This window comes from Vombatus ursinus, unplaced genomic scaffold (assembly GCF_900497805.2).
Source record: "Vombatus ursinus unplaced genomic scaffold, bare-nosed wombat genome assembly UNPS02014778.1, whole genome shotgun sequence".
Classification (NCBI taxonomy): domain Eukaryota; kingdom Metazoa; phylum Chordata; class Mammalia; order Diprotodontia; family Vombatidae; genus Vombatus; species Vombatus ursinus.
The window spans coordinates 29,223,769-29,367,947 of record NW_020954556.1 but is presented as its reverse complement, the minus strand read 5'-3'; the positions used below and the strand labels follow the sequence as shown (position 1 = coordinate 29,367,947).

General features: G+C 36.8%; 2 protein-coding genes across 4 annotated transcripts in view; both read right to left on the bottom strand.

Annotated features, from left to right (window-relative positions):
- USP34 (ubiquitin specific peptidase 34) overlaps window positions 1-14,908 on the bottom strand; it is a 317,492-nt gene extending 302,584 nt beyond the window's left edge. For 2 of the 3 annotated variants that reach the window (XM_027865140.1, XM_027865142.1), the window contains exons 1-2: window positions 14,771-14,791; window positions 8,311-8,362 (exon numbers count right to left, since the gene is read on the bottom strand). In XM_027865140.1, the coding sequence (XP_027720941.1) occupies window positions 8,311-8,362; window positions 14,771-14,776 (58 nt within the window). In that variant the 5' untranslated portion in view covers window positions 14,777-14,791. Of the gene's footprint in view, window positions 1-8,310; window positions 8,363-14,770 lie in introns of all 3 variants that reach the window. The other variant, XM_027865141.1, reaches the window with a different exon arrangement.
- A 49,840-nt stretch (window positions 14,909-64,748) lies between these two features.
- On the bottom strand, window positions 64,749-126,038 carry XPO1 (exportin 1). The gene is made up of 25 exons (XM_027865151.1): window positions 125,722-126,038; window positions 121,841-121,972; window positions 115,134-115,235; window positions 111,416-111,488; window positions 90,783-90,844; window positions 90,334-90,378; window positions 89,532-89,713; window positions 88,422-88,470; window positions 88,224-88,343; window positions 87,430-87,558; window positions 86,398-86,556; window positions 85,920-86,117; window positions 84,767-84,905; window positions 83,974-84,155; window positions 82,826-82,982; window positions 82,580-82,743; window positions 81,966-82,100; window positions 79,803-79,986; window positions 76,748-76,854; window positions 74,384-74,578; window positions 72,100-72,268; window positions 71,057-71,191; window positions 70,803-70,962; window positions 70,626-70,722; window positions 64,749-68,250 (listed from the first exon to the last, which is right to left on the bottom strand). Exons 2-25 carry the CDS (start codon window positions 121,964-121,966, stop codon window positions 68,104-68,106), a joined length of 3,216 nt encoding a protein of 1,071 aa, XP_027720952.1. The 5' UTR covers window positions 121,967-121,972; window positions 125,722-126,038; the 3' UTR covers window positions 64,749-68,103.
- Between the last annotated feature and the right edge of the window lie 18,141 nt (window positions 126,039-144,179).

Genomic DNA, 144,179 nt, shown 5'->3' with positions numbered 1-144,179 from the left:
GGGGGGGCAGCTAGGTGGCGCAGTGGATAGAGAGTCGACCCTGAAGTCAGGAGTACCTGAGTTCAAATCCAGCCTCAGACCAAACACTTGACATTTACTAGCTGTGTGACCCTGGGCAAGTCACTTAACCCCAATTGCCTAAAAAAAAAACAAAAAAAACCAAACAACATAGTTCAGGGAGGATGGGGCTAGTAATTAGAGGAAAACCAGGAAATGTTTCATGAAGAAAATGGCACTTGAGCTGTATCTTAAAGGAAGAGAGAAATTCTATGAGGCAGAGGTAAGGAGGAAGTACATTCCTGCCACATGAGACAACAAGCACAAAAAAAAAAAAATACAGGGAAAGGAGATCGAGTATAACGTGTGAGGAACAGAAAAGATCAGTCTGGATTGATCTCTGAGTGTGTGAGGAGCAGTACCGTCCACTGAAGCTGGAAAGATTAAGTTGAGGCCAGCTTTAGAAGCTAACAGAAGCATTTACATTTCTTTCTGGAAGCAATAGGAAGCCACTGGAGCTAGATGAGTAGGAGTCATATGGTCAAATTTGTACTTGAAAATCACTTTGTCTCAGACTTGACACTTACTAGCTGTGTGACCCTGGGCAAGTCACTTAACCTCAATTGCCTTGCCCAAAAAAAAAAAAAGAAAGAAAGAAAGAAAAAATCACTTTGGCAGCAGTGTAGAGGTGGAACTTTAGGGGTAAGAGACTTGAAGCAGGAAGACTAATTAAGAAACTAGTTCAATTACCTAGGAAGGTGATAAGGGTCTGAAATATAGCTTCCAAATCAAAGAAAAAGTACTTAGGTGGTGGCTGTGTAAGTTGAGAGGAGTTAGAAACTGGAAAGGTTATCAAGGTGGAAACAGCAAGATTTGGCAACTTAATGGATACATGGGGTTGAGGTAGGAAAATGCTGGGGTTACAAACCTGGGAGACTGGAAGGACAGTGGTGATTTCAATAGAAAAAGCAAAGTTTGGAAGAGGGAAGGATTTGAGGGGAAAGATAGTAGGTTTAAATTTTGGACATGTTGAGTTTAAGATGCCTCCAGGACATTCATTTTGAAGAATACAATAGGCAACTGATGATGCAGGACTGAAACTCAGGAGGGAGAATGGGGCTGGATATTTATATACCTATAGGTACAGATATCTAATGGTCATCTGCGAAGAGAGGACTTTCAAAAATTTCTGATGAAAAGATCAAAGCCATGTAGAAACTCTGAAAAGTAAATGCATAAGCAAGACCCTAAGACCTGACCATCCCCTCAAGCTATCTCTCTTCCCTTTCACTGCCAAATTGCTAGGAAAAAACTGTCTATACTTCCAGAAAAAAAATCTGTCAATGCTCATTTCTTCCACTAACTTCCCAACCTCTTGGAAATTCAATTGATTGAAACCAAGATGGAATAACAGAAAGAAGTCCAACAAGTATCTCCCCACAAAACTCCTTCAAAGAGATCTAGAGCCCACACCAGACTGAATCCTGATAAGGAAATTCAAGAAAAAGCCACAGGTCCTGGTCAGCAAAGGGAAAAAGATAGAGGTCTGTGGGCATTGTATACAGAGTCTAGCCGTGAACATCTCACCAGAACAGGGAGAATCAAGGTAAAAGGAGGCGCCAGACTTCCCACAGGATGTGAAAATAGGTACCCAACTGGAAGCTCTGACACCCACTACATAGTTTTGAGTCACAGATACAGGGCAAACTGAGTCTGAGGGGATGCCCATCAATTCAGGAATGGCTAAAGTAACTGTTGCATATGGATGGGATGGAAGTACTTTAAGAAATGACAGAAGAGAGAGTTTCAGAGAAGACTGAAGAACCTTGTATCAACTGTTGCAGAGAGATGCAGAACAATTTGTATAGTGATAACAACATTGTAGAGACAAAAAGCTTTCAAAGACTTTAGAATTCTAATCAGCATGATGACCAATCACAATTCCAGAGGACTAAAGATAAAATATGCTTTATATATTTCCTAATAGAGAGGTGTGAAGCTCAGAATACAGAATTATTATTATGATGATAGATAATGCATGGATATATGTTCCCTATATATTTTTTCTTTGAGACATGGTCAATGCTCATATTTGTTTTTGATTATACATGTTTGTGTAGTCAAACAGGGGTTTTGTTTTTCTTTCTTTATTAAGTGGGGGAAAGGAGAGAAATGAGAGGAAGACAGGACTGATTTTTGCTGATAGAAAAAAATAAAATTTAATTTATGAAAAGAAAATGCTATTTCTGACTTCTAGGTCACTTGAGCAATAAGAAAGAAGACTGGAATTTTCTACAGTCCCTAACTCTCTCTCTCAAAATTTTTTAAGAGGAATTATGTACTAGAAGTAGAGAAATTACAACTGCCCCCATAGGAGAAGAAACCAAGATCAACAAAGTAACAACCTTATGAATTAACAGAGGAAAATGATAATCCCTAATGCTGGGGTAGGGAACCTGTTGCCTCGAGGTGGTAGCCTTCTAGGTCCTCTGGAGCAATCCTTTGACTGAGTCCAAGTTTGACAGAACAAATCTTTTTATTGGAGGCATTTGTTCTGGGCAGTTTGGATTCAGTCAAAGGAATACTTGAGAACCTAGAGGGCTACATGTGGCTGCAAGGCCGCAGGTCCCCCACCCCTGCCCTAATGCATTCACTTACCACGCATACTTCTCCAGCATCCACACTCCAGCAGGCCATACAAACCAACCCACAGGTGTATGCTCTGGGACCTATTCTGGAATTTTTCTGCTGCTGCAGTCTCAGCCAGCACACACTACCCCTGCCCTTACCCTGGAACTCTACTGCAACAAGCCTCAGACCTCAACTCTGCCCAGATATGTGGAGAGGAGGAGAAGGTACAGGAGAATAGGACTGTGCCCCAGATGGGCCCTAGATTAGGGGACCCCAAAGTAATAGAAACTCTGCCCAGAAGACCCATTTTATCCTCAATCAAGACTACAAAAAGTGGCAGACACAGAGTCAACCTGACTAGACAACTAAAGAATAGAAGGAACTGAAGAAGGGGGACAGCATACAGGGCTAGAACAAGCCTGAAGAAAAGAAAGACTAGCATCCAGCTAGGGCCAATTTTGTCCCCTCAGATGTTAGTTGCACAAGGACCAAGGTCAATAAAAAGACAATTCCCCAATGTGGGAAGATGCTGAGACAGCTTTTGAATTCCCTCCCCAGGGGGGAGACCCACCACCAAAAGGGAAGGAGCTAGAAAATGAACAGGAAAATATAAAGAAAAAAGACTAAAATCACCAAAGATCTCAAAAGGAAGAAAAACTCAGTTACAAACTTATAGTATAAACCGAAAATCAACAAGGAAGATTGAAAATTAACAAGACATCTAAAATTATAAATGTCTCTAAATACTCTAAGACAAAGGAAATGGAAGCAACACCTGATGAAAAAATAGAACCTGTGAATTCATTCCCAAGACAGCACAGAACTGTAGCATGATGTTCCAGAATGGTTCAAGAGACAAAACCTCAAGAATTTAGACAAGAACAAATGAGAGAATTTATAATCCACGCAGCAGAGATAACCAGTAAACTCGAAAAACTTGAATCCATGGTGACAAGTCTCTCCAAAGAAGTGAAAGAGAGCATTACTGGAGACATAAATATAACTGAGATAAAGAACAATCTAGAAGAAAAGAAGCAAAAAGCAGTAATGTTAAAAGAATGCAAGCAAAATGTCCTGATGTTAGAGACAGCATTATAGACGCAATTTAAGGATTATAGGTCTTCCAAAAAAAACTGACAAGGTTAATAAAAAAAAATCTGAAAGCCATAAAGTAAGAAATACTACAAGAAAAATGCCCAGAGAATTGCTGAGTACAGAAAACAAAGCACCAATTGACATAATCTGTAAACTGGCTCCAGCGGAAAAAAAATAAGAAGTATCAAACTCCAAAATACATACATAAATGGTTAAATTTCACAATTCCAGTAACAAGAAATTTTGCAAAAGCCTAGGATAAAAACCTTCAAATATTATCAAAAGAAGGAAATAAAACTACTGTTTCCGAAGTTACCAAGAATTTCCTAACTACCAAAACCAATGACCTTTTCTCAATCCTCATCTTTCTTGATCTTTCTGCAGCATTTGACATTGTTGACCATTCTCTCTTCCTGGATACTGGCTCCTCTCTGGATACTCATGGGTATTCATGTTCTCCTGGTTCTCTTCCTATCGAAGAGCTCTTTCTCTGTCTCCTTTACTAGATCATCATCTACCCCCAAAGTGTAGACACTTCAAGGCACTATGCTAGGGTCCTCTTCTTTCTTCCCTCTACACTCTGCACTGGTGCCTTCATTTCTCATGTTCTCAATTATTGTCTCCATGCAGATGATTTACCAGATCTACATCCAGCTCTAGTCTCTCACTTGAACTACAATACTATATCACCAACTGCCTATTGGATGTTTCTCACTGGATATGCCATTAGAATTGCAAACTCAGGGCAGCTAGGTGGCACAGTAGATAGAGCTCTGGCCTTGGAGTCAGGAGGACCTGAGTTCAAATCTGGCCTCAGATACATGACACTTACTAGCTGTGTGACCCTGGGCAAGTCACTTAACCTCGACTGCCTCACCAAAAAAAAAAAAAAAAAAAAAGAATTGCAAACTCCACATATGTCCATGTAAGTAAGAACTCATTATCCTCCCCTGCCATTCCTCCTCAATAAATAAATAAATAACAGATCCTCTCTTCCTTTCTTCAGTCAGGGGCACATCCTACTAATCAACTGTTTTCAAAACTGGAGAATAATCCTTTCAATTCCTTACTCTCCTTCACTGTATATACCTGAAACAGCAAGACACTTTGAGGAAGAAACATGAAGTGTCATATGCCTAGCAAATCAAACCACTGCCACCACCTAGGCTGCTTCTGCCCCTTACACATGGATGCAAATATTCCAGGACCCTGAACACAAGAACCTTGGGAAGAACAGGGCTTTCCAGATCAGCCTCTGCAGAGCCATTATTGAGGAGAGGTAGGACTATGGAAATGGAGCAACTGTTGACAAACTGCTGGTTCCCTTATTACCATATCCTTCAAACCAACCCCTCTCCAAATCCAACTCTAAAGTTACCCACTCCTCCTATTATACTCTCTGGAATGTCTGCACCATCGATAAAAGACTTCCTTTTACCTTAAACCTTTTTCTTTCCCACTCTTGCCATCTTCCTGCACTCATTGAGACGTGAGTCCCTCCTCATGACATGGTATCTTTGGGCACACTCTGCAACACTGGTTGCATTTTCACTCCATACCCCTGACTCACACAACACCCTTAGCTGTGGTAAAGAAGTCAGAACATTCCTTGCTCCCTCTGGCCACTAGTATCTACTGACCTCCAGTATACTTGCCTTTCTTCAAAGAGTTCAGTGTTTGGCCTACTGTTTTTCTCTCCTCCCCAGCTCCTACCCTCATACTAGGGGACTTCCAATACATACATACTGAGGTACCCTCAACTGCCTAACTTCCCAGTTCTTCAATTTATATATTTCCCCACAACCTATTCCTTGCAACACACCAGCTACACACAGATGATCATGCCTTTGATACTGTCACCACAAGTGTTCTTCCATGTTCAAGATTTCTGAAATTCCTTTATCTGATCATAACTTATTATTCCATCTTTTTCCCCCTCTTACAACCCCTAACCCCGTTTTTCATTCTCCTTGTGACCTCTAGTCCCACTATCCCTCTGTTCTTTCCCAGACCATCACCCTGAACTACGTTGTCCTCTCTTCCCCATCTTGACTCCTTGGTAAGTCAACTCAACTCTATACTGTGCGCTTCTTTGGAGTCTCTTGTCCCCTTAACTATAACTGATCTTACCATGCCAAGCCTTAGTTTTCCTCGGATTGCTCATCATTCACCTTTTTTCATACTCATCTGCTGCTGAACCAAGCTGGAGAAATCACAGAACTATGCTGACTGGGTCCACTACAAATTCATGTTACATAATCTCAAGTGGGCCCTTACTTTAATGCAACACTTTTACACTTCCTAATTGATTCACTATCCCACTCACCACAGCTACTTTTCCAAGTGTTTTCATTCCTCCTCAAACTTTCCAGGGCTCCCTATCCACCCACCCTTTCTGTTGAAAAAACTATGGCCATTTCTCCAATATCTCCTTTTTCCCTTCCTCCTCATTTCATATCACTGAGATGCCCTCCCCCAGTTTCTCCTCCTCCTTCACTCATTTCACAAGATGTGTTCTTTCTCTTTGCCAAGGTAAAGTCCTTTAAATTACACGTTATCCTATTCTATCCTCCCTACCACTAATTTTCAATCTCCCCATATCTACTTGACTGCTTCTCTATTGCCTATGAACAGGCCCATATCTCCTCTGTCCAAAAACCAAAATAAAACTAAAAAACCCAAAAAACATCTTGATTGATGCATCCATCCAAATAGCTACCATCTTTTCCTCTCTCCTTCCTTTCATGAAGGAAACTGAACTCTCCAGACCAACGATCTCTTAACTGCCAAATTTAATGGCTTCTTCTCAATAGTCATCCTTCTTGACTTCTCTGCAGCCTCTGACAGTGTTGATCACTCTCTTCCTTTTATGATCACTCTCTTCAACTAGAATACAAGCTCCTTGAGAGCAGGGACAATTTTTCTTTTTGTTTGTATGTACATTCCAGGGCTAAGCATAGTATTTGGCACACTGTTTTATAAATGCTTGTTGATTGACTTGAAATCCCTGGCTTTTAATAAATGCTCACTGACTGCTACAAATAGGAAAACCAAGAGCCCTGAAGTGTCACCATACCTCAGACCACAGATATTCTACCAAGGGTGGGGAACCTGAGGCCTCGAAACCACATGTGACCCTCTAAGTTCTCAAGGGAGGCCCTCTGACCGAATCCAAACTTCACAGAACAAATCCCCTTAATAAAAGGATTTTGTTCTGTCAAAATTGGACTCAGTCAAAAGGTTGCACCTGAGGACCTAGAAGGCCACATGTGGCCTCGAAGGTTCCCCACCCCTGTTCTAGACCAACCCTTGCAGCTATCATCCTGGGAATCAACCTCCCCCCCCCCCCCCCCCCCCCGCCACCATGGAGATGTAGTCTCCATAGAGTAGTAAATGTCTCTCTGGTTCTGCAGCTGTTGCCTTCTTAGCCGCTACAGGTACTAAAACTCAGAAAACAAAGTTCCTGACACCAAAACTCTTTGCACTATGAAATGGTTCAACATCATAAACTGATATGATTTTAAGTGGAAATGACACTAAAGATAATGCATTACCATCTGCTTTACTGCTGTATTTTAAGGCCTATGAGACTTTTCCATCTGACATGCAGGTGAAACCTTCTATATGTTACATTTCCCATAAGTATGTGATCTCCTTGAAACCAGGAGCTGTCTTACTTTTTATTGATATGCCCAGCACTTAACAGATGCTTTTTCATTCATTCAATTCCACTTCTACCACATATCTTCCATTTGTCACCTTTTCTCCACTCACATGGGTCATCACCATAGTTCAGGTACCTTCATCTCTCAATACTACTTCAATAACTTAATTGGTTTCCCTGCCTCAAATCTTTCTGCTCACCAATCCATCCTATACACAGATACCAAATTGATATTCCTAAAGCACATATCTCACAATAACATTCCCCAGCTCAATGGACTCTAGTGGTTTCCTACTGCCTCTAGAATAAAGTACAAACTCCACTTTTCAGCATTTAAATTCCTTCAGTCTTTCCAGGCTTATTATTTATTATTCCCTTTTACACATTCTACAACTCAAGTAAACTGTCCTTCTTGCTGTTTCTCACACACATTCCATCCCCCATCTCTGTATCTTTCCATAGGCTAACTCCCATGGATGGAGTATGTTCCCTTCTAACCACGACCTTAGAATCCATAGCTTTCTTCAAAAATCAGTTCAAGTTCCTTTGCCAGGGGTGGGGAATCTGCTGTCTTGAGGCCACATGTGGCCTTCTGGGTTCTTGGGTGCAGCCTTTTGACTGAGTCCACAGAACAAATCCCTGGGATTCTGTAAAGTTGGGATTCCGTCAAAGGGCCATAGGTTCCCCACTTCTGTCCTATACCTCCTCTAACAAGGCCCTTCCTTCCCATCCAGAACAAATTACCTTGTGTTTACTTTCTATATACTTTCTATATATTTATATGTGTACATCTTGTTTCTCATGTTAGGATGTAAGCTTCTCAAGAGCAGAAATTATTTTATTTTTTGTCTCTGTAGCCCCAACACGTAGCACAGTACTTAGATGCTTCAAAAATGCCTGCTGATTGATTAATCACAACTCACCGTTATATGGCACTTGGTAAAACTTGAAGGACTTTCTCCAACCATGTAGTACCTACATCAAAGATTAAGTATTATTATTTCTATTTTACTTAGGAAGAAACAAACTCAGAGAAGTGAAGTGGCATGCCCCTGGTCACACAGATAAGAACCAGGAGTAGGACCCAGATCTTCTAACACCAAATTCAATGTTCTTTCCACTATATACCATAATGTCTCATACCACCTCCTAAAGTCTGGCAGAGTGCTCTGTATATATGTCCTCAATGTTTGCACAAGTAAAATGTACACAAAGACTAGTTTTTAAAAATTCTATTGTTAATCCTGAAAAACAATATTTTCACACAAATAGCAATTTAAGTGAGTGTCTCTATAGTAAAGTTGGAATCTGTTCAATTTCAAGGTTCACTGCAGCCAGGTGGCACAGTGGATAGAAGGCTCAACCTGGAATCAAGGCATGTGTTCACATCTAACCTCAGACAGGCTGTGTGACCCTGAATCATTTAACCTCTGTCTCAGTTTTCTTGACTGAAAAATGGAGATCATAACATTGCCTACCTGCCAGTGTTGTTCTGAGAAATAAGAAAATAATTATAAAGCGCTTAGACCGTATCTGACACATATCAGGCACTTTAAAATGTTTATCCCATCTTTAATCAATTAAAAACTTATCATATCTATAAGGAAGCTTATGGTACTAATGGTAGTATTATAATAGATGAAAACAAACTGTATGCCCAGTAAATAGAAAATAGATGAACATACTGTGGTATGTAAATTTGATGGAATATTATTGTGCCATAAAGTACTAAATATCCAGAAAGACATAGAAAGACTTGCATCTAGTGATGAAGGATAATAGAAAAAGAACCAAAAGAACAAAGTCTATTCAATAACTACAACAACATAACCAGCAACACTAAACGGCAAGGTAAAAACAATGGACAACGGGAGTTTCAAAAATAAATGTTATAACACATACACACCCCTTCCTTTGTATTAATAAACAGTAAACTACAAAAACAGGTGACAAATACTCGAGTTAAAATCACTCCATTAGGCAATTTTACTTTTACCACTTAAAAAAAATGACAAGGTAACCGAGGAGGTCTGTACAAATAAAATTAATAAGATAATTTTTTTTAAAAAAGAAATGAGCCATGATAAGATCTTCATCAGCAACTACTTATCACATATGTATCATAAGAAAGTTAGCTACTATATGATTTTTTTTTAATAAGTCATACAGCAGCTCATGAAAAGCTACCAAGTTGTCCACGGCTACCATATCTGTTGCTGGAAAAGTATCCATGATGTCACTGGCCCTCTTTGAAAACAAAGGCCAAACAAAAACACCCTACCAATGGAATCCCAGATCCTTCAAAGCATAAAACTATTCAGATAACCTACTTGGGATCATAAATCTACAACTGGAAGGAATTCAGAGGGCCACCTCATCCAATCCCCTCATTTTACAGATGAAGAATCTTAGGTCAGGAGACTGAGCTGCCAAAGATCATACAGGTAGCAAATACCATATCAAAGACAGGCTCATAGAAGCCACTACTGGAGTCACCAAACGGTTCTATCAGAAAAACTCTTATGAATTTTCATAGTAGTTTAGTGAGTATCCTACCTTTTCCATAGCTCAGAGTAAGGTATTTATTATGTAAATATTAATAATTTAATTTACGAAATTAATTTAATTTCAGGAGATCAAAGTTATCAAAATATAACTATCAATAATAACTGGCATTTACCTATCTTTTTACAGTTTCCAAAACATTTTGCACCATCATTTACATACATTTCCTACTTTCATGCCTAGAACTCAATTCCATGTGTTTGAATCCCTATATTCCTTTAAGGCTCACTCAGTTCTAGTGCCAAACTTGAACATCAGCTCTTTCCTGATCCTCCTGGTTGTTAGTGCACCCCCAAATCATTTGTACTTACTTTGTATATGTTTTATAACGTCCTCTCTATGTACATATTATTTTTGCAAATAAAATATAAGTTCCTTAAAATCATAGACTTTCATTATTGTCTTTGTATCCCCCAAAGCCTTACAGTGTCTTGTACATAATCAACACCCTCACAAGATCCCTGTGAAGCAGGTACTCCAAGTTTTTAAACAATACTTGGTTAACCAATACAAATGAGAAAACTGAAATTCAGAGAAGTGAAAATCTTTCTCAAAGTCACACAGTCACACAAACAAGACCAGAACTAGAATCCAGGCCTTCTATTTCCAGGTTTTTATGCTGCATCAAGCTAGGTCCCTGAAGATAATCCAAATTACAAAAATAACCATCACTAGTAATACCAGGGCAGCTAGGTGGCTTGGTGGAGAGAGTGCTAGGCCTAGATTCAGGACAACTCATCTTCCTGAGTTCAAATCTGGCCTCAGATACTACCTCTGTAACCCTGGGCAAGTCACTTCACCCTATTTGCCTCACTGTCCTCCTCTTTGCCAAGAAAACCCCAAAAGGGGTCACAAAGAGTTGGACACAACTGAAACAATGGAACGGTATCCTATCTGGATAGGGTGGGACCCTAAACTTATGATTTCATTAGTATAGAGAACTCCCAGGTAAGGGAGATGGAGAAACTTCTCTGAAACTTAGAGTTTGAGTTACCCAGAGCACACTTTCCTGTTAAGTGGCATGCCCAAGTCACATAGCTACTATGTTAATTGAGGCCACACTCGAACCCAGGGCTTTCTGACTCCTAGGGTGACCCCCTCTTCATCTTCATCTCTTTATATAAATTTGCTTCACCATTATAACAGCTCAAAGCACTTCAAATCTTCAAATCTCCAGCATTAAGCCAGCAACTCCTAACTAAAAGCCAGGAATGTTTTGTGAATTAGGTGATATTTGTTTTACAAAATAACTATAAAAGAAACATATTTAATTCCCAAAAGTGATTAAGACTCTCCTAAAACAAAAGCAAAATCTATTCAATACATCTTTGTTTACATTTCTTCCCTTCCTTAAAAACCTGAAAAATTACGTAAAACTGAAAAGCGATTGTTTTTGTTTAATTCCTAAATTCCTAAGCCAACATTTTACAATTCTAACATTAAGATTAAATGCTATTGTAAAAACTGACATCTGGATCCTTTTATTCTTATTTTCCTATTCCCCAAAGGCACCATCAGCCTTTCAGTTAACTAGCTCTGCAACCTGAGTCATCTAGACTCTTCACTCATAACACATATCCAAATCCAAACAGTTGCCAAACCACGTCAATTTTACTTCTATAATCTCTCATATGTCCCCTTCTATCCATTCAAATGGCCGCCACTCTAATTCAAGCCATCACTCTCCACTGACCTATTGCAATAGTCTCTCTTCCTCAAATCTCTACCCACTCCAATCCTGCTGCAAATGGGAATTTCCTAAAGTACAGGTCTAAACTAACCCAGCTACTCACTCGATAAACTCCAGTGGCTCCCTATTATCTCTTGTGTCAAATGTAAACTTTACAATTTGGTATTTAATGTCCTTCACGACTTGGCCAAATCTATTTTTCCAGTCTTTAACATTATTCCTTACTCCCTTCCACATACTCTACAGTTCAGCCTTACTGGCCTACTTGTGGTTCTTCACACAAGGCCAGATAGCTCTGTGCTTTGCAATGGATTGTCTTATCCCCTATGCTTGGAGTGTTCTCTCTCCAACTAAGACATAGAAACCTCTCAGATTCCTTGACTTTGTTCAAAACTGAGCTCAGGTGCCTTCACCTGCAAGAGGCCTTTCCTAGTCCCCTTAGCTGTTAGTGCCTCTCTCTTAAGGTTACCTGTTATCAACTTTATCAACTTGTACGTATATAACCTAAGAACCTGCATGCTCTCTTCCCTCTCTCTCCTTACAACTTAAGCTCCATAAGGGAAGGAACTGTTTTCAATTTTGTCTTTGTTTCCCTAGAAATTAGCACACTGCCCAGCCTACACTAAACATTTAATAAAAGCTTGTTGACTGACTACAATCAGTAATAAAAATAGTAAGTCACTTCAAATCTGTTTCTGATGTTTACTACCTGTGTGACCTCAGGTATGTCAAACTCTCTGGGCCTCAATTTCTTCATCTAATGAGATAATATATGTAAAGCACCTCACAAACTTTAAATCAATAAATAAATGCTATTATCATTATTCATCTGTAAAATGGAGAGATAGGATAAGAACTTGCCTAAAGTCACTGCAGCTTTACATCTATGATCCTAACTAAATAGGGAGAAGACTCACCCCCAAAATAATCAGTGGCTAGAAGAGAACTGACTCACAAACTTTTGTTCATTTATTTTTGGCCAAATATTTCAACTTTTACAATCTACCAGTTTCTTTAAAAACAAATTTTTATAAACCATTCTACAATACTGACACTTCAAGAATCTGTGATTTGGGGAATGTGGGTCTCAAATTTTCTTTTTAAATTTTCTAATTTGTGGTCTTATAAGAGAATCTACTAATTTATTCATCAGGAGTTTCAAATAAAGTTCTAACAGCAAAAAATACATAACCCATACTCAGTACTTAAAAATAAGACCTTCCTCTATAATTAAGGTATGGCACAAATTTTCAAAGAATTCAAAAATTAATGATTCTATGGCACTGTAATGCCAGTGATATCTGAAAAGAGTTATCCATGAATTTTCTTATCAAGTTTAAGGGTAAAATTAACAATAGTTTTGCCAGAATATATTAACTGAAGCCAAGTCACCTTTTTAATGCAATAACATAGCCATTATAATACAAGACACTCCTGTGCACTGGAGAAGCTTGTAAGGTTTTGCTTAAATATACAAAGCATTGCTTTTTTATCACAGCATTGTACACCAATTCCATCAAAACAATGTTCACTCAAAATATGTAATGATGGAGAAATTTGATCAAAATTCCTGGAAAATACAGAATGAAACAAGTACTTCAGAGATTCATTTGGATATGCTATTTTCAGGAACTAAAACATCAGCATGCAAGGCTACCACTAATAAATTCCACATTTATATGCATTCTAAGGTTTACAAAGCACTATCCTGACACCTTTGTAAGGGAGATGGTCTAAGTATTCTTATTCCCATTGCTGAGACCAGGAAACTGAGGTTTAGGGTTAAAATAACTTGCCCAGAATTGCACAACTAGTGAGAACCAAAACAGCTCTTTCCACTTCACCTTACCAACATCAAGAACGACTTAAAACCCTCCAACTTTAAACTTCACTTTATCAATCAAATGCTAGGTAGTCACAGATAAGAATATGTCAAAACCCAGGCATTACACTTTATCATTATTTCAGAGCATTATTTTGAATAAAGAAAACATAAGTTTTCTGGGAGTCTTTAGAATTATTGCATAAAGAACAACTAGTTTGTTGGGGTTTTTTTTTTAATAACAGTCCTTTCTGTTAAGTTACTATCTTATCAAATTAGTGAACATTAATCTTTAAATCTGATTCAGGTCTTCTAACCGGGCCTCTAGGCCTAACTGTTAGTTGACTTGCCCTGTATTTTATTATTTTAAAGATGCTTGACACAGAGAATAGATTTAAAAGAAAAAGGATCTGGTTGAGAGCTGATAACCTTATTCACTTTTTTAAAAGTGCAAGAAACTGGAGGGGAGGGATGAAAGGAAGGTTAAAATTAACAGTATTAGCCAGGATAGAATTTGTAGTACACGGTTCTCCTTATTTCCGCAAAACAGGTTTTGCCATTAAATCCATGAATATACTCAGAAAATACATCGCTAAATAAAAAGAGGTTTAAAAGGTTATCTTCTCACATACCGTTCATTTTCAGCATTTAAAAGTGGCAGAAATGTTTCCTATAGCTCCTCCCCCTCCCCCCCCGAAAAAAAATAAGGCATCTCCCAGTGAGTTTAATACAAATTAACAGGTACAAGAGGCCTCTGGAACAGCCTGAAAATGAGAAAAGGGAGAGTTGGGGGCAGGGAAGACTGGATTCTTAGGAAAAACCTTCTCCCAGTCCGCCGCCCCACCTCACCTACCCTCACCTTACCTCCCCCAGGCACAGCCGCGAGAGGCTAATTAGCCCCTCATTAATTGACACCTGTAATGAGGAAAGTTTCCCGGAGCACATAGGCCCCGCTCCCCGAGAAGATGTCTGGTTTAAAGGCGGGCCCCAGCCGGCGAGTGGAGCTGGGCTTCCCCGCCCGCCAGGTAACTGAGAGTGCCCAAGCCACGCCAGGCCCCACTAGGCCCGGCCCGCGTCGGCCCGGAGGCCGCAGCCTCCTCAGCCGCTCGGCTCCCCAGCCCAGACACCTTCCCGGGGGCGCCAGGCCCGCATGCTCCCCTGCCCGAGCGGAACCGCGCTTTCCCTCAGGCCTCGGAGGATGGGGGTGGGGGCCAGAGGCTGGGCCGGAGGAGAAGTGGGGGACCCCCCCAACACACCCACAGACACACACGCACCCCGAGAGGCGGCGACGGCGGCGGCTACTTACTTTCATTTAACACCTCCACCAGGTCTGCGCAGTTCTCGCACATCGTTCAGCCGCCGCCCCCCCCCTCCCCCGCTTCGGATCGCACGGACTGATCCTGACCGGAGGGGGGGGAGGGGAGAGAGGGGGGGGCCGGCCGGCCGGCGAGGGAGGCGGGAGGAGAGAGCTGGAGAGGGTGGGGAGGTGAAGGGGACGAGGAACTGCCTGTCCCGGGAGCGGGGGCGGTGAGGGAGGGAGGAGGGGGGACAAGGGGAGGTGCGCAGGCCGGAGGGGCGCGGAGGCGCCTGCGGCGGCGGGGAGGGGGGGAAGAGGGGGAGGGGAGAGGGAGGGAGGGAGGGGGATGGGGGAGAGAAGCAGTCGAGTCACTTCACCGACCAGACGCCGCGGCCACCGCCGCCGCCGCCGCCGCCGCCATTTTACTAGAGCGCTCGGGCTGCGCTCGGCTCTTTCCGACCAGGCGAAGGAGCCGAAGAGAAGAGACTCTCACTCTCATTCCTCCTCCTCCTCCTCCTCCCCCCTCTCCCTCCCCCTCCCTCCTCTCTCCGCACACACGATACACATACACACACACATACACACACCTCTACATACACACACATGCACACACCCACCCACCCCACACCACCTCTTGCTGGCTCACCTCCCTCCCTTTCCTCTTCCGTCCTCCCCTCCCCACCCCCACTCCCACACACACACACACACACGCACACACATACATACACACACACACACACACACACACACATATACACCCCCAACACCCTCCCAGCCCCGGATCTCTGTCAGCGGCCGGAAGGAAAACACGAAGCCAGCTCGGCTGTGGGGGGAGTTAGGGTGAGTAGGGTAAGATGGCGGCTTCAGGCTGGGCCGCCGAGGCTGCAGGTCGCCCATCGTCGCCCCCAACCCCCCTCCCGAAGCCCGATCAGCTTCCTCCCGGCCCTCTCGGCATTGACGTTGACCCCTCGGCTGCCACGAACGGAGGCAGCGCTGGGGTCCCCGCCCCCGCCCCGGAGCTCCCTCGGTCCCGGGTCCCCCCACCGTAAAGGGGGAGGGAGGGGGGTCGCGAGGAAGAGAGATTAAAAAAAAACCAAGCGGCTTATCGCGTATTGGGGAGGTCGATCCCGGCTCTTCCTTTAGTCACTCACGTTTGTCCGCCGCCCCGGCAGGCTGTTTAAAGGACCGCAGTCTTGAAGCCCCGGTAGACGGGCCGCCGACCCCTGCCCTTGGGCTGAGGGGAGCCCAGGGGTGTGGTGTTTGCCAAGCAGTGGGTGCGGCTTCCACCTGCCTAACCGCCGCTTCAGGACCTAAGATGTAGACGCCCCTCCGCACCCCAGGCTAATAAGCGTCCTCCATCCAAGATGGGTAAAACTTGAACTTGTAAAATGAGGGGGTGGGACTAGAGGACCCTTTCAGCTCTAAATCTATGATCCTGTGAACTTGTCACCCAATAGAACGATACAAATGGGGGGGGCGGGGAAGAGATGAGAATACAGGGAGTGGTTGCTCAAGTGACACAATATCCCTTTATTCAAGATGGGTCCTTTTGATTGACCCATGGTAGTATTCCGAGGGACAGTCTTTTGCTTCCCAGGCCATTGAGAAGGAACAGGAAGGATGAAAACAAGCATTCATTAAGTCCCTACTATGTGCCAGGTGCTTTTCAAATATTATCTTATTTAATACAACAATCCTGGGAGATAGGTGCTTTTATCCCCATTGTAGAGCTGAGGAAAAGATAAAAAAAAAAATGCAACTTCAAAGACAGCTTCCAGTTCAAAAATCTGTGATCCTGGATAAGATGTAGAAGACAGGACACAATTAAATCTACCCTCTTGCTGAAGTTTTGGTGGGTTTTAGTTGAGGGATGGTGCTGTAAGCCTAAATTGGTACCTTTGTACAATTAGGGGAAAAAAACGCCACCAATACCAAACTTGGATAATTAGCCCTCTTAACTGAGATGTAACCTAATAGAGGGAAGAACCCAGTTATTAGAATTGGAGTAGAGTTGAGACCTGACATAGTCTTGTGACCTTGGACCATGAGAAAGGTTATTTTACTGATTTTACAAATAACTGACATAATCAGCAATCATTTACTGACTACCTACTATGTGCAAGGCATTGGGAATACAAAATAAAAATGAAACTTTTTGCCCTAGAAGAGCAAACATTCTATTGGGATGGATAATATGTAAATGTATGAGTTCATACAAGGTAATATCTGGAGAGGTAAAGAGGGAATACTATCTGCCAACCCTATTTCACAGGTTGCCCTGAGAATCAAAGGATAATATATGGGAAAGGGCCTTAGAAACTAAAAACTATTGTAAAAGTATAAGCTATTAAGTACTTGATAGTTATATCCACATGACTTTCTGGTTCTCTTCAAAAGGCAAGCCAATGAAACCACTTTTCCTCCTACTTAGCCACCTTACCTACCTCTTCATGTTGTTAAAATTGAAGCACTGCAACTCCAAGGAGCTTCTGTCTAATAAGCACAAAGTAGGACTGTTCTAACAGAAGGTGAAATCTGAACCTCTGATTATATTTGATGTTCCAATTTATGAACATTAGCAACCTACTGACTACCAATGAGATTCTCTCTAAGATTGGTGACACTGAGGAAAGGTATAATAGTAATTACTCTTAGAAATTGGTAAAGAAAGCAAACACTGGAATATGAAGTTTGTTCCAACTTTTTGTAACCTTTCAATGAAAGGCAACATATTAGCATAAAGTGACTTTGTTCTTAAATATTTTTGTACCCCTTATATTTTTGTAAACAATAATGACCACGGTATTCAACATCATAATTCCATAGGGGGGTGACTGCTGAGTTTGAACTGTAACCATTGTGTGGATTAGAAGCTGTTTCCATTCTAATTTAGAGTCTATTGAATTTAAGGCTCAGCCCGCTAAAACAGTGATTCCCATCTCAAGCATTTGCCCAGGTGTATTCTTGCTTTAAAGTTCATGTTCTAGGGGCAGCTAGGTGGCGCAGAGGATAGAGCTCCGGCCTTGGACTCAGGAGGACCTGAGTTCAAATCTGGCCTCGGACACATGACACTTGCTAGCTGTGTGACCCCTGGGCAAGCCACTTGGCCTTGATTGCCTCATATAAAAAAATGAAAATTTAAAAAAAAAAATAAATAAAGTTCATGTTCTAAAGCCTCTAGTGTTTACCCTAGAGAGGAAATGTGACATAATGGCTATAGAGTCAGCCTCAGAATCAGGAAGACTTGGGTTCGGGTCTTACCTCTGACACACACATATTGGCTCATACCCCAAGCAACTCTTAAGACTAGAAGGTACTGAAGATTTGCTGATGTGCATTGATAGAGAGAATTTCCTCACCAATGAAATTATAGGTCCAGACCAAAAAAAAAAAAATGATGGCCCTGTCAACAGTTGTTACACATAAGTATGGCCTGTATGAGTTACCATGCTGTGATCTTTCTTGTATCACTCTACTAAACAAGGCTTTCAGAAACATAGTTTTGAATATTAGAGTAGTAGTTGTGCTGTAGCACTTTGTATTGATATTTGCCTTCAAGTGGAAAAAAAAAGCACTATTTTAGCACCTGTCAACATGGTTTATTGACAAGGCTAAAAAACATGCTTTTCAAATTGGGTAACTATGTGGTAGGCCCATGTCTCACCACTAGAAGCTGAACATGGCCACCATTTTATAGATGTGTAATATTAGGTTGCATTGATCCCATATTACAGACTTTTTCTTAATTGTTGTTAAAGTCTTTTTGACCTAAGATCCATTTGATGTGCTTTCAGAGTTTTGTGTAATAGATTTGTTCCTGAAATATATGCATTAATCAAGGTAGGTAACAAAACCTCTCGACTAGTCATTGTCTGATGTTTCTTCAAGGTGTGGAACTGACTCTGGGTTCTAAGATTTCTGCCAGCTAAACATAGGTTCTGGTAGATCCTACCAAACTGGAAAGTTTCTCCAAGTTTCATCTCTCGTCAGATCATCAGCCCATTTAAATTCAGAGTGGTATGCCGCCATCATGCCCTTTTTTCTTTTCAGCAATAGCAGCTGGAAGGATTGTGATCCTGTGGTGAAAAGGTATAAATTTTTGTTACAATAAATATCCCTAACTTTTTTTTTTAATCAATGAAGATTTTCATGTTAGGGTGTTTAAAGTAGATCTCACCTGTGTGATTGCCACACATCACCTTTATTTTTATTTGTGTAAGGGTTACTACTTTCTCCACTAAAAACTTAAAGCCTAAGGTGGCAAGGAGATAGAGACAACCTTGAGTTCTTAGAGGCTATGTACTGTTAGAAGACAGGACCTATCAAAGACTTCTACTGTAGTCCAGCATCAAACTCATCAGATGACCAGCCTAGCAAGGTTTGGAGGGGTTCATCACCAGAAGGTTGTCCTTCAGGTGCTTTCCCTCCCATTCCCACCCCCCCCCCCCCCCCCCCCCCCCCCGAACCTCCTGGAGGCTGTCTACATTGAGTCATGGAGGTGTTGAGATGGTGAAGTCACCAGTCAATTAACATTTTAAAGTTTATCACCACCTAGTGGCAGAATTGTACTTAAACCACTATGAAGTGTTTTCAAACTTTTTGCAGACCCTTTTACTTTAAAAGTTCAAAACCCTTGTTATAAAATCTTAAATTATTTATTGGTACCAAATAGTATAATACAGGTTCAAAATATGTTTTCTTAAATCTTACACCTGCTTTTATTTACTTTTTTAAAAAGCTTGTTCCCAGCATATTGGCAAAGATAACATATATGAGATAAGCAGTGTGGGAAAGGTTGTACAAACTGTTCAACAGCTATGGAAGTTGTGAATTGGTCAAACCAGTCTGAAAAAATAATTTGCAGTTATATTGAGAAAATGACTAAAATTTCCTATGGTCAGAGATTTAGAATTTGAAGAGATTTTCAAGGGCATAAAGTTCAGTACCCTTATTTTACAGGAAAGGAGACTTGAGACACTGAGTAATTAAGTAATTTTCCCAGGATCATGCAGCTAATAAGTGTCCAAAGTAGGATTTAAAGCCAGGTCTTTCTTTCTCTAGGTTTGGTCCTAGCCACTATATCACACTCTCTCAGAATTACTTTTGATTCAGAGATCCTATTTCTAGGCGTATACTCAAGGAATTTGAATACAAGAAGAAAGATCCACTGTGGACCAAAATAGTAGCAAAGAACTGGTGTGGGGGTGGGAGGTGAGTGGGAATCCCCATAAGTTGGGAAATAGCTGAACAAATAGTAGTACATGAATATAATGGAATTTGACTGTACCATAAGAAATGGTGAATGTAAACAATACATGGGAATAAATATATGAATTGATACAAAGTGAAGTAGAATCAGGAAAACAGTAAACACAGTGACATCAATGTAAAGGAAAAGAAAATTAAAAATTTGTAATTGAATGCTTTGTAATTATAATAACCAAATTTGGCCCCAAAGATAATATATGAGAATGTATCTCCCTCTCTTTTCAAAGGTAGAGGACTGCAGATTAGAACATTGCATATACTATCATACTTAACTGATAATGTTGGTTTTGCTGATCTTTTTGTTGTTTTAAGAGATGATTGTCTGGTAGGGAGGGAGAGGGATATATTGGGAAATGAAGTGATGGGAAAACTGAAGATAACACTAAAAATTATGGAAAGAACAAGTTCCAGAGAGTGAATCCCCTTTAATCTTTTCCAAATGTTGTCTTTTCATTTCAAAACTCATTGACTAAACGCATGGAAAAGGGGCTCTCTGACTAGACCTGTGAAAGAAAAGAATGAGGATATATAACTAGATTTGCTAATGAATCTTAAGTAAATGTCGAATTGAAGGGAAAGAAAGAAACCAATCCTGTTTTCTGCTGCAAGAAGAAATTGAAAAACATCTAAGGAATTCAGACTCCTTCCCTCTGAATTCCCTCCCTGACTATTAAGGGGTTCCTCAGCCTACCTTATTAGAAGAAAAAGGAATATGAAAGAAGAAATCAGAATGTTTCCCTGTTTTGGGATGCTTCGTATTAATAAGCCAAAGGGTTGTCAAAGTTCTCACTTGTTTAATCTTTCAATTAATCTTGTATGATTTTGACATATACTGCTTTAATGTTTGCATGCACTTTACAGATATCTGATTTTATCCTCACTACTCAGGGAGGTAGGCATTATTACCACTTTTTTCAGATGAGAAAGCTGAGGAAGACAATACCCAGTTCAACACTCTTGAACTTTGGTATTCCTAATTCCAGGGCCAGCACTCTATCCATTGTGCCACCTAGTTGCCTCTATATATGCTATGCATAGGATACACCTTTTTGGAAAAGAGTCAAAGGAGAAAAAGAGAAAGGGGTGGCATGTATAAAATTATGAATTCGGAAAAGCATAGAAAGACATATGAAATGATGCAGAGTGAAGTAAGCAGAACCAAGAAAATTATTCAGTTAATATAGGCCTTGGAAGTTAAGGACCAGAATCCATAACCATAAACTTTTAGGAACTTTCAGATATAAAAGTGCAATGTCTATAGCCCTTTGCAAAACTTAATTCTTTTATACCATTTGAGTTGCTGAGAATTTTCTTTCAGAATATTGTAAATTCTAGACTTCAACTTTATCTTTCAGTCAGAAATTTAAGGAGATACTTTAAAATTACCCTAACTTCTTCTTTGCTGTGAACATGAGGCTGTGGCTGTGGTACTGTGAAATTACTCTAGCTCACACTCTTCCTCACCATTTCAACCCCAGTTCTTATATTTGGTGACTTGAATATTCATATCAATATCTCCTTGAACACCTTGACTTTCCTATTCTTCAGCCTCAATAAATCAGCGTGCATTAATAAATATCTACTGTGTTAGCCCTGAATATATATAGATATAGATATATATGTACAAAGTAAATACAGGCATACCTCAGAGATATTGCAGATTCAGTTCCAGACCACTGCTATAAAACAAATACTGCAGTAAAGCAAATCACATGAACATAAAAGTTATGTTTATCCTATATTGTAGTCTATTAAGTGTGCAATAGTATTATGTCTTAAAAAAAACAATGTACATACCTTAATTTTAAAATACTTTATTGCTAAAAAAAACAAAATGCTAACCATCATCTGGGCCTTCAGCAAGTCATAATCTTTTTGTTGGTGAAGGGTCTTACCCCAATGTTGATGGCTGTTGACTGATCAGGGTGATGGTTGCTGAAGATTGGGGGTGGCTGGAAATTTCTTAAAATAACAATGAAGTTTGCCTCATCAATTGACTCTTCCTGTCACTTGAATACTTAAAGGCCATTGTAGGGTTATTAATTAACCTGACTTCAATTGAAGCCTGACTTCAATATTGTTGTGTCTCTGGGACTAGGGAGGCCTAAGGAGAGGGAAAGAGACAGGGAGGTTGGTAGAGCGTCAGAATACACCCAACATTTATCATTATGTTCACTGCCTTATGTGGGCATGGTTTGTGGTACCCTAAAACAATTGCAATGGTGACATCAAAGATCACAGTTCACCATTACAGATATAATAATGATGAAAAAGTTTGAAATATTGCAAGAATTACCAAAGCATGACACAGAAACATGATATGAGCACATGCTGTTGGAAAAATGGCAAGGATAGACTTGCTTGAGGCAAGGTTGCCACAAACCTTCAGTTTGTAAAAAACATAATATCTGCAAAGGTAATCAATAAAGTGAAGCACAATAAAACAAAATATGCCTGTACAATGTAGTGAGCAATGTAGAAGGCACAAGAAACCAAGGGATGATTAGGAAAGGCCTCATGGCTTTTGAGCTAAGCTTTGAAGAAAATGAGAGATTCTTAAGAAGGAAAGGTGAGAAAGGAAGACATTCCAAGCATGGAGATAGCCTGTGACGAATAACAAGAAAGCCAGTTTGTCTGGACTGCATAGAAGAAACGAAAGGGAGTCATGTACAGTAAGCATGAAAAGTTGAGTGGAATCAAGTTACAGAGAGTTTTAAAGCCAGAGGAATTTACATTTGATTTCTAGAAGCAATAAGGAGCTATTGAAGTCTGTTGGGCAGGGGAATGATATGATCAGAGCTGCCTAATCAAATACTGTTTTATAATCAACAAATAATAAGCTTGGTGCAATTTTATATTCTTTGCATCTTCCACACATTTGTTACACTTGCTCAAAAGTTTCTTGATCAAAAATTGTAATTACTTTATCTGATCATAAGTTACTACATTTTTTTGTGCCTTACCCCTTCTAAACCTATTCTTCAACCTCACTTTTAGTACAGCCCTCCGCTCCTCACCATTTTTCTTAGGTCATTTTCCTGCTCTGACTTCACTTCCCTTCCTTTCCAATCTTGGCTCTAATAATTAACCAGTTCAACTCCTCACTGTTTTCTACTCTCAGATCCCTTGCTTCCATGTCCTATCTTGCTCATATTTTGTCAGACCTTGGATTATTCCCCCCACTTTCGTTCTCTGTTCCTAGTCACATGATGCTTAAAAGAGCCAGAGAAAGCCATAGCAACCATGCAGACTGGATCTATTACAACTTGATGTTACCTAACCTCATTGCAGCAAAGCAGTTCTTTTGTTCTTCCTGATTGGTTTTCTTTTCTATTCCCTATGAATGGTATTCCAAACCTCTTCTTCAGACCTCCCATAGCTATCCCTCCTCCACCCTTTCAGCTGAAAACTTCACTCCTTACTTTATTGAGAAAATATAGGCTATTAGCAGTAAACATCTTTTTCTCTGCCTCTTAACACTATCCTCCATTTTGTCCTTTTCTCCTGTCCAAGGTGGCCCTCCTCATCAAAGCCAATCCTCTGTATGTACCCTTGATACCATTCCCTCCAATCTTCCCCAGCAGATTCATTCTGTCTCTCTAATCTTCCTAGCTTCTGGTTCCTTCTCTGTTCCTTCAAATGTGTCTATATCCCTCATGCTTAAAAAAAACAACAACAACAACAAAAACTTCATTAGACTGTACTATCCCCTCAAGCTCTCATCTTAATACATCCTACCTTCCTCAGCCAAGCTGCTATAAAAAAGCTGTCTGCATTTCCTTTCCTCTCCTCAACCATTTGCATTCTGGCTTCTGACTTCATCCTTCAATTGAAACTGTTTTCACTAAAGTTCTCAATGGTATTCTAAATTGACAGAGATAATGATCTTTTCTTAATTCTTGATTTCTTTCTTGATTTCTCTGTAGCATTTAACATGACTTCTTAGATACTCTTTCTTCTCTGGGTTATTGTGACACAACTCTCTCCTGCTTCTCCTACCCATGTGACTGTTTCTTTGCTGTATCATCATCTGTATCATACCCCTTAACTGTCCTGGCAAGCCTCTCCTGCTTTATTCACTAACTCAGAGATCTTAGCAACTCACGTGGATTTAATTTAGTTGTCTCTATACAAATGACTCCCAGGTCTATACATTTAGCCCCAGTTTATTTCCTTTTCTCCATCTGCTTTTTGGACAAATTGGTCATTTTATGGACATCACAAATACATGTCGAAAACCGCACTTTTTTTCCCCAAAAAAACCCAACTCTCTTGAATTTGTTTCTTTCATGGGAACCATCTTTCCAATTTCCTAGGTCTGCAAACTTAGCATTATATACCCAACTCCTTATTCTTCCTCACCACACATATCTAATTACTAAATATTGTTTCTACCTCTGCCACTTAATTAATCAGTTAACAAATCTTGTTTCTACCTCTGTAGTTTCCTTAAGCACAGGTCTGACCGTGTCACTTCTTTACTCAAATTCCACTACCCCCTCATTGCCTCTAGGATAAAGTCAAGTACAGACTCTTCTAATTGGCATTCAAAGCCTTCATAACCTAGTCCCAACCTAGTTTTCTCTCCTTACATTACTCCCCATCCAGCATTCTGTGATCCAAGACCCTCCCAGTACCTCCATTGGAAAAAGATACCCAAGTCAGCCATGTCTCATTGCTCTCTAAGCTGCACTCTGGACTTTCTCCTATAATGACCCAGAAAACCTCTTCTTCCTGGAAACTTATTCCAACCCAGAATGGAGGATTAGACATTTTCTTTGATCCCTTTGACCTCTCAGAGTTCTCCAAAATAGAAATTATGTGCCAAAGATAAAGAAACTTCAGCTGTCTCTATGATTTAGGACACCCAGAAGCCAAAAGAAGGTTCTGGTTTTTTTAAAAGCCCAATTGACTGACTTCAACAGTGAACTCAGCACCATTCACCCACAGCCCACACTACTGAAGTGAGGCTGCACTAGCTGACCTACACAGGCCCACCCACAAAACCCAAACCCCACACCCTCATCTCCCTTTCCATTTTCCAGTGCTGTAGAGATCTCAATTCCAGGCTGACAAGTCTACTCAGTCGAGGACAGTTAGCCAGGGCACCTTTTCAGTACTCCAGACTACAGAAGATCCCAGGAACCACAGTCAGCCACCCACAGAGCAGTGTTATGTGCTGCAAAAGATCTCCATAGGAGAATCAAGAACAGAGGGAAAGAAGCAAGACAGTGAACTGGAAATGGAGTTCAAAACCATATCATACCCTGTCCTTCTCTGAGAAACTCAAAGACCCAAACTGAAAAATGAACCCCATAGTCTCACTGCTAGTACTGGGCCAGAGATCTGAGGAATCAAGGGAGTGGGACAGGACATCATGACAGGAAATTGGGGGGGGATATAGGGGGGAAGGGTTTGTATGACACTCCACGAAACCTGAGGGAAAGTATTCAGCCTCCAGATAGGACCAGTTCTATCACTGAAAAGTCACTTAAGACAGAGACCAGCTATAAAGGTTCCCAAAGTGGGCAATACCACCCCCTGGGGAGGCAATAGTACCCTCAGGTGTGATTGGGGGGCATTGAATAAAAATAAGTCAGGAAAGGAAAGAAGAGAGAAGAACATTTTGAAAAACGATACATGTTTCATCTGTTGTGTAATAGAGTTAAAGTCATAGTACTTGCATTATCTTCCAAATAAACACACAAAATGCAACTTATAGTGCAGTGGTCAAGTGGTCAAGTCTGCTGACAGGTCTTAACAACAAGTGTTGTCAAGTAAGCTTGTTGGAAATCCAGCATGCTTCAGCATGAATATGTGCATGTAATGATTTATTTACAATATGATACTATATTGGGGCAGCTAGGTGGCACAGTGGATAGAGCCTTGGAGTCAGGAGGACCTGAGTTCAAATCTCACCTCAGACACTTGACACTTAACTGTGTGACCCTGGGCAAGTCACTTAACCCCATTGCCTCACTTCAAAAAAAAAAAAACCCATATGATACTGTATGCAGTATTATGTCATCAAAATTTAAATGCAGGAAAAAACTCACAAATTTACAATAAGTTAATAAATTTAAGATGTCATTTTAAAAATATATTTTACATTTTTTGAAATGATGCAAAAGAGAAACTGTTAAAGGGTTAAAGAAAGTAGATTTCCAGTAACTTTTTTTTAAAGGGGGCAGTAGGCCAAATAAGTTTGGGGACCTCTGAGCTAGGAGGAGGCTGAGGAGCTTTGAGATTCAGCCCCCAAGGAAATCACCATTATAGGAGCAGAATCAGAGAGTAAGAAGGTGAACAGTAAGACAGTGTGGGAGGGAAAGACTGGAATTACTGAAGATCTCAGGAAGAAGAAAATTCAAAGACTTTGAACTTTAAAAAGCAGAAAAATCAACAGGGAAAACATTAACAACAGAAATATGACTTCCAGATCTAGTAAATGAGCTCAGGCATCTATGGGGCTTAAAAGAGAAAAAGACGCATGAGAGCAGAATTTATGACCTGCACAGCAAACATAATGCACAGAGTAGAAAAACTGGAACCTACTATAACAAATCTCACCAAAGAAACAAAAGAATAAACAATAGATTGGGAACGCAGATGTACAGGAGTAAAGGATGATCTAGAATAAGAGAAGCAAAAAGCAAAATTAAAGGAAAATATACTAACTACAAGCAAAACATATTGCTCTGAAAGACAAAATGCATAGAGACAACCTAAGGATCATAGATCTACCAGCCTGAAAACTTTAATGCCACAATACAGGCAATAATAGAAGAGAACTACCAAGAACTTCTGAATGAAATATTGCTTTAAAGAATTAATTGGTTGTCTCCAGGAAAAAAAAACTGAAGGCTGCAAACTCCAAGACACATACTGGTTAAATTTCACAATTCACTTAAGAAGCAAATTCTACAAGCAATCAGGAGAGACCTTTAAATACAAAGGACATTTGAATTCCACAAGACTACTCTGTATCCACTTGAAAATGCAAGAGAGAATGGAATATGTTCTGAAGAGCAGTAGTGCTCAGAATGCTGCCCAGGAAGCCCTTCCCTGCAAATTTGAGCTTAACCATACATGAGAAAAGATGAGCATTCAATAATAAAGAGGCATTTGAAACATTTTAGAAAGAAAATCAGAATTGAAGAGGTTATTTGCTTCTCCAAGATCTCAAACAACAGAGGTACAGTAAGGGTGAATGAATGCAGCAGAGAAGGATAGCAACAGCAACCATGACAGCAAGAGACTTCTTCCTAAATGTACACAAAGAGATGGAGTGAGGGGGAAGCAGAAGTCAGGTGGAGGTAACAGTGAAGAGGGAGACCTGAGGGATTATGGCCAGAATCTGGAGATACTCTGCCTACAGGTGGATCAGGATTTTTTTTTGTTTTTTGGGGTTTTTTGTTTTTGTTGTGTTTTTTTTTTTGTGGGACTACATTACAAAATGGGAGGGTGAATGAAAGGGAAGGGGGTTAAAGAAAAGTGTATAATGAGCATGAGTCAAAGAGAGGGTTAGCTATGATAGGAAGGTAGTGGTAGTCTCAGGAAGATAAGAACCTTCAGGGGAGTGGTTAAGGAGGTAGAAAGAAGGATTAGAAAGGGGGAAGGAAAAGAGGGAGACCTTGCTTTAGTAATGGGAAGAAGTTGCACTGATGAAGGCTTCTATGGGTAGAGAGAGATGTTCTATGAAGGGAGATGAGAATCTTGTGGTGGGTATGGTCTGGGAAATTTGGTGCTTAAGAAGAACTACTTGTCCTGTCTCAGCAGTGGAGAGCCTAGAATGGATACCTGGAAAGTTATGATCCCATCAGGAGTATAAAGAATTAACAAGGACTAGATAATTATAGGGACCAGTAACCAGAGAATGATGGTCTAGCATAGACAGAGAAGATGGATAATGAAGGGAGTAAAAGAAAACCTCTCCGATAAGGTGTGCAAAAAATGAAATTTTAAAAATTAGTTAACAGGACTAGTTCAAGGGGAAGAGAAGGGGAAATCTATTTGACTGGAGTGGGGGGAAGAGGAACAATTAAATAAACAGATAAAAGCAGGAGAGGAAAAATAATCTAATAAGCAAAACCCCAAAGGAAAGAGATAAATAATAAGAGCAGAGGATTGGAGGTGAGGAGAAGAGAGTCATGGGGAATATAGATACCTTGAAAAAAGAATAAGCTAAAGTAACTGAAGAAACATAGTACCGTGTTTACAGCAGAAAAGGGGGAAAATCATGACTTTAAAAATTTCTGATATTAGAGATAAATAGAAGAAAATATGAAGGTAACTCATAACTATAAACGTGAATGGATTAAGCAGTCCATTAAAAAAAAACTGACAGATTGGATAAGAAAACAAAATTCTACAATCTTTTGCTTACAAGAAACAAATTTTTTAAATAAAGATATAATACAAAATCAAAATGAAGTGATGGGGAAAATTCACTATAGCTAATCCAAAAAAGTGGGAGTTGCAGTCATGCTGTCTGCCAAATCCAAAAAATAAAAAGGAATAAACAAGAAAACTACATTATGATGAAAGGAATCATAGACAATATACCAATATCATTAATAAATTTATATGTTTAATATGCTGTGGCAACTAAATTCATAAAGGAAACATTAACTGAGCTACATGAAGATACAGATTATAACACAATAGTGACAGGAGACTTCATTATCCCTCTGTTTAGGATAAGTCTAATAGATGAATAAAAGAGAAAATAAAAAACTGAGCAGATTGCTGGAGAAATGAGTTAAAATGCTTATGGCATTTTCTAAATGGGACAGCAAAAGAACATTATACATAAAGAATTTTTAAGATTTAAGAATTTAAGGATATATATTTGTACCTCTGTGTGTATTTTTCAGCACTACATGGAACTTTTGCAAAAACTGACCATATACTAGGACACAGATATTGCAGAAAAATGTAAAAAGACACAAAGAGTTAATACGTACTTCTAAGACCATAACACAATAAAAATATTCATTGGTTCAGGGATTACAGAAAAAAAAAATACAGTCCCAAATGAAGATTTAATAAATCCTAAATAATGAATGAGTCAAGGAACAAATAAAAGAAACAGTAATTATGTGAAAGAAAATGAAAAAGATGAAACAACGTACTAAAATTTCTGGGATGCAACTAAAGCAATCTTCAAGAGGAATCATATCTCTACAAATATCCATTAACAGCACAGCAGGAGAGAAAATGAGCTGAATGTGCATTTTAAAGAGTTAGAAAGTCCAGGAAAAAAGCATAAAATAAGCAAGAAAGAGGAGATATTAAAAATTAGAGGAGAAATAGACTCATTAGAGACCAAGTGAATCATAAAAATAATAAAATTAAAAGCTAATTATTTGACAAAGTTCATAAGTCTTTAGCTAATCAGATTAAAAAGAAGAGGACCAAAAATCTATAAAATGGCAAGTGACCAGAGTGAAATCAACAAAACCAGAAAAAAAAAATCAGAACATATTATGTTCAGCTATATGCTAACAAAACTGAGAATACAAAGGAAATGGAGTATCTTCAAAAATATAAAATACCAAAACTATCAAAAGGCCATAAAGAGATCTTAACCCTAGCTGTAAAGGGATTACCACAGCAAAAAATTCCTGGTCCTGATGTATTCACAGGAGAATTCTATCAGAATTTTAAAGAACAATTAGTACCAGTACTTCACAAATTATTCTCAAAAGTTGAGAAAGAAAGCACCTAACTAGAGTCTTTTTATGAGACAAATATAGCGCTAATACCTAGTGAAGGGAAAGATAAAACTCGGAAGAAAAACCGTACACCACTATCACTAATGAATTTTGACTCAAAAATTTTAAACAAAGTCCTGTCAGACTACAGTGATTCATCAAAGAAATCATTCGTTATGATCAAGTGGGATTTATACCAGGGCTATGAGGATGGTTCAGCATTATTAAAAACTGAAACATCTCCCCAAAATGGTCATCTCAATAGATGCAGAAAAAGCCTTTCACAAAATGCAGCATTCTTTTATGCTAAAAATTTTATAAGCTCTAGGCATAGAGAGACCTATCTAAAACCAAAAGCAAGCATCATATGCCATGGGGATATGCTAGAACCTTTCCTAATAAATATGAGTGAAACAAGGATGCTCATGATCCCTACTATTATTTGATATGTCTTGAAACACTAGCAACAGCAGTAAGGCAATAGAAAGGAAATAAATAGGGCAGCTAGGTGGCGCAGTGGATAGAGCACTGACCCTGAAGTCAGGAGGACCTGAGTTCAAATATGGCCTCAGACCAAACACTTGACACTTACTAGCTGTGTGACCCTGGGCAAATCACTTAACCCCAATTGCCTTAAAAAAAATGGGGGGGGGGGAACACATAAAGAGATAAAACTATTCTAATTTGCTAAAAATGTGATGGCATACTTGGAACATCTTAGGGAATTACCAAAGATATTAAATGAAACAATTGCCTCAGGAAAGTTGAAAGCTACAAAATAAACCCTCAAAAATGAACAAGAATTCTATGTATTACCAAAACCCAAAAAGCAAAAATAGAAAGGGAAATCACATTCCAAATAACTGCAAAATGTATAAAATATCTGAGGATCAGCATACCAAAGCACACAAAAGACTTGTATAGAGTTGATTATGAGGTGTTCCTTAAAGAAATAAAGAACAACTTAAATAGCTGGAGGAATATTCAGTGCTCATGGCTAGACTACACCAACTTAATAAAAATTACAATACTTTTAATTTATACTTTTAATGTTATACCAATCAAATTACCAAGGGGATACTTGACAGAACTTGATAAAATTGTAACAAAATTCCTTTGGAAAAGCAAAAGATCTAGACTATTAAGGAAAATGATTAAAAGAATTAGGAGTGAAAGTAAAATAGCACTCAAACTATATTATAAAGCAGCAGTCATCAAAACCATGTGGTATTGGCTAAAAAAATGTAGAGATAAATCAGTGGAACAGACTAGACAAGGGAGAATCAGAAGTAATGGAACTCAATAGCCTAGAGTTTGATAAAGTGGAAAACATAAATTACTTAGTTAAAACATTCTTTATTTAATAAAAACTGCTGGGAAAACTGGAAAGCATTTTGGCAGAAAGTTAAAACATTTATTAAAAAAAATTGGGAAAACTGGAAAGCAGTTTCGCAGAAAGTAAAGACATTATTTGATAAAAATTGTTGGGAAAACTGGAAAGCAGTTTGGCAGAAATTAGGCTTAGACCAAAACTTTATACCATATTTCACAATACATTCTAACTGGATATGTGATCTTAAAATTAATGATCAGACTACAAAAAAAATTATAGGTGTAGCAGATCATATACTTCTCAGAGCTATGGGTAGGGGATGTATTCTTAACCAAACAAGAGATAGAGGTAATTACAAAACTTTGATTACATGAAACTGAAAAACTTCCACACAGACACATTGTACCTAGGAAAAGAAGAGAAGTGGTTGAATGGGGAAAAAAATCTCTCTATGTAACTTCTCTGATAAGGGTTTAGCTTCCAAGATCTATAAAAAAATAATAAATATATTCCCCAACACATAAGTGGTCTAAGGATATGAACAAACAGTTCTCAAAGAATTACAAAGTATTCACAAACACATGAAAGAATTCTACAAATTACTAACAAGGGATGTAAATCAAAACAGTCCTGAAGTTTCACCTCACAACCTGAAAATTGGCAAAAAAAAAATGACCAAAAAATGATAATACTCTATGTTGGAGGGATGGTGGAATGATAGCTATATTAATACTAATATAGACTAATAACTATTGGTGGAGCTGTGAAATGATACAACTATTTGGGGAAGCAGTTTGGAATTATGTATAATTATTATTGCCCCTACCTTAAAATGTGGAAATTGTATCTTAAAGAGGTGAAGGGATTTAACCATGCCTACAATACTGAAACCTGAACCCAGATCTCTGATTCTATCCAGTATTCTTCCCACTGGACTATTGTGCCAAAGATCAAAATATAGTAAATATCAAGTTAGACAAAGGAATTGAGGAAGTTAGAGAGGCACAAATCATAATTTCATAGGACTTAGAAGGAGAGAGGACATAACAGATCATCTGTCCAACCTCATTTTACAAATGAGGAAACTAAGATCCTGAGAAGTTGCAATCTACATAGCGTACCCAAGGTGTCACAGTAGGTCTGATTCCTAGTCCAGTATCCTTTCACTATCAATAGTGCAGATTGAGTATTTACTGTATATAAAATATTGTGATAACACTATAATGGACCACACAAAAAAGTTTAAGAAATCATTCCTGCCTTCACAAGTTTATAGTCTAACTGGGGAGATGATACAAATGGAATAGGAGTTTGAAAACTGACTAGTATTCTGGGATTTGTAGTTCAGAGGGGCAAATTATTTCCTTATATCCCTGAGTGCAATTTGTACTATTGTGATCTTTGAGCTAGAAGAAGGATTTGAGTCACCCCTGAAAGCTAAACTGAAGCAGAGAGAAATGAAGGTGGGCCAAACTATTGTCCAGATGTTAGGAAGGTTTGGCTTTCTGCACTAATTTAAATTTTGTGTCTTTCCAGCCAAACCTTTGCTGATTTATATTTGACCAAAATTAGGAAACAGAATGTTTCAGTAAAAAATAAAATGTCAGCCAAATATAGTGCAGTGCCTATTACTAGACAGACTTTGAAGGAGCACCAGGGGGAGCATAAGCCTTTTGGAACTTTTCTTCAGTTCTTGAAGAAGTGACTTAAAACCAGAGCTTTAGTCCAAGTCCTTGGTTCTGGGATGCCTGCAGGGACCCAATGCCTGTCATGGTGAAGTTCTTTTAGTTTCTCCTTCGCCTGTGCCACTGATTCTTTCTTGGCTCATTCCATCTTGTTCCCTCTCAGTCTGATTTCTCAAAGTCTGCTTGCGTCTCTTTGTAAAACTCTTGGGCCTGACTCTTGTCCCTTCTGGATCAAAGATCATGTTCTTAAATCCCTGATACAGATAAGAAAATAACTAGCAACACAAGATGATGTTACCCACTTGTGTTTGAAGGGACACTGACAAACTGGAACAAATGAAAATCAAACAATGGAAAGAGCTCTGAACTTGGAGGCATAAAAACAAATTTGAATCTTGCCTCTTCCCCTCATCACTTATGTGGCCTTAGGCCAGGGGTGGGGACATTACCTAGCCTCTCTGAGCCTTAGTTCTTCATAGGTGTGTAATGAGGGAGTGATGAAAAGCAAAGTCCTGGGAGTCTGTTCAGGGGACCCACATGGAGGTTCATGAGCCTGCTTCTGGGCCTTACTCTGCACTTAAGAGTATGTGCACATATTCCATTGCTTTTTTCCAACCAGTTAACTCCATACCTTTTTGAATAGCTTGTGTGTACAAATTCCCGTGGGAGAAGAGGAGAGTAGAGAGGTGTAACACCCTGTCTCCTCCTCCTTGGCTGTCTTTGAATGAAGGGGACCACCTGCTGTGGGCCTCTTAGTGGGAGAGGGGTCTGGGGCCCTTGACCCAATCATTAAGAAGCTAGGAGCACATGCTGTGGCTGTGGCTTCTGCCTCTCTTTTATCTATTCGTTCTTGCTGTTAGATGAAGGAGTAGCAGAGATAGCTTCAACCATATGAGCTTCAAAAGTTCAGAAGTACTAGCTGCCAGTGGTCCAGGAACTGAAGTCTGTATACCAGAGTTTGCCAGCAGCCAAGCTGGGAACAATTCCTTAAAGTAAGGCAGCAGTGGGTTGACAGCAACCAAGACACTGTGTCCTGCTAAAGCAAGAGAACCACTGTTACAGGGGCTAGGCCATATTCAGAAATGAACTTGGTAGGGTGAATACTTTGCAGCAACCACTATAGGATTGCACCTGCTTTCCCCAAGAACCAACATAGTAGGGGGGAGAGTGTGCCCCATGGTGTTGTAACATCTGTTCTTTCTAGACCTCAATAAATATCACTTTGTAAAAGTTAATTGATGTTAATTGGTTGACTGATAGTGAGGGTACAAATCACTGGATCAGTCACTAATATAAGGAGATACTAACTAGCAATTGATATTGGGGATAACATACTGGAACTGTGGTTAGAGCTGATGACATTAGATACAAGCCATTAATGGTATCCCTAGAACTCTGTGAATGAGATGTAGCTAGCCAGACCTCTAGAGACTTGATTCATCAATGTAAGTGAGAGATGGAATAAAATCTCCAGAGTTTATAAGGATTACATATAAAATGAGGGGGTTGGCCCATTGTTGTTTGTCCTTCATTCTAGAAGAGGACCATGACATCAGGAAGGTGATGCCATGATTTGCAAGTGAATTTGATTTAAGTGAGGGAGGGCTGTGCAAAGTCACCAGTCTCACTTTCTCCTCCAGAGCCATCTGAGTCCAGCAGCAAGATATAGATTAGGATGACTGGGAGGTGGCCCCTGGGGGTTGGACTAGAATATGATCTCTAAAGTGCTTCTTTATTCTAAATCTATACAACCCCCCCAAAAAAAAAAATCTGTGGCGGGGAAACTTGAAACCATATTCCAATGAGGTTTAGTTAAAGGCATTAGGTATGTTTAACCTAAAAAAAAGAATTGGTGGCAAATCCCATAGAGACCAAAGAAAGGGCAAAAAGGTTCATATGTACAAAAATATTTAGAGCAGTTCTTTTTATACTGGCAAAGAACTGAAAACTAAGGAGATGCCCACCAGTTGGAGAATGGTTGAACAAATTATGGCATATTAATAAAATGGAATTCTATTTTAGCATAAGAAATGAAGAAGGTGATGATTTTTGGGAAAACCTGGGAAGGCTTGTATGAATTAATATAAATTTAAGTGAACAGAATCAGAACAACTTATGCAATAATATTGTAAAGAAAAACAACTCCGAAAGACTTAAGAACTCTGATTAATGCAATGAACAGATCACTGTAAGGAACTGATGATTATACATTTTCTCCACTTTGTGACAGAGAAGCACGGGATTTGAGTTACAGAATGAGACATGCAGGTCTGAACATGGCAAATATGTGGATTTGTTTTGCTTGAATATGATTATTATAGAGATTGTGATTTTCCTTTTTTTTTTTTTTTTTTTTTTACTTTGGGTTGGGGATTTAGAGGGGGAAAGGAAGAACTTTTAAGGTTGACAGCCCCCAAGACATTGTGCCCTGCTGAGGCAAAAGAGCCACTGTTACAGGGGCTAGGCCATATTCAGAAATGAGCTTGGTAGGGTGAATACTTTGTAGCAACCACTATAGGATTGTACCAGCTTTTCCCAAGGACCAACATGGTAGGGGGAAGAGTGTGCCCCCTGGTGTTAGGGAAAATATTTTGTATTTTTTATCTTTTTGGTGAGGCAATTGGGGTTAAGTGACTTGCCCAGAGTCATACAGCTAGTGAGTGTTATGTGTCTGACACCAGATTTGAATTCAGGTCCTCCTGACTCCAAGGCCAGTGCTCTATCCACTGCACCACCTAGCTGCCCCTATGTTCTTTCTAGATCTCAATAAATATCACTTTGTAAGAAGGACATTGCAAAATGCTCAGAAAAGAAAAGACGAAGGAAGTTCAGAAGGACAGACAGACGAACAGGACAGCTTTGAAAGTAACACATTTAATTCTGTCAATGCTTTAAAAAAAACAAGCTGTACATAATAAAGATTCATGATTTACCATGTAATCCTCTTTTTTCTGTTCTACTTTGCATATGAAAATTTTTTTGGTATTTAAATTCAGAAAAAATAAAATTTCAAAAAGAATGCATGGTGACATGATTGCCCATTTCAAATATATGAAGTACTGTCATATAGATAAATGATTATAAATATTCTGCTTGGCTGCAGAGGGCAAAAATAGAACTAATGGGTAGAATTAATGGATGAAAAGTATAGGGAGGATGATTTCAGATCAGTATAAAGAATAACCTCCTAACTCTAGAACTACCCAAAATTAGAAAGGACTACTTTAGGAGGTAGTGAGTACCCACCTGTCACTAGAAGTGTCCAAACAAAGACTTGCCAGGGATATTGTACAAGGCATTCATGGTTGAGATAGGAGTTGATCTGAGGAGAATGACCCCTGAAGTTATCCAGTCCTCCGCAGAGAGATGTATGCTATCTTCCCAAGATGGCATTTCCAACTCAACATGTCCAAAACAGAACTTGTTACCTTTTCCCCAGACTCCCTTCTATCGTGAACTTACCTATTAGTCACCCAGATTTGTGAGTGATTGATAAGATTGAGAATATCCCGAAAAGACTACTATTTATTTCTGATGATTCAACTGGGAACAAACAATGCTGGCAAAAGAAATAAATACTCTAAAAAGCATAGCTAAGGATTATACAGTTTCCAGCAAGAAAATGTTTTCTTGGTGTTTTCATTACTACTGCCAATCAAAGATAAAGACTATGAGAAAAGTTTGTTTAGGAAGGAAATAATTGGTTAAAAAGATGGTTTCTCAGTTTGTATTTCTGAACTACAGTATAAAATAAAGAAATAGAGTGCACTGAATAAGAGCTAATCAGAATATATTTTCTTGGACTCTTGCCAATCAAATTCAATAGACTTTGAACTAAAAAGGAAAGGGGAAGAAGAAAACTGCTTTGTATGCCTACCAAACTAGGTACCATAAAGATAAATATAGTGTGGGAAGAAAAATAGCAGTAGAAACACACAGAAATTCACAAGACATCAAATCCAAGAAAGGAACCAGAAATATAAAATACATGGTTTCAGATGTCTGTATGTAAAACTACAAAGCAAGGTGAACTAAAGACCCTAACTCAAGGAGGTAAATTCATAGCTTCTGTTCTGACTTTGTATGATAGTATCTATGGCTAAAATATAGATCTGCAAGGTTATACCTTCTTCAAAAGAAATCAAATAGGTAAAGAAATAAGCAAGGGGGGTAAAGTAGCTCTATACATTGACGTCCTTGTGTGAGGATATGCAAGATCCACAAGAAAATCATAGGATCATAGATCTAAAACTGGGACAGACTTCAGAATCCAACTAATCCAACCTCCTTATTTTATAGTTAAGGAAATTAAGGGCCTGGGAGATGAAGAGACTTGCCCAAGGTCAATAGTAAGTTTGAGAGGTGAGATTTAAGCCCAGGTCCTCTGACTCCAGAGCTAATGTTCTTTCTACTCTACCACACTGCATCCAGGAGTTATAGTAGAGAGAGCATTTGGGTGAAGACTAACAGAGGCAGAACCAGAATCAATATGGTCACCAGATTAGGTTACATATAACCTGGGCAAAAAGCAGTAACACATAAGGAATTCAGGTAACATCACAAACCCAGCATGGAGGCATGGTAATAGAAGTGCAGGACTGCAGTTTTCTGGTTATCTGCTGGAGCTCTCAGCCAGAAGCAGAGAAGCTAATAATTTACTGCCTTGCCTTAATGTTCATTTCAGTCTTTAAAAAGTGGAAGAAGGAAGAGACATTGCCATTTTGGACATTCTCACCTATGAGGAATAGGGTATTACAGCAGAAATGGTGAGAATCTGGAAGCACACTTGAGGATTTCATCTTGGAATCTGTAAGGACAACCAGTAATAGTTTGACTCTTTGTGACCCCATTTGGGGATTTCTTGGCAAAGATACTTGAGTACTTTGCCATTCCCTACTCAAATTAATTTTAAAGATGAGGAAACTGAGGCAAACAGGATTAAATGACTTGCCCAGGGTCACACAGCTAGTGAGAATCTGAACCCAGATTTGAGCTTAGGTCCTCCTGACTTCAGGCCCACCACTCTATCCACTACACCACCTAGCTGCCCTTACCTTCTCTGATACCAATCAGTCATTATTGAAAACTAATCAAAAGATATTATATTTTTATACCTTTAAAAAATGGGTTCAAAATCCACTACAATGTTTCATTTAGAAGATTAGTCAACAGCGTAGAAAATTCTCTTTCCAAGTTTTTTGAGCGTAGAGATATGAAAGCTTTTATCAGTGACACATTAAAACGAGAATAGTCGATACTGGAGGGATCACTGATAGGCACACATGCTAATGTATTGTTGGCAGTACTGTGAATTTGTCCAGTGATTCTGGAAATTTGGAATTATGTTAAGATGGTGACTGAACTGCCTTTGATGCATAGATTTCACTGCTAGGTATGTAACTCCAGGAAGTAAAAGATAGAAGAAATGTCCAATATACACTAAAATTTTTATAGCAACTCTTTTAAAAAAAAACTTCAACATTGGAGGTAGGACTGAAATGAAGATCTTTCCTACTACAACATGCTGCTTCTTGTGGGATAGTAGATGGAGCAGATGAGGGAAAAATTCTAATTGGTCACAGACTACTAAAGAAAAGTCATCTGTGATGTGAGGGGAGGCTGGAGAATTTATCCTTCTCCCATTCCCACCCTTCTACAGTGCAAAGGTAAAGTGCTCTTTCAATACAGCACTGCTTTCCTTTGCGGACCCTGTTCTATAAGGCCAGAAATGCTTGTGATGGAGTTGCAGCGCAAGAGACTAGGAATTTTGCAAATCATTCAATCTCGTCATCCAGCGGCTATTGCCGTGATGCTACACAGCCTCCCCTTGCCACATTTTCCTCTACCACTTTTGGGGTTATGTGATAAACAGGAATGACTCAAAGCCGTAGGAACTATTAGCACTATTTTGTAGCAGCAAGAACCAGAAGCAAAGCAGGTAGTCATAAATTGAGGAATGACCAAATAGATTGTGGTATATAAATGTGATGGGATATATTACTCTGTGGTAAGACATTAATATGAATATAGGGAGGCATAGGAAGACATACATATTGATGTGAAATTAAGTAAACACAACCATGAAAGTAATATTTACAATGGTCCCAACATAAAAGGAAAGAACAATATCACAACCAAATACTATGAAATTATAGTAACCGAGCTTGACCCTGAAGAAGTGTGAGTTAGGTAGTACAATGGAGAGATAGTGAAATTTTGAGTCAGAAATGCCTAAGTTCAAATCCTAGTCAAGTCATTTAACTGGTCTCAGACTGATGCTCGTGTGAAAAATCAGGATAATAGCCCCTACTAATGCATCAGGTTATTGTGAGGATAAAATGAGATAACATGAATTATTTTGAAAATTTTAAAGTGCTATGAAAATGCTAGCTATTAATATGTGAGAATAAACCCTCTTCCCTTCTTTGCAAAGTAGATGACTATGGATATGGAACACTGTGTTAGTCTTTTATTTTTTCTGTGTCAGTCTTGATTTACAAAATAAATACAAAATAATTTCAGGAAAGACACAAGCTAGGGAAATCAGAAAAGGCTTCATGTCAAAGGTAGTCCTTGGACTGAATCTTTTTTTTTGTTTTGTTTTGTTTTTGTTTTAGGCAATTGGGGTTAAGTGACTTGCCCAGGGTCACACAGCTAGTAAGTGTCAAGTGTTTGGGCTGAGGCCGCATTTGAACTCAGGTCCTCCTGACTTCAGGGCCGGTGCTCTATCCACTGTGCCACCTAGCTGCCCCCACCTTGGACTGAATCCTGAAGAAAACAAGATTTTCCAAGAGACAAGTTGAGGAGGAAATGCCTTCTAGAATTGCAGGACAGTCGGTGCAAATGTACAGGAAATATGATTACTACAAGAAGGTTAGTCTGGCTAGATGACTGAGAGCAAGAAACAGTAATAGATAATAAGGCTGAAAGCTAGGCTGGTGCCAGGTGATGATGATCTTGAAATGCCAATCAGAATGATTGATAGGTGATTCTAGAATCAATGAGAAGCTGGAATATGCTAAATATCAGAGTAACAGAGTCAATCTGTGCTTTTGGAAAATCATAGCTTTGGTAGCCATGTGGAGGATGGATTAGAGGGGAGAGAGACTTGAGGAAGGGAGACCAATTTGGAAACTATTAGAATAATGCATGGGAGAAGAGATGAAGGCCTCAGGTTGGTGGTTATGGGAACAGAAATAAACACATTTGAAAGGTGTTATAGAGGTAGAAATGGCAAGATGAGGGAGAGGGAGGGTTCAAGGGGAAAACCAAGGCTACCCAGGACCCAGGTTTATATAGGAAGTTTGGAAGAGGGCTGAGTTTGGAGGGAGAGATCATAGGATTATAGATTTAGAGCTGGGAGGGATCTTAGGAACCATCTAATTCAATCTCTTCATTTTACAGTTGAAAAAGCAACCTCAGAGGGGTGAAGCAACTTGCCCCAGGTCACACAGCTAGTAACTGACTGAAGCAGGTTTGAAACTCAGGTCATCCTGACTCTTAAGTCCAACACTGCCCACTATTTCTGGCTGTCTTCACTAAGAAAGGAGAAATAAACAAAGAGATTTTTTTAAATGAAATTAAAACTCTCAAGGAGAGAATTAGAAGAATGAATAGTTTAGAAGAGCAAATGAAATATATTACCTAAGAAATGAGATCCCTGAAAATTAGAATAGACCAAACAAAAGTCAATGACTATATGAGACAGCAAGAAATATTAGAACAAAATCAAAAGATTGAAAAGAAGATGATGTAAGATAACTGAAAACAAATCAAGAGGTAATTCAAGAGTCATTGCAGTTCTTGAAAACCATGATAAAAATAAAGCGTGGGCATTATATTTTGAGAAATCACAAATGAAAACTGCTCAAGTCAATTAGAACCAAGGACCTAAGTCAAGATAGAAAGAATCCATGGATCACCTCCTGAAAAAAACCCTAAAAGGAAACTTCCCAGGAATGTCATAGCCAAAATCCAGAGCTTCTGCATCAAAGAAAAAATATTTCAGATATCCAGAAAGAGGCAGGTCAAATACAAAGAAACTATAGTCAAGACCACTCATGATCCAATAGCTTTTTCTGTAAAGAAGAGATCTTGACACAAGATAGTGTATCTTTTCTATCATTTCTGACAAAAAGACCAGAGCCGAATGGAAATTTTGAAATTCAAACACAAGAATACAAAGGAACCCAAAAAGGGAAATGTATTTGAGCAATTGCAAGGATTTGTTGCTAACATTCTAATAGGGGAAGAAGAAAGGAGTGTCCCTTCTGAACCTTAATAACTTCAATAGGTGTTAAGGGAAAAACAAAGGTCCTCGGAGTGGATTGGTTTTCTTCTTAGGGTTTGAAGAGAAAAGAGAAAGAAGGATTAAAGGACTATATACTACTAGTATATAAAGGAGGAAGAAGGAAGTCAAACTTGCTATCTCTTAGAGCAAGGAGGTGAGTATGTACAGTGGCAGATGGGGCATAGTTGTGAAGTGTTTGCTTATAAGTGAAAGGAACAGTAGGAGTTGTATTAGAGACAACACCATGACTGGCTATTCTGATTGGTTGTTCAGGCACCTCCATGAATCATTTCACAGGCCATCGAGTGAACACAGCTCCCACTTTGGAGACTGCCAGTCTAGACAAGCAACTCATCATACTACTTGATAGATACACATATATGTGTATCTCCCTCTCTCTCTCTCTCTCTCCATATATATACATACATACATATATATATACACATACATACATACACACACACACACATATATATATATAAATGTGTGTGTGTGAGTGTCAGTGTCAATGTCAAAACCTTTATATAAATAATGTCCTGGGCTTTAAAGGAGTAGGATATTGGATTAGATTATATTTATTAAATCATGCAGTAATATCACCAAATTTAATTAGCTAGGGCAGCTAGGTGGCACAGTGGATAGAGTGGTGGGCACGGAGTCAGGAAGACCTGAATTCAAATCCAGTCTCAGACACTGACAAGTTGTGTGACCCTGGGTAAGTCACTTAACCCTGTTTGCCTCAATTTCCTCATCTGTAAAGTAAACTGGGGAAGGAAATGGTAAACCACTTTGCCAAATCTTTGCCACAAGAACCCCAAATGGGATCACAAAGAATTGGACGCAACTGAACAACAACAAAATTTCACCAATCTCAAACTACTCGCCACACAAAAACCTCTCTATATATCACTAATAATTAAATAAATGCAAATTAAAACAACTCTGAAGTTCCATCTCCCATCATATTGGCAAAGATGATAAAAAAAGAAAAATGACAAATGTTGGAGAAACTACAGGAAGGAAAATAGGCATACTAATCCACTGTTGAAGGAACCTCCCATTCTGGAAAACAATTTGAAACTATGCTTAAAAAGTCACTAATCTAGGGCAGCTAGGTGGCACAGTGGATAGAGCACCAGCCCTGAAGTCAGGAGGACCTGAGTTCAAATCTGGCCTCAGACATAAAATATTTCTTAGCTGTGTGACTCTGGGCAAGTCACTTAACCCCAATTGCCTCACCAAAAAAAAAAAAAAAGTCACTAATCTGTGCATACTACTTGATCCAGCAATACCCCTACTAGGCATACGCCAAAGAGATCAAAGAAAGAGCCACATATGTACTAAAATATTTATAATAGCTTTTTATGTAGTGGAGAAGAACTGGAAAATAAAGGGGTTACCCATCAGTTGGGAAATGGCTGAACAAATTATGATATCAGGATAAATGGAACACTATTGCACCACAAGAAATGAGGAAAAGTCAGTTTCAGGAAAACCCGGGAAGACTTGTATAAACTGAAGTAGAGTGAAGTTAGCAAAATTAAAAGAATGATTTATACAATAAAATTGTAAAATTAAAAAAAAAAACTCTGAAATGACTTGCGAATTCTGATCAATGCAATGAACAGATACAACTCCAGGAGACTGATGATGAACCACGCTCCCCACTTCCTGACAGAGAAGTGCAGGCTATAGTCAAGCTATAGAATGAGGTATACAGTTTGTGGTTTTTTTTTTGACGTGGCCAATGCCAGAATTTGTTTGTTTGACTATCCACATTTAGTACAAGGGTTTTGATTTTTTTCTTTTCTTTTTTTAAAAATTTATTTAGTTTCAGTTTTCAACATTCACTTCTATAATATTTTGAGTTCTAAGTTTCCCCCCCCTTCTCCCCCCTCACCAACATGATGTACAATCTGATATAGGTTATACATATATATTCATATTAAACATATTCACATTAGTCATGTTGTAAAGAAGAATTAGAACCAATGGGAGGAGCCATGACACAGAGCACTGGACCTGTAGTCAGGAAGACCTGAATTCAAATGCATCCTCAGAAATGTACTAACTGTGTGACCCTGGGCAAGTCATTTAACCTTAGCTTATAAAATGAGGATGATAATAGGGTTGTTACAAGAATCAAATGAAATAATATCTGTAAAAAATGATTAACACAATGAGCCGTGATTTTGATCCCTCTCTCATCTCCAGAGATTGAGGTGGTGTAGGGGAATATCATGCCCTGATGTGTTGGAGGAAGGAATGTTTGTGTATTTGCACATAGCACATAGTAGGTGCTATATAAATGCTTACTTCCTTCCCCTTCCCTCAAAGTAAAACAGATTGGGCACAAATGCAACTAGAATTCCTGGAAGAAATGAATCAAGAGGTTGTGTTTTTTTTTTAAAGAGTTTATGTGATTTTATAAATGAAATGATAGTATTAGAAGAAAAAAATTGGAAAAGAAATGAGTTTCAGAGGAAAGACTTAGAAGGAAAATTATAAGTTTAGAACAAGACATACAAAATCTTACCAAAGTAACACACTCCCTGAAAAATTACAATGGACCAGATAGAAGTTAATTACTGCATGAGACAATAAGAAGTATTAAAACAAAGTCAAAAGACTGAAAAAAAAGAAGAAAATCATAAAAATAGATAACATATCCAAAAACTAACCTAGAAAACAGAATAAGGAGAGATAATCTAGGAATCATTGGATCAGGGGCAGCTAGGTGGTGCAGTGGATAGAGCACTGGCCCTGGAGTCAGGAGGACCTGAGTTCAAATCCAGCCTCAGATAACATAACACTTCACTAGCTGTCTGACTCTGGGCAAGTCACTTAACCCCAACGCCTCACAAAACAAAAAACAAACAAAAAAAGAATCATTGGATCACCTGAAAGCCATTCTAACAGTGACTACCCAGGCCCCTACTGCCTGGAGGCAAAGTGTGTTATGTTTCACCTCTCCCTCAAGGTTCTCCAGTATTCTTAAGGGGCTTCAAGACCCTGCAGATGATGTTCCCTCAGTTTTAGGAGTTCCCTGCCCCCAATTATGTTTAATCACTTAGCACTCAGATTAGCTTTTACAAAGGAATATTTACTTTGAAGCGATAGCTAGAACAAATATACAAACATTCCTCTCCCCCTCCCACCCACAGTACATTGGGGCATAATGTTCCCCTATTCCATCTCAGTCTCTGAAGATGAGAGAGGGATCAAGTTCATAGCTTAACACTGTTCCGCTATATCCTAGTACCACCAGTTTCCAAGTCCAAAGGTTCTTCCAACTCCCCAGGATCAAGTCCTACTAGCCTGACTTTTCAGGGCTTCCCTGTTAGGCTCACAGCAACATCTTCTCTGGAGTTCTGCCTCCAAGATATTCAGGGCTCAAGTCCAGGTCCAGGGACACTACAACCTGCGCCTAGAACTAAAAAGGACAAATGAAATAGACCTGTCCAACCTCCCAAGTCTGTTTCTTGGGGCCACAGGACCCAAAGTTGGGGAAGGAGCAGGTAGTCTTTCCTGTCATCCAGATCAGTTCATGGTCCCTGTCTTCTAGTGAACATAACTTTCACATGCACCTCCTCCTGGATAATGCTGGAAAGAGAGAGACTATCCCAATCTGGTAGTTTTAAAGATACAGCCTGTTCTCACTATGGAACCAATGGAAAGAGGCTCTTTCTATCCATGTGATTTGGGGAACACAGAATGTCTTCTTTCAGAAGTAGGTTCCTAGCATATCTCTTGTGGGTGCCTCTATGTTAGGTGATCTGGGTGTACATAGAGCAAAGCTCTATTATACCATAGCTCTATTATACCATGACTGAAGAAAAAAGCCTTGACATCATATTTCAAGAAATTATTAAAGAACTGCCCAGATATATTAGAACTAGAAAGCAAAATGAAAATAAAAAGAAACACTTGCTGAAAGAAAACACAAAATGAAAATTCCTAGGAATGTTATAGACAAAAACCAGGGTTTTTGTCAAAAAAAAAAAATACTGCACACAACCAGAAAGGGTTCAATTACTATTGAGCCTCAGTCAGAATCACACAAAATTTAGCAATCACTACTATTAAGTACCAGAGAACTTGGAATATGATAGTCCAAAAACCAAATGATATAGGACAAGAGAGGAGAAGAGTCAAAATGACAAGAGTAATCAGAAGCAATAGAGCTGAATTCCCTTCCACAAAACTCCTCTAAACAAATCTAGAAAATGCACCAGACTGAATCCTGATAAGGAAATCCAGAAACAGTCTCAGGGGGTCAATTTTTCCAGTGTAGTTCAGCATGAGATTGGGCTAGGAGCATACCACACACATAACACTCCAGTACCCACAGAGAGGCAAGAGGAGGTCCCAGACCATGCTGGAGCACTGCAGCTAGAACTGGTGCCAACTGGCAGCTTTGTCACCCACTATCAAGTTCTGGGTAACAGTTTCAGGGAAGGCAGACTGGGGAGACCAACCCACTGGTGTGACATTTCCAGGTAGGGTGCCTATGGTCCATGAACTGAGGAGGAGATTCAGAAGCAACCAGCAATGGTGTGCCTCAAACCTCAGTGGGGCAGAATGAGGTCTCAGTTCCAGCATCTAGCACAATCTACAGAGGAATAGTTAGGGCAGCATCTCCAGACCAAAAAGGAACTTGAATTTTCATTATTTTGAACCAACACAGCATTCTAGATGGATGATAGAAACTGAGTCCAGAAGCGTTCTACTGTTGGTCAGACTTTTTGTGATCCCATTTGGAGTTTTCTTAGCAAAGATAATAGAGTGGTTTACCATTTCCTTCTTTAACTCATTTTACAGATGAGTAAACTGAGGCAAATAGGGTTGAATGACTTGCCAAAGGTCACATAGCTAATAAGTGTCTGAGGCCAGATTTGAACTCAGGAAAATGAGTCTTCCTGACTCCAGGCACAGCATGCTATCCTCTGCACCACCTATCTGCTCCATGGGCTTACATCCAAGAATGATTTAACTAGCAAAACAATATAATGCTACAAGGTAGAAAATAGACCTTTAATGAAATAGAGAGCTTCCAAGTATTCCTGGTGAAAGAGCAGAGTTGAGTAGAAACTCTGAAGTTCAAACACAGAAGTGAAAAGAAACATACAAAGTTAAACGTGAATGAACATTCATAAAGGACTAAACAAGGATACACTGCTTACATTCTAATATTTGTAGGTAATACAAGTTTCCCCCTGAAGTCTATCATCATCAAGGGTCACAGAGAGAGATCTAGGAGTGATTCTGTCATTTCTAGATGATTTTTTAAAATTTAATTTAATTTATTTTTTTATTACATTTTAAGTTCCAAACTGTCCTCCCTCCCCACACTAAAGAAGGCCATCATTTGACCCAGATGTATATGGTGTGTATTAAATATATACACACATATATATATATACACATATATGTGTGTATATGTACATATATATGTAAAACCATACTACACATATTTCTATTTATTAGTTCTTTCTGGAGGTGAATAGTATCTTCCTTCATAGGTCCTTTGTAGTTGATTTGAATATTTATTCAAATATTTATTTACTCAGAATAGCTTAGTTGTTCAGTTATTTTTTTAAGCAATATTGCTGTTAATGTATACAATCTTCTCTTGGCTCTGCTCATTTCACTCTTCATTATTTCATGCATCTTTCTACGTTTTTGTAAAAATCAACCTGCTCATTTTTTTTGCTTCTTTTTTTATTTAGAAATAAAAACATTTTTAACATTCATTTTTAATGAGTTCCAAATTCTTTCCCTTCCTCCTTTCCCATCCCACCTCCCATTGAGAAGGCAAACAATTCAATACATGTTATGCATGTGTAATCCTGCAAAACATTTCCATAACAGTCATGTTGTGAAAGAAAACAGACAAAAAAAACTCAAGAAAAATAAAGTAAAAAAGTGTGTTTCAACTAGTATTAAGACAGTTCTTTCTCTGAGGATGGATAGCATTTTTCAGAGTTGTCTTGAATCATTGTATTGCTAAGAATAGCTCAGTCATTCACAGCTGATAATCACACGATAATGCTGTTTCTTTGTGCACAGTACATTTCACTTTGCATCAGCTCATGTAAGTCTTTTCAGATTTTTCTGATAGCATCCTGCTCATCATTTCTTATAGCACAATAGTATTCCATCATAATCTAGCACAATTTGTTCGGCCATTCCCTAATTGATGGGCATCCCCTCAATTTCCAATTCTTTGCCCTCAGAAAAGAGCTGCTATAAATATTTTTGCACATAAAGGTGGTTTTTTATTTTTTATCTCTTGGGATACAAATCTCAGAGTGGTATTGCTAGGTCAAAAAGTATACATGGTTTTATAGCCCTTTGGGCATAGTTCCAAGTTGTTCTACAGAATGGTTGAATCAGTGTGCAACTCCACCAACAGTGCATTAGTGTCTCATTTTTTCCTACATCCCCTCCAACATTTGTCATTTACCTTTTTTGTCCTATTAGCCCATCTAATAAGTATGAGGTAGTACCTGAGAATTATCTTAATTTGAATTTCTCCAATCAATGGTGAGTTAGAGCATTTTTTCATATGGCTATAGATCTGCTCATCATTTCTTACATCACACTAGTATTCCATGACACTCATATACCACAACTTGTTTAACCATTCCTGTTGAGGGTATCCCCTGTTGAGGCCATCCCTTCAGTTGCCAGTTCTTTGCCAGCACAAAGAGAGCTGCTATACATATAGATTCTTCTCCTTTTTACCCTGATCACCTTAGGAAACAAATGTAATAGTGGTGTTGCTGGGTCAAAGGATATACACAGTTTTATAACTTTTTGGGCAGAATTCCAGATTGTTCTCCAAAATGGTTGAATCAGTTCACAGTTCCACTAACAGCATGTTATGTCCCAATTTTTCCACATCTCTTCCAACATTTATCATTTCCTCTTCTATCATTTTAGCCAATCTGATAGGTATGAGATAATATCCCACACTTGTCTTAATTTGCATTCTCTAACCAATAATGATCGAGAGCATTTTTATATGACTATATATCGTTTTGATTTTTTCATCAAAAAACTGCATGTGTCCTTTAACTATTATCAATTGGGGAATGACTAACATTCTTATAAATTTGACAAAGTTCTCTATATATTTGTGATATGAGTCCTTTACCCAAGAAAGTGTCTGTAAATTTTCCCCCCAATTTTCTTTTTTTCCCCAATTTTCTGATTTCCTTTTAATCTTGGCTATGTTAGTTTCATTTCTGCAAAAACCTTATAATTTAATGTAACCAAAATTATCTATTTTACATTTAACAATGCTCCCTCTCTCTTGTTTATTCACAAATTTTTCTCTTAACCATAAGTCTGATAAGTTAATATGTTCCATGTTCCCATGTTCTTCTAATTTACTTGTGATATCTCCCTTCATATTTAGGTCAAGTATCCATTTTGACCTTATCTTGGTAAATGGTGTAAGATATTGGCCTATACCCAATTTCTGCCAGACTGCTTTCCAGCTTTCCTAATAACTTTTTTTAACAAATAGTGAATTTTTATCTCAAAAGCTTAAATCTTTATATTTGTCAAACACAAGATTACTATAATCATTTCCTAGTAGGTATTGTATGTCTACCCTGTTCCACTGATCCACCTTTCTATTTCTTAGCCAGCACCAGATAGTTTTTAAAAAATTTATTTAGTATTTTATTTTTCCCCAGTTACATATATAGTCATGCAAAATATTTCCATAATAGTCATATTGTAAAAGAAAACATAGACAAAAAAACCCTCAAGAAAAATAAAGAAAGTTTAAAAAAAACTCTGCTTCTATCCAGTATTCAGACCATCAGTTCTTTCTTTGGGGATGGATAGCATTTTTTCATCAAAAGTCCTTCAGAGTTGTTTTACATCATTGTATTACTGAGAATAGCTCAGTCATTCACAGTTGATCATTCTACAATATTACTTTGTTATTAAAATGTTACTTTGTACACAATACATTTCACTATGCATCAGCTTATGTAAGTCTTTCCAGGTTATCTGTGAGAGCATCCTGCTCATCATTTCCATAATCATATAATTTGTTCAGCCATTCCCCAATTTGGGCATCTCTTCAATTTCTAATTCTTTGTCCCTAGAAAAGAGCTGCTATACATATTTTTGTACATATAGGTTTTTTTCATTTTTGTTTTTTTTTAATCTTTTTCGATGGCCTAGTAGTGGTTTTACTAGCTCAAAGGGTACAGCACCAGACAGTTTTTTGTGTTCTTTTTTTTATTAATTTATTTTGATTTATCAATAATCACTTCCATATGCTTTTGAGTTTAAAATTTTTCTCCCCCTTTCTCCCCACCACCCTCCTTAAGATGGCGCACAATCTGATATAGGCTATACATTTACATTCATATTAAACATTTTCACATTAGTGATGTTGTAAGCAAAAATTAAAGCCAATATGAGGAACCATCAGAAAGAGGAAACAAAACTCAACAGAAGAGAAGAAAAAAAATAGCAATTCGACTTCCATAGTTCTTTCTTTGGATGTGGATAGCATTTTCCATCACAAGGCCTCTGGAGATGTCTTAGATCCTTGTATTGCCAGGAAGGGTTAAGTTTATCAATATTAGTCATCACACAACATGGCTGTTATTGTGTACAACGTTCTCTTGGTTCTGCTCACTTCACTCAGCATCAGACCATACAAGCCTTCCAGGTTTTTCTGAAGTCAGCCTGTTCATCATTTCTTATAACACAATAGTATTCCATCTCATTCATATACCACAACTTGCTCAGCTGTTCCCCAACTGATGGGCATCTCCTCAATTTCCAATTCTTTGCCACCACAGAAAGAGCTGCTATGAATATTTTTGTACATGTGAGTCCTTTTTCCATTTGTATGATCTCTTTGGGATATAGCCCTAGAAGTGCTATTGCTGGGTCAAAGGGTATGCACATTTTTATAGCCCTTTGGGCATAGTTCCAAATTGCTCTCCAAAATGGTTGGATCATTTCACAACTCCACCAACAATGCATTAGTGTTCCAATTTTCCCACATCTTCTCCAACATTTATCATTTTCCTGTTTTGTCATGTTGGCCAATCTGATAGATGTGATGTGGTATCTCAGAGTTGTTTTGATTTGCATTTCTCTAATCAATAGTGATTTAGAGCATTTTTTCATATGACTATAAATGACTTTAATTTCTTCATCTGAGAACTGTCTGTTCATATCCTTTGACCATTTATCAATTGGGGAATGGCTTGTATTCTTATAAATTTGACTTAATTCTCTATATATTTTAGAAATAAGGCCCTTATCAGAGACACTGGTTGTAAAAAATTCTTTCCCAATTTTCTTCCTTCCTTCTAATCTTAGTTGCATTGGTTTTGTTTGTACAAAAACTTTTCAATTTAATGTAATCAAAATTATCCATTTTGCTTTTTGTAATGTTCTCTATCTCCTTTTTGGTCATGAATTCTTCTGTTCTCCATAGATCTGATAGGTAAACTATTCCTTGCTCTCCCAGTTTGCTTATAGTATCAGCCTTTATATCTAAATCATGAATCCATTTTGACTTTATTTTGGTATATGGTATGAGATTTTGATCTATGCCTAGTTTCTGTCATACTCTTTTCCAGTTTTCCCAGCAGTTTTTTTCAAAGAGTGGGTCCTTATCCCAGAAGCTGGGGTCTTTGGGTTTATCGAATAATAGATTACTATAGTCATTGACTACTGTGTCTTGCATACCTAACCTACTCCACTGATCTACCACTCTATTTCTTAGCCAGTACCAAGCAGTTTTGATGATTGCTGCTTTATAATACAATTTAAGATCTGGAATGGCTAGGCCATCTTCCCCTGCCTTTCTTTTCATTAGTTCCCTTGATATTCTGGACCTTTTGTTCTTCCAGATGAATCTTGTTATTATTTTTTCTAACTCTATAAAATAATTTTTTGGTAGTTTGATTGGTATGGCACTGAATAAGTAAATTAGCTTAGATAGAATTGTCATTTTTATTACATTAGCTTGGCCTACCCATAAGCAACTGATGTTTTTCAAATTACTTAGATCTGACTTTATTTGTATGAAAAGCGTTTTGTAATTGTGTTCAGAGAGTTCCTGGGTTTATTTCGGGAGGTAGACTCCTAAATATTTTATAATGTCTACAGTAAGTTTAAATGGAATTTCTCTTTTTATCTCTTGCTGTTAGGCTTTGTTGGTAATACATAGAAATGCCAATGATTTATGTGGGTTTATTTTATAGCCTGCAACTTTGCTAAAGTTGTTTATTATTTCAAGTAGTTTTTTACTTGATTCTCTAAGTATAACATCATGTCGTCTGCAAAGAGTGAAAGCTTTGTTTCTTCTTTGCCTATTCTAATACCTTCAATTTCTTTTTTTTTTCTCTTATTGCTAAAGCTAATGTTTCCAGTACAATATTGAACAGCAGTAGTGATAATGGACATCACTGTTTCAACCCCGATCTTACTGGAAATGCTTCTAGCTTGTCACAGCTACATATTATGCTTGCTGAAGGTTTTAGATAGATGCTATTTATTATTTTAAGGAAGACTCCATTTATACCTATGCTCTCTAGTGTTTTTAATAGGAATGGGTGTTGTATTTTGTCCAAAGCTTTTTCTGCATCTATTGAGATGATCATGTGGTTTCTGTTAGTTTTGGTGTTGATATGATGAATTATGCTGATAGTTTTCCTAATATTGAACCAGGCATGCATTCCTGATATAAATCCTACCTGGTCATAGTGTATTATTCTTATGATAAGTTGTTGTAATCTATTCGGTAATATTTTGTTTAAAATTTTTTGCATCTATATTCATTAGAGAAATTGGTCTATAATTTTCTTTCTCTGTTTTGACTCTTCCATATTTGAATCATAAAAAGAATTTGGTAAGACTCGTTCTTCACCTATTTTCCCAAATAGTCTATATAGTATTGGAATTAATTGTTCTTTAAATGTTTGATAGAATTCACATGTAAATCCATCTGGCCCTGGAGATTTTTTCCTAGGGAGTTCATCAATGGCTTGTTCAATTTCTTTTTCTGAATGAAGTTATTTAAGTATTTTACTTCCTCTTCTGTTAATCTGGGCAATTTATATTTTTGTGAATATGTATCCATTTTACTAAGATTGTCAAATTTGTTGGCATGTAATTGGGCAAAATAATTCCTAATTAAGCACCAGATAGTTTTGATAATTACTGCTTCATAATGTAGTTTAAGATCTGGTAGTGCTAAACCTCTTTCCTTTACATTTTTTTCATAAATTCCTTTGATATCTTGACATTTTGTTCTTCCTAATGAATGTTATTATTTTTCTAGCTCAATAAAATAATTTTTTAGTAATTTAATTGGGATGTCATTAAATAAGTAGATTGTTTAGGTACAATTGTAATTTTTATTATATTGGTTCTGCCCACCCATAAACAATGAATATTTCTCTAATTATATAAACCTAACTTTATTTGTATCAAAAGTGCTTTATAATTATGTAGTTTTATAATTGTGTAGTTCCTGGGTATGTCTTGGCAGGTATACTCCCAAGTATTTTATACTGTCTGTGGTTATTTTAAATGGGGTATCTCTTACTCTTTCTTCTTGCAATATATAGAAATGCTGATGATTTATATGTATTTATTTTATATCCTACTACTTTGCTAAAAATTATTAATTTTTAAAATTAGCTTTTTAGTTGAATCTCTAGGATTTTCCAAGTATATCATCATATGATCAACAAAAAGATAGTTTTACAATCTCATTGTTCATTTTGATTCCTTCAATTTCTTTTTCTTTTTTTTATTGCTTGTATTTCTAATACAATATTGAATAATATTGGTGATAATGGGCATCCTTGTTTCACTCCTATCTTATTGGGAAGGCTTCTAGCTTATCTCCATTACAAACAATACTTGCTGATGGTTTAGGCAGATGCTTCTTATCATTTTAAGGAAAAATCCTTTTGTACTTATGCTTTCAAGTGTTTTTAATAGGAGTAAGTGTTGTATTTTGTCAAAAGCTTTTTCTGCATATATTGATATAGTCAATTATGTTAATAGTTTTCTTTATGTTAAACCATTCCTGTATTTCTAGTATAAAACCCCCTTGATCAGAATGCATAATCTTTGTGATATATTGTTGTAGTCTCCTAGCTAGTATTTTATTTAGGATTTTTACATCCATATTCATTAAGGAAATTGGTCTATAATTTTCTTTCTCTGTTTTTGCTCTTCCTCGTTTAGGTGTCAGCACTATATGTTTCATAAAAGGAATTTAGTGGGACTCCTTCTTTGCCTGTTATTATATATTTTTTTTTAATATTGAAATTAGTTTATCTTTAAAAGTTTGGTAGAATTCACTTGTAAATTCATGTGGTCATAATGCTTTTTTTTTGGGAGGATCATTAATGTCCCATTAAATTTCTTTTTCTAAAGTAGGTTTATTTAGACCTTCTATTTTCTTTTCTGTTAATCTAGGCAGTTTGTATTTTTATAAGTATCTTTTTATTTCACTTAAATTGTTAAATTTATTGGCATGTAAGTAGGCAAAGTAACTCCTTATAATTGCTTTGATTTCATCCTCATTAGTTGTATATTCACCCTTCTCATTTTTGACACTAGTCATTTGGTTTTCTTCTCTCTTTTTTAAATCATTAACTAATGGTTTATTTTTTTTTTTTATAAAACCAACTCTTACTTTTATTTATTAATTTAATAGTTTTCTTACATTCCATTTTATTAATCTCACCTTTAATTTTTAGGATTTCCAATTTGTTGTTTAATTGGGGATTTTTAATTTTTATTTTTTTAAATTTTTAAATTTTTTTTTATCTTTTTAGTTTTTAGGCAATTGGGGTTAAGTGACTTGCCCAGGGTCACACAGCTAGTAAGTGTCAAGTGTTTGGTCTGAGGCCAGATTTGAACTCAGGTCCTCCTGACTTCAGGGCCGGTGCTCTATCCACTGCGCCACCTAGCTGCCCCTAATTTTAATTTTTTTTTAATTGCATACACAATTCATTGATCTGCTCTTTCTCTCTTGTATTGATGTAAGCATTTAAAGACAGAAATTTTCCTCTCATTACCACTTTTGCTACATTCCACAAGTTCTGGTATGTTATCTCATTTAGTATAATTCTCTCTAATAAAATTGTTTGTTGTTTCTATCTTGATGACCTTAAGAGAAGACTGGAAAGAGAAGGAAACAGGAATTGCGGGCAAGGATACAGAATAGGGAAAGGAAGGTTAGGGGAAGTTATCTCACATAATTCAGGTGCACAAGCAGACATCTGTATGAATAAGAAGGAGAAGGTGGGAAGGATCATCTTAACACTTCAACCTCATTCTCATTTGAAGTGGTCAAATCCAGGAGCAAAAATAAATATACACATATTTGGGTACAGAAATACATTTCATTCAGCAGGGAAATATGAGGGTAAATGGAAAAGGAAAGGAGAAAGAATTAGAGAGATAGTAGATTAAGGAAGGGCTTAGTCCTAAACAAAACACAAAGATAATATAACTTTTTGAACTGTCAAAGAATGGGAATCTGAAGGGGTGCCCATAAATTGGAGAGTGGATGGATAAGTTATCTTATATAAAATGTGATGGAATGCTATTATGCTGTAAGGAATGATGTTGTGTTGTGGTGTTGTGGGTAAAAATTCTAGGAGACAGAGTTTGAGGTAATAAAATTAATTTATTAAACAGACCAGCTAATGATCAATAAATTGATGGTCAGTGATTCTCTCAGTAATCAAAGACCCCAAGGGAGACTCTGAAACACCTTAAATCAGTTGTATACCTTCTGACAGGGAACTCTCTTGACAAGTGAAACAACCCTGATTGGTGGACATTTAATGAAAAGGTTGGCTAAAAGCTACCAATTACCACATCACTGAAGGATCTGAGTTCAAATCCAGCCTCAGACACATAACATTTACTAGCTATGTGACTCTGGGCATGTCACTTAACCCCAATTGCCTCACCAAAAAATAAAAAATCAATGCAGGAAAAAACCCATAAATTTACAATAAATTACTCAATTTAAGATGCATCATTTAAAAAAAGTTATTTTTTAAATGATGCAATTTGTTTTTAAAAAAAACCATTAAAGGGTCAAAGAATGGAGATTTCCAGGGGTTAACTGAGTAATTTTTTTTAAAGGAGGTGGTAGGCCAAATAAGTTTGGGAACTTCTAGAATTTGACTATAATATTTCTGGGAGTTCTCATTTTGGGATCTCTTTCAGGAAGTGAGCAGTGGATTTTTTCCATTTCTATTTTACCCTCTGGATCTAAGATATTGAGGCAGTTTTTCTTCATATTTTCTTGAAAGATGATGTCTAGGCTTTTTCTTGGATCTTGGCTTTCAGGTTATTCAATAATTCTTAAATTATCTCTCCTTGATATATTTTCCAGGTCAGTTCTTTTTCTGATAAGATATTTCATCTTTTTTTCTATTTTTCATTCCCTTTGACTTTGTTTTATTGTTCCTTGATGTCTCATGGAGTCATTAGCTTCCACTTGCCCAATTCTAATTTTTTAAAATTTATTTATTTTTAGTTTTCAACATTTACTTCCATAAGATTTTGAGTTCCAAATTTTCTCCCTGTCTCTCCCCGTCTCCATCCCAAGATGGCATGCAATTTGATATAAGCTCTACATATATATTCATATTGAACCTATTTTCAGGTTAGTTATGTTGTAAAGAAGAATTAGAACCTAAGGAAGAAACCACGAGATAGAAGAAACAAAAGCAAAAAGAGAAAGAGCAAATAATATGCTTCAATTTGCATTCAGACTCCATAGTTCTTTATCTGGATGTGGACAGCTTTTTCTATCATGAGTCTTTAGATTCATCTTAGATCCTTGCATTGCTTAGAAGAGATAAGGCTATCAAAGTTAGTCATTACACATTGTGATTGTTACTGTATACAATATTCTCCTGGATCTGCTCACTTCACTCACATCAGTTCATTCAAGTCTTTCCAGGTTTTTCTGAAGTCTGCCTGCTCATCATTTCTTATAGCACAATAGTATTCCATTACATTCATATACCACAACTTGTTCAGCTGTTCCCCAACTGATGGGGAACATCTCCTCAATTTCTAATTCTTTGCCACCACAGAAAGAACTGCTATAAATATTTTTGTACATGTGGGTCCTTTTCCCATTTGTATGATCTCTTTGGGTTACAGACCTAGAAGTGGTATTGCTGATTCAAAGGGTATGCACATTTTTGTAGCCCTTTGGGCATAGTTCCAAATTGCTCTCCAGAATGGCTGGATCAGTTCACAACTCCACCAACAATGCAATAGTGTTCCAATTTTCCCACATCTTCTCCAACATTTATCACTGTCCTGTTTTGTTATGTTGGCCAATATGATAGGTGTGATGTGGTACCTCAGAGTTGTTTTGATTTGCATTTCTCTAATCAATAGTGATTTAGAACATTTTTTCATATGACTATAGATAGCTTCAGTTTCTTCCTCTGAAAACTGCCTGTTCATATCCTTTGACCATTTATCAATTGGGGAATGACTTGTATTCTTATAAATTTGACTGAGTTCTCTATATATTTTAGAAATGAGGCCTTTATCAGAGACATTGGTTGTAAAAATTCTTTTTGAGTTTTCTGCTTCCCTCCTAATCTTGGTTGCATTGGCTTTGTTTTTGCAAAAACTTTTCAATTTAATGTAATGAAGATTATCTATTTTGCATTTCATAATGTTCTGTCTCTTTTTTGGTCATAAATTCTTCCCTTCTCCATAGATCTGACAGGTAAACTATTCCTTGCTCTCCCAGTTTGCTTATAGTATCAGCCTTGATATCTCAATCATGTACCCATTTTGACTTTATTTTGGTATGTGGTATAAGAGGTTGGTCTATGCCTAGTTTCTGCCATACTATTTTCTAGCGTTTCCAGCAGTTTTTGTCAAATAGTGAGTTCTTATCCCAGAAGTTGGAATCTTTGGGTTTATCAAATAATAGATTACCATAGTCATTGACTACTGTGACTTGTGTACCTAATCTATTCCACTGAACCACCACTCTTTCTTAGCTGTACCAAGTAGTTTTGATGCCAATCCTAATTTTTACGGTTATTTTCTTTAGTGAGATTTTTATACCTCTTTTTTCATTTAGTTCTGTTTTTTAATGAATTCTTTTCTTCAGTGAATTTGTGTACTTCCTTTTCCATTTGGCTTATTCTCCTCTTTAATGAGTTCTTTTCTTCAGTGAATTTTTGTGCCTCTTTTTATCATTAGGCCAATTTTTTTAAGGTGTTATTTTCATCAGTATTTTTGGTGTCTCTTTTACAAAGCTGTTCTCTTTTCATAATTTTCTTGCATCACTCTCATTTCACCATTTTCCCTCTACTATTCTTTTCTCTTTCTTTAATGCTTCCAGAAATTCTTGTTGTTGGGTTCAGGTCTAATTGGAGTTTTTCTTTGAGGCTTTGTTTGTAACTATTTCTACATTGCAGTCTTCTTCTGAATGTATATTTTGGTTTTCCCTGCCACCATAGTAGCTTTTTATGGTCATATTCTTTCTTTTTTTTCTTATTTTTTCAGCCTATTTCTTAACTTTGAACTTGATGTTAAAGTTAGGCTCTGCTCTTCTGGGGGTAGAAAGGTACTGTTCAAAGCTTCAGGCTTTTTCATGATACTGTTTTCAGAGCTAGTTCTGAGGGTCTAAAAGCTTTTCGTGCTTCTAAATGTGGTGCGATCCTGGGAGAGGTGTAATCATTGTTCTCTTGGACTGTGCTCTGGTCTTTACCCAGGAAGGGTCCCTGTAGCCATGAACACTAGCCCTCCTCTTTGTCTTGGAACTGTGACCAAGGCCTCTGCTCCTTTCTGAGCAATGCCTAGCACTCCTGTCTGCCCTGAAACTGGACAATACAATCAGCACCAGCTGTACTCTGTCAGCAAAGGTTCCCTTATAATCTTTTTCTGACCAGTTGCCGAATTTCCTTTCAAAGTTGTTGGTTTCTACAACATTGTTATAAAAAGTTTTCCTCATTCATGAAAGTCTCCTGAAATTTCCTTTAAACTATTCCTTCATCATTTTTATGGCTAATACTCTTAAATTCATATACCATAGTTTATTTATCCATTCCACCAACTTATTAACATTTTAAGGGAATTGCGGGGATTGTTACAGCAAATGGTAGTAGGAATTGAATGAACCACACTGACTCCTTGTTGTTACTCAATTCTGGAGCTAGGTCAGTTCCTTTTCTATTCAATTACAGGTCTAGTCCAACTTCAGTCTTGTGAGAAAACCTTATTCAATTTGTGAGAATGGAGAGAAACTTAATTCTATTGTTTGAACCTAGCCCCCCATGGCTGGGAAGCTAAACCACCTCTCCCTGCTGTTTAGAGACCCTAAACTAAGCACCTAATTTATGCTGATCAGAAACCCAGTCAGATGCAAAGATTGATGCAAGGAGTTTTCTCACAGCTGTACATCTCAAGCAACCCATGTCTTTTCTGGAAACTGGCCCCCTACTGATCAATCAGTTATTGTTTCCATGTTCCTTTGATTGTATACAAACATTTATGGGGAGGGGATACACCTCTTTTTCTGATTTCAGGGAATTATACCTGTTCATTCTCCCCTTCCCACTTGGAAAGTCACTAATCTTTGCAACAATTAGACATCAGATTACCTAAGGTATCCAGGTTAATTGTTTGCTTTTAATTGCTCTTATTTGATTGTTTTTAATATATAAAATTTTGTCTCTGCTTGTATTCTGATTCCAGTGCCCAAGCTGAGGAAGGCTACTGGTCCCAGTTTGTTAGGCAGTTTCCATACATTACTTAATGAATTGATATGCTTGGAAGATTGAGCCTTTGTTTCCTCAGTCACTTCATCTTTCACCCACCACAGTTTCCAGGTCTTTTTTTTTATAACACATACAACTGCTATAAACATTTTTGTACACATAGGTCTTTCTTCCTCTTTCTTTAATCTCCATAGGATATATACCTAGTCATGGTACTGCTGGATTAGAAGGTATATGGAGTTTATTAGCTTTTGGAGTATACCTCGAAATTCCTTTCAGTAAGGCTGGACCAATTCACAGCTTCACCAATAATGCATTAATGTTCTTGTTTCCCCTAAGCCTAATTGTCATTTACATTTTTGGGTAATCTTTGCCAGTCTGAAGGGTGTAAGGTGGAATTTCAAAGTTACTTTAACTTGCACTTCTTTAATTATTAGTGATTTAGAGCATTTAAAAATATGACTGATAATAGTTTGCATCTTTCTTTTTTAAAATAGTATGTTAAATTTATCATATACTTTAACATTTTTTACTTTTTTATTTAAAATTTTTATTTTCAGTTCTGAATTTTCTTCCTTTCTCACTCACTGAGAAGGCAAGAAATATGATACCCATTATTCATATGAAGTCATGCAAAATGTTTCCATATTAGCCACATTGCAAAAAAAAAAAAAGCAAGAAATAAAGAAAAAATGTGTTTCAATCTGTACTCCATCAATTCTCTCTCTGGAGGTGGACAGCATTTTTTCGTCATAAATCCTTTGGAAATGTGATGGATCACTGTATTGATCAGAGTAACTAAGTCTTTTATACAGTTAATTATCATTAAAATTTTGTTGTTACTGTGTACAATGTTCTCCTAGTTGTGCTCACTTTACTTTGAATAAGTTGATATAAGTCTTCTCAGGTTTTTCACAAAACATCTCCTTCGTCATTTATTCCCACACAATAATATTCCTTAAAAACCATATGCCACAACTTGTTCAGTCATTCCCCAGATGATGAGCACCCCCTCAGTTTCTAATTATTTGCCACCACAAAAAAAGCTGCTATAAATATTTTTGTAAAAGTTCCTTTTCCTTTTTCTTTGATCTCCTTGGGGTACAACCCTAATAGTGATATTGCTAGATCAAAAAGTATGCACAATTTTATATCCCTTTGGCCTATGACATTCTTTAAAAAAAAAACAAGATGTCCATATATTAGAAGTTCACAATTTAATATGCAATTATCTGTTCTAACTTTTATGTAGAAATCCTTGTTTTGGGGGGTATCTATTAAGTGTAGAAGAAATAGATAGATAGATAGATAAACAATGGTTCAAGAATGGTCAGATGATTATGGCAGTGCAATCTGTAGGGTTTTTTTAGTGGTGACGAGTGGAATGTTCCCAATTTCTCCTCACAATGTAGCCCAAAGCTCAATCATTTGTTGTTATTTTAATAGCATTTTATTGGTCTTCTAAAAAAATATTTTAAAAAATCACCATAATTTCTCACAGTATCCTTCCCACTCCCTTGAATCTATTTCTTTAAGAACTATCCTTTGAAATGTTTTGCATAACTTCCTATGTATAATGGATATATTACTTGCCTTCTCGATGGGTGGGGGAGGGAATAGAGGGAGAGCATTTAGAACGCAAAATTTTTGAAAACAAAAGTTGAAAATTAATAATGATAATAACAATAAAGAACTCTCCTTTGGCCATTTATTTATCTATTGAGGAATAGCTCTTGTTCTTACAGAATTGATCTGTCCCTTATATAGGATGTCCCAAGTATCTTAGCACATTTTAAAGCTTTAATAGCTTAGAACTGCACTAAGACTTGTGAGACACTTGTATTTCTTGTGGACAGCTGGATGGTGTAGTGGATAAAGCGCTGGGCCTGAAGTTGGGAAGACATCTTCCTGGGTTCGTATCTGGCCTCAGACACTTACTACCTGTGTGTTCCTGATCAAGTCACTTAACCCTGTTTGCCTTAGTTTCCTTATCTGTAAAATGAGCTGCAGAAGGAAAACCCCAAATGGAGTCATAAAGAGTTAGACATGAATGAACAACAAATATATCTTATATATCAGAGAAACTTGCCGCAAAAAAGTTCTTCCCCAGTCAACTCTTTACCTTATTTTAATCATGTTGATTTTATTTCTGCAAAACTTTTTAAGTTTTATGTAAACTAAATTGTCCATTTCATCTTCTGTGATCCTGTCTGTCCTTTGCTTGGTCATGAATTTCCTCCCAATTCAGTTGTTCCTCTAATTTGTTTATATGACCCTTTATAGCCAAGTATTCATTTGGGGATTATTTTGGCATATTTTGTCAGATGTTGATCAAAACCTTTTTTATTATTACTAATATATGCTATTATGTTTAATGTTTTCTTTAAATCAAACCAACCCTACATTCCATGGTGTAAAATTCAAAAAAAATTTTGTTCTTGTATTTTCTTTGCTTTAGTATTTTGTCTGGTGTTTTCATATTAATATTCATTATGTATATCGTTCTATAGTTTCCCTTCCCTACTTGGTTTCTCTCTGACATAGGTAGCACGGCCATATATATTTCATAGAATATGGAAATAGAATTTTTTCTCTTATGTTGGCAAATAGTTTATGTAATATTGGAATTGTTCTTTGAACATTGATAAAATTTACTAGTAACACCATCTGGTTCTGAGGTTTTTTTTCCTTTGGGAATCTATGGCTTATCCAATTTTGGGGGGACAGTAATTGGGTTTTCTTTTTTTTGTTATGTTAATCTGGCTGTTTTCTTTTTTTGTAAATATTAATCCATTCCATCTAATTCATTATGTTAGCATATGCTCGAGCAAGATAATTTCTGATTTACTTGATTTCATTTGTTGTGAATACTTTTTCCTTTATGACAATGGCCATTTAGGGTCTCCCTTTGTCTTTAAAAAAAAAATTATTAGATTTTTAAAAAACATCCTAGTTATATCAATTCAATGCTATTTTTGCTTTCAATTTTATCTCTAATTTTTGAAATTTGTCTTAGTATTTTTTAATGTGTTGGTTTTCAAGTTTTTGTTTGCATGCCCAATTCATTCATCTTTTCTCTTGATTAAAGTGCGTATATACATAAATTTTCTGCCATGGACTGCTTTAACTGAATCTCAGAGTTTTGGTATGTTGTCTTCATTGTTGCCACCGTCTCATTAAATTGTCTGTTGTTCCTGTCATGTTCTTTGACTCACTAATTCCTTAGGATTATATTATTGTGTCCCAATTAATTTTTAATCCTTTCTTTAAAGACCTTTTGTTATTATACTGTCTGTGGATCTTGGGCAAATTGCTTAATCTGTTTTGTTTTTTCATGTCTGACTCTTAGTGACCTTATTTGGGGTTTTCTTGGCAGAGAAAATGGAGTGGTTTGCCATTTCTTCCTCCAACTCATTTTATGGATGAGAAAACTGAAGCAAAGAGTTAAACCAGCTGCCTAGGACTACACAGCCAGGAAAAGTGTCACAGATCACATTTGAACTGGACACTCCCTTATCTCTCCTTGCCCTAGGTAACTCCATACACTGCAGAGAAGTGGTTAAAGGGATCACTTTGTTATCAGTAGATGAAAGTTTCCTTATCTGGGAATTCTCTATTCTAAAGAAATCACGAGTCCCATCCTATCTAGTTCCATTTTTTTTTTTTTGGTCTAGTGTGCTTTTAAGTATAATGTGTTATTTAACTGCTTTCATTTTACTATTACCCTTGCTTTTAGTTCATGTGTAGTGTACAAAAAAATCCTTTTAACTGTTAACCTTTTGTTTCCATGTATTTCTTGTAAACATTGAATTCTGCTTTCTAATCTATTTTGCTATGCTCTTCACTTTTAAGTTCATACCATTTATGTTCTTGGTTGTGATTGTTGTGTATCTCCTCCATCTTTTCATCTTATACTTTCCCCAACACCCCCTTCTTTACAAAAGTAATGAGAATGTATTCTTTCCCCTCCACTTCCTTTCTTCTGTTCCCCTCATCTGTAGTGCTCCCCTCAGCTGTAGTGTTTTCCTTACACTAATGCCTGTTATTTTACCCTCCTTAAACCCCACATTTACTTTTTTATGCTTGTTTTAGTTCATTGTTTTTGATGGTTTTTTATACCCCATTCTTGATTTGTGTTCAATTCTACTCTCAACAATTCAGATGAAAGTGATTCTCAAGTGATACTGGCTTCTTTCACCCTTTCAACCAGATTTCTATAGTTTTTCTTATAAACACCTGTTATGTGTTAATAAATTTCGACCTCCTATTGACTCCCAAATCAAAATAACCTCTAGACCCTGTTGTCTTATTTCACTGACTCATGAATATATTAGTGTTATGTGGGGATATTCCCCCCCCATTTGAATGGAAAAATGTTCTTAATGTATGTAGTGCCTTCTAATTGAAATAATTATCTTCCTAGGTTTCTCTTGATACCTGTATTTGCATTTTAAAGACTTAAACTCAGGTCTTTTTTTTTCTTTTTTAAATCAGGAATGCTCGCAAATTCTATTTCAGTAAGGTTCCATTTCAACCTGTTAGATCATGCTGTTTTGTGTGATGTTATTTTGAATTGTCTTTTATTTTCTGCCTTTTAGAACATCATATTCAGGCTCTCAACTTTTAAACTAGTAGCTGCCCGTTATGTGACCCTGACTGTGGCACCTTTTTGAATTTTGCATCCGATTTCCTTCTTCAGGCTACTTGGCAGTATTTTTTCTTGTCTGACATTACATTTTAGGGTACCTTTATGGAAATCAAACTGTCTTCATTTTACCCTCTGGTTCTGTTAGGTTGTTTTCAATGATGATTTATTTTATCTAGGAACTTATTTTGGGTAGTCTGTGATTCTTATATTACAGGTGCTAGGCAAATGCTCCAGGACAATTTGTCTGTTATAAATTTACAATGCCTTGTGATGTGTGGAATGATTTGTTCTCTTCTTGACTGGCTCCTCTCTGATCTGTGCCCAGAGCTCCAGGGGTGTTTACCTTCCCTGGGAAGTCTTTACTGGGGATAGGGATGTACTTGACTGCACTTGGGTTTCCTGACAGGAGTAATCTGAGGCTATAGGAAGCTGGATGCAAATCCTACTATTCAAATACCTTAAATTTAATGCACTTGTGCCTAAGAATCTGTTTTCTGGGAGGAAAAACTTTTTTTTTTTTAAAAAAACACCTTATGAAGTAGAGGTTGCACTGGTTTACTAATAAATCTAACCTTTCTAGTTACGGCACAGTCCTTCTCTAGCTTTTAATACTTTTACTTCTACTTCAAGAAAGAAAGAGTATCATCTTATTTTAACTAAACAGTCCTTTTGAATAGTAAAATCCTCACCTACTGGAACTATAGAATGTTACTTTCAAAAACGGCTAGACCCGTTAGAACTTGTCTAACTACTAGCTCATTACAAAGTGTGTAAAAAAGTGCAATTGTTATTTTAACAATTGCAGCAGTGATTTGCACATAATGTGCACTTAATGTTTGTTGGGTGCTATTTCTGTAACTTTTTTTTCCAGGTTGCAGACATTCTGCTTTGATGACAAAAAAAAAGTATTAAAAGTGGAGTCCTCCACTTAGTAAACTATCAGATTAGCATACAGGCAGTATTTATGTACTTCTTTGTTCCACAATGTTCGATGTTCTTAATAATGCCATTTTCTAAGTCTATCCAGTGGCTTTTATTATAACGTAAAGTGCTTCTTGACTTTTAGTGCTTTTGCAAAAACATGCCATAAAATGTTTAGAATCTGACCTGACAATGTATGTTGATTATCAAATGTAGACACTGCTCCCAAATACTTGTGGGAAATTTTCCCTAATAACATAGATTCAGTTAGGTAATTCAAAGTCTGAGCTGTCTTATCCTGTGATAATCAGAACCAAATTATTAGCCTGAGTACCCACCATGCTTGCTTATATATTTTTATTCACATTTGCACAATAAAGTGTTGATATTCTCAAGTTCATTACTCCTCTTCCTTGGGCATTTCTAGAATAACAACCCTAATCATGAATAATTTTTGAAAAATTTTTAAAGAACTTTTTGAATAGGTGTCACTTTTTAAACCAGCAAAACAAGTTTTGAAGATACTAAAATCAGCATACAACGGAGCACAATACAGCCTAATGAAATTGATTCCATAGATGAAAACACCGACAAAGGCTAATCATTATAACATTGAGAGGGATAAAACGAAACATAAGCTCACCAATGGCATATTTCACCATTATGAAGATCTAGCACAAAACCCAAAGGATAGTCAGGTCCTTCAGATGTTCCTTTTTATAAATTACATCATGTAGATTTCAATCCCCCCCAGAACACTGCAGAGCCTCCTAGATGAGATACATAACAGCTCGAAAGGTCATCCTAAATGGGTGATACAACTGTTAATAATTTGTTTGGAATCATACCAACCAACCAAACTGAACATACTTTTTTTAACCCAATAGTCTCACTATGGGGACCTCAAGGAAGTCAGACACAAGCACATACCAAAATATTCATAGCAGCACTCTGTAATAAGCACAAGAACTCGAAAAAAAATTAAAACTGAAAACGGTATATGAACTAATTAATTCTTGTGCAGTTAGAAATGAAGAAAAGCAATAGAGCTGGCTGCAGAGCCAGGAAGACTTGGAGCCAAGCCCCGCTTTGACATAGACTCTGTGACCTAGGACAAGTCCTTGAACCAATCCAGGGATTGGTGGTTTATATTTTGACAACTATGTAATTCAATACAATTTGTTTGCTTTGTAATCCTATGTGTTTCACACATTTAAAAACATTCTGATAAAGGATTTAATGACTTTACCAATTGCCAAAAGGATCCCCAATACAAAAAAGATTAAGAATCTCTGTTCTAATTAGATTTGACTTGCAGCAAAGGTGCTGCCCTGCATTGATAGAGGGAGTTTCTTCACCAAACAGTACACCTTACTAATAGGATTTGGTGCTTTCATCAAGAAATGTGGAAAGATAAGTCTAATAGCAAAACAAGTAGACATCTAATGTCCATGAGTACATTCATGACAAAGGATATCAAACTTTGTGGAAAAAAATAAAAGGTACTTGGAAAGGTTAAAAAAAAATCTAAGTCTCTCATAGATGATGTGGGAAACTACTAGGACAAACAATTGTAAATGTCATTGAAAATTTGTTTTCTTGGTTTTTGCTTGTTTTTGTCCCTAGCATGGGATATGCCCAATGTATTCTTAAAACAAAATGGCTGCAGTAGCCCAGCTATCCAGATAGGAAAAATTGAGTGAATATTTATTGTCTAGACTGTGGTGTCATGATAACTCGAAGTGTTCCAACTACCATAAATAAAGCCACAGAACTATGACTAGATGTACTAAACTCCATTTTTTATGCTTTCCAGAGAGATTTACTACAGCTACAACCTAGAAATTGTGACAGCTTTCACAAGGCATTAAATAATTTTCTATTTAAATAGTTATAATACAACTTTAAAATTACATTCATTATCATGAAATGATTTGTCTTACAAAAAAAGCTTTAAAGTATATTTAAGATGTAGCATATAAATATTACACTGCAAACAACTACTTTTTGGTTGAAGTTAAAACACAGGTCACTAGAAAACAAATTCTGATAAATGCCTTTTCTGCTGCCCACCCAAATAAAGTGGGCAGCTTGTAGAACTATGGTTCTGAATGACCAAAACCACCCCCTTAACACCAAGTTCTCAAGGCTTGACTGAACAGAGGATCTTATTTCTTTAAGCTCTTTAATGTTTCTATCAGAGGAGAAACTCAGGACCAAACCATGCTCTTTTCTGTACTCCCTTTATCTACAACTTTCTTTCCCTAAGTTTCGGTCCCTTCTAATTGTTGACCCATTTTTGTCCCAAACTCAAAATACTAGTCTAGCCATACCTTCTCTTTCTTATGATTTCATTAAATTGGAATTAATCCGATACTAAAAGGAAACAAAGTAGAATGAGTTTATTTTAAGATAGCAATGAATGCAATTAAAAAGGCAACTAGTTTTCCTGAAATTCTATGAAGTTCATTTTGGTTGACAAACGCTCTATTCCTTCACCTCCATCTGACAGAAAAAAAAGAAGAAAGTTTTATACAAGGGCACACCCACAAAACTTGTGTTTAGAAATAGATTGATAATCTGTTTGTAGACATATATATATACACATACACACACACATATATATATATGTTTCTGTAATTACATAGACCAATTTAAAAACTACATTTTCCTGTCCATCATACAACTGTTTTTGTCCCAGTTTCCAAACTTTCTTTACCTTAAGTTTTGACTCAACACAAAGATGACCACTTTCAATAATACATCAATAATTTTGAGTCAATAAAGGAAAAATAAATGTAAACCAAGTTTATTTTGCTTTTAAGTAGTGTTCTTAAAGCACTACAGCATGGTAAACAATGTAAATTAGTATAAGTCATCTCAAAAGCCAGAGTTTTTTTTTTTTTTAATGAGTTGTTAAAAAGATGCAGCCTATTCTAACAGGATAAATATTTTTAACCATTTCACTTCGAGTTAATGAAGGCTCACAAATGAGCAACACTCCTCATTGAGGAAAACAAAAAGCTGTTGTCGACAAAGCGACAGCACACACACACAAACAAAAAGAACTGTGTAAAAATAACTAACTGTGTTCCCATACTCTTTGAACTTGCTTTACAATGGGATGATATGCACATGATCTTGCTGCAAACTTGCCATACAGATTTGTAATACATGTAGTCTAGCCATCCAATTCAGTCCAAGTAGTGCTACTTTCAAGACAATGCAGCACTATAATAATCCTTTAACAATGCAATTGTTTTACTCATTACCTTTTCTTCTAGACTGAAATGTAGGCTAGAAAGAAAATGCTCCCTAATTAAAAATTGGTATTGTTACAGGAAAAAATTGTATAATTTTGCAATAGAATTTACAAGTATATTTTTTCAAATTCAATTTGCTTCTTCCCCCCATCCCAGCCACAAAATGGGCATGAAGTAATATTGTTTTTTAAAATGCCTTAATTTTCAACTTCATGCAAATCTAAATAAAGATGACCAAAACAAAAGCTTAAACATTGGAAGGATATTTCACAGAAAATTTCTTATACAAAAAACACATAAGAAAAAGGGCCACTAGGTGACATTTTAATTTACAAATTGGCATCATTTTGGTCAACAAATATCCAAATGCTGTTTTCTTCTACCACAACAAAGCAGCTGTACAGAAAAAACCCAGCATAACTTGTTTAATTTTTAATCGCACATTTCTTCAGGAATTTCATGTGGATTAAGGATGCCAGGGACAGACATCTGAAGTTTATGTTTCTCTTCCTGAGCCTGTCGAAGGGCTGTTTCTCTTTCTTCTAAAAACAGGTCAGATGTATCTTCTCCTGCAAATTCCTGTAAAAAGGGTCATTTAAATGCTTATTTCATGTAACAAACTCAGTAGTTTGTTTTTTCTTTTAAAAAGTTATTTCAAATAAAAAGAAATGCCAAATTTTAAAAAATTCACAATTAAAAAAGTTTTTCCAGAGTAAAACCATTATTAAGCATTATTTCTCAAATAAATGTCACAGAGTAATGAAAGAATAATGACCATCTTCAACTTGGCTAAATTGGCATGCCAATTTAGGCCAGGTTCTCAAAATTTTTATTTTATTCATGTATCAAAGCCACTAAATATGGTAATTATCACATGAGATGAGGAACTGAGAGCATACTCTATTAAGGTAACTCGAACATATTTACCTCCTAGAAAGGTATTGACATTAACTCACAGGGTGCCCAAAAGTCTTAGTGTAGTTATTGAACATTAAATATTGAGCAAATAAATGCATAAGCTATATATAAACCCTACCTAGCCATTATAATATAAAATATTAGAAACTACATTGGCATATCATCATTTGATCTTCATTATAAGCAAGATGATGTATGTACTCTTATAGGACTGAAAAGAATTCAGATGCGGAAGGGAAAAAGATTATTCAATTCTTAATTTAACTTTTCCCTGGAAGCCAAGGACCAGAGAACTCAAGCAACTTACCAAGTTCACATTTATATAGTGCTTAGTGCAGAATAAAAACAGCATTCAAAATCTGGATTGTAATACTCCAAGATCTATTCTGTGCCCCCCCCCCCACTATTAATAAATAATATCAACACACAAACACAAATTGTATGGTATTTACAAAAATTATCTCACTTAATGCTCATAACAATTTTTAGGTAGATGCTGTTATTATCTCCATTATACAGGTGAAGAAACTGAGAGTTAAAGAGGAAGGTCTTCAAAGAGCTTAAAGTGTCTGTGGCAGGATTCAAAACTCAATTCTCCCCCGCTATTATCAATACTATTCATTGTGCCACCTACCACACTGGTCTTTCAACTCTAAAATTTTTTCCTGAGTGTTCTTAGCTACCTTACAGGTCAAATTATTGGTACTTTAACTCCATCTAGCATGGGAGCCAATATGAACTGTACCTGGTATTAAAAACTATCAGTACAACAGTGGTGTCAAATTCAAATAGAATTGGGAGCCATGAAACCATTATGCATAAGAATACCTGGAGGCAGAATATTAACTAAGCCACAAATGAACATTTATTTATGTTTTATGTTTTGTTAAATATTTCCCCAATCTGGTTCATCAAAACTTGGGAGTGTATCAGGTCGTGTGCTTGATTGATACCCTTGAAGTTGAGATTCCAAGTGAATTTAACCTTAGAATCTGGCTTTCTTTGTGATATCCAATTTCTAATAGCTTGTTAGGGCTAATGAATCTGAGTACTCTAGTATTGACACCAGCACTGCCCCCCCTTTACATTCCCCTATGATTTTTCCCATGAGTTTGAACAGTTCAATTTAAGGCCTATGTGAACACAAAAAAAAGGCAGAAAAATCAACCTATTAAACTATATTTGCCACTTAAGAATGTCAGAAGAGAAAGTATGATAAGATTGTTTAATCAAAATTTCAACTGATAATTGCCAGTCAAATACAACCTTTAAAATGTAGAATAATAAAAGCTCAATTTGTGGCCAACTGCAACACAACACAAGGAATTCATTATAATGTAAACTACTATAAAACACAGGAAATAAATTCAATATATATTACATACAAAATTTTGGAAAGTGGGTTTCTTTTAATTGAGGGGAATAAGGGGCAGTGAAATAAAGGTGGGGGATATATGAAAGGTAATACAAGAAAAATAAGAAAACCAAATGTGTATTCACCTTACATTTCTTTCCTATGGCAGCCTCATATACTTAAGGATATTTGGGCTCCTTCATCACAAAATTACCACTGCTGCCTTTTTTTCTTTTTAACCTCCTGATGCAGCTTGGAATTGAATAAAAAACTTCCTAATATATCCAAAGGCGTATCCCCCTATTTCTATCCCTGAAATTCCCTGTTTCAGTATAATCCTAAATCTGATTCCCTTCATATTACTCCCTAAAATAGGGTTAAAGCTCCAATTAATAAACAGGATCCAAATAGAAAATAAGATCTAGCATATATAATTTTGCAGGGTGGGGAACCTGCCCTCTAAGTCCTCAAGTGTGGCCCTTTGACTGAATCCAAACTTCAAATCCCCTTAAAAGGAACTGTTACGTAAAACTCAGTCAAAAGGCCCCAAGCCTGACCTATCCCATACTTAATTACTTTCAATAAACTAAAAGGATCCTTTGAAGCTACAACATGTTAAACTACATCCAGCTATACTCCACAGTAATGAAGTTGGTATTACAAGAAAATCTAAATAACATACCTTTATCTGTACCAGGAAATCCCTAAGATGTTCCTTGAAAGCTGGGATATCCTGATTTAAGCTGAAGAGTCCTGTTACAAACAGTTTAACTTGAGCACTGAAAAGCAAAAACAGTGATGAATCATCAACATTTCTACAAACTGTGTTCAAAAGGCAAATTTTAAAGAATATACTTACTCCTGCAGGTGAGGGAAGGCAGATTTGAGAAGATTAGCCACATACTCCTGAATAAACATTTGGTTGTTAACTGGGTTTCCAGGATTTAATGGTGTACTTATTTTTCCTTCTTCTACTAAATTAAACATGTATGCAAGAATTGAAGCATGCATTGTTAACCCTGTGGATAATATGAAAATCATCAATATTGTTGGAGGCTTAACACCACAGATGGTACCTACTACAGAATTCAGAACCTGACCTCATATTCTTACCAGCAGTATGTGAGGTGTCTGTTACAACTGAAAAGATGTGCTGAAGGATATCACAGAAATAGGTCTGATAGAAACTCTGAGCAGCAGCTTCTTCTTGTGCAACATTTTGCAAGAGTGTAAAGAGTATTTGTAGGCCTAGAATATATAGAACAAAAACTTCACCAGTCTTTTTCATATTATTGACAAAACATCAAAATTATATTTAAGCTTATAGAATCACTTATATTGAAGGCATGAAGTAGCACATATTCAATATGTTCTGTTTCCCCACTAATCCTATTTTAGCAAAGCAAAGTAAAAATAGTGGATAATTTAACATGACTTCACTGGAGTCACTCCAAACCCTTTGCTACTACAAAATCCTTCACTAAAATTTACCTTTTGAACCATTCCAACCTGAATGACGGCTAAGGCACAGAAATATTTAAATGTAATATAACCTTTTAAGTGAGATGTATTAACGTACAAGGCATATTTAACCACTCTACTGTACTATATATCCAACAGTATCTTTTTTATGTAATTATCTTGGACATTTTGTATTTGTATCTTATCAGAAGAAATGTGAAAAAAGTTCAGAAGGAAGCAAAGAAAACCAGGGCAGTGTTAAAAGATGTGGGATTTATTAAAAGAATTTTGAATGGGAAAGAGACTGTATACTTTCAGATAGAATCCTCTTTCTGTTCTGCTGCATATATGGATTGGGGGGGGCATTAAGTACAGAATTTTAAAAATTTAAAAAAAATTTGTTGCATTGCACAGCTTAAACTCACTTTTTCCTTCCCCTGCACCACATACCTACAGAATGCAAGCTGGCCAAGAGACAGAAATCATATTGTTATCGCTTCTTCCAAGTGCAAACAGTATCACAATGCAGCTCAATCCATTACTATTACTACATTAAATTTTATGAGATTCTAGAAGTAAACAAATGCTGTGCACTCTGACTACATGAAGACATCAGCATAGTCTATTCACACATTTTGAATTCAAATTTGAAATTTTAAGATACAAATTCGGACTAGAATTTCAAAATTCTTTACCTGTATCTGCAACATTCCTCATAGTATGCTTGAAAGCCCAGATGATGGAATCCAAAACTAACTTAAATTGTGCAGGTGGAATGGCCAGGAAGGCTGGGAAACAATGAGAATTCACAGCCTGAAGTAGTAGGAAAAAGTTTGTTCTGTGTTCAGGATATTCTTCAAAGTCCTACAGATGGAAGGTGAAAAAAAAAAGTCAAGTTTATATGCCATTGTTTATTACCTAGAGGTTGCAAAGAGCCAAAGAACTGTGAGAACTATTGCTACTAGGCTGTATGACCTTGGCAATCACTTCTGTTTTACTTTCTTCCTAATGCTGTCATGCATATCAAGTGAGAATGAATGTGAATGTACTATCACCTTTCAATAGTTTTAATACACTAACAGTTCAAGGCCAAACACTAAGGTGTCAGTGAGTGACTGAAAAGCTGCTGCAATCTGTTAATCAACAGGCATGTGCCAGGAGTTTGCGAGGCTTTTTGTTTGTTTCTGGGGGTGAGGCATTTGGGGTTAAATGACTTGCTCAGGGTCACACAGCTAGTGAGTGTTACGTGTCTGAGGTCAGATCTGAACTCAGGTCCTCCTGACTCCAGGGCCAGCGCTCTATCCACTGCACCACTTAGCTGCCTCTATAACCCAAGTTTTGAAGCACTATACATAAACTTGGTAATTTCTAGGAACATCACATCATACATACTAGTAAATCCAGTTAGTCATGAAAGTATGCCATTTTTAAGTAGTTATGTATCAACAAGTGCATTAATGAAAATAGCAGCTATAAGTCTTCTATACACTTTTTTTTGGTAATCAAACACATTAAACTAATTATAATGTATGTTTGTGTGTTAGTTAAGAATCGAATGAAAATGCTAGCACATATGACTTGTCAGACATTTGCAGACAAGTTTAAAGAATACAAAGCATACATAGCAAAGGCCAGAATGAAACCAAAACATCTACATTTTCTTGTCACACTTCTTTGGAAAGAGGATAAGGCAATTATGACAAGGGATTCTTAGATACCATCTATACCTAATCTATTTTAAGAACATTACCTTTTATGCAGGTATATTAAGTACCCTATGGAGATTATTCTCATTCTAACTAGCTATTGAGGTCAAAGACCATGGTACTTCTTATTTCTGTGTCTATTCCGAATGACATCCTCATACTACTCAATTTATCTTTATCATATTTATCTATCACTTTATCAATAATCATAGGAAAATATGAGAAATCAAAACAAGTATTAGGTTTAAGCTCACACTGAGCAAACTGATAAAGATCACAAGCAGTAGAAACAGTCAACAACTGAAGGTTTGTGGAAAGACAGGGTCACTGATAAACATGGTTGACTGTTAACTTTAGAGTAATAAATTGGCCCAACCAAATTGGAAATCAATTTGGAGTCATGCTCTAACAATTTCAGGAATATGGAGAAAAGAGAATCAGGAAGCAAAAATACATGGGGAGAGCGATTTTCTAGTATGTGTACCCAACTTATCAACCTTATGGTTTGATGATACCATAGAAGTATGATTTAGAGCTAGAAAGGACCACAGAAGTTCTAACCCTCCTTTAGGTCTTTGTTCTAAGAAGGATAGTAAGAAACACCAGTATTCATATCCAATTCTTCATAATAGCCCTTTCAGTAACAAAAAAACAGAAAACGAGTGCTTGTTAATTGGGGTTAAAACTAAACAAATTGAACTAAAAATAATGGAATATTTACTAGGTATCTGTGATTGAAATATTATGCTATTAAGAAATATCAAATGAGGCATTCAGAATGACCACAGTCACATAAAAGATAAATACTAAAAAATACGAGATTTGAAATCAATGCAATGACTAACTTTCCCAAACAATGATGAATTGGTATACCTCCTACTCTACAGGGACACAAAAGAATGGGGCACATGCTTTCAGATGTTTGTTTTACCTAACTTTTTGCACTTTGTTACAAGGGAAGGTTTTGAGACACACCTGAGAAGTAAAATGAAAAGATATTATTAAAAATAATAAAAATAAGGATTGGACTACATGGAAGCATTGATTTAAATGAATAAAGATTAATGTAATGATGCTACTTATGTTTTCTCTACAGAATAATGCAAGCAATTTATGCACTGCTAGAATTATGGCCATTATTAGGTGGTTGTTTTTTTTTTTTTTTTTAAATTACAGTTCCTTGTTAAAAAAATGACCAAAGTAATGGTCACTATTTACAGGATTATTATGCCTATTACAAGTTATTGCCAAAATCTAGATCTAATTAGTATACCTTGTTTATCATATTTAATGTGCATTCAAAAACAGCATCAAATATCTGAGGTATTTCAGCAGTGATGTGTCCCCCTAATTTGTTGACAATGATGGCCATTGTACTAAGTACTTCTGGTTCTCTAGCAGCTGGAACATTTCTCTGGTAATCAATTAGAACTGCATCCAACAAAGGAGGAACGAAATTTTCTGCTACCTGTTAAGAGGCAATAAAATAAAAGTTTTAATCTGTAAATTTGAAACTATGAATTTTCTGTATCGTTCAATACTGGATCATCATTTACTATATGACTTGCAGCAGATTATATATAATCTTAACAGAAAATAGTTAAATCTAATAATCGAAAAAACCTAGAGGAACATTTTAAAGTTCTACTGTCTCAACTATGTTAACTCTTTTTTTCTAACCCAAACCCTTAATATATACAACCAACAATATCTTATAATATTGTGTAAATTGATTATATAGTGAAGTTTACTTTTCAGCAAGTCTAATTAAGAAATATAGGGAAAGGGACAAAATGCAAGAGGATTGGTGTTGACAGGTTCCATGCTAATCATATAAAATTTAAAGAAAATACATGACTCATTTATAAAGTGCTAGCTCCTTCAAATGAATTAAATTAAGACCTTACATAATTTACCTTTGGAATCAAAAAGTCAAATCAATTTACTAAATGCATTCTGAATTTATAGCAACATAAATGTGTATGGTACAACTAGGTGGTGCTGAAGAGAGAGCACTGGGATTGTGATCAGAAAGACCCCAGTTCAAATCTGGCCTCAGACACTTACTAGCTGTGTGACCCTGGGTAAGTCACTTAACCCTGTTTGCCTCAGCTTCCTCATCCGTAAAATAAGCTGGAGAAGGAAGTGAAACCACTCCAGTATCTTTGCCAAGAAACTCCAGATGTAGTCAGACATAACTGAACAACAATCATATATATATGAATACACACACACACACGAACTTGTTTCCTACCCATCTAGACCACTTAAATAAGAAATCTAAAACAATTCCTGTTTGATACACTGCAAAAGTTTTCAACTATCTCATGTGAATTATTTGCATCGATACTTAAAATTTTTAATAAAAACATCCCAAATTGCCCAAACTAATGGTTCCATATCGACACACTTCCAATCCTTGACAAAAACAATATGAATACTGCACAGAACCTAGAAATTACCTACCAATACAAATGTAAAAGCAGTTTCTTCTACTGATACATGAGTTTCTTTTGTAGAGAAGAAATCTGCTTCCCTATAACTCATACATCTCAATCCCGGTTTTGTCATCTGGAATCTCAAAAAGTTAAGCCCACTCTCTCTTCCTATTCCTTACAATAGCCTCTGAAATATTTTAAGATAGCAAATTTCTTGTAGTCACCACTTTTCCTACATAAATACCCTCAGGATCCACTTCGACCCTGACGTTGTATCTATATGCTATGGGCTCTTGTTTGATGATGAGAAAACTCTAAAAATTTTTCTCATCCTGCACTTGAAAAATTTTTTTAGGGAAAGAAAGTTTAGAACGTTTAAGTGGTTTAGAAATAAATGTTTCTTCGGGAAAATTCTCTTCATTAACATCTTCCTTCCTCTAAATGGATACTGGAGACAAACACAAATCATTTTGCCTCTTGCTAAGTAAAACACTGAATTCTATTTCATAAATAATTAGAAAACTGTTCATCTTCAGTAACATCTATTTTCCCTTTCCCTTCAAATTTTAGCTATACTGATTTTGTTTAAGCTGAAGAACTTTTCAATTAAAATTGTTCATCTTATTTTATTTTTTTTTTTGATGAGGCACTTGGAGTTAAGTGACTTGCCCAGGGTCACACAGCAAGTAAGTTTCAAGTACCTGATGCCATATTTGAACTCAGGTCCTCCTGACTCCAAGGCCAGAACTCTATCTACTGCACCACCTAACTGCCCCTTATCTTATTTTCCGTAATCCTTTATATACCTTGCTTGATAAAGAAGTCCTCCCCCATGCTTTAAATAAATATAAATGAAAAATTCTCTACCTCACGTCCAAATTGGGGGGGGGGGGGGGGGACCTTTGTTGGGGACGTGGGAGGACACTGATATTGTAAAAAAAAATTTTGGAAGACTAAATAATTCTCATCAATGTACTGACCACAGCCACAGTCAATATATGGCTATTTTTTTCTGATTATGCTAAAAAGAGAGGCTTTTAAAATTCAAGTATTTAGGAAAAATTCAGTTCTCTAATATTATAATTATTTTAGAATTGTAATATGTAAAGAACTTAACATTTATAGGGCACCATTTAATATTTTATACAACCTTCTAAAGGAGAACAAAAAACCTAAACAAAAATAAATTTCCTACTTACCATCTGTGGATCATTAGACCGGCTCACCCAACCAGATATTAATTTTAAAGTTTCTCTTTTTACTGTTCTCATACTTCTAATCAGGGGTTGTTTTGTAACCATTTCACCTAAAAAAAAAAAGTGAAATTTAATAAAATTCTATCAATATATTTAAAAACTGGTAGGTATTATTTGTTAGATCTCAAAAATTAACTTATTATTATATACTCATTATTTTGAGGGCTGGAAAAACTTAGCTACTGAGTCCAATAATAGTTAATATTAAATTCTTATTTTAAAAGTTATTTATCCTTGGCCATATTTCCAAAGTATTATCAGCAAATAAAGCCTGACCAAGAATTTAAATGGGACTTGTTGATATCTACAAAAACCTATAATGAAGAAGCAGCTGTTTCACTTAAACTGAGAAGAAAAAAAAACTGAAGGAATCAGAATGGGCAAGGAGGTAATAAAACTATGCCATTTTGCAGATGATGATGTTATACTTGGAAAATCTTAGAGTAAAATTCAACTAAAAAACTAATTTAAACAATAATTTTAGAAAACTAGTAGGATATAAAACAAACCAAGGGCAAGGAACCTGTGGCCTTAAGGATTTAGAAGGCCTCACGTGGCCTTACATGTGGACTTGACTGAACTCAAATGTTACAAAATAAAAGAATTTGTTCTGTAAAATTTGGATGCAGTCAAAAGGTCATACGTGGCCTTACAGCCACAGGTTGCCCACCCCTGAAATAACCAAAATACCAACAAGACGGTGCCAAATTTAAAAAACTGGAGAAAACAGTAGAAATGACAATTCTACCAGAGCCAATCTACTTATCCAATACCATCCCAATTAAATTACCAAAAAATTATTTTACTGGGCTAGAAAAAAATAACATTCACTAGAAGAACAAAAGGTGAATATCAAAGAAATTAACAGAAGAAGTAAAGCAAGGAGGTTTAACAGTACCAGGAATTAACTATCAAAACTATCTGGTGCTGGCTAAGAGATAGAAAGGTACAGTAATGGAATAGTAGGCATACAATAACCAGTAATAAATGATTTTAAGTAACCCTGTGTTTCACAAATAAATGTAAAGATTTAAGCTTTTGAGATAAAAATTGTTAGGAAAACTGGAAAGCAGCTGACAGAAACTGCGTATAGACCAATACCTTACACCATTTACCCAAGATAAGGTCAAAATAGATACACGCCCTAGATATAAAGTGAGCTATCAGAAAATCAGAACATGGAACATATTACCTATAAGGCTTATTGATGGACAGGAGAATTTATGAGTAAACAAAAGGTAGAGAGCAACATGAAATGTAGAATAACTGATTACATTAAATTTAAAAGTTTTTGTAGAAATAAAACTAATGTAGTCAAGATAAGAATGGAAGAAGAGAAATGGGGAAAAATTTTATAGATGGTTCCTTGGATAAAGGACTCATCTCACATATTTAGAGAACTTTGTCAAATTTGTCAAAGAATGAGGCATTTTCCAATTTTTAAATGGTCAAAGGATATGAACAGGCAGTTTTTTTTTTTTGAAGGGAAAAAACTGTATCGACATGAAAAAATGCCAAGTTATTACTGATGAGAAATGCAAATGAACACAACTTTGAAATAACAACAGAAGGGAAAAATGACAAATGTTGTAGGGGATATGGAAAAACTGGGACACTATTACTGTTGGTGGAACTGTGAACTGATCCAACCATTTAAGAGCAATCTGAAATTCTGCCCAAAGAGTTATATTCTAAAATATTTATAGCAGCTCTCTTTGTAGTGGCAAAGAAATGGAAATTGAGGGGATGCCCATCAATTGGTGAATGGTTGAAAAATTTTTGTTGTGTGATTGTCATGGAATGCTGCTGTGATGAAGAAATGATAAGCAGGTTGATTTTAGAAAAACATGGAAAGAGTTGCATGAAGTTAATGAAGAGTGAAATGAGCAGGCCCAAGAGAATGTTGGAGGCAGTAACAACAATACTGTTCTAAGAACTTAATCCTTTTGATTATAAATACTCAATTCATTAGTTGATTATAGATTATAACAACCATATAGATTATAGTATACTATATAGATTAGTATATAGTATACTACATAGATTATATAGATACATAGATTATGGATTATAACTACTCAATTGTAGTTGATTAAGCTACAAAGTAACTATAAAGTTAGATGCTATCCACCTCCAGATAGGGAATGATAACTAGAAGTGTGCACAATATGATTTTACATGGGTTTATAAAACTGTCAAATGGTAGCCTCTAGCTCGGGTTAAGGAGGGAGGAAAACGGTTTGGAACTTTAAATTTAACAAAAAATAAATAGAAAAGAAGTAGCTGTGAGGTCTTATGTTTAATAAAAGATGTTTGTTTCTATATCCCTACATAGATTTACAAATTTATTTTCAATGTACTTAAAGTTTTAACTTCTGGAGACTGAATGCCTTTTGTACACTCCTATGCTAGCTGAAATACACCATATTGTTATTATAGGAGATATACAATAAATGAACATTAAATTGGTGTCTTCCTAGGAATATTACTGGAAAGTCTCCCTCCATCAACTGGCCTCTCTTGTGACAATGAACAGGTGTAAGGAGGGTCACGTCCTCACGGACTCAGAGTCAGACCCTGGGACTCTTCTCAGCAATTCCAAATCTCCCTCCCTTTCACAATTTTGCTATGCCTAGGCCTCCTGTGCACTTGAATATTAGAGAAGCCTAGGTTTCAACTGTGTCTTTACCCAGATAATATTTCAAAATATATATTTTTCTATGACAAACAATTTTGCAGATTCTTATCATATGCTTAGAGTAAGATATTTCCCATATATAAAACCAGGCCAAGCCAAATATAACCTCAATTCCTGTACTATCCTATGTCAATTCACAATGGATATTACTATACTGTCCTAATTTCCTGAAAATTAGTTGTCTTTTGAGATAAATAATTGGACTAATCTTGACCAAGTTGTACAAAGTGAAAGGAAATATACTAACACCAGAAAGATTTTCTACTTACTGCAGTAAAAAAGAATTTAGAAAACACTTACCATTGGCCTGGATAGCTGCAGAAATATTTTCACTGAGGCACTTGTACACATTAAGCATATCTAAATAAATCCGTCCAAGTTGAATTACAAAGGGGTGACCAACAGCTTTACATGCTCTTACATTTGTTTTCAAAATACTTCCAAGCTGCTTAACTGTTTCAGGATCCTTAAGTATATCCACATTCTGTAAGAAAAAATTTATTCCACATCTGACATACAATAAACCCCAAAATGATACAGTAAAACATAGTATATAAAGACATATAAAGGATATTATCTCTTTAGACAAATTTCTACTAGTAATACAGTCTTAGGAAGTGCAATACAAGAGAGAAAATGTAGTAAAGTATACCAGACATGTTCTTCAATGGTACCTTTTTTTTTTTTAAACGAGGGCAAAAGAATTCTCTACATTTATCATGCACAGATAATAAATACAATATACCCAGCCCAAATACTGTCAATCTAACATGGCAAGTTTACAAAACAGTCATTCACAGTACTAATTCCAAGTTATCTATATTATAGGGCTGGTTTGTCATTTTAAAATCTAAATATCTGCAATTTAACATTCTAAATGAGAAGGGGGAGAACCTAACAGTCGATTTTCCAATTATAGGGGCAGTCAAGCCTAGGTAACAAATATTCATAGAATGAAAGTACTATCATACAAATAAAAGACTATTTTATAGACAGAATTTACAATTTCCCACATACTCACAGGCAACCTTGCCCTGACATACTATAATCTTTGAAAACAATTTTTAAAAGTTTTCAGTATCAGTATTTATTCTTTGAATCCAAAGTCTTATCAAAATATTTTGAAGTTTAATGACTCTCTGTGAGTACTTGTGCCATTTATATACACCGTAATTTCTTTAAACCTTCTTGTTTCATTCTTTTTCATACAGTTTGTTGTTCAGTCATTTTTCTTTCATGTCTGACCCACTGGGATCCCAATTTGCAAGAGGTTTACCACTTCCTTTACCTCATTTTATGGATGAGGAACTGAGACAAACATAGTTAAGTGAACTGCCCAGGATCACCCAGCTAGTGAATGTCTCTGGCCAGATTTGAACTTAGGAAATGAGGATTCCTGATTCCAAGTCAAGCACTCTATCCACTGTACCACTATACTGCCCATATATTCTCTAGAGACTCTTAATTTACCCATTATGTAAGGTTATTTCCCTCTCATTTTTTATACTAAAGAGGTACCAAATCACAATTTAGGATACCCATTCACTTTCGTTCTTGCCACACAGGCCAGATTTCTCGGTAGGCATTTATATTTAAAACATACCTTTTAAAAATCACTCCCTGTACATGAATCATTGAACATGCTTATATACACTATTTATGCCAACCACACAGCTTTAAAAAAGTACCAAAGAGAAATCCAAATCAGCTGTCTAGTTTGTTCCCAATCCACGCCTTTGTTATATATAAGTTGTCCCTAGTGCCAAGAACTGAACTCCCTCTTCATTGCCAGCCTCTTAGAATCCCTAGTTTCTTCAAAGCTCTTCAAAGCCTATTGACTGACTAACAGGCTAGTCCAACTATACAGTCGCATGTTATTATCTAGACAGTATAGTTTTCATCCATATTATCTTTCTAGCATGGATGGTTAGCACAACTGCTATGCACTACTGTTAATTTCACTGAGGAAGCCTGTAGTATTTTCCATGTGTCAATGCAATTGCTAATAGCATTTTAGAGAATCTCTAATCATCTTCAATGGAGAAACCCTTTTCCTTGGACTTCACAAAGGAAACTTTCTATGACAATGATGAATGAAAGTCTTCGTATAACATCTTGCTGCTTACTATCTCATAGGATGCCAAAAGTCAGTGACTCCATGAAATTACTGCTGTAATTGTATGTATAATAAAATTACATAAAATTCTTACATACCAACATCTTCTAGGCTGAATTTTGTTCTCACAAGTCAAATATAGATAGAGCACCCATGACTTAGTTTAGGAGTAGTACGCTGTCTTTTCTTACATGAATCACAGCTGTTACGGTATGACTTATTAAATAACCTCACAGTATATTGGTCCATACCTATTTGAAAAACTAGGTCTATGCCCATTTGATTGCTCTGTAGACACTTCTTTCCCAAAACATCAGTGACTCCTAAGATTTCCCAAGAACACTTACTTTGGTGGCTTGCTGAATTATGCTGTCCCACACCTGATTAGGAAGTAGCATATATTTTTCTATCAAATGTTCTTGTACTGTTTGGTCAGTTTGTGCACCAATCATGTATCCAACAGCTTCATAAAATGTATGAACCTAGTATGAAAAATAAAATTACACTCACCAATTTAAAAATTTTTAGTACTTTTCATATTAGTGAGCTTCCCTTCTCATGCTTCATTATTAAAAACTTGCTTCACAACATGAATACCTCTTTAGAAGACTTCATTCAGCCCCCCTTCATTGTAGAGCAATTTCAAATAGATGGGAACTGCTATTTTCAGAATACCTATCATATACATTACTCTACACCCAAAGGTTAAAATTTTTATTATCAACCTACAACTATAATAAAACGTTATCCGTAGCATTTTCACAGTTTACCTTCTAGTTTTAAATTTTATCCTTATAAAGATTCCAATATCAAAAAAGCTAAACAATGCTTATTATGAGAACTCATTTCATCTAAGGAACCACAACTGAATTTGGTAATTGCCCCAACTACTACTGAAGTAGTCCCATTTCTTTCCCATTACCATCAGTAAGATACTTTATAAAACTTCTAGGAAACATACCTGCTGAGGCTGAAGATCACAAATGATAGTGTTAATGTTGTTCAAAATCTCATCAATAAATGGCATTACTTCTCCAACCTGAACCTGAACAAAATGCCTGCGGCATTTTTGTGCTATTTTTATGAAGGTATCACAGGCCATATCCTGGACACCATCATGGGTTTCTAAACAAAGAAAAATGCTTTAAGTATTTTATTCTCACCAAAAGAAAATTAAAGAGGCATAATGAGAAAATTTAAAACTTACCATGCATGAATTCAAATAACTTGTTGACCACAGTCTTCAAAAATTTCCAATGAGCTCTCAAAAACCTTGGATACTGACCTACTATGTACATGATATTTGATGCAATAATAGCTTTATTATCTTTGCCTCTTTTCTGTTCACATAATCCTAAAAGATCCTGTAATATAGAAGAAAATCTCATTTAGAGAATGCTGATAATCAGACTGAAAAGAATTTTCTTGCAATCATTGTAGGAAGGACAATATTTTTCTGGAAATGAATTACCTACAGCTTTTTTAGAGAGATTCTCCAAGAAAGGGAAAAGCATATGTGTATAACGTATATACACAACGGTTTTATCTTCTGGCCAAGAAGTAGAAAGGGAAGCACAAGTGAAGAGAGTGACAAAATGCTTTTTGCCATTGTTATTCTTATTCACGGTATGTCAGAGAAAGTCCAACACTGTCTGAGGTGTGTGAGACCATTGAGTTACTGTTGCTGATCGGGAATTAAGAACTTCTATGTACTATGTCGCAGGACAACAGAAACGAAAATCCCATGAGTTATATGAGTTAAGCAAAGGAGTGAAATTAGGTTAAAGTTAAGGGTTTCTGGACCTAACAGAAATTTGCATTTAGAGTAGGTGTTTTTCATCTTTTTTTTTTTGCTTCACTGGCCCATCCTTGACAGCCTATGAAACTGATTCTCAGAATATTTTGAAATGCATACCATGATACAGGTAGGATTACACAAAGGAAACCATGATATTGAAATACAAAACCTGTTTACAGACCCCAGATTAAGAAGCTCTGGCAGCTGGAACTTTGTTCCATTTCAACAAAAAAATACAGGTTTCCAAGATGTGACAAACTATACCTTTTATCAATTCTATCATCACTTCTAACATTTACTTGTATCCATAGTAAATGTAATTTATATGGTGCTTTAAGATTTATACCATGCTTTTGTCATAATACTAATCATAAGATTAGTAAACTGTAGCAAGGAAGTTAAATCATTTGGTTAGGATCACACAATCAAGGTTCTTAGTCTAGATTCAAACCCAAGTTTCCGGACTGAGTGTCTAACCAGGCTCCCCACCAGGCTTCATGAATTTATAAGAGAAACAAAGGCAAAGAGCTCAAAATCCACATACACTTGCAACATACCTTTATGACTGTAACAAGAAATCTTTTTTCATCCTCTTCATGCATCGCTCCACTAATTGAGCCTATTGCCCAACATAAAGTGTTCAAATTTTTCCAAGACCATTCTGTTCCATTCACCTGATTGTGAAGTTTTTCAGTCATTATTCTTTCAGTATCTGCATAATCCAGATGTGTAAGATATACTGAAAAAGGGAAGCAGAAGGGAATAAGCATTTATGTAGTGCCTACTAAGTGACAGGCATTGTGCTAAGCACTTTACAAATAATCATCTCATTTCAGAACACATTTCAATGATAACTTTATGTATATTGTCAACTTTGTGTTTAGGAAAAACACATACCACTCACCCTGAATAAAGCCACTTACATAGGTAAATGGCTATGTGTATCTGCAATAGGCAGGCAATAACACGGTCACCTCAATTCACACCCACCCACCCCCACCACATGGCAAATATGGCAACCTTACCACTAACTAATTGCTGGACTTTAGAATCTTGCTTTTACAAAGCTTATTACATATATTACAATTACATTTCCAACAGCAGCATTAGAGCTTATCAAAATGGTTTAGTAACCAGTCTAGGCTCATCTTTCAAATTCCCCCTGGCACTGGCTGGTTTGGTGTTCAGGGGACTGGCTAACTATTACTCCTCCTCAAGGTTCTAAAGGTAAACTTGAGAAGCTGGGGTTTTGAGAACTATTGCTCATGAGTCTTTTTCCATTGTCTTCATTATCATTATTTCCCAACATTAACATATAGTTCAAATTTAAAGTTACCGCTATCAACTTACCCAAAGTTTCTCTCATATTCTTATACAAATTAATGGAGTCTGTATCCTTCATAAATTCTCGCACAACTTCTCCCTGATCATTTTCTACAACCAACACTTCTTCAGGTTTAGCCATTCGACTCACCATCAATAAACGGACCTATTTACAATATGTCAATGGGGAAAAATATCTTAACATTAGGGCTTTAACATGTCAATGGATTTATGATTATTCTTGACACTTCCCTCCACTGTTGATTATACCCCATCCATACCATCTGGTTCCAGGCAATTCTTCTCACATTCCTCTAAAGAGGATCGACCTACTAAGTTGGGTCCCTTCTTCTAGAGAATTTTGTATTCAGCAGCAAAACATGAAAGAGATCTCTCAAAGAGATCCATGCTTACCTGAGACAGCAAATTAAGCAGCCCAACAACCCACACAGCAAAAATCTGACATAGATAACCATTATGATGAGTTAATACTTAAACACAGTATTTGGGACAGGTACGGAGAACCAGGCTGATATGATCTGGGAAACTGTAAAATGCTTTCAATGACCACAAAGAGCACCCCAAAGATAGCTAGCTTTTACATAGAGAGTTACAAGTTTACAAAGAGCTTTACTGAAACATTATCCTATTTGAACCCCACAACAACTCTGAGACAGATGCTATTAACATCACCCCATTTTACACATGACAAAATGCAGGGAAGATTTAATGACCTGTCCAAGGCCCCACAGTTGTGTCACACTTATCAAAATGCCTTAGGCAGGGTTCAAATGCAGGCCTTTTTGACTCCCCAAGTGGCTTTAGCCACTGTGTCTATCACCCACTTGGTTGCAGTGCTGCTCAATAATTGTGACCTTGGAAAAGCAGTAGAGAGACACACAAGGGTTTCTTGCTAAAGAGTTAAGTCATGTTACCAAGAATATTGATGACTAGATAAAGAGATGGATTAGTGTGAATAAATGCTAACAGACGGCTTCCTATACTGGCAGTCAAGAAATGGGTGAGGTCCAAGTAAGAAGTTATTTTCAATCTTCTAAGTTTTCTACTACTCTTAAGCATCAGATATCACAAATTAAGTTCATCCAACTAATTTTCTGGCAGGAGGAAGGATAGCTTTTTGAAAGGAAGCTATGCAGTCATTTCTATGCACATTAGTTACCTTGGATAATACAGGTAGGTAAAGTTGTCTCCTGGGAGGAACATCAAAATGTTGACTTCCAGACAGCATTGGAGAGGCAGATGTTGAAAATGGACTTTCTCTGTATAATTCAGCTGCCAAATGGTTCCAATACTCAAGACAAATCTTAAAGATTTCAGTTTCTTCTACTTCAGATACCAACAACATATAGTGAAGAGCCTATGCAAAGCAAGGAAACTAGGTGTTAGAAAAAAAATGGTCCTATGTCAAATTCACTTTTTTACACAAATAAATCCCCCTCATATGATGTGGTACTTTGATGAAAAAATCCCTATCTAAAGCTTTATCGTATATGTACAGAATGTGTTTGGAGCAGAAATAAATTCTACAATATATTTGTAAGATAAAGATGAATGAGAAATAAAACTTAATGCTTTTATCCATGTCAGTGTTTAATGTTATGATATATGTTTTCATTCAAAAAGAAAAAAATTCCTACCTCCATCAATGTTTCCCTGAGACTTAATCGCTTTTCTATAAGTTGACCATGTTCTTTAAGGAACGTACAGAGAAACAAACTGAGATTCTGGATGAAATTTTGTTCATCATCTTTTCCATTGGAGTAAGCAAGTCGAATATTGGTATTTAAAGGTAACATCTGAAATTAAAGATATTTAGCAATAAAAATAAAAACTCTTCTTTTACCCATTCTTAACTGATAAATTCCAAAAATGTGTTATTCCAAGTAATATTTAGTTTATATTCAAAGACTTCCAGGGTTTCCTGCTATTATTATTAGGCATTACCAAAATTCTGGCTATAATTCAAAGCCAATCTCCATCCCATCCCCACCCTGTCTATTGTTCATCCTGTTGCTCATAAATAATTCTTCATATCACTTAGTAACACAGTAAATCACTATTAAGTATCTTAAGTAAAACATCAAGATCAAGCAAGATCTGTTGAATATAAACTGAGAAACTGGAATATTTCTACATTGTTTTTTTAACACCCAGAACCCAAAATCTTTGATTGGGCAACAAGGCCTGGATGTAACTAACATACTTATCTAATCTAATGTCTATACTGTTAACACAATATAAAATCATATTGAGGGAAACTATTGGTAGATGTTGCCATTCCTTTTTTTCTTATCTAATCTAATAACATACTTATCCTTTTGATGAACTCTTAAGAAAATTGTGAACATTTTCAAAATACTAATTTTAGACTGAATCTTCCTAGCTTCTCTCTTTTTTTTTTTTGCTTTTTGGTGAGGCATTTGGGGTTAAGTGACTTGCCCAGGGTCTCGCAGCTAGTGAGTGTCAAGAATCTAAGGCCAGATTTGAACTCAGATCCTCCTGACTCCAAAGCTGGAGCTCTATCCACTGTGCCATGTAGCTTCTCTTTCAATTGTAAGCAAACTGATTCCCCCATGACAATTACAGAATTCTAATGAATATTTTCACTGATTTACCTTCAACAATATAATCTGATCAAAATGAAATGATTCTAAAGAATCACAAGTTACCTGTTTTAGCTGCATCATTGTCAGTGTAAATAGTGTTACAAATTGTTCCTCATACTGGCTTACACTCACACCAGCAATCTCAGTGAGGCACTTCAGAGAAACATTTCGAAACATTGGAACATTTAGAAACTATTCAATGAAAAAAAAAAAAAAGGAAACATTAATAATGGACCCATAAAAAGTGTTAAGTAGAATCTTATCAAGTGAGGGCATGAATAAGAGATAGAGGAATGGATAAAATAAGAGAAATGAATTGCCACATGTTACTATTATTATTATTCCCCAGTAAATCACATTTTTGGTGCTTGAATTCTTAAACTACTACTATATACTTACATGAAGACATGAAAGTAACTTTGTCCAAACCATCTCTTACTAACATTTATTTAGCACTTACTCTTCAGGGTTGTTGTGAAAATCAAATGAGACAATTATAAAGCTCTATAGCACAATGCCTGGCACTCAGTAAGTGCAATGTACATGTTAACTGTATTATTAAATATAGACCCTACTATAAAAGCTACCATGCAGAAACAGAGCAGTAAGCAGCCTAAATAATCACCTTTTACTTTTCTGTATTAAAGGACTGAAGTTGTACATTCCCCATTGTTGAAAAAACAATGGGAAGTAGAACAATGAAGACACCATGAAGCAACTGAAAAGCACACAGATGGATTACAGACCTTATACACACACAATATTACTCTCTTATCTAGCATTAAAACATACATTTGGCAAATTGCCAATCGTAGCTGTCAATGAAATGATTAAGAAGGAAAAAATATTAAGTATACCTTATATATTAATGTGCTGATTAACTTGGTTTCGAAAATATATCCCAGTGGAATCCAGTTTAGAAATCTTAGCAATGTTTCCAAAGTGGCATGTACCAGCGTAGCACTCTGGGAATTTTCCTGAAACAAAAATATAACTACAGTAATTGTCTCCTAAAATAGTTTTCATTTAAAAAAATTGAAAATAAAATTACTCACCATCACAAACTGACACAGCTGAAATATCTGTGAGAATTCATTGCACATGCTATAAAAAAGTGATCAAAAATTTAGAAAAAATCTTTCATTATAACATCTTATTAATATACAAAAGCAGCAATTTCTTTTTACCTTTTCTTTTCTAAATATAAAAATAAGAATGTAAGAAGTTTAACATTCTATTTTATGAACAATCCTATGACCAAGGCACCCTGTCTTGTAGATTACTTTGGTCTTAGGCAATTCAAGACATATAAAACTTAGTTTGTGTATTTTTGCTCCCCTCCCAACTATCCGTCACCTCCAGTGTTAAAAGTAGTAAAGCAATATGGTCATTAATTTAATTCCTAAAAGTGCTATATAACAATACTCCTACGTACTATTGAACACCAAATAAATGCCTGCCTTTCAGATGGCTAGCTTAATTTTGTCATCTGATTCTACCCTAAAAACTTCAGTCAAGTCAATACCTTTAACCCAGAGAAAGAGTACTAAAATCTTCCCTTGTGTCCAAATACTTGAAAGAAAAAAAGGAATGGCAACATCTACCAATAGTTTCCCTCAGTATGATTTTATATTCTTGTGTTAACAGTATAGACATCCATCTTGGAGGGAAAAAAAAGGTCAAGTTTCCCACAAATGTTTCTATTAGTTAAGGGGATTTTTTTTCTTTTGCTATTTCCCTTAAGTTTGAAAAGGCTCCCATTCATTAAAGAGAAATTATAACCTCCAATTAATTAATTATCTAGGTATCCAAGTATGCCTAAAAAGGTAGCTGCCACCACCCCCCCCAATTTGGAACTAGTAAGAATTGGGGAAATTTAAAAAAAAAAAAAAAAAAAACCACTGCAAAAAATACTAGCCATGTGGAGAGAAATAACCACAAACTTCTCAATTCACTTTAGACTGATTCCAGGGTAGTTTGCTTTAGCACTACTTTCCTCATGCACTTCTTATACAGCTTGCTTTCTCTCTTACCCTATATGAACAATTCTCAAGTTCCCTTCATTCATAAGGCTCAAAAGTTGCTATTTCTCTAAATATAATACTATCTTGAAGAGTAATAACTTTTAGACAATTCTATTATGATAATTATAAAAGAATACTCACCTGTCTTTCAAATGCTTTGCTTTCACTTGAGTGATCTGCCCACTGGAGAAATCAAATACTTCCTCACTCAATAGTTTAAGGATCACCATATTATTCTGGCAGAGACTTTCACTGGACCTACTTGCTCCTACAATGTCACTGATGAAAGTTGGCCAGTGTTTGGGCCATTCCTGCTTTAAGATCTAAATGTACAAAACACAAAATTATTTTCATTATTTATAGTTTGCTTCCTTCAATTAAAAAAAAAAAAGCTTTTAAAAAAAAGGAGCAAGCCTTAGGCTGGTACTGACCATCAGCTACCTGAGAACACCTAACAAGTTTAAAAAGTCTGTGTCAGTACCATCTATTCATATTCTCTGCCTAAAAGAGGATTGAGAACAGCCTCCATTCACATTACACTTTTTATTAAGCAGATCAGAAAGTCATGATTATCTTTCATTGAACAAACCTATTAGAAGACATCAGGGATAAAAAGCCAAAGCCTTCCAAGATTTATACTTCTCCAAGGTCATAAACTCTACCAGCTTCTCCAGAAATGACTGAAATCTGATGCCAAAGCTCCAAATATTTTCTAAGAAATACTAGGATCTCTAAGCATTCCTCTATTTTTCATCCCCTGTAAAGGGAGCTTAAAAAAAAAAAAAAGGCTAGACAATAAGCTATAAAAATTACAAATAATTATAGCTTTTTCTGCATCCACCTTTATTGATATATAAGTACTAATGTAGCCAACTTACAAGTCATAAGACATATCTGAGCTACTAACTATTCCTATATAATGACACCCAAGTAGGAAGCTTACCTGAACAAGAATCATATTCAATTTTCCAATATACACCTTTTCTTTCTAGGGAAGGAAGTGGGGGGAAAAAAGGGTGAGGTTAGCTTATAAAAAGAGTCTAAACAGGTTCTGATCAAAGTGAATCTAACAGGTTTCCTACCTACTGTTGCTACATAAGGTATATTACATGGTTAAGGAGGCAAAGAAAGAGAACAGGAAAGCCAAAAGAGGATAAGATGATATTATGCACAGGCCTAGTTTAAAAAGGAACATTGATCTAGACCTGGTAGGACTGCAGAGTTTATCTAATGCAATCCTGCCTTCCCCCCTCAATTATACAGTTGTGGTAAAATAACCAAGAAAAAGGACTTTAAGCATCAGAGATGGGATTTGAATCCAGATCCTCTGACTCAAGAGTTAGTGCTAATTTGTCTGAACCAGCTATTTGTCATATTGAAGAGAAATCTCACCTCTACACATGTTGGGTCAGATGAAGTCTTTATGATAAGGCCAACAACGTATTTTTTGATTCCTGCAAAAATAAAGCTATACTTTAATAATGACAGGGTCTTTATAAAGATGCCCTTTTCATATGTGTTAATATCTCTATTATGCCAAGATGTCATATATCTATGCAAAATACATACACATATATCTATGTAAAATATTCCTAAGGAATAATTATAAAAACATTAGATGACCCAAAACATTTCCTGTAATTTTAAAAGGACAGCTCATTTTTCTGTATTTATTTAGCTGTAAATACAACTTAAACAAACATTAATATTTCCTAATTTAAGCTGAATAGATTTTACCTATATTAATAGCTAAATAACAGTGTTGTGAGCGTTACAAAACTGAAATGAAAACAAATCTCATTTGATGCAGCAACCCTTTGAGCTAAGTTATTATTATCTTTTTTCAAATGAGAAAACTGGAGTTAAATAACTGATTTGGTTTTTCAACTAAAAAATAAGATTAGAACTTAGTTCTCTCGACTGATTGTTCAATGCTCTTTCCATGCAGCAGACAGAAAATTATACCAAGTTGTCCCTTCTAAAAGATGTAGTTCAGTCTAATTTTCTCAACTTTTATTGGAAATTTAGTTATTTTTCACCTATAATTAACAGTATCCTCTACAAAATCCACCTGTGATGCTTGATGTCAAGGAAATGACCTAGGTCCTTGCAGACTATTCCAGTGAAACATAAGCTGAGAAGTTTCTACCATGATGGAAAAGCTTTGAGCATGGTGCTGGCAACATACTGTGTTTACTTTCTAAGAACCCTAGCTAAATAAGGAGACATTAATCACCACGCAATGAATGTGGCTCCAGGAATTCACAAAAAAGAGGAAAAAGAAAAAAGGTAAATAACCCTCTGTCCACTGAAGCTTTTCCCACTTTTGCCATGATGATGACAAGGTGGTAGAAAAAGGGGAAGAAAATATTTGAACTACAGTTTTTAAGATTGCTTTTATGTAATGACAGCTGTCCTTGAAATAGGATCATCTTTGTTCAGTTACCAATAAGTAAACATTATTTAAGTAGAACTCAACTACATCAATCTTAATAGTTAGTTATGTGATAAATGAAAGGAAGACCAAATGAAGTTGTGCCTAACAATAATTACAAATAACTTCTCCCAGGTGAGGCAAATGAAGGTACTGCTTTTTATAAGGTACCCAAAGAGGAATAAGGCACACCTCTTGGGATATATATTTGGTCATTTTGTATTGCAGTGCTCATGATGAGCATTTACAAAATCAACTGCCATAAAAATATGTGTAGGGGCAGGTAGGTGGCGCAGTGGATGGAGTACCGGCCCTAGAGTCAGGAGAACCCGAGTTCAAATCCAGCCTCAGACACTCCCTAGCTGTGTTACTCTGGGCAAGTCACTTAACCCCAATTGCCTCACCAAACAAAACAAAACATAAAAGTAAGTGTAACTGATGTATTAATAATTATTACTTAGGATGAGCAAGCAAAATTCTACAAAAAGATAGGTTAAGAGCTCCAAATTAAAACAACATTTGCTTTTAATTCAGTGATTGATAAACTACAGTAGACAGGAAAAAAAAAGCTGGAAAACATGGAAAACTGATTCAAAGACTTATCATATAGAAGCCTCCCATTCAAATACTATACTTAGAATAATGAGGAGCTGAACAAAGAAAGCACCAATTAACATCACAACACACAAATATATACACCTACAAATTGACTCAGGAAATAAATTAACATGTTAGAACAAAGATCAAAAACAAAACATAAGAATAAGATATTATTACCTCAAAAAAGCAACCAAGAAAATAACCAATTACTACCCATCTATATGCTTCCTTGCCCGAGGTGTACAAGTCTTTGAGAATAATCTAAGCACGCACATAAAAATTCAAAAAATTACATTCTAGAGCAGACATCATCTTTATAGTCACGGCTGGTTGAAAAGCATAAAGTATTCTAAGAACTTTGTGATACGGCAAAATGCAAACTTAAAACTCTCCAACAAGAGCTCTCCGTTACATATGCAAATGATACCTCAAAAGAATTAACAGAATTAAACTGGTTCTCTCATTATCAATTATAAAACGAAGCACAAAAAAGCAGATGTGTTTGCTGTCTTCATGGTCAGTGTATATATATACTCCAGGATAGGAGTTCAGCCTAGGGAATTTTTATTTCAATACCACTGGTTTCGTTTGTAATTCCTACTTATTTTATGTATTTAAAACCATTATTCGGAAGAGGTCTCAGACATAAAAAAAGTTAAGAATTCTTGCTACAGAGGTGTGAAGTTCATCAAAATACTGTCTATAATTGTGCTTTCTTAACTGAGATAATCAACTTAAAAGTTTGGTCATATACACACTAGAAAAACCAATTAGATAAAAAATGCCTATTTTTCTTATACCAGGATATGGAATAGAACTGTTCCATTAGTACACATATTGGAAAGACACTGAAGTTGGACTATGAGCACAGAAACGAATAGGATTTGAATGAGTTGGTTTGCCTTCCAAAATTCTGTAGTACTTTTAATAATATTGTTTTTTTTTTTAACAAAAGCTGTCATTTTAATGATCTGCACACAACTTCAATGTGCAAAGTTGAGGCTCATCTAAAGGGCAATGATGACAAGACAGGCTTGAATATGCTTTATCATCCTGTCAACCATGAATTAAGACAGAGAAATGAAGAAATGGACAAGTCACACAGGGGAGTCTGTGAAAGGATTCTAAATCTTCAGTCTGGAAAGAATATCCACCCACAATTAATTGCATCAATATTTATCTGTGTTTATTGCTAACTTTCCTTAAGCCTTATTCTTATTCTATATACAGTAATACACAATAGAATATAACTTATTGAAAAACCTACAAATTGCTTTGTGAAACCATCTGGTCTTAGGAACATATCAATTGGAAATTAAGATATTCTGAATTTAGCTGGCATTTTCCACTATTGGGAAATCAGTAAATAAAACTGATTTTTATATTATGTTGCATAACTGTATTTCCCACCACAATCACATGGACTTTTCCTCACAATAAATTCAGCAATGTTTTACTAAAACATTTCCATGAAGGAGCAATAGGCCATTCACTTTAATGACAGTACTCATAATTCAGAAACAGATTTAAACTAAACAACATAGCACAACAAAGAATGAACAGTTCCAGTAATTTTTAGTATTATTCCATTGAATGAGAATGAAATGGATATGAATGGCGTCAATTAAAAAAAAAACAAAAAACAAACACACACATACCAAGCATAAAGACTCTATTACTTACAATTATCTTTTTTGAAAGAGGTGACCATCCTATTTCATATGGTATTGAAACCAAATACAATCACCTTATTTTTTAAAAATTGGAACGTTATTATATTAATAATGCCAATTATCTTACAAATACTATCTAATATACTATATAAAATGGTTTGAGTAGTTCATACAAAGTCATTTCTGCTTTAATACTTAAATTTAAATTACTGCCTATTTTCCCATGAGTTGTTTAAAGCTTTATGTTTAAACTGTATTTGATTAGCAAATTAGACTGTGCTAGAGGTAGAGCCAAGATGGTAGGGTAAAGGCAGAGACTCATCTGAGCTCTCCCTACACTCTCCAAATACCTTTAAATAATGACTCTAAACAAATTCTAGAGAGGCAGAACCTACAAAAAGAGAAGAGTGAAACAATTCTCAGCATGAAAGGTCTGCTGCACCAGAGTGAGAGAGGAGTGCAGTCCAGCACTGGCAAGCAGACAAGGCCCCAGCAAAAGAGGAACAGGCCTCAGGGTGACAATCAGTAGCAGTAGTGGTGGTTTCCAGACCTCTCTGCCCACAGATTGTAAGAGGATTGGACAACCAGTCAAAAGGAGATTAACAGGATTTCCTCTGCTGGCACCAGTGGCAAGAACTGTTTCATTGCCTATACTTGGAAGTGGGTCACAGTCTTGGGTCTTGGTTCCAGTATGAGGAGGAGCACTAACACAGCAGACCTTGTGGAAGCAGGGGAGCAGGATTCTTGTCACACACAGTTCTAGGGTTGAGAAGAGTGCTTGTGGTAGCTAGCTCACAAACCAAGGCCCAGTACAGGAAAAACACACCTCTCCCTAGATTATACCACCTTGTAAGAGACAAAAATTTACAGGTCCCCAGAACTAACCCTGAAAATAGCTACACAAAACACCTGAAGTTTGGGATAGTGACTCTTCCGCTTGTCAAGCGAGCCCCAGTACAGCGTGAGAGTTAAAAGTCAAGAATTAGGTAGAGGAAAAATTGGGAAGAAAAATGAGAGTGATCCAAGAAGATCATGAAAACAGTCAACACCTTGGTAAAGGAGGCAGAAAAAAAATACATTTAAAAGAATACCTTTAAAAACAAAACAAAACAAACAAAAAAAAACCACAACAGGCTAAATGGAAAAATATATATACAAAAATTCACTGAAGAGAACAACTCCTTAAAAAGTAGAACTGGCCAAATGGAAAAGAAGGTACAAAAGCTGACTAAAGAAAATAATTCCTTGAAAATTAGAATTGGGCAAGTGGAAGCTACTGACATCAAGAAACAATCAAACAAAATAAAAAGAATGGGTAAAAAAAAGTGAAATCTCATCGGAAATAACTGACCTGGAAAATCCATTCAGGAGAGTTAAATTTAAGAATTATTGGACTACCTGAAATTCATGATAAAAAAAAAATAGCCTGACATCATCTTCCAAAAAATCATCAAGCTAAACTGCCCTGATATTCTAGAACCAAAGGGTAAAATAGAAATTTAAAAAAAAAAAAAAAAAAATCCACTGATCACTTCCTAAAAGAGACCCCAAAATGAAAAGTCCTGGGAATATTATAGCCAAATTCCAGAGCTCCCAGGTCAAGAGGAGAATATTGCAAGTAGCCAGAAAAAAAGTATCACAGAGCTACAGTCAGATTTAATACAAGACTTAACAGCTTCTACATTAAAGGACAGGAGGGTTTGGAATGATATTCCAGAAGGCAAAGGAGCTTGGATTAAAACCAGAAATAACCTACACAGGAAAACTGAGTATAATTGTTCAGGGGGGAAAATGGACATTCAATGAAATAGAAGATTTTCAAGCATTCTTGGTGAAAAAACCAGAGCTGAATAGAAAATCTGACTTTCAAATATAAGATGCAAAAAAAGCATAGAAAGGTAAACAGGAAAGAGAAATCATAAGGGATTTAATAAGGTTAAACAGTTTATATTCTTATATGGGAAAATGATATTTATAACCCCTAAAAACCTTCTCATTACTAGAGCAGTTATAAGGAGTACATGTAGACAAAAAGAAGAGGATTGAGTTAAATGTGATGGTATGATTATATAAAAAAATAAAATTAAGGGATGAGAAAGAAGAATGTACTGAGACAAGGGGAAAGGGAGATATAGAATGGGATAAATTATCAAGAGGCTTGAGGTTTTACAGTGGAGAGGAAAAGGGAGGAAACAGGAAGGGAGCACATGAACCTTACTATCATCAGAATTGGCTCAAAGAGGGAATTAAAAGATTTCTACACCCAAGTGGGTATAAAAATCTATCTTATTACACAGGAAAGCAGAAAGGGAAGTGCATAAGAGAAGTGGGGGTGAGGGGACAGCTGATAGAAGGGAGGGCAATTTGGGGGAAGTAAAAGAAGCAAAATACCTTTGAGAATGGACAAGGAAAAAGGAGAAAGTAGGATAAATGGGGAAAATAGGATGGTGGGAAATACATAGTTGCTAATCATTGCTGTGAAAAAATTTTTACAGCAAATTTCTCAGATATAAAGATTTCATTTCTCAAACACATAGAAAAACTTAGTAGAGTTTATAGGACAAAGAGCCATTCCTCAATTGATAAATGGTCAAGGGATATAAACAGGCAGTTTTTAGACAAAGTCATCAAGGCTATCTATAGTCATTTGAAAAAAAAAAGCTCTAAATCACTATTGCTTAAAAAATTAAAACAACTCACACCTGTCAGATTGGCTAATGTTACAGAAAAGAAAAATGACAAATGTTGGAGGGGATGTGGGAAAGTCAAAACACTAATGTACTACTGGGGAAGTTAAATACCGATGCAACCGGAAAGCAATTTGGAACTATGCCCAAAGAGATAAAAAACAGAAGATCTATGTGTAAGATATTTATAATACCTCTTTTAGTGGCGGCAAAGAATTGGAAATTGAGGAGATGTCCATCAATTAGAAAATGGCTGAATAAGTTATTGCATATGATTGTGATGGAATACTATTGTGTTTTAAGAAATGATGAGCAGGATGCTCTCACAAAAACACAGGAAGACTAATGCAAAATAAAATCAGGAGAACACTGTACACAGTAACAGCAATATTGTATGATGATCTAATATGAGTAACTTAGCTATTCTCAGCAATACAACGATCCAAGACAATTCTGTAGGACTTATGATGAAAGGTGCTGTCCATTTCCAGAGAAAGAACTGGTTAAAGCCTGAATGTATATCAAAGATACTTCTTTAAATTTCTTTTTGTCTGTGTTTCCTTTACAGAATGAGTTGGATGGAAACGTGTTTTGCAAATTGGTTATCTTCTCAAGTGGAGGCGGGGATAACTGAATTTGGAACTCAAAATTTGAAAGAAAAAAAGAATGTTAAAATTGTTTTTACATTAGGGAAAAATAAAATAGATAAGATTAAAAGAAATTAGACTGTGCTGATGTATTTGTTTTCAATCTAATGGTTTTTTACCTGTCTTTGTTGTGGCCTTAAAGCTCAACAAAATCATGTTTAAGACTACAGCATCTGGCCTTTGCAGATTTCATTATAGTTATATTTGACTACCAATGAATCTAGCCAGAATTCTTAAAAATGGGGAAATTAAGTTATCAACACAGGCCTAAAGATCAATAGCAGCCATATCATGTACTGATTAATACACTCTCCACGAGATAATACTTAAACCTGCTGCACTGTCTCTTGCCAGAAAAAAAAGTTCTCCATTTTTTATTAAAACAGATTCCTTGACACACTACAGTACACCAAAACTCTTCTTTGTTGATTTGTGGGCTTTTTTTTTCCTCCCCAAAGCTAAGTTCTATAGGGTAACCTGGAAATCAAAATTCTCCAGTTACCTTTCTATAGTAATTACATAGGGGATAGGAGTGTTGTCACACATGAATGTCACCTAATGGGAACAGTGCCAGATTCTAAAAAATTAATAGAAAATTAAATTAAAATTAAAATTAAAACAGTGATTCATGCCCAGTAGATTGTACTTAACTGATGACATTTAGAGAAAGTAAATAGTTGATATTAGCCTAGTAAAGCCTCATAGATTTTACCTTAATTCAAACTCTGTAGTGAAAAGATCTATCTATCTATCTATGCCCATCAATTGCGGAATGGCTAAAAAAGTTGTGGTATATGAATGTAATGGAATACTATTGTTCCATAAGAAATGATGAGGTAGCAGGATTCAAAACAAAACAAAAAACCCCCAAACCCTGAAAAGACTTATGAACTGAGCAGAACCAGGGGAACATTGTACACAGTAATAGCCACACTGTGTGATAAACTAACTCTCATAGACTTGGCTCTTCTTCCCAATGCAAGGATCTAAGACCAACTCCAAAAGACTCACGATGGAAAACACTGTGCAGATCAAGAGAAAGAACTAGAATGCAGATCCAAGTATACTATTTCCTCTCTTTTTTCTTGTGTTGTTTCTTCTTTCTCCTGGTTCCTCCCATTGATTCTAATTCTTTTTTTTTTACAACATGACTAATGTAAAAGTATACTTAATATGAATGTATATGTCGAGCTTATGAGATTGCACACCGTCATGAGGAGGGGAGAAAAATTGAAAACTCAAAAGCTTATGGAAGCAAATGTTGAAAACTAAAAATAAATTAATTAAAAAAGAAAAAGGAAAAGATATATACAACCCTGAGCAAAAATAGGGTTTGTTCTGTGGTCTTTCTTAAAACAGGCACAGGGGAGGGTTAACTAGTGAAGAAAACCCAATGTTCCCCACCCCAACAGTAGACATTGGATAGGAAGTAGGTATTTATAACTCTTCAGAATTCGTCTATTAACTCATTTTGTTCTTAGTTTTCTCTATGAGAGGTTGACTCTGGGGAATATTAATTTGGCTCAAGGTTTCACAATAAACTACCGCTACAATAAAACTAGAACTGAGCCTCAAAGCTAGGTCCAATGTCCTCACCATTGCAGCAGCTAATTGGGAGGAGTGTCTTCATCACTAATACACCTACCCTTAACCTCCAGTAGGGATACCTTCTGAGATATGTGGTGGCCTTTTAGGGCAATTATAATTCAAACTATAAATTCAGAACAGGTACTACTGGGAAAATTCTGTACATGCTGTCTGTACCCTTTCTCCAACTCCCTCAAAATACAGGCTCTGAGCTTGGAAAGAGTCTCATGTCTTTGCTTGAGGTTAAGCAGCCAGAGGGATTATGATCATAGATGATGATATAGATTGCAGATATCCTACCCTAACACATTTTCCCAAACATCTTTATTACTGTCAAGGGCACTACCAGTTACCCAGGTTTTCACAAACTTGTTATCACGCACCTGCAACTCTTCATTTTCTCTCATCTCACATATCAGTTGCCAAACCTCAGTTTTACCTCCAAACCTCTCACACTGTTCTCTTCTCCCTACTCATACAGCAAACTAGTAGTCCAGGGCCTCATTGCCTTTCACTGGGACTACTGCCATAGCCTCCTAATTGGTTTCCCTGGATCAAGTTTCTCCCTACTCCAATCCATCTTTCATATGGCTATCAAAGTGGTTTTCGTAAAGTGCAAGTCTTCCCTACTCAATAAATTCCAGCAGCTCCCTACTGACTCTTGGGCTAGATATTATTTCATCTTCTCACCCTTTAAAACGTAATAGCAGCTAGTGTTTATATAGTGTTTCAAGGTTTGCAAAGTCATTTATGAATTTTATCTCATTTTATCCTCACAAGAACCCTGTGAGATACAGTTTATCACCCCCATTTTGCTAAGTGGCTCAGTGGATTAAGTGCTAGGCCTACAGCCAGGAAGACACGAGATCAAATCTAGCCTCAGTTTCCTCATCTGTAAAAGGGGGATCAACTGAGATAATAATTGTAAAGTCCTTAGCAAAGTACTTAGCACATAGTAAACTCCATATAAATGTGAGCTATTATTATATCTATTATTCTAAGCATGGACACAGTCAGTGCCAAGGCTCAGATAGAGAATATAGATTCTTTTGTGTGAGGAGCAGTTTGATAGGCTCTTAAAGTATAAGAAGGAGAGTAATCTATGAGGCTGGAAAGGTAGCTTGGGGTCGGGGTTTAATCCTATTCTAGAGGCACTACAGGAAGCACTAGAATTTGATTAAAGGAGTGACATGGTTAGATCTGTGTTTAAAGAAAATCATCTTATAAAAGTGAAATGTCAAAAATGAAAAATAAATAATAATTTAAGAAAGAAAATCATCTGGCAGCAGCATGGAAGATGGATTAGAGTAGGTAAAAGACTTGTAGCAGAAGGCTGGCCTCATTAAGCCATTACAACAGTCCGGGCAAGAAGCAATGAAAGCCTGAACTAAGGTGGTGGCCATGTGAGGAGTAACAAAGGCACTGATGCAAAAAATCTCATGGAGAGACAGGAAATGGTAAGATTTGCCATCTTAAGTTAATATGTGGAGTGGATAGCGAAGAGTAAAGGACAACCCTAAGGTTGCAAACAAACCTCAGTGACTATAAAGTTGGTGATATTTTTCTCCCAAACAGGGAAGCTCTAGAAGGGAAATGCCTTTTAATGAATGAAACTGCATGAAAAGTATGACAATCCCTGTCTTCAGTGAGTTTAGTTTGTAAGAGGCTAGCCAATACATGTAATCAATTGAAAAGGATTTATCAAGTACTTTGCTAAGGGTTGGGAATAAAAAGAAAGATAAAAACTGAAGGGGGAGACAATGAACAAATATACCTACAAGATAGTCTAAATGGACATTTCAGAGGGAGAACACTTGAAGTGGGGGGACCAGGAAATGCCTCTTATATTAGGTAGAATTTGAAGCCAGTAGATATAAAGAGGAACATAGCAGGGTTTGAGGACAGAGGCATATTTTAGAAACCTGCAAGAAGAGAAATGTTACCGAATTATTAGAATATTCATTATAAATAAGTCTGGAAAGGTAGAAAGGATCCAGATTTTGAAAGGCCAAACAAGAGATTTTAATCTTGGAGATAACAGAGACCCACTGGAATTAAGTGGGGGGTTACCTGCACTTTAGGAAAACTACTTGGACAGCTGAGATGAGGACAGAATGGAATGGGGAGAGATCTGAGCCAGGGAGAACAAGAGAAAGCTACTGCACTAGTCCAGGAATGAGGTAATGAGGACCTGCACCAGGTTGGAGACTTTGTGGATGTGAAGAGGAGAAATATTGCAAAGGTAGAAATGACAATGCTTATCAACAGATTAGATAGTGTGCTAGTGAGGATTTAAGAATGGTTAAGGCAGGGGAGTAAATCAAATCCTTAAGGAGAAAGTAATGGTCTAGGGAATTAAAAAATGATGAGGAATAAGGGGAGCAATAATCCCTTACATTCTTCAAAAGTGTGCTTCTTAAAAACCCCACTTCTACAGGAAGCTTTTCCTGATCCCTGTAACTGCTAGTACCTTCCCTCTCAAACTCCTTTTATTTGTTTTTATTCTATATTTACTATATTTTCAAATTTTCACCTTTGTATGTTTCACACCTTGCAGGTTGCACACAGTAGACCATTCAACAAATACCTGCTGACTGAAATCACAAAAAGCAATCCACTCCTCCTCCTCCCCCTCTATAAAATGACTAATTTCTCATTTACTAAAGAAAGCAGGAAAACAACTGCAAACAGGATACAATTTGAGTTGTTTCTGCTTTCTGATATCCCAAATAACTACAAAAAAGTATATCCTGAATCCAAAGGCTTTGCTGTCATCGAGAGAACTTCAGGTTAAAAAAAAAATCCCAACTCAAAGATTTAACAATCACTATAACATTAAATCAATATTAAGCCATTTACTATACCTGTCTTGTGTCAGTTAGGTAGGATAGTAGATAGCACTAGGCCTCAGAAAGATCAAAATTCAAATCTAGTCTCAGATATTAGCTGTTCATGTCTCTTGGCAAGCCATTCAACCTGTCTGCCTCAGTTTCCACAAGTGTAATGCACCTAGCGCCTAGGGCTAGGATCAAATAAGATACTATTTGCACTTAGCCCATCTCCAGGTATGTAATAGTAGGCACTTAATCTTGTTCTCTTCCTCCTTGCTTTACCCATTAATTCCATGGGCCTCTATTTACTCTTGGACAATCAGTTTGCAACATTTAACATCAGCTTACAAAAAACTCATAAGGAACCCATCATTTCAAAGAAATCTTTTCTGGAGATATCATTTTTTTTCACTATTAATTTGTTTATTTTTAGTTTTCAACATTCACTTCCACAAGATTTTGAGTTTCAAATTTTCTCCCCATCACGTCCCTTGCCTAACCCCAAGACAGCGTGCATTCTGAATACCCCTTCCCCAAATCTGCCTTCCCTTCTATCTCCCCCACCCCTCTCTTATCCCCTTCCCCATTTATTGTAGTGTAGGGCAAGATAGATTTCTATATTCCATTGCCTGTATCTTATTTTCCAGTTACATGTGAAAACAACTGTTAACATTTGTTCTTAAAACTTTGGGTTCAGGGCAACTAGGTGGTGCAGTGGATAGAGCACCAGCCCCTGATTCAGGAGGACCTGAGTTCAAATCAGGCCTCAGGCATATAACACTTACTAGCTGTGTGACCCTGGGCAACTCACTTAACCCCACTGCCTAGCCAAAAACAAACAAACAAACAAAAAACAAAAACAAAAAAAAACTTTGGGTTCTAAATTTTCTCCCTTCCTCCCTCCCCACCTACCCTCATTGAGAAGGCAAGCAACTCCATACAGGTTATATACAAGTGTAGTCATGCAAAACACTTCCATAGTAGTCATGCTGTGGAAAACTAACTTATTTCCCTTCATCCTATCCCCTCCCCCATTTATTCTATTCTCTGTCCTTCCTCAAAAGTGTTTGCTTCTGATTACCCCCTCCCCCAATCTGCCCCACCCCATCATCCCCCTGCTTTTATGCCCTTCATCCCTATTTTCCTGTAGGGTAAGATAGATTTCCATACCTAATTGAGTGTGTATGTTACTCCCTCCTTAAGCCAAATCTGATAAGAACTTTTTCTCAGAGTAACTTCATGATTCATGAGATTCATTCATTCCCTCTCACCTTTCCCCACTTCCCCCTTCCAGTGTAAAAGCCTTTGTCTGTTTTATGTGAGACTACCCCATTCTACCTCTCCCCTTCTTCTCCCAGTATAATCCTCTCACCCCTTAATTTTATTCTTCAGATATCACCCATTCATCTTCAATTTACCCTGTATCTACGTATCTATACATATATTTTTTTCCCCTCCAACTATCCTAATACTGACAAAGGTCTCATGAGTTACAAATATCTTTCCATGTAGGAATGTAAACAGTTCAACCTTAATAAGTCCCTTATGATTTCTCTTTCCTATTCACCTCTTCATGCTTCTCTTGAGTCTTATATTTGAAAGTCAAATTTTCTATTCAGCTCTGGTCTTTTCATCAAGAATGCTTGAAAGTTCTCTGTTTCACTAAATGTCCATTTTTGCCCTGAAGGATTATACTCAGTCTTGCTGGGTAGGTGATTCTTGGCTGTAACCCCATCTCCTTTGCCCTCTGGAATATACTTGAATTGTTTCTTTCTGGCTGCTTGCAATATTTTCTCCTTGACCTGGGAACTCTGGAATCTGGTTACAATATTCCTATGAGTTTTCCTTTAGAGATCTCTTTCAGGAGGTGATTGGTGGATTCTTTCTATTTCTATTTTACCCTCTGGTTTCAGAATATCAGGGTAATTTGCCTTGATAATTTCTTGAAAAATGATGTCTAGGCTCTTTTTTTTGATCATGCTTTCAGATAGTCCAATAATTTTTAAATTATCTCTCCTGGATCTATTTTCCAGGTCAGTTGTTTTTCCAATGAAATATCTCACATTGTCTTCTATTTTTTTCATTCTTTTGCTTTTGTTTTTACAATGTCTTGACTTCTCATAAAGTCACTAGCTTCCAATTAATTGCTCCATTCTAATTTTTAAGGAAGTATTTTATTCAGTGAGCTTTTAGACTTCCTTTTCCATCTAGTCATTCTGCTTTTTAAGGCATTCTTCTCCTCGTAGGCTTTTTGGACCTCTTCTGCCATTTGGGTTAGGATATTTTTAAAGGTGTGATTTTCTTCAGCATTTTTTTTGAGGTCTCCTTTAGCAAGCTGTTGACTTGTTTTTCTTTTCCTCTTTTTTTTGGTGAGGCAATTGGGGTTAAGTGACTTGCCAAGGGTCACACAGCTAGTTAGATGTCAAGTGTCTGAGGCCACATTTGAACTCAGGTCCTCCTAACTCCAAGGCTGGAGCTCTATCTACTGAGCCACCAAGCTGCCCCTGTTGACTTGTTTTCCATGATTTTCTTGCATCAATCTCATTTCTCTTCCCAGTTTTTCCTCTACTTCTCTTACTTGCTTCTCAAAATCCTTTTTGAGCTGGTCCATGGCCTGGGATTAATTCATATTTTTCTTGGAGGCTTTGGATGTAAGAGCTTTGACTTTGTTGTCTTCTTCTGGTTGTTAATGTTTTGCTTTTCTTTGTCACCAAAGAAAGATCCTATGGTCTGACTTTTTTTGCAGTTTGCTCATGTTCACAGCCAATTACTTGAGTTTTAAACTCTTTGTTAAGGTAGGGGTCTGCTGCCAGTGTGGAGAATGTACTGTAAAAAAGCTTAGGGGGGTTTTGTGCAGCTGTTTTTTTAGAGATACTTCTAGGGGCCTATAAATTTTCAGTTCTCCCAAGGTGGTACAATCAAGGGCGAGGTGTTTACTCCTTTCCTGGCCTGTGCTCTGGTCTGTGAGTGACCACAAGCACTCTTTTCTGCCTTGGAACTGTGAGGATTCCCTCTCCACTGCCACCACAATCTCTACCTCGTGAGCACTCCTACTTACCCCAGGATCACCACCTAGGACTTCGACCCAGATCCAAGCACAGGCAAACCAGGAGACTCTCTTGCCTCAGCATCAGCAAAGATCCCCCTCTGATCAGCCACTTGCCTTCCCCTCCGTCTGTGGGCTGGAAATAGCTGCCATGATGGGACTGGGACTACGACCAAACTTCTCTCTCACTGTGGTCACAGACCTTTCCTACTGACCTCCTAGGTTGTCTTTGGCGTTTGTGGGTTGAGAAGTCTGGAAACTGCCACAACTGCCTGTGATTCAGTTCTCTGAGGCCTGCTCCAGCTTTGCTGAGACCTGGTCTTTGCCTGCTTGGCCCACGCTGAACTGCATTCCTCTCCCAGCCCAGAATGACAGACCTCTCCAATCAACCATCCAGGTTTTCTTGGACTGGAAATTTGTTTTGCTTTTTTTGTGGATTCTGCTGCTCTAGAATTTGTTTAGAGCTATTTTTTACAGGTATTTGGAGAGGTTTGGGGGAGAGCTCAAGCAAGTCACTGTTTTTACTCTGCCATCTTGGCTGGGCCTATTATTTATTTTTTACAGGACTGATGATTTAGTCAGCTCTGGGTAAGGGTGTGCTATGCTTATATTCAAATAGTGAGGATGTGTCAAAGGCAGCACTTGTACTGGCTGTCTTCCTAACTCTGAGGTCAGCTTTCTAACCACTCCATCACACAGATTCTCAAATGTTTTAACAAATACCCTCTAAATTATCAAGACCTTGGAATCATGAAAATTATCTTCATAGTTTGCATATATAAATAGCAGTGTGACAAAGTGGGAATAGATCTAGATTTAGAATCAGAAGACCTTCCTTTGAACCCAGGCTCTGCCAACTTACACAGGGTCCATGATTTAGCAAGTCACTAAAGGCTCTCCAAGGTCCTTTTCTGCCTTAAATTAATGTTATACAACTTGGTAATCATTGCCTAACTTTAAGGAGTCTTATAAGTTCTTAAAATCCCTTATTGTACCTATGTAACAGTTTTATGACATATGACAGGAGAACACAGCCCCTTTGTTAAAAGTAGGACTACACTAAAACAACTTTAAATACTTTTTTAGACAAAGCCTATTGTGTTCAGAGAAATGTTCTGAGCCTTGTTGTCCCTGTATTATACCCACTAAATTAGTCATGAAACATTTCTTCTTTTTTTTTGGTGAGGCGATCAGGGTTAAGTGACTTGCCCAAGGTCACACAGCTAGTAAATGTTAAGTGTCTGAGGTTGGATTTGAATTCAGGTCCTCCTGACTCCAAGGCCAGAGCTCTATTCACTGCACCACCTAGCTCCCCCCATGAAACATATTTCATATACTCCTTTCTATTTTGGAGAGACAGTGTTTGTAGAGGGGGAATGCAAAAAGGACAGCTTTTCAAAGATGTTGCACACAAGTAAGAATTTCTTTAAAAATTATTTTAAAAATTTTATATTTTTAGTTCTAAATTCTCTATTGTCCATCATACAGTAATCATTTTATAAATTTTTTAAAAAAATTTAATCAAAACTATCTTGCTTTTCAAGGTCACCTCCCAACTTCTTCAATGATTTCTACATTTGATTGAGTAGTCTTTATAATACCATTCTGTCTCTGTAACTCCCTAAATCCCATTACCTCCTCCCTTCACCTCCAACTTCAGCCATGTACTGGATGGGCATGGCCACATTTCATATCATTTCAACAACTGTGACATTTTCAGGATCCTGATCAAGATCCCCAACCTTCCTCTCCTGCTCCCTTCACCAAAACCACTAATCACTTGTCTAGTCTCCTAATTCAACTCCCCTTTCTGCCTCCATGTCTCCATATCCAGATTTGATTCCACAGACCTGCCACTTTAATACTAAGCCCCCCTCAACTGGTTCCTAGCTGATGAATGTCAATGGACACTAACAAGAAGCCTGAACTAGATGCGTACTTCTGCCCCATAATCATTCCACTTGATCATTAACAGCTCATTTCCCCCTGCAACTATCCTAAATTTTAACCTTACTCCTAAAGCCCCTGGCTACATTGTATCCATAATGCTGACTTCACACAGCAGACAGGGGTAGCTAGGTGGTGCAGTACATAGAGCCCTGGATTCAGGAGGACCTGAGTTCAAATTCAGCCTTAGACACATAACATCTACTAGCTGTGTGACCCTGGGCAAGTCACTTAACCCCACTGCCTAACAAAACCCAAACAGAGCAGACAAATCAGTGGTCTTCTTTACTGATAACTGAGTCTCCTCATACTCCTTCCTTCTCAACACCCCTCACCACTACTGTTACCTCTCTTCAGATAAGAGGGTATTGTATCCTGCTTGCTAATGCTTAATCCTCTCTGGACCCTTGATTATATGAATCTCCTTGCTTCCTTCCAGGTCTCTGTAGTCATAATTCCTCCCCCCCCCCATCTTTTCTATCTTCCTCCCTTTCTCAACAAGGCCCCTTTATTATCTAGTAACATACCCAGGTCTCCACAATGTTTAAAAAACAAAAAAACAACTCCTTTAGCTCCTCACATCCCCCAAATTATGCCCTTAATTATCTTACATTTCTTGGAAATCATTATTCATTTTCATAGCTTCTACTATCACCTCTGGCCCTTACTAAAAAAGTAGTAAGCTTAGCTCTAGCAACTCAACATGTCCAAAACAAAACTGTTTCGTCTTTGCTCCCAAACCTGACTGACTTCAATATTGTTGTCAGGGAATTCACTAAACATTTCACTCAATACTTTAGGGTTATATTTGACTCTTTCTTTACCTCTTACAACCAATTAGCAAGTCTGGTCTAGTCTTCTCTATTCTCTACACCAGTGGTATCTAACTCAAACAGAAATGAGGACCACTAAATCCTACTACATAAGGATCCCTGTGGGCTGAGTACTGACTTAGAATATTGCATATTAATATACCTATTTTTTAATTATTGTGTCACATATTTCCAAATTACATTTAATTTAGTTTGGGCCACACTAGTGAATATTATGGATAGATCACATGTGGCCTGACACCTCTGCTCTATATCTAATAAGAGATCCTTACGACCCACTATCAGGACTATTATCTAACAGGTCTCCTCTTTAACAATGTGCCCAAGACTTATGCACAATTCTTATTTCTCCAACACTTCCACCACCGCTTATTATCCAAACATATTTGAACTCAGATCTTCCAGATTTTAATTCTAGCATTATAACAACAACCTGTCATGATATAAAAGATACATTCCTCTTTCAGTTACTTTTCTCTTCCTCGAAATTAATTAACTTCTGAACTCATACAGCACTTTTGTCTCTCATGAACATTTTGTTTTGAATTAAAGTTATGTCATGTCCCCTTCACAATACTATATGCCATCTGGGCAACAACTGCATCTCATCTAAACTTTTAATCCCCGTGTACCCAGCAGAATGTTCCATATGACTATTTACTTATCTGGAAAGCAGGATGAAGTAAAATTGTGGAAGGAACAAGGCCTAAACTAAAAAGCCAAGTTGTGATAGTTTATCCTGTAAATTTTTTTAAAATAACATTTCGCCCACACTGGCATTCTGCTACTGGAGTCTTTCTTTCTTTCTTTTTTAAAGAATTAAATGCCTACAGAATTTCTCAGCTTGTCATTCAAGCCTATGTTTATCATGGTCTTTGCAACCTTATCACCATGAATCTACTGTACCAACAAAGCTAGACTACAATGTTCCCTTAACCTATCAATTGCAGACCCTCTTTCAAGCCTCCTGCCTGTAATTCCCCAAGCCCATTTTAACAGATGAGGAAACTGAGGCAAACAAGGTTAAGTAACTTGCTTAGGGTCACATAACTAGAAGTGTCTGAGGCTGGATTTGAACTCAGGCCCTTCCTGATTCAAGGTCTAGAGCTCTATGCATGGCACCACCTAACTACCCCATTCCTAGTTAACTGAAACCTAAGCCTATCCTTTTTCCCAAGCCCAGTCCCAGCAGCTTTCCTCCTGCTATTAATATCTATAGCATTTAAAATCCAAATTCATTTGCTACTTACATGCTCCCTTTTATCATTAAATACTCTTACATGTAACATACTATCCCAGTATATTGCAAATTTTTTGGAGTAGTAAAACTTCTTATACCTATTTATACCCCCAGCTTCAAACAGCATTATTTTGCACATAAAAGGTGTGTTAACTGGTTGGCAGAAACAACTATACACACATATGTACAAATATTTTAATGATACAAGTGTGGAATAAAATGCTATGCTTATATTTATGGTTTTGGAGTGTCTACATGTATAGTTAATTACAAGATCCTACTGTAAGATAAAAACAGGCGTTTTGCTTATTTTTCCTTCCACAATTACTTCTAACATAACTAATCAACATTTTTTATTTTAAAAACCATAAAGAATATCATGTTAATTGCTTGAGATTCCCCAATATCTAAATATTATTTTGAAGCAATTTTTATAAAGTATCTTGACCCTGAAAATTTGTAGTTTCATCTAGGTAGGGATAGCTTACTCAGATCCCCAGGGACCCATTAAGCCTGCTAGTCTTGGGAGTCATGAGAGCCAGAAGATTCTGACAAGTTGTAACTAATTTCACCTTTTCTATCTATGTTTGTGACTTTAATGCCCAATAATAAAGATGAAGTAACCCAATCTTCTTTTTGTTTGGGTGGGGGGAAGAGGAGGGATTGTGGTCTCAATTAAGGTACGAACAACATGAGGTATAGCTCCTAAGATAGCTAAACTAAGTTTTACATTCCTAGCTATACTGTCTTTAATCAAGGCAATGGATCTACTCCTTAAGTAAAAGTTGAGCTCTACATATAAGCAAAGTAAATTGGGTACCCAGAAGGGGTTTAGGATGTGAGGGCAGGGTATGGTGGGAAGCACAGAGAATGATTGGCTTTAATACATACAAACAATACAACTACAAGGCACGTATGAGACAAATATTCTGTATTAAGGCTGGAAGGGATCTGGAATGTCTAGTCTAATCCTCTTATTTTACGGGAGAGAAAACTGACTTATCAAAAGTCACACAGGTAGTAATGGAGGCCATGCAAAAATAAGCCAAAACATATTCCCAAGGAGTCTACAACTTTATAAGTGGAATAAGAGGTTTTACATAGAGAGCACTGAAGTATGGTGTGACACTGGGCAACCTCCACACCTCAGAGCTGTTATGCTGGTCAAATAAGGTATGTATCAAGCTTTTAAAAAACCCTATATAATACTCTATAAATGTCAGACATTTGCAATACACAAATAAATGGATCAGATGAAGAGTACTGTGCTAGGAGTAAGTCATGAAAAGAACTCTAAAAATACCAAGCCAAAAATCTATATCCCTGTTTATCCAACACAAAAAATGCAAAAGAAAAAGTTACAAATGTTAAAGAAATACCTTTGTCTGCTAGACAAAAAATTTATCTCATTCTATTCTGATAGGCTGTTCCCTGGACCTCTTATACCAGTCCAAGACTGTGGTAAATAATGTTCTATGACTGACTTGTTCAGTACCTAAATTTTGGCTCTGTTATGTTACCAATTACAGATGATTTCCCACAAGCAGAAAATATAGAAAACAGATTTATTGTTGGCAGTTTTCTTTGTTAGTTATATGCTTACAAGATGAACTACAAATAAAATTTTATTCAGTAATAGACTTTTTTGTTTGGGTGACAGGACCAGGCCAGCCATGCTTCATTCTTCTCTCAGCTGTGCTTCTAACCCTATGGATTTTGCTACCATGTGCCCCTGTACAAGCACCTTCCCTATGGCCACGAATGTTTCAGCTCCCTTTTATGTGTAATATTGCTTGATTAGAATGTAAACTCTTTGAGGGGAAGACTTGACTTTCCTTTTGCCTGTATTTTTATCCCCAATGTTTAGCAAAATGTGCCTGCCACACAGCTAATGCTTAATAAATACCTGTTGCCTTGTGTTGGCTAAAATTACGTTATATCGAAAAATAGCGAGAAATTAGCAAGCCATTAAACTGGGACGTTATTAAAAAACATCTAAAAAAGAAATCTAAAAACAAAATCTGCTTTGTGACTAATATTTTTCCTCCTCACAAAGACCACCTCAGTCCCAAAAGAGAAATAAAGCTAGTTTACTACATAATAAAAAATAGGAAAAACTACAATACCAGTAAACTACAAAGTTTCAATCAAGTGAATTTAGAATGAGGTCATCTTACAATGCAATGCATAAATGAACATAAAAAACTAGTATATTAATGTAGGACTTTAAAAGGTTTTACAAAATGCTTTACATATACACCTAGCTTGGTCCTCAGGGTAACCTTATTATCCTCATTTTATAAATGAGAAAACCTAGGTGGAGATAACGTAAGCATCTTGCCTAGGGTCACAGACCTATTAAATGCCTGAGGCATAATTCAAATTCAAGTTTTTGATTCCAAGTCCCACACTACCCATTGCAACACTTAGCTGATGCTAAGATATTAAAGCCTAAGACTGACACCTCCCTTAGTTACAATCATTTAAAGCACATTCCTACCTTCACATTGGTTCCTTGGAAGAATTTTCCATCTTGTCTTTATCACATTTTCCAAGATTTGTAGTCCATAATACTGAAAATCGGATAACAGAAGTATGTGAATATATTGTTCTAAGGCTGACAACAACTTTCAGGATTCACATTCAGACAGACATTCACACGTATATATCTAAAGTTTCAAAAAGGTATTAAGCTAACAAATTTAATTATACATACATTAAACAAGAATCTATTCACCCAATTACTGAGTTGTTCATGCATTTTCCTTGTTTTACTGTTTACTATACTATAAAGTATAAAGTCCTGCTGTTTGATCATGCTCACACCAGGAGGAAGAACCAAGTAAAAGGCCCTTTGGCAGCCAAATGGGCTATCTGTAGAAAAGAAAGTAGTAGCCAGATATGAATTCACAGCATAAATGACTGTTCATATGCCCAAGTACTTTAACACAACCACACCACCTATGAATTTAGTAGCTTGGATGGTATACCAAGCTTCCTACCATTCTTCTATGAGTTATAAGCTCTTGGCAAAGTATAAGACATTCTCATAGGCACTTTCTATAGAAAGTGGTCACAAACTTCACTGGTGTGTTACTTAAGGAGCAGCAAGACAACCCACAGGTTTACTTAATTTTAATGCCCACCCCTAAGGTAGCTATTTCTACTTATTTAAAGATAAACTTTTGAACACAGTCAAAATAACACATAAAACATATGGTGCAATCAATTGTTCTTTACCTTCCAGATATTCCTTCCTAAGTATAAGAATCATGACTAACAGCGTGAGTAAAAAGGCAGACCAACCACTTGACAAGCCATTTCTCCCTCCTGCTACTCACTCTAAATAGTCAAGTATTTATTCATAGTAAGTTATTACTCAAAATAACAAAGATGACCAATTTAGAATGATCAGGCATGAAGAAAAGGAACAAAAATGTTGTGGTTTCTCTTAAGTATTTGGTTCTGGACAAAAATAAGTAACAATATCTGAAAGGTAAATTCATTCACATACAGAAGTTCAGATCGCAAGTTTTGGCTGCGAATAAGAGTTCATCTTTAAAATGGTTAGTTATTACACAGTAAAATAGGATCATTAGTATTTCAACCAAAGGGATCATATTAATGTTCATGTTATCCAAAGCACAATGCAGACTGTCCATACACACACACACACACACACACACACACACAGAGGCGTTTTTGCTGTTTTCTTTCATTTTTATATTGCATACATTTCTAGGAAAAATTGGCCATTCAAATTCTGCATCTGCAAAACATTTCTGGAAAGAGTAAAAAAATGAGGCCAAAGTAATTCTGCAATCACAGATTAATGCAATTTATGTTTTCATAACCAGCAGTAAATATGGAAGCTTATTATCATCTAGTTGTAATCCCTAGAACTACCTCTGGGGAAAGGTAAAAAAAAAATGTATATAAATATTGAATCACTGAAATTCTGAAAAGTTCGAAGAATAAGCCAATATGCATTCTCCTAAACAAATTTATGAAAAACTTTTGTCCAATATGAAATTATAGCATAACATTCATAAAAAACCAATATGATGCAGTGTATATATGAAAATGAAAACTTGCTGGGGGTGGGGAGAGAGAAGAAAAACTTAATGCTGCTTCCTAAACAACCTTAAAACTAAAACAAAAAAACTGCCCCAGCCACATATAGATAATCTGGGGGTTATTTGTTTTTATTTTTTCCTTTTTCTACATAAATGCCTCCAAAGAAAGTCTTGTCATTTAAACAGAAATGAAAGGCTAACCAGGACCAATGGTTTACCATTTTAACACTGTGAAGAACATGAAAGCTAACATTTATAAGCTTTAAAATGTTATTTATAGTAAAGTTTATGTACATTTCCTATCTTTCGCTTAGATATTCTTTCATATTACCAAACTTTGTTCTTGCTTTGTAGTTCTTTTCTATCATCCAACAGCCTACTAGCTCTTCATTACCCACCCATTACCACAAAAAAGAAGCTCTAATTTGAACTTAATTTTTCTGTCACTCCACTAGACAGTTGAGGGTAAAACCCAATTAGATCCATACCAAGAAAGTTCAAAACACTTTTTGTACTACTATCCTAACACAAAGTTTATCAGGATTATGAAATAAAAATTTTAAATTATAGAAAATTAAGAAAAAGAAGCCTCTAATTTTGCAGGGAAAGGTGGGAAATTTGGTTCAGAATTTCAAAATGAATTTTTTTAAAAAGAAATTTACTATAATAGTACAAATATTTTTTAAAATTTTAACGCATTCTAAGTGGCTATATTGCTACTTCACACTATCCTGTGCCTTAAGACTTGTGGAAATCCACTGCTGAGTTATGAAGATGAGGGACAGATAACAGCAAAGACTAAATGAAAAAAGAAATGCATGAAATGATCCCTATGGTAGAAATTTCTACTGTACCCTTAATTACTCATTCTATGCATTGAATCCCCTTTCCCCTCCCACCTCCCAAGAAACAAAAACAATTGATGAACAGAATTCAGTTAAAGGGAATCAAAAGGGTAGACCTTGTGGAGGCCTGCCGTCAAAGCCTAGCTGTGTCAGTTGCACAGGAAGACACCCCTTTTCTTCCTATTACAAGCAATCAACATAATGGAACATTATGATTAATATCAGGTAGTGTTAAACAGCTTTAAAGAAAAAAAAAATGATTGCATAAAAAGCCAAATGTCAGAGTGCATAAATTTAGCACCAAATCACTTGTAATTTATGTAAATTGAAGAATTCTTTACCTGTTGCTTTCTTTCTGTTCCTCTAATCATCTCATTTTTCACAAGACAAATTTGAGTTTTTAAAAATACTGTTGATAAATCAACTTAAACATTAGTAATGTCTGTCAGTATAAAAAGCAAAATTTACCAGGCAAGCAAACAGGCAAACACTGTTACTTAAGGTTAGCACTTTGAGGAAGTTCTGAACTGTATTTTTTCCCTAAAATTTACAAGATTAAAAACTAATTAATATTTTAAAAACTTGTTAATTAACACAATCTGATTTCAGAAACAAATTCTGAAGATGGCTAGTTTCTGTTAACACAAAGCATACAAATAGAGAAACTTTTGTGTATATTAAACAGAATGCCACGCATGTAATTTTATTTCTTTTAATTATTTTAAAGCAAAGTGTGAATCATCAAGCTTAAAACAGTCAAAACACATTTTGATCAGCCTTTTCAAACTTTTAAGGAAAAAAAACTCCACAAAACCTGAATCATACATTTTAAATTGCAAATAAAAACTGAGTGCTGTTCCATTAAAAGCATTGGTACATGACGTCAGTGTTAGAGCTAACCATACAACTTGATGTTGGAGAGCCTGTATTGATTACTTGCCCAGAATAATCCTTTTGATTAGGTTGTATTTTGTCTCTGAATAATAATCAGAATTTACACAATTCAGACCTGCATACATATAAACTCTTAAAAAAGCGAAATGGAAGGGATAAAAACACACCTTGCATACTAGTCCTGAGAACAAAACTTCATTCATAATTTATTTGTTAGGACTATTTGTCAGGGATACAGAAATGTTATGTCTCTTAGGGTGAATTAAAATTTGAACTTTAGTAATTAAACAGGATAAAATTATTTGAAGTAACAAATGCTAGTGCAGTAAATGAGATACCTTCCTCAAAGTTTATGTATGGAAGAAAAGGAGAAGTATGAATTTTAAAACCACCACTTGCTTACTTTCGTGTTCATATTCTGTGAAAATTCCAAAATTGTATCAACTCTTGTCCATGCATCAGGATGTTCCTTTAAGTGTGTCAAGACTTCCTGAGCCATTCTTTGCTAAAAAGGTTACAGAAAACAGGAAAGATTTTTAAAGTTGCTTTTACTTAAAAAAAAAAAAAAAAAAAAAAAAAAAAATCAACAGAAGTACATCCACCATAATTTTTTTCTCAAGCAGATTCAAACAAATGCTTTGAGGAGGTGGCACTGGATAAAGCATTAAACCCAGAGTCAAGAAGACTTGAGTTCAAACCCAGCTTCAGACACTAGCTCTGTGAGCGTGGGCAAGTCACTTAACTTCAGCCCACCTCAGTTCCCCAACAGTAAACTGGGGATAATAGCACCTACGTCCCAACGTTGTTAATAGGATCAAATAAGTTAAAATTTGTACAGCATTTTACAAGTCTTAAAAGTGATATAAATGCCAGCTATTACTATTAAACTGCAGTTTGACTAGACTATTTCCTATGTATGTTTTCTAAGCATTAATTTTTTAAAAATTTAAATTACACAGGTTGATTAGAACTTTCTGCATAAAGTCAAACAGTCTGCACTCTACTATATCTTACCAAATAACTCACCTAATTTTCATAACTCTAACCCTAAAACAAAGGATCAGTGTGACATAACAAGTATTTTTTGAAGAAAATCCAAAATGTAAATCCAAACTTACCAAATCTTTTACAGAAAAACTCACTGTACTATTATTATGTTTTGTTCCTTGAGGAAAGGGATTAGTTTTTCTTTGTATCCCTAGGACCTAATATAGTGCCCGTAGGAGGCACTATATTAATTCAATATACATATATTAATTATTAATTCAAATATACATGTGTGTGTGTTCATACACACACTATCTCTACACATGAGTGGAAATATCAAACTACGTACAGAAAGTTATAAAATAGAGTGGGAAGGAAAAAACCTCAGCTTTAAATCTGCAACTCCTCCAATGTGCTCATTAATCAAAATGCTACTTACCTTTCAATATTCATCTCAAATAATACCTACTTGCTCTTCAAGAATCCTTTCCAACCCCCCCCCCCCAACTGAATCTTAATTTCCTTAGAATTTAGTATAGGGTTTAGTTAAGAGCTAGAAGGGACTTTGGTGATAATCTGATATAAAACTTTCATTTTACCTTTAGGGAAACCAAGGTCTGTAACATTTGTAAATAGCAGACTGAGGTTTCAAATTCAGGTCCTGAAGCTAGCATATCTTAAAAAGACTATTAGATTTGGAATCAGAGGGCATGTATTCAATTTCTGACTCTACAACTTACTATTTGACTCTAGGTATGAAAAACTTTGGGCTTCAGTCTTCTTATCTGTAAAATTAGATGACTGTACTAAAGGACCTCTAAGATGCCTTTTCCCTCTAAACCTATGATCCTTTAACTTCAAATTCAGTATTCCCCCACTCTATGATTATTTCTCAGTCTTTTATTTGGATTACTTGTTATTTCAACCTTTTAAGGTAGTAGTGTATCTAAGTATCATTTTCATTTTAAAGATAAGGTAGTGAGGCTTGTTCAAGATCACATACCTAAAAGTACAACTATAAGTTCAGCCCACAGTCAGAACACCAACTCCAAGATTCTTCCTATTAAAGCCATACAGCTACTCAAGTTATTAGAAAAATGAAGCTTCTGAACTATCGATGAACCATAACTATCCTATCCTCTAAGGTTTCAATGTATATGGACCATTAAATGTTACCTTCCATAGGATCTAAACAATAAAAAAAAAGTTTCCACATTTAAATAACTAAAGTTCTATTCCTTTATGACTTTAATAATTCCAACAAACAACTTATAAAACACTTCGATTTGTCCAGGGTCACAGTATGTGTTGGAGGATGAGGCTTGAACCCAGGTCCTCCTGGTTTTAAAGCTGGCCAATTATCCACTAGAACCACATTATATCTTTATTAAAATTGTACCGATGTCAAAAACATTTTCTATGTATCTATATAGCAATAATTGTTGAGGATATAGAAAAAGTGTCAGTGACCCTACAGATATTCATTTTCTTTCTAGTTTAGAATGTGCTAATTCCCAGGAGCAGGAAAGTCAGATAGGTGGAATCTACAAAAGGAATCAAAACACCTTTCAACATTTCCTAAGCAGTCACCGAGTATGGGCCAAGAAGGCTGTGGTGCATCATGTGATAAGTCTCAGTACAAGTAATGGAATTGTGGTGTGGTTACACCAAATTAGACAATTGGTAACATGCATGTCCACAGGAAATTTCACATCTAACACATTATCTAAGCACTACCATGACGATTAGTAAACTTACTACTCCTCTCATTCATTTCTATTACCTATTAGAATCTACATGTGATTTCATATATTCAATGCTAAAATTGTCTTCCTCTAAAGTTATTTTTCTCAATTAATACCTTCATTTTGCCTCCAATCAGTTTTCTTAAAAAACAATAACACAAACCTACCATCAGTAAAACAGGGAAAAAAGAAAAAAGATTTAGGAATTTTAAATATATCCTAAAGTTATAGAATTCCTAGTGAAGTATTTTCCTATAGTTACTAATAGGCTGAGAGTTAAAATAATGCTAAATAATCAAAAGAATGTCATATTGAAAGAGAAATGCCACTTTCCCCCTAGTCATCTAATATTACTTCACGTGCAGACATTTGGAATTTGTTGAATTTTATTATATATTGACATTCTAGTTTTGATATTAGTCAAAATGTTTAGTTTTACACAGAAGAGACAGATCTAGTTTTCAGAACTTATATTCTATATGTGGTTCCTGAGCCTCAGAATTGCCTTTTGTTTCTTTTGGTCTCCTAAGAAACTGCTCATAACTGTGAGGTAGCACCACTGTATACTGCTCCAGTGCTTCATGTCATCCATTTGTAGAGAGGTTTCTAACCACACATCCAGAGCTACCAGTAGTTAAAAAACAAAACAAAACAAAACCCTTTCCTTCTCTCCAAAGTCACATGGGTCTCTAGACTTTTAATTTGTTACCAGTATGAAATATGAGATTACCATGAAGGCAAAACTTGGTGAAACCATACCATCATGTTACATCTTTTAATGACCTTAAAGGTCACACTAAAGATGGAACTTTAGAACTTTCAGATTAGACAGCTAAAGATTCATTGGTAGTATTCTTTGAAAGACTGTCAACAATGGATTAAAATAAAACAAAAAATCGTAAGTAAATCTCACAAACCCAATCAATTGTAGGTGACTATCTTTTGGCTACTGACTTGTGATGTGAAAAAACTTAAACATTAAAGACTACTGTTGGGAGGATGTAATCCACTGTATAAAGAACCATACTTTGTCTTATTAAGCCCTTAACATAACAGCAACTTTTTTGGAAATAGGTTTGCAGTTTAAAAACCCTTCAAATCAAATTTGGAATTTACTTCCTATTAAATCAACATTAAGATTAATCTATCTCACATAAAAGAGGCAAGGAAAAGCTTTTACACTGGAGGGGAAGAGGGGGGAGGCGAGAGGAAATGAGTGAATCTTACTCTCATCAGATTTGGCTTAAGGAGGGAATAACATACATACTCAATTAAGTTTGGAAATCTATCTTACCCTACAGGACAATAGGGGGACAGAGGGTAAGAGAGGGCGGATGATAGAAGGGAGGGCAGAATGAATGAGGGAGTGGGGTAATCAGAAGCAAACACTTTTGAGGAGGGACAGGGTCAAAGGACGGGATAGGATAAAGGGGGGGAACACAGGATGGAGGGAAATAATAGTCTTTCACAACATGACTATTATAGAATTGTTTTGCATGACCACACATGTATAACCTATGTTGAATTGCTTGCCTTCTCAATGAGGGTGGATGGGGAGGGAGGGAAAAATCTGAAAACTCAGTTTTAAAAACAAATGTTAAAAATTGTTTTTATAGGGGCAGCGAGTTAGCATAGTGGACAGACTTCCAGACTTGGAGTCAGGAGGACCCAAGTTCAAATCGGACCTCAGACATTGACACTTACTAGCTGTGTGACCCTGGGAAAGTCACTTAACCCAGACTGCCTCGTTCCCCCCCTCCCCCGCCAAATTTGTTTTACATGCAAGTGGGAAATAAGATGTACAGGCAATAGGGTATAGAAACTTATCCTGCCCAATAGGATAACAGAAAGGGAAGAGGTTGATAAAGGGAGGGCAGACTGGGGGAAGAGGTATTCAGAATACAAGCCATGTTGGGAGGGAGGGGAGAGATGGGGAGAAAATTTGGAACTCAAAATCCTGTGGAAGTGAATGTTAAAAACTAAAAATTAATAAATTAAAAAATATATCCCACCACAAGCTTAATCTTCATTGAGAAACATTAAATGCTATTTACTCATTACATAGAACTTACATTTAGTAACTTTCAGAATTGTTAATGATGGCTTAAAGGTTCTCCAGTCTTACTTCAATCTGTGTTTACTTTACATATATATAAAACATAAATATATATGTATGTATAGTAACAGCCATACCTCAAATCTGAGAACTTAAAAATTATATGCTACGGTAACCACCCCAAATTAAGTGGTTTACTAATTCCTTGACTATTTCAGTTGCTATCATGGCCTAGGCCAAAAGAAAAAAAAGTCCAAACAGGGCTCTCTAGATGATATGGAAGGACCTTCTGAGCAGTAAATCAGTGCAATCACAAATTTGAGCATAATTTCCCCCACAGACATTTCAAAGCACAAATGTTCTTCCAAAAGCCAAATATGTTTTCACACATTTTAGGTAGCATAAAAGAAACTTGAAATTCCTGTTCAAGGTTAAGTATAAAGAAGCATCTTCTGTTTGGTGATATTGGTCTTACTTTAACTCTAAACAGATAGAATTTTTTGAAAATACACTTTTGGGGAGAGTAAAAGAACAGCAAATGCTGGACAAAAAGATAGCAGTGATCCAAGGGGTTCTGACCTGTACTCAAAACAAAGCCTTAAAAAAAAGTCATTAAGCTGACAGTTTTTTAAACATTTTTTCTCTTCTCCACCCTTACAGACAAAATTCAATAACATTAACTTCAAACACCATTGTAGTTAGAACCTCATTTGATTAAGACTATAATTTGCACTACACAATGGTTCATTCCTAAATATCCTTAAAATTGTGTTAAAATGGCACATCTCATCTACCAAATTTGGTAATCATTTTGACAAACCATCTATCTTAGACTCTTAAAGTCAGTCAGTGCTAATACCATAGCAAAGAGCTTTACAGTTCCTTTTCTATAAAATGTGTATATTACTTGTCCTTCCTTACAGATCATCATGAAAATATGTGGGAAAAAAACGTAAGCCTTTTTATTACGTTGGAAACCAGAAGATACTTTAGGCAACAAGCATAACGAGCAAGAATCTTATTTAGTAACAAAATAGTTATTGCTCGCTAGACTCCTGATCAGATTTCTAACCAAACAATAGGTCAGTATATTTGGTCAATAGTCTGTTAAGAATCCATACTAGCGCAACATGTATGAATACCTAATATATAACTATTAGAAAGAAGTAAAAATGCTTAGCACAGCCAGGCACTATGCTAAGTGCTTTACAATTATTATCTTACATGATCCTCACAACAAACCATGGGAGGTAGGTACCATTATTATCCTCATTTAACAGATGAGGAAACTTGAGGCAGAGGTTAAGTGACTTGCCCAGGATGTCACAACTAGTAAGTGTCTAAGGCCGATTTCAACTAAGATTACAAATGATTAACTATAAATACCTCACAGGATTATCAGAAGTCTCAAATGAGAGAATGTACTTGAAATACTTTATAAAACTTCAATGTTAGCTATTGCAGTCATCTTTAAGAAATCTTCATTAACTGACAAGTGTTACATATTTTAGGACATGATTTTCTATGGCCAGAAGTCTAAATTCTGCAAACAAGAGGAAAGGAAATACATATATACCTACATGTGCATACTTGTATACATAACACACAAGTTCCTTCACTATTTCTCACCTTCAACCCCGTTTGTGGCAGTCTCCTTTAAGAGTATTAAATCATATTTCTTAATACAAATTTTATGGCTAAACATCAGGAGGATGAAATAATACTTACAACACCAAGGTAACTTTGGGCAAATCATTTGAAGGTATGAATGACTAAGCATTTACTATGTTCTATGTGCCAGGAACTATGCTTGGTGCTGTAGACTCAAATACAAAAAATTGACAGCCCTGCTCTCAAGGAAGTTTAGAGTCTCATGAGGGAGACAAAACATAAAGGGGAATTGTGGCTAAGAATGGGTATTTTGGTCCCATTAAGCTACAGAGATGGTAAGTAGAACCATGAGTCAGTCAACAACTTTTCCAGAAGCAGTGAGAGTACTGATTGGATTGCTGATCTCAGATCCTACTTTACCCCTAAGCTTCAATCATCTCTTCCAACTCTAGATACATATTCTCATAAGATACATCTTTATTATGAGATTAACTTAGACAAAGCATACTGATATGATTTGAATTAAGTTGATTAAGTGGCAGGCTCATCATCAAAACCCACTTATACCAAGGTTCTAAAATAACTTACAAAATGCTTCTTTCCACAGATTGTCTGGTCATATAAAATTGTTATATTAATTCAACTTTAGCCTAATAGTAGAATATTTTTAATGCAATTCAATCTGTATCAGCCCTGGTTTTTATACTTTACCTGGGCTCCTTCTCCATGGTACAAGCAATTCACCACACTGTCCAAAAGATTGATATCCAGTTTTTGGCTGAAATCCAGCAGCTGACGAGCTGCATGGTCTGCTAACATTGTCATAATTGCTGGCATAGATTACTGCAAACAGAGGGGGAAAAAAACAACAGAAGATCATACCATGAAGTTACTGTTGATCAAAAATAATTTTTATTCATACAGAAATTTTATTTCAGCCATTTTATTTCAAATTTCAGCCAAAACATTTACCAAAACCATTAATAAATTATACTTTAGGCCATTATCTCGGTAGAAAAAAAACAGTAGGAAGATAAGACATTATCAGAATTGAGGCAAAATGAATTAAGTAACTTTTCTATGGTCTCACAATACACATCTGAGGCAGTTATAAACAATCCATTTTTACTCTTAGTCCAGTACTCTTTCGACTAGATTAGCAGTATAGACTTCATACTTTGAAGTACTGGTACAAAGTCTGAAGTACAATTATTTTTTGCAATTTTCCAAAGTGGAAACCTAGACCACCTAACTTCAAAATGTGGGCATGTCATAAAAGCCTAAGAGCTTGCAGCAAAGGAGTTGTGTACTAGACTAGGGATAAAGATGAACAGGGTTCAGATACCAATTAGGACCTTAAACAACTGTCACCTTAGCAGTTGAAAAAATAAAAAATCACTTCTGTGGATCTCCTATCAATAAATCAAAGAAGGTTAGCTCTCTAAGGTCCCCTCTAGCTGCAACACTCTGTGATCTATGGGTAGTGAGGCAAAGTTGAGGAGAGCTCAGGAATGGGAATTTCAGAGGCCCTGGTTTCAAACCCAGTGTCAGCCACCTGTGTAACCTTGGCCTAACCAATCTGTCTATCCCTTAAGGTCCTTTTCCACTCAACCTCTATGTGCCTATGATTAAAAAATATGTGATTTTAATAATCAGACACACTACATACCCTTGGCATCTAAAAAAAAGTTCCTTTAAAAAAATTTAGTTATTTTGAAAAATCTAATGGATTTGAACTTCCTACATGTTTAAGAAAAAAATCATGTTTGCTTCTATCCAAGAAAATAAATTAAAATGTTTTTGGAGTCAATTAAAAATTTCTCTTGCTTGTCAATGAAATTCGTTGTATTAAAATCTTACTTTGTTTTCAACAACTTTATCAAAGAGTAGAGTTTACCTAGCTGGTTGAAAGTATACAATTTTGTTTTTCAAAATGTATGTCTCTGAAGCCCTTCTACACCTTTTCCCCTGTCAATAGTGTATGAGTGGATTGTTTGGCATTTTTTGGAGGACGGCTACTTCTAAATATAACTTATATTCTCTATCAATGGTCATTTATACTTTCTGACTTTCTGGTCTAAAACAACTTCACTAAGTCAGAATAGCATAGAAATTTGGGAATTTTCACCAGCAATATTAAAATGTAAAGCCAAACTACATTAATACTTTTGTCACTGAAAAATTTGAAGACTATTTCATTGTAACTTTCTAAATTTAAAACTAAGCAAAAGCCTAAGATTGAATGAGTGGCGTTTAATTTGTATTTTATGTGGCTTATTTAGTTACTTTGTATTAATTTCAAAGTAGAAAAATTAAGTTATGACATTCTGCTTAAGTAAAATGAAAATCCTAAAGTCAATATTAAGTTTAAAAATGCAATTTACCCTAAGACACAAAAAAAGCAGAAATTATTTTACAGACTTTCTAAGGAGATTAAATAATTAACTACTCTCAAAACATACCAGTCTATTAACTAGTTTACAACCAGGACATCAATTCTTTAAACCTAGGTGTTACACAACATATATTTTTAGAACACAGCACCTGTCATAAGCATAGCTACAGAATCTTGGGTCAAAAATAACTACGGACAAAAAGAAAAATTGAAATCTCTCTCATACACGGTCTCAATGGTGCCACTTAACTCTTTCCTTACCCAAATGAAATTTTTAAAAATTCTAAGATCAAGAGTAGCATCTTTTAGGTTTAGAAAACAAATCATTCATGTAGAACAGAAAATTTACAACTCAAAAGTGTTTTTTAATTAGGACTGAATGGTTAGCAAGGAAATAGTTAACTTTTTTCTCTTACTTGGTTCTAGTCAAGTACATTATTTGTCAATGGATAAAAACATAAAGAGTTTATATAATTACTTTTTATGCAACCGAGGTTGCACTTTTAAGTGCTGAATTTTACTGGCTAGGGTCTCGCCACCCTACCCCCCCCCCACCGGTCTTCAGGATATCTATTTCAAGGTTAAGAGTCAATACCCCCCATGATGATAGCACCGGGTCAGTCTCAGTATTATGTCCAAAATGACCCACCTATTCTTAAAGTACAGAAATGGTCAATGTCAATCACATTTGACTTCATCCCCATCAAAAAGAAGAAAAGAATTCAACTTCAACCATCAGTGTTTTAAGCTTCCTCTCTCCATAAAAGATTTTAAGTGTTAACAAAACTCGGAAGAAATATCCAATTGCCAGGTAAAATACCTTTTTTGCTGCCCCCTCCGCTCCAAACACCAGTTAATTAGGTTCCAGTTCTCCACTCAGGATTAACATTTTATCTGAGCTAGTACTATCCAATGAAGGCTTTTGCACTTCAACAGAAACAAGCCAATAGTTACACACTGCCCATCCCCTATCCAGAAAGTCATAACCGTTGCTTAAAGATAACTTCACAATAGGTCAAAGACAAGTCACTACAAGGAGACAGCTACTTAGGTGTGTGGGAAGTAGCCAGCTTCATTCAGGAGAAACACACCCTCCCTTGCTTTCCTCTGGCCTCCCACCCAAAACTGACTGTGCTGCACTTCTAACTATAGAATTCAGTCAGGGGCACTCACCCCCGCCCTTACTCGGGAAAGGTATTCAGACCAAACGCGACTTAAGTTCACCGCCCTAGTCTCTGTGTAACAAGGCATGTACGTGATCAGAAGTGGACCGTAGCAGATGAAAAAAAATACAACAACAAACAAACGCCCCTTTTATATTCCCCCCCCCCCTCGGGCACCCCCCCCCCCCCCCCGTTCCCGAGAAGCGGGCTGATCAACGCGCTCATACTACAATGCCCTAGCAAATTGGTTTACATGTTTTTGAGTCTAAATGTGCATAAGGCCATCGGACTTAAAGTGATCTCTAAAGTGTTAGTATAAAGGCACCACTTTACGATTTAAACCAAAACGTTCTATTTCTCTCCAAAGCTTTAAAACACAGGCACACGTACGTGTGTACACACACACACACACACACACACACACACACGCGAGCCCCGGAGTTGGCTAGCAGACGGAGCAGCTACACTGCAGCCCCTCCCTCCTCCCGATCCCAGCTCTCTCTACCAGGGGGCCACGTGATGCAGGCGGACGTTTCAATGCTGCTGGTCCTGCTGCTGCACTCAATATTTCTGGAAACTTCCACTCATAATAATTTACAGAGCTGTTCCCCAAATCACCCCAGCCAACGGGGAAAGCCCTCAAACCAGCACTCGGGCCCCCCCTTACTACCACTGTCCCTTTGCTTTCCATCATCCCCCTCCCTGCACACGCTTACAGCCCAACAGCAGCAGCCCTTTGCCTCCCGCGGCCGTCTACCCCACCTCCCTCCCCTCCCACCACCCCAGTGGCAGAAGCTGTTCCATTCAATTGCAGCACCACACCACACACCCAGGCCCGTACCCCCACTCCGGGGCCTTTTCCACTGCCGTGCCGCGAAACGCCCCCCCCTCCGATCCTTCCACTTCACCCCACCCAGGATCTCTCCTTTCACCGCTCGTTCCAGCTCCGGCCCCCCCAGCCCTCAGGATTAAACTCCCCTCCCTCCTCTCCCCCCACGACCCCCCAAGATCGCTCATTACATGTTCCGACTTACCCAGAGATTGAACCAACTGCCTCGTCCTTCCTTGCGGGGGGGACTGGGAGGGGATGAGGGAAGGTGGGGAGGGGGGAAGGAGGGGAGACGAAGGTGGGTTTCACAGTTTGCCCACCTTAAAAAAAAAAAAAGGAAATTAAAAAATCAGGGGAGGAAAAGGGCAAAAAAAAAGCTCAACAACGTTTTACTCTTCCAATGACGCCTCCCCCCGCCTCACACGCACCCCCCCAAAATAACGATAACGAAGCGGATGAATCGACGATCCCGCCGGGGTGAAGGAGGGGCGGGGGAGGGGAGAAGGGGGGGTTACGTCCCAGAGATTCAGCCCCGAGGGGACCCTCCGGCCAGGCAGCAACAGGAGCAGCAGGGGGGGCGCCGCTGAAGTCCACAGTCAGGGGGACGCACAATGCTGCCAGGTGCAGTCCGACTTCCCCCCACCACAACACAGTCCCCTCTCTCACTCGGCTCCGGCGGCTGGGCCCCCCCAACCCGGCTCCCCTAAACTTTCTCCCCTCCTCTTCCTCCTCCTCCTTCTCCTCAGCGACTGGCGGCTCCCTCCTCCCCCTCCGGGTGATTGCACGGACGGCAGCAGCAAAAACTGGAACAGGCGCCGCTGCCGGGGCTGTTGCTATTGCTGTGGATGTGGATGTTGCTGTTGCTGCTGCTGCTGCTGCTGCCGCCGCGCCGCTTCTCCCCCTCCTTCTAGTGCCACAAACTCGGAACCGGTTGAAACCGGTTCAGACTGGGAGATTCCATCTCGGTTGAGTTTTCAGCCCATGGCGCCGCGGAGCGTTTGGAACCTGGGCCTCCTCCCCCAGCCCGCTAGCTCATTGGTCAAAGCTGGCCGCCGCCGTGCCGTCAGACACGCAGGCATTGGCTGCTGGAGCCATCAGTCCCACCTAAAGCCTCCACACGAGCCTGCCGCTCAGGCCCCCGCCTCTTTCCAGCAGCGATTTGCCCGCAGAGTGGGGGAGGGGAGGTAGGACGGGTTGAGAGGGAGTCTGGATGGGGGGGGTGGTAGGCAAGGGAGAGATGAGTGGAGCAGGGAGGACAAGGGGAAGCCGTACGGGGATTGGTCAATGCTACCTGCCAATCAAAAGTAGCCTTCCCCACCTCCCACCACCTCCCCTTTCGAGGTCCTCAGGCCCCGATTTTCCTCTCTGCTCATTGGTCGGGCGCCTTTGGTGACGGAGAGGGTGGGGCGCAGCCAGTGTGGTGGTGGAAGCGCGAGTTTGATCTGGTAGCGCGCGGGCTTGTGTTCGCTCCCTCTCTCCTCAGCCCCAGGTCAGCCCCGCCCCGCCCCCTCCCCGCCATCTCCCGCCCAAGTCTTGAGCCCGCCTTAGCCCTCTCGGCTGTGGGTCCCGCCCTTTTTCCTGCTCCGTGGGTGGGGGCTGTGGACCGGTAGCCTGTAGAACTAATAGTTTTTAAATGGGGTGGGGGGGTGGCGGGAGGCAGCCACGTGGGAGCTGTAGGAGCTGTCCTCCGTGGCCCGAGCTGGAGCCCTTTGTGTCGGGACGTCTGAATGTAAAGCGTGCCCCGGGCCCCGAGCTCTTTGGGCTGCATAGTTAACTTGGCGGGAAGACTGCCACCAGACCCAGGGACAGGGCCTTCCCTGCACCTCGTGAGCTGATCGATCGCTCGGGGAGGGGCGGGGCGTGCAGGAGGAGACACCGCGCATTGGTCTTAACTCTAGCTGGGCGTCTCGCTGCACCCGTTGTGGGGTCTGTCTCCACTCCGCGCCAAGCCCTGGGGTCCCAACTCCCTGCAGACTAGTCGACAAGGGGTGTGTGGGGTGAGCCTGCAGATGCCCTAACCGCCTCCCCCGGGCCGCCCCACCCCCACCTCCTCGCTGGAGTTCTGCTTTCTGCGTGATGTGCCACATTCTTGGGCTTCAAATGAAAGCCACATCCATACACGTGGGGTTCCACAGAGTTGGTCTCCCCCGTGCTGATCTTCAAGCTCCTCCTAAAACAGTTTGGTAAATAAAGAAAAGCACCCCCCACTGAAACTTTTCATTAAGCCCATTCTGCCACCAACAGGTATCGAGAAAAGCAAAGTAAAGTAAATTACTGTGTTCGTATATGTATATGTACACGTGTGTATATGTGTGTATATACACACACATATGTGTGTGTGTATATATATATATTCTGGCAAAAGTGTTTACTGAGCAAATGACTCCTTAATTAGGTGGGGGGGATGGTCTACCCCCCCACCCAACATTTTCACCAAATGTACATCCTGATCCTACTGGATGAATTCTGGACCTAAGATTTTAATTCATTGTCTAACATATGACTATAATAACATAAACACAATGATATACTGAACATTTGAGGGATGGAGGGAAAGGAAAAGGAACAAGCATTTATTGAACACCTAATGTGTGCCAGGTGCTTTATGAATGTCTCATGATCCTTACAACAATTCTGTGGTGTAGGTGCTATTATCCTCATTTTACTGTTGAGGAGACTGGGGCAAGAAGAGGTTAAGTATCTTGCCCAGGACCACACAGCTAGTGTCCGAGGTGGGATTTGAACTCAGATATTCCTGACTTCCAACCCAGAGCTTCATCCATTGTCCCACCTAGGTGCCTCCATAGAGAGAGTGGATCTGTAACTTCACTGGCACATGGATAACCCCTCCGCCAAGAAACACCCTATATCAGGGCTGGTTGATACCTTCTCTGTGAAACTTACATTGTCTTAGAGGATCGTCTAGGGAGCTGAGAGGTCAGGACTTGAATCCAGGTGTTTCCAGCTCAGGGTGGCTTTCTAACCACTAATATATGCTACCTGTAGAACATTTGAAAAATTGCACACATGGTTTCAAATTGCTATGAATAAATATTCTTGCTTTTGCTGCTCCCTTATTTCGCTCCTCTCTGTATGGCACTTAATAGAAATGAACAAATCTATGTGACTATAATGATGAATCGTTACATACAAGACATTGGGTTCATCTGTTTCTAGTTCTATGTCAAAGCAGAGACTTGAATAGAAGCATCCTACAATAAAGACTTGTCAATTTAACAACTCCAAAGAGCAATTAGATAAGAATGTCTTGCTCCAGCATTATAGTCTCGATGAGCTTTGGCAAGGTGAACTGTTATATCTAACTTGAGAGGGAACGTATAGATGTAGCAAAAAGGCCTCCCGATTGCAACCAATTTTTTCCATTATCCTGCTCGTATACAAGATAGCAACAGGAGGCAATGAAAGGAGCCATAGATTTAGAGTCAGAGGATAGATTTGAATCTTGGCTCTGTAACTTATTACCTGGGTGACCTGGTAAATCACTTAATCTCTCTGGGCCTCAGTTTCTTCATTTATAAAATGAATGGAGTGGACTAGTTAACCTTCCAGCTCTAAAATTTATAATATCAGTATCTTTAAGATTACACTTAAAGATTGAGTATTTAATTTGGAAAACTAGGTGGTGCAGCAAATAGGATTGTTGTTGTTTGCCCTTCATTCTTAAAGAGGACCATGACATGCAAGTGAATTGGATTTAAGTGCAGGAGGACTGGGTAAAGTCACCAGCCTTACTTTCTCTTCCAGAGCCCTTTGGGTCCCGCGGCCAGATATAGATCAGGACCACTGGAGATGGCCCAGGGTGCAGTGGGGGACTTTGGCCTTTTCAAGCTAAGGTCTTTTACAGGTCTCAGTTAGACTGGGGCAATACCCATTCAGTGATTAAGGCTTAATAACAATTGAGACAGAGACTAGGATAGAGCACTAGATTTGGAGTCAGAACAGACCTGTGTTCAAATCCAGCCTCAGAAGCTAACTAGCTGTGTGACCCTGGACAAGTCATTTAACCTCTCTTAACCTCACTTTCCTCTTATGAAAAAAATATGAATAATAACACCTACTTCCCAGGGTTGATTTGAGGGACAAAAAATGAGGTATTTGTAAAAGCACTTTGCAAACCTTGTGCTATATAAATACTAGCTATTATCCTTCTTACCAAAAGCTGTGATTTCTATGGTCTTTAGTTCATTTTACCTCAATTATTTTCTAATTAGAAAAACATTTTTTCTTCTACTCTATTCATCCTATGAAGAGGAAGCTACATGGCCCAGTGGATAAAACACTGGCCCAGGAGTCAGGAAGACCTGAGTTCAAATCTAGCCTCAGATTCTTACTAGCTATGTGACCATGGGCAAGTCACTTAACCTCTGTTTGCCTTAATCCACTGGAAAAGGAAATGGCAAACCACTCCAATACTTTTTCCAAGAAAGCCCTAATGACAGTATGGTCCACAGGGTCACAAAGAGCTGGACATAACTGAACAACTGAACAATAACAAAAAAACTGATTATATGTGCATATATATGTGTATGTAGAGAGATATATGCAATATATACACCTATATGAGTATTGTGTATGTGTGTATATTATGTATATGTAGGTATTTATATATGTAGATAGTGTCCCAAAGCCTGTCATCCCCATTAATGTGAAGAACAAGATGCTCTATGCCTCAATGTCTTTATCAGGTGAGTGTCAATCAATCAAAGATACAGACTAGGTAGGAATAAGTTCTTAAATAATTTAGAAGTGAAATACTTGAGTCGTTTAATGAAAGCAGATGATGCTTCATAGGAAACATCTTGTGGTTGAAGTGAATTGGTCATCTTCAATGGGGCTTGGCAAGCAAGGTCAGAATGTGGCATTCCAATAACTGACCAGACTAATAGTGGAACAACTGTAGCGAAGCAACAGAGAGAGTATCACTTGGGGGCTGAGTCAGGAGGAGCCTCCGCCTTCTCTACGCTCCCTTTCATCAGAGGTAAACTTTGTGACTTTGGAAAGGTTAGAAGACTTGAACATCTGTGTTGGTAGCAGTGTTCCTAGAACAACAGTGGCTGATGGCAGTGTCTGCATGAGGAGCCACGGAAGACCTAGAGAACACTGAGGAAATGCAACTCAAGGACTCTACAAGGTCACCTACCGTGAGAGCCCAGCAGAGAACCCCATGTCCCTTCTAGAGGACTCTATGAAAGGAGAAAAGGGCTTCCAAAAATCAAGAGCTGTGAGTTAACCCTTTGCCTCATGTTCTCTAAGCTTGAGCCCACTCTCCCTTGGGACTTGTGTGTGTCAGAGGAGAGTATACCCTAGACTTGAGGGGGAGGGGAGTTATTTGGGTCCAAATCTTCCTTGCTCTATCTGCTTGGTAAATACTCCTTCTAAAAGCTAATTAAGTCTGACTAATAATCAAAGAGGAGCAGATCAGATGAGGGTTTGTGAGTGACACTACTAGAAAACTATCCCCCAACACCTTAAGTTTATTCCTAAAACCCTGAGGGGAGGAATAATTAGCTGTTCTTTAGGGAACTAACTTGTCAATGTAAGTAGAGGTTGGGGAAGTAAGCTTAGAGGTGGTGCTACATATCTATATCTCTATACAATATGTATATGTTTACATATATACATATGCACATATGTTTATATTACATATAGGGTTTGTGTTGCCCAAGTAGTGAATATATGTCCACATGGATTGTCTAAATACTGCTTATGGGTAGGCATGATTTGATGGATCTGGAATTTTGTCCACCGTTTTCCAAGAAACATTTTAGTTTCTGCTTGGAGGGAAAAAGGAAATTAGTGCCATAGGCTACTCACAGTTCTCTCCTTAGATAAGGAGTATTAGGGTAGATTTATACATGTTTTCTCACTTAAATAGTATTAGTCTAGGGGAAGGATATTTTCCTTTAGGTTCAAGCTGCTTTCTAAAGTCACTTTTCCTTAAAGAAGAGAGTACCTCTTATTTATATTTGAAGGCTTGAATCCACCCCACCAAAAGCTAGCTATACAAAAGACCATCACAAATAGTGTATAGTGAGTAAACTCATTTATTTAAGCAGAAAGCAAACAGAAATCAGATCAGAATATACCAGACAATACACAGAGTGAATTAGTTCTTCCACTGAGAGCAAGCTATCTCAGCTCAACCAAGAGAGGCTTTGATCTCACCCAAAAAGAAATTCCTCAAAGTTTCTAGAAAGGGAGGCATACTAGAAATCAGGGACATGTTGAAGGAGCCAGCTTTCCCCTACATATCTGTTCTCTCTTTCTCTCTAAGTCTATTCCTGTAGAGTGTCCGAAATTGTGAGTATACTCTTTTGAAGCAAAAAAGGAAAAAGGTCTCCTTTTTCCCAAGCTTTTACACTAACTTTGCCCTTCACCAATGAGGAGAGTCCTATACAAATTCTCTAGGCTTAAGATCTAGGTTGTATTCATATATATGCAGCAATACACATGTACATTTATATGTTTTTTTGCTTGGCACATTTTATGAGTGTCTATAACCCATAGCAACTGCAAAGTGTAGGTAAGCAAAAGAAAAAAAATGGCAGAAATAAATGAATCTAAAAGTAACTAAAAATATTTTGTTAGGCATTAACTTTTAATGTTTTCCCTTATCAAACTTTTACAGTAGTTATTAACAAAAAGGAAAAATATCTGGTTTGGTTTTACTTTGTGTAACTCTACCCCTTCCATTTTAACTTACTGACAAGCAACTTATGGCAAACATTTACCCAACATATTCCCCACACATATAAGCAAACAAAAAACTAGAAGTGATGATAGGATAAAAGATGAAAGAGAGCTCAATACACACAAACTGTGTAATCATCACTGAATAATTCATTTGATTATAGAGTACTGTATACTGTAGTTTATTAAAAGTACCCTAGTGGCCAAAGAGTTAATGCATTTCCTAAGTGTGAACAATTTATTGGCTTCTTATGGGGTAGATCAGGACCCATGCCAAGTTTCTCTTTACATATTGATTGATAGCTTGTTATTTTTATAACATAATGTTCCATTCCGCAATAATAAAGCATTTCCCACAATGTTTTGTCTACCATAAAGTTAAATCAGATGTAGTTCAGTGAATACATTTGGTATACATATAAAAGATATCCAGGAAAAAAAAAGTGTAACATCAAATGATTTTACTGTTTTTAGGGAGGTTTACTTAAAAATTATTGGAAATTTTGAAATTTTAGATAAATCTTTTCTTTTTGTGAGTCTTTTCACTTTCTTTTTTTTTATTAATTTATTTTGATTTATCAACAATCACTTTCATAAGCTTTTGAGTTTTAAATTTTTCTCCTCCTCACTCTCCGCCTTTTTTCCCAAGACAGCACACAATCTGATATAGGCTCTACATATACATTCCTATTAAACATATTTTCACATTAGTGATGTTGTAAGGAAGAATTAGAACCAATAGGAGGAACCACAAGAAAGAGAAAACAAAACAAAACAGAAGAAAAAAAATAGCAAATAGTATGCTTCAATCTGCATTCAGACTCCGTTGTTCTTTCTCTGGATGTGGATAGCATTTTCCATCATGAGACCTTTGGAGATGTCTTAGATGCTTTTATTGCTGAGAAGGGCTAAGTCTATCAATGTTAGGCATTGCACAACATGACTGTCACTGTGTACAATGTTCTCTTGTTTCTGCTCACTTCACTCAGCATCAGTTCATTCAAGTCTTTCCAGGTTTTTCTGAAGTTTGCTTGCTCATCATTTCTTATAACATAACAGTATTCTGTTACATTCATATACCACAACTTGTTCAGCCATTCCCCAATTGATGGGCATCCTCTCAATTTCCAATTCTTTGCCACCACAAAAAGAGCTGCTATAAAGATTTTTGTACATGTGGGTTCTTTTCCCATTTGTATGATCTCTTTGGGATACAAAACACTTCACACAAATAAAGTCAGATCTAAATAATTGGAAAAACATCAGTTGCTCGTGGGTAGGCCGAGCTAATATAATAAAAATCTACCTAAGCTAATTTACTTATTCAGTGCCATACCAATCAAACTAACAAAAAATTATTTTATAGAGCTAGAAAGAATAGTAACAAGATTCATTTGGAATAACAAAAGGTCCAGAATATCAAGAGAACTAATAAAAAGAAATGCAGGGGAAGGTGGCCTAGCCATTTCAGATCTTAAATTGTATTATAAAGCAGCAATCATCAAAACTACTTGGTACTGGCTAAGAAACAGAGTGGTGGATCAGTGGAATAGATTAGGTATGGAAGGCATAGTAGTCAATGACTGTGGTAATCTACTATTTGATAAACCCAAAGACCCCAGTTTCTGGGATAAGAACTCACTATTTGAAAAAAACTGCTGGGAAACTGGAAAAGAGTATGGCAGAAACTAGGCATAGACCAAAATCTCACACCATATACCAAAATAAAGTCAAAATGGGTTCATGATTTAGATATAAAGGCTGATACTATAAGCAAACTGAGAGAGTAAGGAATAGTTTACCTATCAGATTTATGGAGAACAGAAGAATTCATGACCAAACAGGAGATAGAGAACATTATGAAATGCAAAATGGATAATTTTGATTGCATTAAATTGAAAAGTTTTTGTACAAACAAAACCAATGCAACCAAGATTAGAAGGAAAGTAGAAAATTAGGAAAGAATTTTTACAACCAGTGTCTCTGATAAGGGCCTCATTTCTAAAATATATAGAGAATTAAGTCAAATTTTTAAGAATACAAGTCATTCCCCAGTTGATAAATGGTCAAAGGATATGAGTAGGCAGTTTTTAGATGAAGAAATTAGAACCAGCTATAGTCATATGAAAAAATGCTCTAAATTGCTATTAATTAGAGAAATGCAAATCAAAACAACTTTGAGGTACCATATCACATCTATCAGACTGGCCAACATGACAAAACAGGAAAATGATAAATGTTGGAAAAGATGTGGGAAAATTGGAACTCTAATGCATTGTTGGTGGAGTTGTGAAATGATCTAACCATTTTGGAGAGCAATTTGGAACTATGCCCAAAGGGCTATAAAAATGTGCATTACCTTTTGACCCAGCGTTAGCAGTTCTAGGCCTGTATCCCAAAGAGATCATACTTATGTGAGTCTTTTCAAAATGTATGTTATAAAGACTCTTTAAATTTACCCCAACATAAATTCCCTTGTAAATGTTTCTTGAATGAATGATTGAAAGAATGACTATTTCCATGTTTCTTTTAAAACAGGTTTAACTAGTATATTTTGGGAGAAGATACTTTTAACTCCCTGAAGAAATATGAAAGAAGAAAGTAATGAGTGTGCTTTGCATAATTTTTGCTTAGACCAGAATTAAATTTATACCACCTGTGAAATAGGAATATAATATATTCCCTACAAAGTCATAGTCAGTATTATATTGCTTTGGAAGGAAACCAAGCATTTTTTTTTGGTGTCCTGTGGGATAATCTTTTAGAGGGAATGAGGAGACTAGTAATGGCATACCTGACAACACTACCTAGGGGAATTTGCACATCAAACTTTAGGGAAATTGTTCCATTATGGCTATATTGCTAGCACCCTCACAGAACCGAACAAAGTATTTGTATAGTATTTTGAAATCACCTTCAAGAGTAAATCCATCTGGAGGCTGATGACCACTTGTCAGAGATGTAGAGGGGATTTCTATTCAAATATGGATTGGACTAGCTGACCTCAGAACTCCCTTCTAAATCATAGACTTATGATTCTATAAAAATATTTTTTACCAGAAGTTCTCCATATCATAAAAGTAGTATGTAACAAGGACTTACTTAGTTATAACAATGATATTTGTCAAGGAAATAACTTTTTCCTATTTTTCTCTCTGAATTTCTGATGTGCCATTTCTGCTAAAAAATGAAGTGAATAAAAAGAATTATTTTTTTGAAGAGTAATTCTGGTAATTTTCTACTAATTCTTCTCTACTGGGCACGTATAGGAATTGTTCCCATATGTCCAAAAATGATAACTGAAAAGTGATACATACTGATAAGCAATGAAGAATTGGGGCAAATATATATATATATATATATATATATATATTAGGGATTTGGCTTTATATTTCTAGTTGTAGTAAAAGCCTTTCTCATGATTCATGCTGGAAGGTTCATTAAGGAAAGCAATGTTCTTTAGTGACCATAGTGGAAAGCCATATTCTGTGATGTCCACAGTAGAGTTCAGGTGAACATAAACTAAAGATTCCCAATTTGACTTCAGTGATAAGAATAGAGGAACATATATGAAATCTGAGGAGCAGACCATTCTGCAAGTGCCTTCCTCTCATCTCTCTCATTTCATTTATAGGATAATTTGTCTAAGTCTTTTAAGGCTATGAAGATTTCATTCATTTGAACCTAAAATAATAGCTAATATTTATACAGCACTTTAAAATTTGCAAAGCACTCTGATTATCTTGTTTGAGTCTCACATCAACCTTGTGAGGTAGGTGCTATTATTATCCATAATTTACTTATGAAAAAACTGAAGCTGACAGAGGCTAAATGACTTGCCCAGGGTTACATGGCTAGTAAACATCTGAATCAGGATTAGAACTCAAGTCTTTGCCTCTAAGTTCAGTGCTATATTCATTATACCACCTAGCTTCCTTAAAAGTAACATCTACCATAAAAGTTGGTATCTCTCTGTTGATTAGATAAAAGGAATTCCATGTACATAAATTTCTGAATTTTTGGCAAGGTGTTTAACAGAGTCTTAACCAGGATGGTGAAGGGCCTGAAGATCACTTTTGTCTTTGAACCCAAGTGCCTAGAACAGTACCTGGCACATATTAAGCACTTAATAAATGTTTGTTGATAGATTCAACTGATTGATCATGCATTATTTTAAGGGTTTAGACAAGTTAGTCTGGAAAAGATTTAGAGAATAGGGATGATAGCTACCTTGAATGAATGAGTGAATGCCATCAAGTTGTATCAGTGGGACAGATAACTATTAATACAAAACAACATGTAATAGTTGGCCTCTTGTCTATCCCATGTAATGGGACAATTCCACAGACAGGCCAGGGCTGCAAACTTTTCATGGCATTGGTAGATCAGTCAATTATATCTCAGATTCTTCATCTAGGGTTGTGAGCCAGGCAATGACTTGTCACGGTCACACCCACTGATCACTCCTACTGCTAGATAAAGCTTTTTAGCATTAACTTCACAGTTAAACACACAGATAGATTAGCAAAAACACGGTAATATTCAGAAATATTAGCCAAATGTATCAGAGTTCAGAATTCTAATCATTTCCCGGCTATAAACAACCTTCTCCACCCTACCAAGGCAAAACTACGCTCCTGATGAGTCTTTTTCAGTTCAATCAATCTCCTGAGTAGTGGGATAGTCGACCGATAAGTGCAGTATTTTACCATAAATCTTTTATCTCCCCAGTAAATGAGGAATATGACACAAGCAGGGTTGCTAAACAGGAAGCAACAGAGAGAGGTGGTACTATGGAAGTCTTCAGTGATTCTCTTGGTGGACACTGCATGGGCAAACAGGGGCAGCAGGATTACTGGCTCCAGATTCCCACAGCTCTAAGTTCCTGGAAACTTACCACTGTACATTGGTGTTGTTTGTGTACCTGTCATATTCTGGAAGTTCTAGAGCTGAGAACGGATGCTGCTTCAATATCCCAAAGGCAAACCCCACTCGAGACACTGAAGGTCATAACCTTAATGCCATTAAGCAGGAAGGTACAGCATGTGCTATAATTTCAACCACTGTTTCTTTTTCCTCTCTGTCCATGTGTTTGTATTGCATATAATATCACATTCTAGAAGTCAGCCAATATAGTCTCAGTCCACACTGAGGAAGGGTCATCAATTGCTCCTTCTGGGGCTTGCTTTGGCTGGGAAGTATATCTGCTTGCAGGCATGCTGCCTATCTTCATAGCTCTTACTGTGTTTTGTTGTGCTTTCGAAATGCTTTAAAAAAATTGTAATTCAAATAACAGCTAAAGATCTCAAAATGACAGTGATCTAATTTTGATAACATATGCATAACTACTACAAACATGGGGGGAAGAAAAGGTTATAATTTTTCAAGGCTAGAGACTGGGGTCATCGTAGAAGGTGGGAAGGTAATCTAGGTTATACAATTGCAAATAATGGAATAATAGTTCCAAGAATAATTAATATCCATTCTTATGAATGCTGGATTTTGAATCAGAAGACCTATATTCAAATTCTATCTTGGCCATTTCATTCATCTATATTTGAGTCCCAAATTCCCTACTTTATTTATTCAATAAATATTTATTAAATTCCTACCTTTCAAAGGACTGTTATAAACAGAGAGATTCAAAATGTACATAAAATATGGCTCCTTCTCTCATGAAGCTTGCAGTCTAAGAGAGAGATAAAGCACAAACATGAATACAGTATTTCATGTGAAGTATGCTAGATATTCCATGATACCTGTGAAACAAAACATGATGTGAGGCCCACTTGGGCACGTCATTCACTTCTCTTAAGTGTCAGTTTCCTTATGTGTAAAATGGGGATTAAAAATACCTAATTATCAATCTCATGAAGTTGTATGGAGAGCACTGAACAAATTGCAAAGTGCTACAAAATGTGAATTCTAATTCTTATTGTTATCCTGCCATACCTTACTTGGTTTTTTTGCTGTTTCAAAGACGCGGGCTTAAGGCACATACTACTAATAGATTCTACTTGTTTAAAAAAAAAATTCTCTCTTGACTTTTGAAAAAATGTGGAGGCCAGAAAAGTAAATTGGTTTGTTTATAAAATATTGGTCCATTAAAAATTTTTAAACCCTCAAAACCCTGAATAATATTTTATGAGGACTAAGAACCCCAAAGTTACAAAAAAGTAATGTAGAATATGATTTCAGAATGTATGTGGCATTGATGCAGTTTAGGGTTGCTAGAGACCCCAAAATGTCAGGGTACAGGGCAACATGAACCCAGAATGAATTCACATGCTCAAACCTTCTGCCAGTCAAATGACAAGGTTTATTGTAATACCAGTAGTAATGAGCAGGGTTCCTAGTGAGCGTACAACTTAATGGGAGTGAGACTGATGCTTCTAAACAAAAAGATCTGTGAAAAGAATCTGGATGGGATTAAGGGGTGGTAAGTAGTCTGGGGTGGGCCAGGTACCCAACAGTGAAAGGACTATCTAGTAGGCTAATTAGGTGATCTAGGTGGGCTGGGGTGGGCCAATTGCCTTGGGTGGAGGCGCCAGTGATCTCAGATGCTCAAATGTATGGGAAAATTCAGGGACTGGGTTGTTTTCAAAGACATACTCTTTTCCTTTTAGGGGTCCAGGTCCCATCAGCATGGGATTGTTTATATGAAAGGGGTGGTACTTTACAAGTTTATACTAGGAAGGTGAAATGAAATTTTGTACTGACTATGTATTTTGTAGCTCTTGTTTCTCAGGAGCAGCTTAAAAATTTATTTCAAGACTGGAAGAATTCCACTCTGAAATGAACAAATTAGCATCACAAATGCATTAGCAGAAAGACCTCAAAGGGTTCTTTTGTCCACCAAGCAGGATGGCATTTAAACCATTTCAAGACTGATTTGTACATAAATATTTATTGAGTACACCAGAATTAAAATGGAATTTTAGTAAAAAGACACACAAACACAAGGAGGAGGTAGTTAAAGAAGTAAGAAATGACAGGGACACACACACACACACACACACACACACACACACACACACACAGAGTGGGGGAGAGATTTGGAAGGAACAGGATTTTGTTTTAGCTCCAAGGACTTGAGCTGGGAAGAAAGAAAGGAAGCCTGGGTCTGCTAAGGTAAAAAGATAGATGGGATCTTAAACAGATTTTCGCTTCCTAGTGTGATAAACCTGTTACTTTTCAAGTTCCTTCAAATTTTACCTCAGAAACTACTTGTATTAGTTAAAAAAAAGAGCTACCTTACCATCCATGAAGTTTTCCCAGAGAATTGCCATTGATCCTTCTTACCCAGAGGACTATTGCAAATCATTATGAATGCTACAGATTTGATCTAATAATTGCTTTCAATTTGTTCAGGATTTTTAAAATGCCACAATATTTTACGTAAGTTGTTGAATCTCTAGACTATTACAGTTTGAAAGTCCATGACTAGATTGGCCTGTACTAGCATTCTCCGAATAGCCATCCCAGTCAGGTGGCCCCCTAGACACAGGAACTCTTCCTTCCTTTTCCATTTTGGCCCTTCCTCTCCATCTGGAGATTTCTCTTTCCTTCTTCCACACAAAACACCCTAGGCCCTGGACTAGTTTCCTGGAGCAGTCTAGGTGTGAGTTCTGAGGTAGCAGAACTAAGTGTTAGTAATGGAAGAAAGGAGAGTATTTCCAATCCTCATCCCTTTCTCATCTCTACCTTTTATACCAGAGCCCCCATTCCTAGACTTAATAGAGTTTATAGTCTAAGATCCACAAATATGCATATTTTGATGCTTGTTATTACATGGTAAAATTCCCAGGATAACCCAAAACTTTATTTCCTCCAAAATTTAGATTAATCTAATTGAGTCTTTTGTGTACCTAAAGACCTTATTAGCACTTGAAGACATCTTTCTTTACATAATCAAGTGTATTAAAAAAAAAGCCTATGATTCTTCAGTTCCACCCAATCTGTTTTTAGTTTTCTCTTACTAGGTTTTCCAAAAGCAAACTCACCATCCTGGTGTCCAGAATTGGAACTCCAAATGTATTTTCCCATAGAAACTTTGTGGCACAGAATGCTTGAATTGTGTTGCGTCATTCTACAGTGATATCCTCCAGGTTAAAAAGGCTTTTGTTGGCTGGCCTGAGGACCTAACCAATATGTATAACATTGTTACAACAGGAAAATGTGTTCCCAGTTACAAATAACCAACTTTAGAAAATTGTGGATTGCCAGCATAAATAGGTCTGTTACTTGAATCTGCATGTCTTCAGTTGCATGGATAAATACTATGATTTTCTGAACTTGTATATTTTGTTCTGTGTTGTGTGCAATTTTATTTTCTACTGTATATCTGCTACTGGTTTCTTCCACAAATTTTTTGTGGTTTTTCTATTATATTTCCATATTGGTAATGACCTTTGTTATTTCCTCCAGATCTTTTGTTTACATTTTTTAAGCATCTTTTTTATTCTAGCCACAGTTTCTACTGTTATGTTTTACTTAATTCAAGCTCTTTTGAAAAACTTGCTCTTCATGAAGAAAAATGCTATCTGTAGAGAGAGAACTGATGAACTCTAAATGCAGATTGAAGTATACTTTTTTAAACTTTATTATTGTTGTTTTCTTTTGTTTGTGTTTTCTTTTGCAACGTGGCTAATATGGAAAAATAAAAATTTGGTCTTTAAATGTGTCATTTAGTATTCAAGGGCATCTCTCAAAATACCTTGGGTTTCTTTTCACATCATCATATTTCTGGTATTTTAGGTGACTCAGATGCTCTGTAGTATTTTTTTTTATTGAATTGGTGCTTTTCTATCCTTTGCTCATTAAATTTTTTTTTCCTGTTTGTGTGTTTTTAGCTCCCTTTTTTCCTTTTTTTTTTTTGAGTTTGTAAGGGGAGCCTAGTTCCCTTTGAATTTCTGTCATCTTTACTAGAAACCCCTACCACTTGTTTAACTCTTTATATATTTGTTAACAGTAGGATAAAAAGATTCTTCTAGTGAATGTCTCATTCCAGAAATTATGTAATGAGTAATGTGATAAATATTATTTACTAGGCCATAGGTCTTATTAAAAAGTCTCAGAGGAGGAAGAGACTTTACATATAGTTTAATTTAACTCTTTAATTTTATAGATGAGAAATTTGAGGCCAACAGAGGGAAGGTGACTTTATAAGGTCATAAAGTTCTGGCAGATTCAGAACTAAATAAAAGCTGGACCTCCTAACTTGTATTTAAGTATACTACACCACAGAGCTGGCTCATTAGAGGTATATTTAAGGAGAAATTCACATAGATCATATATAACAGACTAAGACATGTTATGCTTGTTAGTCCTTAACATTTTAAAAGATTTTTGCTTCTTCTTTCGAGTTCAGGTTAAGTGACTTAAACATTTACAATTCAGTCATTTTACTAAATCAATAGCACACACCTCAATCTGAGATCAGGGAAATATTGATCACCTCATAGCTGGAAAATCTCTTCTGTGTAGTCCTTGGGGAGCCAAAGTTGAAACACATCCCAGAGTGGGCTGTACATATACTTGTACACATACACCTTGGAGTACAATTCTGCCATTTTAGTTGGTGAAGTGTTTGGTTTCTCGAGATCAATCCTCATATCCTTAAAGGTAACCTGGAAACTCTTCCTTCAGTTCCCTCCAGTCTGTTTTCAGTAATTTGATACTAGTTTTCCCAAAAGTGAACACACTATCCTGGGAACTATCTCTCAAACACTTAAGAAGGATTGCTGCAGCACACACTGTCCATTGACACTGGGACCAACAGTTAGCTACAAGTCACTTTAAGCTTTTCATTTTCTTAGAGGATTAGAGAAGGCCCAATTGTATTTATTCAAAAAGACAATATTTCTTATATGATATGAGGAACCACATTTTAACTCTGTTTAAAAATTGTTTCATTTTGAGTGTGATTTTAAATGCTCTGATTGGATTGGGGACATGGAAGGCAAATTCTCTTTTAGGAAACAAGCACATTGTTTAAGAGGTATGTGGCAGGTTAGAAGTGCTTAAATCACATAGACTAGCAAAGAAATTCCACTCAATGGCTATATCTGATAGGGTGAGGGAAGGAGTCAGTAACAGAAGTGTTGTTGCCAAGGAAACCGTCTCCTCACTGGAAAGAGCACATCATGGGGTTTGATGAAATCTCAGGGAGTCTGTGGCCTGATTTTCTCTCTTTTTCTGGTTTGCCATGAATGGAAGTGCAAGAAAGGGTGATAGGGTTAACTGGACTCTAAACCACGGAATAGAAGTGGCATTCAACAGCAGTTTCTCCTTGGAGGCTGGATAGAGGTAGCAGCAGCAAGTGAATTAGTGTCTTCTCTCAGATATGCTGTGAACAAAGTAAAGGACTTTCATGCTACCTTGGACCCTGAAGTAGTCATAGAAAAGCTGAAGCTGTCAAAATTGCAGATGTAGAAAACCTCAGAGAAAACATGGGAGAGTCTAGGATTTTCTGATGATATAAGCACCCAAGGTGAAAGAAATTAGGAATTTTTCTTAATGTAGATGAGGAAAGCCATGGCTTAGATAATAGTGGTGGATAGCTATTGATGTTAGTGTTTGTATTAAGGATTCATTTCTTTTAAAAAGTGTTCTATCTTAACATAAAACTTTTCTTAAAATGTTAGACATTTTGGTTATGTGGTCAGATGTATGGAAAGTACTTTCTTGGGACTCCAACTCTCTTGGACTCCCCAGAAAGAGAAGGATTTTCATTCCCCTCTCCAAATATTCAGGAGTGTTGGAGTTGACTGGCAGGGGGAGGTGCATCCTATAACTCTAATACTTCTTGGAGAAAGGGATGAATTCTGATAACATCATCCTAGATCCCAAAAACCCAAGCCAACTCATGGACCCTGAGCTACTGTTCAGAAAGTGCCAACTGATGTAAAAGTTAAAACCTGTTCATCATTCCTACAAACCTCTACAGAACCTTTACTTTCTGGGAGAATATTATAAAGGTGGTAGGTACCATATGTTTCTTTATCTGTTTATAGGCTTCTAGTAGTTCTTTCGAGTGTCTAATTTGTATTCTATATCTTTTTAATGAGCTCTAGTGAACCATTTGTGATAGGTTACTGATTCAAATTATAAATATTTGTCAATGCACACTTGAGTCTTTTGTGTCTTAAACTTTTCATCTGTTGTGGAGGAAATAAATGTCTTATACCTGATATCTACTATTTTGTACTTTGAGTACTTTTCTAGAAGGAACATCTGTCAATTACTTTAAAAAGACTCCCAAAATGAGTCTCTTGATCATGAGTCCCTTTTCATTTGAGAAAAAAGCCTTTATTTGGAATCTTTGATTATCCATACTTCTCACATAAAATATGGACATGCACAGATAGCTCTTGTTTTTTGTCCTCAACAATTATTCTTCTTGGAAATGTATGGAAAAAAAGTTAAAGATTTTGAACAAAGGTGCAGTTATGGGTAAGCTTATCAAACTGATCTAAGAATTCCACTGATAGATCACCATTATACTTGAAAAACAAAAAACGTAAAAACCTCAACAGCAATCAGTTCTTATAACCAACCAAACAAAAAAGGTTGAGAGGACCACAAATAAAATATTATTTTGTTAAGATATGTATGTATTTTTATCACTGTATAAGGCATTTGAGATTAACTAGTTTTCTTTATTAAGGCATATTCAGTTCTGGTGTTTGGTGGGAAAGGAGGGAAGGGAAAACAGGTATTTCCAGAAATGATTGTGATATAAAAACAAAAGGCATCAATAAAACGTTTTTAATAGCAGTGACAAACATCATAACATGTTTCTACTCAGTTGAACATTAAATGTCAATAAATTCTATGTTTTATTAAATTGAAAAATAGGTGTATGTATTCCTTTTAGCAAACTATAAATAATTTGTATTTTATGATTTTGTGTATGATTTTATTTTTTGTTGATGTGTATTAGATTTTTAG

Bases quoted from the DNA above. Each gene is read 5' to 3' on its own strand.
- XPO1 (XM_027865151.1), bottom strand. From the start codon at position 121,966: ATGCCAGCAATTATGACAATGTTAGCAGACCATGCAGCTCGTCAGCTG. The intron at 76,855-79,802 runs GTAAGTGTTTTC...TTTTTTTTTTAG, and splicing joins TGCAGCTATCCAGGCCAATG to GTGAAATGGTTACAAAACAA. The intron at 70,963-71,056 runs GTAAGAATATGA...TATTATCCACAG, and splicing joins AGACACCTCACATACTGCTG to GGTTAACAATGCATGCTTCA.